The 144,179-nt window shown below is 40.1% G+C and overlaps 2 protein-coding genes across 2 annotated transcripts; both read right to left on the bottom strand.

Annotated features, from left to right (window-relative positions):
• Positions 1-27,698: 27,698 nt before the first annotated feature.
• Positions 27,699-61,904, bottom strand: ANAPC4 (anaphase promoting complex subunit 4). Its single transcript, XM_052641868.1, has 28 exons — positions 61,758-61,904; positions 59,362-59,467; positions 57,567-57,699; positions 55,954-56,028; positions 55,791-55,817; positions 55,651-55,695; positions 54,925-55,009; positions 54,202-54,306; positions 52,755-52,838; positions 51,539-51,625; positions 50,768-50,832; positions 49,975-50,017; positions 49,788-49,864; positions 48,253-48,353; positions 48,117-48,168; positions 44,126-44,181; positions 41,576-41,622; positions 39,469-39,525; positions 39,082-39,138; positions 37,156-37,249; positions 32,192-32,289; positions 31,561-31,622; positions 31,443-31,481; positions 31,242-31,343; positions 30,190-30,264; positions 29,149-29,322; positions 28,369-28,492; positions 27,699-28,015 (listed from the first exon to the last, which is right to left on the bottom strand). Exons 1-28 carry the CDS (start codon positions 61,884-61,886, stop codon positions 27,797-27,799), a joined length of 2,418 nt encoding a protein of 805 aa, XP_052497828.1. The 5' UTR covers positions 61,887-61,904; the 3' UTR covers positions 27,699-27,796.
• Positions 61,905-69,086: 7,182 nt separating this feature from the next.
• On the bottom strand, positions 69,087-127,633 carry ZCCHC4 (zinc finger CCHC-type containing 4). Its single transcript, XM_052642150.1, has 13 exons — positions 127,507-127,633; positions 126,622-126,740; positions 125,816-125,898; positions 103,431-103,706; positions 102,958-103,038; positions 94,403-94,475; positions 88,834-88,984; positions 86,969-87,069; positions 78,377-78,498; positions 78,045-78,120; positions 75,220-75,271; positions 74,583-74,727; positions 69,087-69,283 (listed from the first exon to the last, which is right to left on the bottom strand). Exons 1-13 carry the CDS (start codon positions 127,631-127,633, stop codon positions 69,148-69,150), a joined length of 1,542 nt encoding a protein of 513 aa, XP_052498110.1. The 3' UTR covers positions 69,087-69,147.
• Positions 127,634-144,179: the final 16,546 nt, after the last annotated feature.

Below are 144,179 nucleotides of genomic sequence, written 5' to 3'. Positions count from 1 at the left end.
TGAAGTGCCTCCATCATTTACCATTCAATCATCCATCCTTTCAACACATATTGATTTATTATCTACTTGGGCCAAGCCACAACTGGCTCTGGGGGCACAAAGAGGAAAGGCTGTGGTCTAGAGGGGAAAAAACAAATGCAGGTGAACACTTATGCAAAATGGAAGCCTCTAGGAAGCAGATGTGTGTGATAGCGGTGAGACCAGGGTCATCCTACGTCACCCAGCAACATTTTCCCTCCTCAAACAGTGACTAAGAGTTCATCCCCCAAGAAACCACAAAGCTCTGATGGCTCCCTCCCCAGGGAAACCAACATTTGGTTCACCCACTTTCTGGAAGGCAGAAATGTATCTGCCAGTGATGTGACTTTGATCCACCCTGTCACACACACACACACACACACACACACACACACACACACGGGGCACCAACACTCCCTGGCAGAAAACACAATAAGGGCTATTTCCATCAGCCCATCAGGCATCAAGATGGGATTTACTTTTCCATCTATTGCTGAGTTTTAAATGCCCAACCCCCACCTTTTGTCTCTGCTCTAGAGCCAGCGATTGTCAGGGTCCAGAGCTTATTTGCATCCACCACATTTATTGAAACCACCAAGACCCCGGGGCCACTCACACCCTCCTGGCTTTGCTGTGAGTGCCAGGAGCATGGTACAGCCTTCTCTGGCAGAGAAGACACACACAGGCATCCCAAGAGAAACAGCAATTCCTCCCCAGGTTGCACTGCAGGGTAGCTACCTGAATCCTGTTGTATCCGCTAAACCCAGTGTCCTATTGCTGCTTGGCTCAATGATGGAAGCCAGGAAGAGTGTGAGCCTGGTTCACAACCTTTTGAGAGGCTTTGGAAAGAACTTCCAGGTGGTAGTCTGCACCCAAGACTTCAGTAAGGTTCCTCTGTTGCTGCCCTGCTCAGCAGGGTGAGGCCAATCAAGTGACATAAGCCAGTAGAGGGCTCAGAGGAGTCAAGAAGAGCAAGAACGGGGAGGTCCATTGTCCTCCATGCTGCAAAGAACACCCAGGCTCTGGAACCATGGCCTTGAGTTCGAGTCCTGATTCTGCCACCTGTGTGATCTTAATACTGAGCAGTAGTTCCAGGCTGCCAAGGTGGGCAGGCTGGCCGCACTCCCCTACCTGCCACTCAGGGTGGGTGTGCAGATTCCATGGCTAAGGCAAGCCAAGTTTCAGACCCCAAGGAGTGCTGCTCCAGCAAGGCCAGTTTCCATCCCTTTCCCAGTGAGGTTTGTACTTATGATGACTTTTTATGCAGATGACACCACCTTTATGATAGAAAGCAAAGAAGAACTAGAGAGCCTCTTGATGAAAGTAAAAGAGGAGAGTGAAAAAGTTGGTTTAAAACTCAACATTCAGAAAACTAAGATCATGGCATCTCGTCCCGTCACATCATGGCAAATATATGGGGAAACAGTGGAAACAGTGACAGGTTTTATTTTTTTTGGGGGGGGGGGGGGCTCCAAAGTCACTGCAGATGGTGACTGCAGCCATGAAATTAAAAGATGCTTACTCCTTGGAAGAAAAGTTATGAACAACCTAGACAGCATATTAAAAAGCAGAGACATTACTTTGCCAACAAAGGTCCATCTAATCAAGGCTATGGTTTTTCCAGTAGTCATGTATGGATGTGAGAATGGGAAATAAAGAAAGCTGAGTGCCGAAGAATTGATGCTTTTGAACCATGGTTCAAAATCTTGGAGAAGACTTGAGAGTCCTTTGGACTGCAAGGAGTTCCAACCAGTCCATCCCAAAGAAAATCAGTCCTGAATAATCACTGGAAGGACTGATGCTGAAGCTGAAACGCCAATACTTTGGCCACCTGACACAAGGAGCTGACTCATTTGGAAAGCCCCTGGTACTGGGAAAGATTGAAGGTTGGAGGAAAAGGGGATGACAGAGGATGAAATGGTTGGATGGCATCACCAACTTAATGGACATGAGTTTGAGTAGACTCCGGGAGTTGGTGATGGACAGGGAGGCCTGGCATGCTGCAGTCCACGGGGTCGCAAGAGTCAGACACTACTGAGCTACTGACCTGACACAGCTTGAGGGACCTTAGTTCACTAGGCTCCCAGGGAATTCCTTTTATGGTGATTCTAAACATCAAGCTGGAATAGGTTTACTATAAGGCATCCCTTAGAACATAGGAAACAGCAAAGGAGACAAAGAGAGGAAGAGCTCTCCAGACTTAAGCTCTCCCTTCTTAACAGGGCCCCAGAAACCTAAGATCTGCCTGGGCAGATCCTCTCAGCACTCAAACCTCTTCCTCCCCTCCACTCACTCACTAACTCGGTTCTCCTAAATGTCAGCACTCTTTCAGGGCTTGGGGACTCTGCACATGCTATTCCCACTACCTAGAAAGCCCTTCTTCCTCTTCTTCACCTGGACACTCCCAACCTATTCTTCATAACTAAGCTCAAGGAGTTGTTCCTCCTCCAGGAAGCCTTCCTGGCCTCCTCCCAGGCTGGGCTGGGTATTTCCTATCTACTGTGAACATCTACCTGTTTGCCCATCTTACCACCAGGCCAGGAGGCCTGGGGCTAGGGACCAGATTTCACTGATATATTAACGTTCCCAGTGCCTGGCACATGGAAGACACCTAATACATGTCTGATTCATTCATTCAACAAATATTTATTGAGTACATGCTATGTGCCTGGCACACCAACACCATAGTAAACAAAACGGCCAACTCCCTGTCATCATGAAGCCAGGAGACAGACAATTAAAACAAATTAACCATATAAGTATATTATAACTCAAGTCATGGCAAATGCCAGGAAGATAAACTAAAGCAGAAAAACAAGGATGGAATTACATTAGGGAAGGGACAGATGTTTATGCAGGGTGGGGAGTGGAGGTGGGGCACTGGGGGGACATTGAGCAGAGCCCTGAAGCAAGTGAGGATGGGCCATATGGATATTTACAGGAAGCAGGCTGACTGGATTCAACTCCCAGATCTATCAGTTATTACCTGTGTAAGTTTAAGGAAGTCTCTTAACTTCTTTACGCCTCAGTTTCGCCATCTATAAAATGGGAATACTGCCTAGTTCATAGAATTAAGAGGTCTGTTTTTTTTAATTGTGACAGAATACACGTCAATTAAATGTATCACCTTAGCTATTTTTAAGTGCACTTTTCAATGGCATTAAGTGTGTTCACATTGTTGTGCAACCATCACCACCATCTATCTCTAGAACTCTGTTCCCATTAAACGATAACTTCTCATTCCCCTTCCCAGCTCCAGGCAACTGCCATCCTACTTTCTGTCTCTATGAATTTGACAGCTCCAGGTACTTCATATAAATGGAATCTTATATTATCTGTCCTTTCATGACTGGCTTATTTCACTTATTTAATTTCTCACAGTTCATTCATGTTGTAGCATGTGTTGGGATTTCCCAACCGAATCATATTTCATGGTCTGTGTATATATATACCATACTGTGTATATGTAACACTCACCCATGGATGAACACTTGGATTTCTTCCATGTTTTAGCTATTGTGAATATGCTGCTATGAACATGAGTGGACAAATGTCTCTTCAAATTCCTGCTGTCAATTCTTTTCAGTTATATACCCAAAGTGGAATAGTTGGATCACACTGTGATTTTATTTTTAATTTTTGGAGGAATTACCAAATTGTTTTCCATAGCAACTGCATCATTTGACATTTCCAGCAGCAATGCACAAGTTTTCCAGTTTCTTCACATCCTTGCCATGAATATTTTCTGGTGTTTTGATAGTAGCCATCCCAATAGGTGTGAAGTGGTATCTCATGGTGGTTTTAGTTTGCATTTCCCTAATGATTAGTGATATTGAGCATCTTTTCACGTGGTTATTGGACATGTCTATATCTACTTTGGAGACTATCTATTTAAGGCCTTTGCCTACTTTTTAATTTTTTTAGCTGAGCTGCGAGGCATGTGGGATCTTAGTTCCTCAGTCAGGGATTGAACCTGTGCCCTCTGCAGTTGAAGTGCAGAATCTTAACCACTACACCATCAGAGACATTTCCTTTGCCTACTTTTTCTATCAGGCTGTTTGATTTTTTTTTTTTCTGCTGTTGCTTTGTAGGAGTTCTTTGAGTATTCTGGATATTAACCCGCTATCAGATATGTGATTTGCAAGTATTTTCTCCCATTCCATAGGTTGCCTATTCACTCTAATTGTGTCCTTTGACACATAGAAATTTTTAATTTTGATGCAGTTCAATATTTATGTTTTCTCTTTTGTTGCCTGTGCCTTTGGTGTCATATTGAGAAACCATTGCCACAGCCAATGTTATCAAGCTTTTCCTCTGTTTCCCCCTAACAGTTTTATAGTTTCAGCTCTCAGGTGTATGTCTTTGATCTATATATGCCATTATTCTCGCACACAACTTTTTTTCTCTTTGAGTACATAGATCAGGTCTGCATCCCCCACGATATGTAGGACAGTGGAATGCATAGAAGGCGCTCAGTAAAGGAACCTTGCAGATGATAGCAGTGACTACTGGCCAGCAGCCTTCCTGTATGAAACTTCTCTGAGAGAGGATAGGACAGACTAACACAACCACCCAGTCTCAAACCAGCCCACCCCCAAAGGTTTTTAACCAGCCTTTCTTCTCTCGATTAATTGAAAATAGGAGCCAGGAATGAAGTCAAAGGCAGCTACTGGGGTGGGCAGGGCTGGCTTCTCAGGCATCTGCAGAACCACACTGGAGTTTAGCAAAAAGGATGTGCTTTGGCATGAAAATGGACTCAAGAGTCCCCACGACACCATCTTCCTGCTGTTGCCACTGACCAAACAGCCAGCTATCCTGCCCATCAGCTCTCTCTACTCTGTCTCCAGCTCTGGGCAGAAATAACTGCCTGATCGCAGCAAGAAGGATAAGGCAGGAGGGTGGTGGGCATGAGGAAATAGACATAGTGCCATGATGGGAAAAACTCACAGTGATCTTTTGGGACAAGGCAGGAAGCCTCAACTCCCAGACAGATCAAAGAGGAAACAACAGTCTAAAGATAGGACCTGGGAGGAGGAAGGAAGGACCAAGAGAGATTAGACTAGAACATCAAAAGAGAAAGGTTATACCCGTGCAGACCAGCAAATTGCCAGGACCCACTTCTGTGCTTGTTACCATGGGAGCAACTTAAAGGCACACAGAATCCATCTGGTCAAACCACACATATGGCAAATCACACATTCACATAACATCCACTCTGCTTCTGCTGGGGTCTGCATCTACCAGGGTCAGGCGTGTCCCAGGCCAAGGTAGACTTGGTGACAAGAGAAGTTGTCACACTCCCACAAAGGTTTTAAAGTTGCTATATGACAATGTGTACTCAATCACCCTCCCAGCTCCCACCTCCACGGCAACCAAATCATTTGACAAAAGGAGGCAGGAGGGGATGATTTCTTCCCGTCCAGTGGCCTTGTCCTTTGGTATAATAGTTCAAGATTTTACCACCAACCATTGTGCTGCACTGTATTTGGAAGATCTCAAAGCACCTAGATGCTTATGTCAATGGAGCTAGTTTCACACCCATGGGGTTCCAGAAAGAGTATTCCAAAGCAATGTGTTGGGATAAGTGAAGTCGCTCACTCATGTCCGACTCTTTGCGACTCCGTGGACTGTAGCCCACCAGGCTCCTCTGTCCATGGGATTCTCCAGGCAAGAGTACTGGAGTGGGTTGCCATTTCCTTCTCCAGGGGATCTTCCCGACCCAGGGATCGAACCCAGGTCTCCTGAATTGCAGGCAGATGCTTTAACCTCTGAGCCATAAGTACCTGCTTATTCCAAACCAATGACCCTGAGGAACCCTGCATGCATGCGTGCTCAGTTGTCTCCAACTCTTTATGATCCCATGAACTGCAGCCCACCAGACTTCTCTGTCCATTTAGAATTTTCCAGGCAAGAATACTGGAGTGGGTTACCATTTCTTACTCCAGGGGATCTTCCTGTCCCAGGGATCAAACCTGTGTTTCTTGTATCTGCTGTAGTGGCAGGCAGATTCCTTACCTGGGAAGCCCTGAGGAACCTGGCAAAGAACAAAGAGAGAGGTTGAAAGCAACCTGGATATGCCCTTGTCCTTCCGATTTTATTTACAAATCAAGTTTTATGCTATCTCATCTCTTGATTATTAACTTATTGATGTTTCTCAACAATAATAAGTAGGAATTCAATAACTCCCAATTGCAAATGTCGGAACCACTAACACTTGAGCTGGAAGCACTTTGGGCAAGTACAAAGAACTTGGAGCCAGGCTAGCCCCGCACATCCTCTCCTGCATATTCTCCCATCGTCCCCTTCAACTAGTGAAAGCCAGCATGTGGCAGGCATCCAATAACTGGATGAGGATGGGCGTGACGGAAGTGTGCTGCGGTTTCCTCATTATAAAAGGGAAACAAATATCGTGGCCTTATAGAGTTTTTGGAGCATATCAAGAGCCTCTATGGATACAGCTGTCTCATGTTAGTTGCTGCCACTAGTGTGTTACTACATATTGACCCACCTCCTACACATCCACGCAGCAAGATTTCCCAGAGAGAAAGAGCCACCCGCTCAGTGGAGTGCCTTAACATCATGATCGCGATGTCTCACATTTCCTTCTGGAAGGAAAGGAGGAACAGCAGGACGGAGAAGAGAGGAGGAAGGGGAAGTCATTCGTTCTGGATGCCCAGCAAGTTACCTCCTGCCTCACTGCATTATTTCCTTCACTCATGGCAACTCTAATGATAATGTAATTTTTCTCATACAATTTGTTCATTCCTATTTAATTTTTATTTTATATTGGAATCATTTGCAGTATAATTAAATTATTTATAATTATTTAAATTATATGTAAATTTTATATTTTATGTTACTATTTGTATAGTTGATTAACAGTTCTGTGTCAGTTTCAGGTGTAGAGCAAAGTGATTCAATTAGACACGTACCTATTCTTTTTCAGGTTCTCTTCCCATTTAGGTTGTTGGAGAATAGTAAGCAGAGTTCCTTGTCTGTACAGAAAGTCCTTGTTGGTTATCCATTTTCAGTATAGCAGTGTGTACATGTCCATCCCAAACTCCCGACATATCCCTCCCCCAGTAACCATAGGTTTGTTCTTTAAGTCTGGAATCTGTTTCTGTTTCATAAATAAGTCCCTTTGCGTCACTTTTTTTAGCTTCCTCATATAAATGATGCCATACAATGTTTGTCTTTTTCTGCCTGACTTGCTTTGCTTAGTATGATCATCTCCAAGTCCACCCATATTGCTGCAAATCACATACTTCCATTCTTTTAATGACCGAGTAATATTCCATTCTATATCTGTACCACATCTTCTTTATCTGGTCCTCCACTGCTGGACATTCAGGTAGCTTTCATGTGTTGGCTATTGCAGGCAGCACTGCAATGTCTAGTGATTATGTTTTATGTTTTATTTTTCCCACTCACAATGAGGAACCAAGTGAACCTAAAGCCTAGAAAGTTTAAGTTGCCCCAGGTCACAAAGCTGTGTGATTTGGACACAGCTGGGAATCCAACAGAGCTCTGAACCAGGACCTATCTTTCCTGCAACCACCAGGGACTTGGGGGTTAGTGAGAATAAATGAGGGGGTTTGAATCACCTACCAGGAACACTTGAAATCACTTTCTTTATGTCTTCCTCACCCTTTACCCTTCAGGTAACACTGATCCCACAGAGCTGACACCTGAAACTTCAGGACCTGCTCTTAGCCATCAGTGGGGAAGTACTTCGTCAGCAGGTAAGCATTCTTTAATACCACAAACAAAAATAAATTCAAAATGGATTAAAGACCTAGATAGAAGATCAGATACTATGAAACTCTTAAAAGAAAACATAAGTGGAATACTCTTTGACATAAATCACAGCAATATCTTTTTAGATCCACCTCCTAGAGTAATGAAAATAATAACAAAAATAAACAAATGAGATCTGTCAAACTTAAAAGCTTTTGCACAGCAAAGGAAACCATAAAATAAAAAGACAACCCCCAAAATGAGAGAAAATATTTGCAAAGAAAGCAACCGACAGATTAATCTCTGAGATAAGCAAATAGCTCGTGCAGCTCAATAACAATAAAACAAACAGCCCAATCAAAAAATAAGCAGAAGATATAAAAAGACTTTTTTTTCCAAAGAAGACATACTGATGGCCAATAAGTACATGAAAATATGGTAGTTCAGTTCAGTTCAGTCACTTAGTCATGTCCGACTCTTTGCGACCCCATGAATTCAGCCTGCCAGGCCTCCCTGTCCATCACCAACTCCTGGAATTCACCCAAACTCATGTCCCTAGAGTTGGTGATGCCATCCAGCCATCTCATCCTCTGTCGTCCCCTTCTCCTCCTGCCCACAATTCTTCTCAGCATCACAGTCTTTTCCAATGAGTCAGCTCTTCGCATGAGGTGGCCAAAGTATTGGAGTTTCAGCTTTAGCATCAGTCCCTCCAAAGAACACCCAGGACTGATCTCCTTCAGAATGGACTGGTTGGATCTCCTTGCAGTCCAAGGGACTCTCAAGAGTCTTCTCCAACATCACAGTTCAAAAGCATCAATTCTTCGGCACTCAGCTTTCTTCACAGTCCAACTCTCACATCCATACATGACCACTGGAAAATCCATAGCCTTGACTAGACGAACCTTTGTTGGCAAAGCAATGTCTCTGCTTTTTAATATGCTATCTAGGTTGGTCATAACTTTCCTTCCAAGGAGTAAGCGTCTTTTAATTTCATGGCTGCAATCACCATCTGCAGTGATTTTGGAGCCCCCCAAAATAAAGTCTGACACTGTTTCCACTGTTTCCCCATCTATTTCCCATGAAGTGATGGGACCAGATGCCATGATCTTTGTTTTCTGAATGTTGAGCTTTAAGCCAACTTTTTCACTCTCCTCTTTCACTTTCATCAAGAGGCTTTTTAGTTCCTCTTCACTTTCTGCCATAAGTGTGGTGTCATCTGCATATCTGAGGTTATTGATATTTCTCCCAGCAATCTTGATTCCAGCTTGTGCTTCATCCAGCCCAGTGTTTCTCATGGTGTACTCTGCATATAAGTTAAATAAGCAGGGTGACAATATACAGCCTTGACATACTCCTTTTCCTATTTGGAACCAGTCTGTTGTTCCATGTCCAGTTCTAACTGTTGCTTCCTGACCTGCATATAGGTTTCTCAAGAGGCAGGTCAGGTGGTCTGGTATTCCCATCTCTTTCAGAATTGTCCACAGTTTATTGTGATCCACACAGTCAAGGCTTTGGCATAGTCAATAAAGCAGAAATAGATGTTTTTCTGGAACTCTTTTGCTTTTTCAATGATCCAACAGATGTTGGCAATTTGATCTCTGTTTCCTCTGCCTTTTCTAAAACCAGCTTGAACATCAGGAAGTTCACGGTTCACGTATTGCTGAATCCTGGCTTGGAGAATTTTGAGCATTACTTTACTAGCATGTGAGATGGGTGCAATTGTATGGTAGTTTGAGCATTCTTTGGCATTGCCTTTCTTTGGGATTGGAATGAAAACTGACCTTTTCCAGCCCTATGGCCACTGCTGAGTTTTCCAAATTTGCTGGCATATTGAGTGCAGCACTTTCACAGCATCAGCTTTCAGGATTTGAAATAGCTCAACTGGAATTCCATCACCTCCACTAGCTTTGTTTGCAGTGATGCTTTCTAAGGCCCACTTGACTTCACATTCCAGGATGTCTGGCACTAGGTGAGTGATCACACCACTGTGATTATCTTGGTCATGAAGATCTTTTTTGTACAGTTCAACATTGCTAATTATTAGAGAAATGCAAATCAAAACTCCAATGAGGTATCACCTCATACTGCTCAGAATGGCCACCATCAAAAAATCTACAAACAATAAATGCTGGATAGGGTATGGAGAAAAGGGAACCCTTCTACACAGTTGGTGGGAATGCAAATTGGTATAACCTCTATGGAGAACAGTATGGAGTTTTCTTTAAAAAAACTAAAAATAGAACTAACATGTGGTCCAACAATCCCACTCCTGGACATAAAACTGGAGAAAACCATAATTCAGAAAGATACATGCATCCCAGTGTTCATACAATAGCCGAGAGATGGAAGCAACCCATGTCCATTGACAGATGAATGGATAAAGAAGATGTGTACATATATATAATGGAATATTACCCTGCCATAAAAAAGAATGAAATGATGCCATATGTAGAAATATGAATGGATTAGGTGAAGTCAAAGACAAGTGTTATATCACTTACATGTGGAATCAAAAAAATGATACAAATGAACTTTTTTACGAAACAGAAACAGACTCATAGACTTCAAAAACATGCGGAAGCACAGCTGCTTATTGTTATCAAAGGGAAAAGATGTAGGGGATGGACAAACTGGAAATTTGGAGTTAACATATACACACTGCTGCTGCTGCTGCTGCTGCTAAGTCGCTTCAGTTGTGTCCGACTCTGTGTGACCCCAGAGACAGCAGCCCACCAGGCCCCACCGTCCCTGGGATTCTCCAGGCAAGAACACTGGAGTGGGTTGCCATTTCCTTTTCCAATGCATGAAAGTGAAAAGTGAAAGTGAAGTCGCTCAGTCGTGTCTGACTCAGAGACCACATGGACTGCAGCCTACCAAGCTCCTCCGTCCACGGGATTTTCCAGGCAAGAGTACTGGAAAATAGATGGTCAGCAAGAACCTACTGAATATCATAGGGAACTCTACTCAACGTTCTGTTATAACCTACATGGGAAAAGAATCTGAAAAAGAATGGGTCTATGTATAACTGAATCACTTTGCTGTATACAAAACTAATACAACGTGGTTAATCAACTGTACTCCAAACTAAAATAAAAATGAAAAGAAATAGAGTATCTTGTGAGGCAGAGGAGCCTATTTGCTAGGGAGGCCATTTTGGGTGGGGGTGGAGGTTGGCGTGGAGGTGGAGAGGGGATCCCAAGAGGAGAAATAAGTCAACTTGCAGCTCCTTCCATACGTTTCTCCATTTCTCAACCCACAGCTCACTAACTGCTCATGTTTACAGTGTTACCACAGCTGCCCACTAGAAGGAGTCACTTCCCCCCACCCCACCCCCAAACATACACACACACACACGCACACACACACGCACACACGCACACATTCACACGCACAAGCATGGCTGCTTAGGGAAACAGTAATCTTTTTTCTAAGTAAAGTCACATGACTATGATCTTTCTAAAACAGTCTTCATCAAGAAACAAAGTCATCTACTGGATCATAAAAATTTGAACCAATTACAAACTGTGGGGCCTCACCTTCCCAGATGCTACATGGAGCCAAGCCCAGTCAAGGGGATCCTGACTGGTTAGGCCTGGTTGGTCTTCATGTGCTCCCAGAGTCCTGGTCCTTTCCACTGCCCTCCATAGGAACCCTGACCTGACTTCTCTGGGAGGAGAAAGTGTATTCTGGGTATTGAGAGGTAGGGTGGGGCAGTAGACAGACTCCTGACCTCCTTACCATCCCTTCCTGCTACACCAAACTCTCTCTCCAGAGCAGAGGCAGGGCATGGGTCTGGGGAGGCCACAGGTTCCCTTTAGGAGCCGAGTGATCATTTCCTTCCAGAAGAGCAAATGTTACCGTGAGACCTGGGAGCCAGGGAAGCTGCTTCTCCCCTTGGACCCAGCACTGCATCTGTGCAGCTTGAAGGCTGCTCAGAAGAGAGGGGGGAGGGGAGAGAGAGAAGGAAGGATGGGAGAGGAATGAGGGGAGAGTGGGGGAGAGAGGAAGGTTGCAGAACAGTTTAGAGGAAGGAGCCAGACATCAAGAAGCAAAAGTGATGGTGTTGAGGCTGGTCTTCGGAATGAAAAACTGTCTTTGGTGATATTGCAGCAGGAGGATTTCAGAGAAGGAAAATTGTCTCAGGGCACCAACTCCAAATGACAGCAGCACCCCTTCCCTAACAGAAGCCCTTCCCAGTGAGAATTATAGATCCCACCTGCAGGGAAAGATGAGGACCACACTGACTGCACATAAAGATAACAGCAGCTAAGTCAGAATAGCAGCATTCACTGAGCACCTTCTGTGTGCCCGACATTTTTATACATATTACAGTGTGCAGTCTGGGCTCAGTTGCTCAGTCATGTCTGACTCTTTACAATCCCATGAACTGTAGTTTGCCAGGCTCCTCTGCCCATGGAATTTTCCAGGCAAGAATACGAGAGTGGGTTGTCATTTCCTTCTCCAGGGGATCTTCCCGACCCAGGGATCGAATTTGTGACCCTTGCATCTCCTGCATTGGAAGGTGGATTCTTTACCAGTGAGCCACCTGGGAAGTCCGTACATGTTACAGACATCTTCATTCCGTCTTCGCTGCAGCTCTCCAAAGTAGAGACTCTGTTTGTATTCCTTGAACGCAAGAAGAGTTCAGGTGACTCACTGGATGTGCTGCAGAACTTTCTGGAGTAGACTGGGACTGGAACAGGACTTGAGCCTAGCTCTGTCTGAATCCAGGAGCCACTGTGTCTTCACCACATTGGCAAGGACGCCAGGTGAGGGCTTCAGCAGGGCCATCGCATGCTGCTGCATAGGCTGTGGATTGTACAAGGGCCTCCTCCTCCCCTGGCAGGAAGGGCTTTGCCTGCCAGACTACCTGTAGGGCTGCGAGCACTCAAGGGAGGGACATCCAGAGGGGCTGGATCAGCCACGGGGCCTCTCGGCCATTGACCTAGACTATTTCCTCTTGTTTCTCAATAACCCTCTCAGGAAGGTATAGCAGCACCCCCCCCTCCCCCGCCCCCGCCCAACTTGAGTTCACAGATTTAACACTGACAAGTTCAGGTATCTGCAAGACCCCCAGACTGGGTCTGCGGTGTGACATCATTGGTCACTTTGCTGGGGCTTAAATCTAAATCCTTATGGGAAAGTCACCTGGCTGGGGGGTGGCTCAGTTGCTCACAGGCCGGATTCAGCTCTCTGTGTCACTTGGTTATATCTCATTGTTTCACCTTTTGTGGAGAAACTTGATGGAGGATGGTATTCATAAGTATTGGAATTATTTTAAAAAATCAAAAAGAATATCATTCAGAGAAAGATGGAGATGGCACACTTCCAAGGGTTTAGTTACTGTTCATAACAAGCAGGCTGATTAAGGGAGCCAAGTAGCAGTGGGTACTGGTTACAGGTAACAGTGGGCACAGGTAACACCCAAAGCCCAGAGGGCTGAGAGGAGAGAACAGCACTCCTGGAAGTAGGATGAGCTGGAGGTGGCCCAGCAGGGACTGAGGCCAAAGAACGGGGTGGCAGGAATAAACACCCTGACCTCTGTTTACTCTCATCTCCTGATCTCCTGTCCCAGCCTCTCACTCAGGTCAGACCCAAGGGGAAGGCAGAGGAGAGGGAGCTGGGGTGATTCGATCCATAGAGATCAGCCAGCTCCACACAGAGCTCAAGACTGGAGTGAGCCATGGGGCTGGGGGAAGGCGGAGGGTGGCCTCTGTTTCCCTCTGAGAAGAGAAGGATGCTTTCCTCAGCTTCCAGGGGCCGGGGGTGTTGCTGGCAGACTGCCCTCAGCTGTCCGCCCTCATGACGGGCTCAAGGTCCAGAGCCCTCAGCTCTCTGGGAGAAGCACTTGGGCAACACTGAAGAGCTGCTAAGGGTGTGGAGCAACAGGAACTCTTCTACTCAGCTAACGGGAGGCTAGATTGGTGTTAACCGACTGGAGACCAATCTGGCAAAAGTAAACAAGGCTGGATATTTGCAGACTTCTTGAGTTAGCAATTCCGCTCATAGATAAATACTTTGAAGAAACTCAAGCAAGAGCACAAGAATACGGCACGAAAATATTCACTGAAGTATTGTTTGTAATGGCAGAAGCTTGCGACAGCCTCAGAATGGCCATCCACAGAAAAATGGATAAATAACTTGTGATGTATTAACATGATGGAATGTTCTAGAGCTGAAATGACTGATCTATAGCTCTGTGGACCAACATGGGCAAATCTCCAAAGCATAATATTGAACAACATAAAAGGTAAGTTGCAGAAAGCTGTACGCAGTGGCATAATAGTTTATAATGTATGTATGTACATAGTATATATTATTACATAATGAAAACTTTAGATTATAAATAAACAGAATTTTAGAAACCTATAATAATAGATTTAAGGAGACAGCATTTGTATCAATAATATAAAAACATGCCTATGATTAGTAGCCAAATTTAGAGGGAGGGAGGAAATGCATGGGTACACAGGGGCCTCCAACTGTGTCTGTAACACTGTTCTTTTATTGGAAATCTGGCAAAATGGTGAAATTTTATAAACCCAGATAGCAGGTGCATGGCTGCCAGGCTATTCTGCTTGCTGGCATCATGCATACATTCTGAAAATCTCTAATATTTAACATATTTCATTCTGGGACCCTTGGGCTCAGTATTTCAAATCACACCTCTAATTAACCAATTTCAGTCACATGTTTCCTAAACACTTTGACCCTCCTCTAAAACTCTGCCCTCCCGTTGTGTAAGAGAGCTCAGTTCTCACCCCACTGCCCTGAAATTTGGGCAAGTACTCTCTTGTTAAGTCCAGTATTTGCTTCAGTTTTTTTTCAGAATCATCTGACATGCAGGCTGGCACCAAGCACATTTGACTTGCTTCTGCTTCATCACTGGAGAGGCTTCAAGTCCTGCAAAAGGACTCAGGAAACACAATCTCCCTCCCAGGGAACCCTCCCCAGTCCAGGTACCAGAAAACCTAAGGACACAGGTCCAGAGGGAACGGCTCTTCCAGCAACCGTGGCACCCAGAGGCTTGGCTTCCCCGCGGAGCCCTCGGCTTACCTACACCCTCAGGAGGCTTCTGGGGATTGCCTTTGCCAGAAGCAGAGACCAACTCCAGGGTTTCAAGGATTTCAGAGCGTGGGCAGAGTGCAATGCCCCTCTGAATTTCCCGAAATCCATACTAAAAAGGCCTTCAAGGAAATATCTAATCAGCTTCGACTCGAGTCCTGACAAAAAACCAAAATTGCCTTCCATTTCCCTGTCTCAGAACCTCCAACTCCCACATACATGCAGCCTCTGCTGCCTCCTCCAATCCTTTCTAAATATAAAAGGAGAACTCAGCAACTCCAGGGATGAACCAGCAGCACCCCAGAGTGCACGGGGTGGTGAGCCCCTCGTGGTCTTGTACCCAACATCACCCCACTCCCTGAGGGCATGTATCCAGGGGAGCCACTCCCCTTCTCTCTGGGCACCTCTGTTTTCTCTCTGGGCACCTCTCTGCTCCTCACTGGGCATCAGCAGGGCTGCTGGACCTGCCGGGCAGGTGGCCATGGAACAGGCCAAGAAGTCATGCCTGAAGGAGGCTGCCTCCCAGTGGGGGTGACAGGCAATTTACAAGTAAACTAACAGTCATACAATATCACTGCAGGTGGAGACACGTGCTAGGTGGAGAAGCAAAGTGAGGGAAAGAGGCAGTGCATGGAAGTAGGAGAGACCATGCCTCATTTGCAGGGTCAGGAAGCCTCCGTGGGGGAGGCGACTTCAGAGAACACAGGGTGGGAGCCAGGTGGAGACATCTGGGGGAGAATGAATCCAAGAAAAGGGGCCAGCAAGGATGTGACGGGAGGTGCAGGTGGTGAGGCAACCAGGGCAGACCTTGCCCCAGTGCTGCGAGAGCACTGTCCCGGCTGCCACGCTACAGAGGAAGAGACAGAGGGTCCGGGAGGATGCGAGGCTTGCCAAGACCCCACAGCCAGTATGTGCTGGCTGAAGCCAGGCTGTCTGGCTCTGAGAGGCTTTGCTCCACGTCTCCCTATCATAGGACACACACAGATTCACGGCCCATATCCAAATCCTGGATCAGCTGTGGGTCGAAATCCAGGAAACTCCAATTTAAGAATGTTCATGCAGTTGGTATGGCACAATCTGTGCTACACCCAGGGGATCCAGGACAGCACACAATTAAACATATGAACATAGTGTGACAAAATCAGATATAGTAATATTTCTGCACCAAAATATACAAATCTTCACACTCAGTGGAGTTATTAATAGCCTCCATTCAGGTGAGGTTTTGCCACCAAATTCAGGTCACATTTTGATGCCAAGCTAGTTACAAAAATAAATAGCAAACAATTTTTGGTTTTCACAGCCTTTAGGATTTCCACTAAAAGCATGAGGGTCACAGAGTTATAGCTTCTAAAAATGACAGCTCTGTGAAGACAGGTGGTGGAGAAGCCAGCTGGAAACGAGGTCACCCATGTTGCTATCTTGGCATGGCTCAGCCTGAAGGACCTGTCACCAAGGGGGCTGAGTGCTTGGGGTGTGAACTTCCTCTTTAGCATAGGAGCCAACAGTCGCTCCAGAGCAGCTGGCAATGCACAGGAGAAAGGAGATGCAGAGTCCAGATCAGGGGAGAAAAGGGGACAGGGAGGCCCAGCTTTACCAACAAAGCACCAAAATGGAAGCTTTCTTTATATTTATTATATAATAATATAGATTATATGGTCTTCCCTGGTGATTCAGAGGTAAAGAATCCACCTGCAATGTAGGAGACGTGGGTTAGATCCCTGGGTAGGGAAGATCCCCTAGAGAAGGGAAAGGCTACCTGCTCTAGTATTCTTGCCTGGAGAATGGACAGGCAAGAATGAACAGAAGAACCTGGCGGGCTACAGTCCATGGGGATGCAAAGAGTCGGACACGCCTGAGCGACTAACACACACTTCACATATATTATATTATATATTTTTGGCCTTGCCATGTGGCATGTGAGACCTTATTTCTCCAACCAGGGACTGAACCCATACCCCTTGCACTGGAAGTATGGAGTCTTAACCACTGGACCACCCACCTAGGAAGCCCCTAGAAAGTTTCCTTTCAGCTCTTCTTACAGTGCCCTTGTTAGACTGGGTTGAGTGTGAAAACCTAGCCAGAGGCAGAGAAGTTTGCAGGGGTTAATAATCAGTTGCCTGTTGCTCTGGCTAAGCCTTGAGGAAATCACCATGGGAAAAGAACAAAAGAAAAATATAGCAACACAGTACAATCTAAACAAAAGTACGTCAGTTGGGGTTGTCACGCTCTGCTAAGCTGAGGAAAAACATAGTGTGGACTTCGGAAAGCCGGGTCAGTACAAGTTCAGAACACTGCTTGTACACACACTAAGATGTTTTCCCAAAGCATATGCGGGTCTATGACCTCCACCTGGGTGATACCCCTTCTACAAGAAACTAGCAAAGATAGTTCAAAGTAATCAATCAAATGGGAGACATGACCAGGGATACAGGAGGCTGATTTTATGGCAGCACAACAGATACTTTCTGCTTGCCAAGATACTAAATAAAAGTGATGTGGCTCTGAGGAACAGGGCTCTTGATCCAAGAGGTCTTGAGTCCCCCAGTCCCATCTTTAAAACTTTAATGCCTACGTATCTGTATCTGTGAGGTCCAATAGCTTTGTGGCCTAACTTTCATCTCACTCTTTAACACAGACGAAAATACCCACTAACATGGATATGGGACGTACACTTGTTCAGCAGTGACGTGAACACCTCTCCTGAACTGAGTAGTAAACAGGTATTGCTTCATTTTTTCTGGTTCTGTCAAATCATGCCTGAGTTGCCACTAAAGGTATAAAGAGTTCAACAACAACAACGATGAAAGCATTCTGAGAGCCCATCAGCCAGGTTGAATTAACAGCAGAGAGCACTGCATATTTTATTATCATTTGTAAATGATGGGCATGACTTTCCAGATGAAAGTCCATTAACAGCTCAATAAATGAATAAAAATCATCCCACCTAAACACATTATCATGAAACCTCAGCAAACTAGGGGAAAAGGGAGGGTACAAAATCCACCCAGAAGAGAAAATAGAAACAAGACCTAACAAGCTGGTCATCACACATGACGGACGAGTCACTGGCAACAGGAGAGCTGAGGGATAAGGTAGCAATGCCCTCAAAACTGTGAGGGGAACCATTTCTGACCTTGAAGTGTGCACCCAACCAAACTGTCAGTGGATGTCAGAACAGAGCAAAGACAGTTTCAGAGATCAGCCATTTTAGAAAGTTTATTCCTGTGTACCCACTCTCAGGAAGCTTCTAGGGAACATGATCCCCTAAAATGGGGATTTGGCTGAGAGAGAGGAAGGTACAGACCCAGAACTAAGTGCAGAGACGCTGGGGGTGGGAGGGAGTGCGGGATGCCAGCGGGAACAGCTGCAGGGCTTCGGGGCCGGTCAAAGCCTCCTCCTGTTTCCTGTTGTCTATGGTCCCACCTCTCCCTCTTTAATTATAAGAAGCCTGGTGCTCACATTTGCAAAACCCTGGAACAAAGATCTTGATTTTTGTTCAACCAAAAAAAAGTGCATCTCAGTCTTGTTTTCTGATCCATAATTCAGGTGTTCCTCAGGCCTCCCAGAGACTTTCGTGAAGACTGCAAAGTATTGAAGGCCTGGTGGATAAATGAAGGTCACCAAGTAACCCGGGCAGTGGGGCATGTGGCCAGGTAAGTCATTTTAGTGAGCACTTACTATGTGCCTCTAGCCGCTGAGAACGAAGGTAAGCACCAGGTATTTGCAAACAATTGCATTGCCCCATGCAGGTACCAGCAAAACACAGCAGTCTTCAAACCCAAAGTGTCAGAAGGCAGACCCAGGAGGAACCTGGGAGAGAGGGAGGCAGCAGTGCCCACGCCTCTGGTTATGAATCAATGCCATTCCCCACCCCTCTCCTTTAGATGGGTGATTGCAGAGCAAAGAGACTCCCCCCAAAACAACCCTTCAAAATTGTGTGCAAACAAGCCCGTCTCCTTGCAAATGGCCACCTGAGAGGCCACTCTTGTGCTCCAGCCCATAATACTGTCTTCCCAAAAAGTTAAGACAGGCCTCCTTGGCAGCTGCCGCCAGCCCCCACGGCATCTTCTCTTGAATGCCATCAGTGGAGAAAAGTCTTCATCCTTTGAGTTTGAGAGCATTGGAACCAGAGCTGATGTCTGAGGTGACACAAAAATAAGGAAATTTTCCTTCACCAGAAAGACAAATGTAACCAAAGCAATGAGGTGGATGGCATTACCATCTGGAATTAACCACCACCGGCTGAGTTTACTGAGAGGGCTGGGTCAGTGCTAGTTCATCCCTTTCCGTGAACGTTATCCCCTTGGCCCTCACCAAGACCCAGGGAGGCTAGGATGAGTGTCCCCATTTCACAGATAAAGAAGATGAGGCTCCAAGTAGTTAAGTAGCCTGGTTAAGTTCTCATCCTGACTAAGTGGCAGAGTGTGGCCTGGGAGCTGCTCTGTCTGCCTCCAGAGCTCTTCGGTGGGACTAGTTAGGGGAGGGGCAGGAGGAAGGGACCACTTGGAGAAGGCAGTCTTTGTGCAGGAAGGAGAGACAATGGCAGAAAAACTCATCGTGAGGAAGGAAGGGAAGGACAAAGCACTGCAGGGAAACCCATGTGGGGCTGGTGTCCCCGGGAAACCTGAAACAGGGAGCAGTGAGGGTAACAGAGGTACAGAAACGCCTCAGCACTTGGGTGCAGGGACCTGAAAAAGATGTGCTTTTTTTGCAGTAAGCCTGAATTAGCAAATCCCTGCAGAAGGATTTCACTGTCCTGCTTTTCAGTGTTTCAGGATGCCTTCATGAGGCTATGTCCAGAGGCCGGAGGATTCAGAGCCACTTTCATGATAATAAGCTCAGGATCTTCCCCCAGGTGAAATCAGAAACTGTCCCTAATAGGTTACAGAGGACAAGGAGAGAATAAAAAAGAGAAAGCTGCTGCAGATTGGTAGGTGGAAAGTTTAACAAGCAAAGGAAGCTAACAAATGAGGCTTGTCTGGGGTGGCCCCAGATTTCCACACTTGTCCATTGGTCTTAAAATTTATGTAAAGGCCTTACATGGGTTCAGATGGTCTCAACAGCGTATTATCTCAAGGTTGCATTCTTGAGACAGCTCCTAGTGTTGGAACAGTGGGAAGAATGTAGACTCCAAGGACAGGGGATGGGGTAGGAGCCTCTGATTGCCAGGGTCCCCTCACAGGTCAACTGGTGGTCACAACCTCTCAATGACCTCCTCCAACACATGAACAGCAAAGAATGCATTAAAACTAGATTTTATGCTTACAAGGTAATTCATTGGTTTTGTATAACACAGTGCTGATTAGGTCCTTGAAAATTTTGCTCTAGACAGATTAAATATTGCCCTCCTCCTTGCAAACTTTTTGCACAGTGCATTTGCTTAGCAAATCTTTTCATCAAATATTGATTAAAACTTTTTTATTTAAAATGAACAGGATCTAAATTAGTGAGCTGTGACCCAAGTTAGATGTTTGTTTCAGCCCAGGCTCACTGACTAACCTCACTGCCCAGAAGACCCCTGCCATACCAAGATGAAAAAAAAAAAAAAACACAGCAGAAGATCTGCAGGCTTGAGAATGAAACAGACATGAAACAGACCCGTCAACAGGCAGACATTCTCCAGGGTGTTAGTGCCTCGGCGTCACCAGGAAGCCCTCAGTTCTTGTGAACAGCACAAACTTGAATTCTAAGTAAAAGTTTGAAAACTGCAACTAGATCATGAAAGCTTCCTTGGTCATGAGTCCAAAAAACATAGGAATGGCTACATCATTTACAGGTTGCCATATGGAATGAAAATACAGGGCCTCTTGTCAAGAACTTCCAAGACGGTGACAGCAGAGTGAGAAACTGAATATACAGTCAACAGCCAGACCATGCATGAAATAGAACTCTGAGCTGCAACCTACAGCAGCCTGCCCAGAAAACCGACTCATCTATGATAACCAGCCCAGGAAACTGTCTGCTTCCTATAAGCCATTTACGCAGGAAGGGAGACGGCCACCTCAACAGTGGCAATCCAGGAAGCCAAAGAATCTTCTTGCAACAATCGGCCTCAATAGCCAATGATCAGTAACCATCACTCCCTGGCAAATAGATGGGGAAACAGTGGAAACAGTGACAGACTCTTTTGGGGGGCTCCAAAATCACTGCAGATGGTAATTGCAGCCATGAAATTAAAAGACACTTGCTCCTTGAAAGAAAAGCTATGACCAACCTAGACGGCATATTTAAAAGCAGAGACATTACTTTGCCGACAAAGGTCCATCTAGTCAGGGCTATGGTTTTTCCAGTGGTCATGTATGGATGTGAGAGTTGGACTAAAGAAAGCTGAGCACCAAAGAATTGATGCTTTTGAACTCTGTGGTGTTGGAGAAGACTCTTGAGAGTCCCTTGGACTGCAAGGAGATCCAACCAGTCCATCCTAAAGGAGATCAGTACTGAGTGTTCATTGGAAGGAATGATGTTGAAGCTGAAACTCCAACACTTTGGCCATCTGATGCAAAGAACTGACTCACTGGACTAGATCCTGATGCTGGGAAAGACTGAAGGCAAGAGGAGAAGGGGATGACAGAGGATGAGATGGTTGGATCGCATCACCAACTCAATGGACATGAGTTTGAGTGAACTCTGGGAGTTGGTGATGGACAGGGAGGCCTGGTGTGCTGCAGTCCATGGGGTCACAGAGTCAGACATGACTGAGCAACTGAACTGAACTGAATTGAGGTAATCGACAGCTTTCCTAATTTCTGTCCTTGCTTCTAACTCAGGACCAACCCAATAAGGCCAAATGCACACTCCCAACCAGCCACACAGGATGTCCTGCTTCTATTAGGCCTCCTTCAGCCTCCCGGGGCCCACTGCCTCTAGTCAGCATAAGCTTGCAGCCTTCCCTCTTCTTCACTCTAAAGCATTCCCAGCCCTTCAGCCTGCTCTCTAGTGTCTGCCCAAAGGCAAGGCTGCCTCCCTTGCTCAGGAAAGCTCAGAATAAACAGCCTTTGCTTGTTCTCATGTGGTTAGTTCCACAGAGCATTAAACTGAGCCTGAGCCCTTCAGAGCACGAGGCCTGTGTTATACCCATGTGTCAGGAAACCAGCCCAGCATGAACAGCATAGCCAAGCAAACTGCTGCCCTCTGCAGGGCCTTTCAGCCATCCTCCAACTTGCAGGCCACGTCGACCTCTGGAACCCCGTCTCCTGATGGGGACCCTCCCACGTATCTTCCTCCTAGGCCACTGGGCCTGGCAGAGTGGGCTACAGTCCTGGCAGAGACATTTGAGAGGTCTAAGAGGCCACCATGCCTGGCAACCCAGCATGTCAGAAAGGCCATGTGGTGCCTGAGCTTCCTGGACTGAGGCATTCCCACAGGTCAGGCTCAGCAATCCGCATGGGGCAGCCGTGGGGAGCAGCCCCTCCTACCTTGGGTGGCTCAGAGCGCCGGGAACCTTCCGAGCTGGCCAGCTTGGCGCTGAAGTTAAGACTTCTCAGGCACTAGGGGGCGCTGCGGCTTCCCATATAGGACTCAAAGCGCTGGACTCCCATCCATTTCAAGGGCAGGGCTTCCAATATGGCACAGATCTTCAGTGAGGATTTACCACCAGACAGCAGGGCTTCCCTGGTGGCTCAGAGGTTAAAGCGTCTGTCTATGATGCGGGAGACCTGGGTTCGATCCCTGGGTCGGGAAGATCCCCTGGAGAAGGAAATGGCAAACTTCTCACTCCAGTACTCTTGCCTGGAGAATCCCATGGACGGAGGAGCCTGGTGGGCTACAGTCCATGGGGTCGCAGAGTCGGACACGACTGAGCGATTTGACTTCACTTCACTTCAGCAGGGCTCCCAGCCCTGGAGGAGTTCGCCTGCCAGAAGTGGAAGGTTTGTTGTTCACAAGAAAGGGAGGAAGTGGTTGATGTCGGAGATGTACTGTGTGTGATAGGAAACTTGGCTGACCCTTCCCTCACCAGCTGTGTGACCTTAGGTAAATTATCTGACCTCTCTGGGCTTCTCCATCCTCCTTGGTACAAAGGGAAATTAACAATGCTCCCTTTTTCTGGGGTGGGGGCAGCTGGACAAGTTCATACCCGCCGTTGATTAGTCCAGGTCCTCTCCTGGACTTGGTGCTCAGGAAACACAACGGGTATGGTGAGGATTCGAGGCAGAGATGACAGCTAGCCTGGGACTGGGATGGTGAGGGCTGGAGGAGTAAAAGGAGGCTTTGGAAAGCATTTGAACTGGACTCTGGGACCAACAGAGGGGCAGCAAGTCTTTATTCTTCCAAACTAGGTGGGCACATTTTGCACCCTTCTCCCCTTAGAGCCACACCACTCCTCTCTGTTCTGCTTCAACCCATAAAACATGTCTTCATCTCCTTTACCAGCAATTTTGCATGCTGTCATCTTCACCACATTCTGGCAGCAAACCATCATCCGTCCCTCCAGCTTCCAGAAATGTGGACCACGTGGCGCGTGTCACACACCTAGTGTGCAGCCCACAGCAAAACTAGCTGTAAAATAGTCTTGCATTTAAACATAAACAGACCCTTATACTAATTTTGGAACTAAGGGCAGTGAAAAGTACTGGGTTAGACATTTGAGAGGTCTAAGGCTCACATTTTCACCGAGTTGCTGAGCCAGTTTGCAAATCTGTTCCCCCAACTTCTGTTCCTCAAATGGAAATTACATTATTACAGTTCCTGCTCCATCCCAAGACCGTCACCTCAAGTCCCTTTCACATGTTGGATGAATAAATGGGATAACTGACACGTCATGCTCTATTTTGTGGAAAAACTTAAGATGGAACTTATTTTTTCGACACTGCATTATCATCGATTCTAGCCCACAACTAACGGGCCAAGTGTGTTTTCTCGTCTGTATTCCATAGAGTCACACAGTCCCTCTCAGTGTTCACCACCAAGCATCCTGTGTTTTGAATGGTTTCTCTGCTGCAAACTGCAGATTCACCCCCTGCCTGGCCCATGTATTTATTCAGAAGATCATCTCTGCTTCTTACCTGCTTCCCATCTTCCGTGGAAGCCTTTACCCAGTGGAAGTCTGTAGACCAACAAAATGCAAAATATCTTGATGCACTGGGAATGAGACAGAGACCATCCATGGCACAAATATAGTGGGTAGCTTCCCCACTGTCACCTTTCCGGGGAGAGCACGGCTCTGAGTCCTGAACATACACACATACGAGCCTGCTGAGTAGGCAAGGTAAGAGGCCACGGTCACAGGCAAGGGCAGCAGTGCCGTCTTGGAGGAAACGACCCTGACCTTGGGGGGCAGGATTTGGGGTCCCCCACATACTCCCAAATGGGCAGAGAAAGCAGCACTGCTTCTGGTCGCAGCCTGTTTCCTTACGGACCTGATGGTGATTATGAAGGACGGAGCTCTGAGAATGAAGCCTTGGCACCACTGTCAGTTGTGCCACACAGACGGCGTCACGGCTGCACCACGGCAGGAAGACTGCGGGCCAGCGCGTGGTTAGGCGCAAGGCAGCCAAGGCACGGGAGGGGGTGGGGTTTGTAACACAGACCCCAGAGAGGCAGCACGCGTCGTGGTTAACAGCCAGGGTGCTGCACCAGGCATCCCCATCCTGCCCCTGCGGCCGGTGTGAGTCCTGTGAACGAGCCAACGTTTCCTGTGCCTCAGCTGCTCCATCTGTGAAATGGAGATGATGCTAATAATAGCACTCACCTTATAGGCCTGGGCTGAGGCTTGAATGAGTTATTGGTGCAGTGTGCTTGGAATGGCACCTGGCTCTTACTAAGTACTCAGCTGTGGCAATTATTGCTACCTGGGGTTTTGCATCCTCGCTGTTACATTGACTAGCTGTGTAATTAGGATACATGGAACCTCTCTGAACATTTTTCTTTTCTCTGAACTAAGGAGAGCAATTTCTTTGTTGCAGAGCTGTTTAGAGAACCATATGAGATAATGTATACAAAGCCTCTCCCACACTATTTCTCTTTCATGACAGGCTTCTGCACAGGAGAACCTTGAAAAACCAAAGGCACACAGACCAGGAGGAGGGGGATGGGCGGCAGCAGGTGCAGGTAGAGACCCTCTGATTACAACCAGCCTCAGGTCTGGCCCAGCCTGGCCCAGAACATCTGGCCCTGAGCACTTGGGATTTTTGTGTACACTTTGGCAGATGCAGAGGTCCATGGGCCAGCTGGGGCTAGGCCCTCCTGGGTGTGCTAAGCAGCCCAGTGCCATCTCCTGGGGGCCTGGGAACTGCCTGGTTTTTCAAACAGCCGGAGCCCCTAAACAGGGTAGTTCCCCTCCCGGTAATGCTTCAGATGACCCAGGAGAGCACCCAGCACCAGAGAGGCCCTGAAATGCACCCCACACCGGGGGAAAGACGGGTGCTTCAGTGCCTGCCCATCCCTGGTCCCGCCCTGGGCCTCTGAGCAGGGCTCACTCTGGTCCACTCTCCCAGGTGATTGGATTGGGCCACCTCCTCACCCCACAGGATTATCTCTGTGACCAGCGCTGTGCTAAGACAGGACCAGACAGGGGCACCTGTTTCCCAGAACCAGTGAGGAGAGCTGCCAAGTAAGCTTTAAGGACCTCCCCACGCCTCCCCATCATGGCCTTTAATCATATCTCCCAGATGGAGGCAGTGCCAACCTATAGCTGATACAGGACTGGAAGACACTGCTGTGCTCACAAGCTGGCTTCGTAATTTTTTATTCTGCACTGGGTCCTCTATAACCCTGGGCTTTGCTTCGATCTCTCCAGAGGTCAGTGTGGGGCTTGGGAGCCTGGCCTTGCCTCAGTCTGCCTGGGTCCAATTCCCTGCTTCCTCCAACTTCCTAAGTAACCTAAGTCACAGATCCTCCCCTGGGCCTCTCAAAGCCCTGAGCACAGGCAGCTTTTCAAAGAGCTGTCAGCTCCTCCTCCTCCTGCACTGGTGATCCCAGCACCCCACTCGGGGCAACTTTCTCCATCCTGCTTGCTGTCATTTTTGTTACATGAACAGCCACATGGATGAGTCATCCAAAAGCACCAGGCAATTCTTGATCTACTGAGCCCCAGTGATTTTCTCCTTCGCTCACACCATGGCCCCAGTTCCCCTGTCCTCTGTACCATTCACTGCAAACCACACCCATCTCTCCATCCCTCTGAATCTAAAACCCCACAATCCTCCACCTTCTAACCCACTGACCCTGTCACGGTGTTACTACCTTTTCCAAGCCCCTCATCCCTTTCTTGTTGCAGTAGTTTGACAAAACCATAACCCAGATTAAAGCCAAAGCTCCACCTAATTCACCCAACATCTGAGCAGCAGGAGGAAATGATTCCATTAATTGGGTCCATTAACTTAGGCTACAAATCTCCAGCGGACCTTCACTGCTAACACTTCCTCAGTGAATTCACTTTTCCTCTGAGGTCAAGGATTTCACACATTTCCTCTCATCATCTCTCTCTGCTGAGACGGTATCTCTTGGGGAAAACTGTCATACCCACAGTTCCACCAGCCACGAGCACCTGTCCCCACACACTCCTGTGAGCGTGGAAGGAACTCCATGCTCCAACCCGAGGCTGACCATTCCTCTGGCCGTTGGGTCTTGGCCCTTCGCCTTCTCGAGGGTTTCACTTTCACGTATTTCCCCTTCCTCTAGAATGGTTAATGTCTCTCTTGTGGATCACTCCTCTGATAATGTAAATATGCCTTCAGAGAATCCATCTTTTTTTAAAAAAAAGCCTCCAAAGTCATGTCTCCAGCCTCTTTTCTCTCCTCTCTTGCAGCAAAATTCTTCAAGACTGGCCTACTTCTGTGGGCTCCACTTCCTCACTTCACATCTATTTCATATCCATTCCAACAGGGCCTCTGCTACCAACACTCCTCTGAAACACTGTGTCACCACTTTTATACTAAAAATCACGTTTCCAAATACACCATCTCTATCCAAAACCAAAACTGAAAAGACACATGCATCCCATTGTTCACGCAGCACTATTTACAATAGGTAGAACATGGAAGCAACCTAGATGTCATCAACAGATGCCCGGATAAAGAAGTTGTGGTCTACTACAATGGAATATTACTCAGCCGTAAAATGGAACACATCTGAGTCAGTTCTAATGAGGTGGATGAACCTAGATCCTATCATACAGAGTGAAGTAAGTCAGAAAGAGAAAGATAAATATCATATTCTAATGCATATACATGGAACCTAGAAAAATGGTACTGAAGAATTTATTTCCAGGGCAACAATGGAGAATCAGACATAGAGAATAGACTTATGGACACGGGGAGAGGGGAGGAGAGGGTGAGACGTATGGAGAGTAACATGGAAACTTACATTACCATATGTAAAATAGATAGCCAACGGGAATTTGCTATGGCTCAGGAAACTCAAACAGGGGCTCTGTATCAATCTAGAGGGGTGGGATGGGGAGGGAGATGGGAGAGAGGCTCAAAAGGGAGGGGATATATGTATACCTATGGCTGATTCATGTTGACATTTGACAGAAAATAGCAAAATTCTGTAAAGCAATTATCCTTCAATAAAAAATAAATTAATTTTTTTAAAAGTAAATGTAATTTTGAAAGCATTCTGGAGCTCTAAAAGGAACTAGAAAGGGAAGATAGAAAAATAAATGTTGCCTGCAGTTTAAAAGTTCTAAATGCATCAAAACTTCCAGTGACGAATGACTAAAGGTAACTTCTTCCTGATATAGGGATGATTCCCGATACTACCTTTCGACAGAAAAGACTAAACTTTTTCTTCACATTCAATATGTATTTTCTTTAACACTAGTTCTGCACCCAGTATTAGAAAGAAAGCTCGGTAAAAGGAGAAAGCCTCTCACAGTGGTTATACCATTAAGAGAAGAAGCAGAATAAAAAACTCAAGGAAAATTCACTGTTTATTTTGTAAAGAAAATTAAGTGGTTCAATACATCTTCGATCACCATCTATGTCCTTCCTGACATGAGAACATAAACATAGCAGCAAGCCAGATCGTGAGCCTAGCTCGGGGTCTCGCTTCCTACTTCAGCAGCCATCTCTGGAGCTGCAGCAGCAGCACCGGCTTGCTGGGCCTCTGCTTCCGACTCGGACAGCACCTCTTCCTTTACTTTCACAGGCTTGTTACCAGCCTCCTCCTCTTCATCCGAAGACTCATCAAGCTCCCACTCATCATCTATGTCCATTTCAAACACTCTCACATGACGGAGATTTGAGCTTAACTAAAGAAAAGGCCAAATACAGAAATTTTAAATGGCTTAATATATTGTATATTAAAAATCAGAAGTCTGAAGAGTGGTTTCATAGGAAAATTATTTTCCCATCAACTTACAACAAAATCACTCAACTCAGCTTTCATTCTGTACTCCACATATACAGTGACAATTTCAAGATTAATAAAATCTAAAACAGTTAATAATTACTTAGCAAGCTTTCTCAGAACAAGAGAACTAAATAGCTAAGACCACTACATGCTCGTAATGAAAAAAAGCTTTATCACAGAATGTTTGCACGGAGAGGACCTTATAGATCCTGCCACTTCTGTTACTCTTAGTACCAATTTGTAAACACTTACCACACAGGACACCTTTCGAAAACCATTTCCAGCCACATACTGTGCTTTCATACTTTCCAGTAATCTCCAGTGCTTCTCAAAGTGCATGGTACGGGTGGGGATAGCACTATGCTGCTCATCTAGCCTAGAGAGGGAAGAAAGCCAAGCCAGGAGTGAAACGGGGCTCTTTCCCCTCATTTACTAGGGATGGCATCAGGGTTTGATTCCTACTAATATTCCCATTCCCAACATAATTCTCCCAGCTGTTGTATAAAAAAGCTGTGATACTATATTCTATGAAAACACTGCACTTCCAAATAGATCAAATTATCTTATTAAAGCAGAAACCTTAGAAAATAACGTTTTTGATTCACTTTTAAGGTATGCAAATGAACTCATTTTATTAATGAATCTGCTTACTTAAATCTTAATCTAAAGCTAGCTCTTGGAAGTGAACTTGAACCCCTTCTGAGGCTATTGAGGTCCTAATTCTGAAAGGAAAATACTAAAGACAAATCTAAAATAATTCTACTATAAACTAGGGCTAATGTCATCCTTGAAAACAGAAGTGCTGTTCTCCACACAAAATAATTCCCCACCTTCTTCCAGCAAATAATTCTTGATTTACGAACAAAGCAAAAGGACAAGAGAGCTGTTGAAGCCAGTATTTTTTCAATTAAAAAAAAAGAAGTACTTCTACTCAGTTGATTTTATCATACCTAAAGAACTATAATGTACAATATACATTAAAAAAATATTTAACTGTGCTATCAGAAAGACAATCTTACTAATGTAAGTTACCTCGTAGAGTAAGTCCCAGTGAATTGATATTCTGCAGAATCCTCACTGCTGTACACTGAAGACAACGGCAGCTGCACCAAGAGTCTATCTCTTCCTTCACGTCCTACAGTGTCTTTAAGAACTACTGTGACTGTTTCATCATCATAAAACTGGGCATCTAAACAACTGTAGGTGCTAGAATTAAATAAGTTCCGTTATATCAAGGTTATCATGACTGAGAAAATACTATATATACAGCATTATACTGGTACCAAACCAAAAACTGACAATGAAAATGTCAAGTTGACATTCTATGCAGCAACATTTAAAATATATCATTAGTTTACGCTAAAGTCACAGTTACCTATGGTACTGATTATTCACAAATATAACTAGGCCCTGAAAACAGGTAATCATGGAAAAAGAAAAATCTGTGAGGTTGGTTCACAGTTCCAGAAAATTCTTGACATCAATGGTCAGGACTTAAGCCTCTGGAAATTCTATGAATGGCACCATACAAATATATTGAATAATCAAAGTTAACTAGAATGAAAAGTAAAAATAAGATTTACATATGAAAAGATACAACTTCAAAGAACTTCCTTTATGTAAGGAAAACAGTAAGAAAAAGGTAAGTTTAGGATTAGTGTCAGTTCTTTCTCTTGCAAAGCCTCCAGATGATATCGGTATTGTTACACTTAACCTAAGAAAACCCCAGAGCAGTAAGAAGGACACCACCACCTCACATCTCTGTTGGTCATAAGAAGACCTTTAGCCATCTGCCCCCTGCAATCACATTACTTTCTTAGGAGACAGAGACTTCAGAAGTATTAACTGTAGGAAACCATACTACAGGAATTCCTGCAGGCCAGTAAGGTTCTTTTCAAATCACCCTCTAAGGTTCAAATCACCCTCTAAGTATAAAACACATAAACAACCCAGCCCCTCTATGTTGCAAGTGACGAAGGCCTGAGAATATCATCACTGTAACTGATTCTAACCATATTCCTGTATTTGCATTTACTGTATATACAGCTCATCCAGACAAGGTTCAAGATTTACCTTCTTCTCACTTTTTCAGTTGTGGCATATGTGAAGCTCCCAAATTTAACAGCAATTAGTCCATTACTTACAGATCTTGAAGAAAGAAGAGGGGTGGGGAGAGACTTTGTAGAACAACTTGGATAGGCAATAATCTATATATGCTTGAAAAAAAATGACTGTCCGTACATTTACATAATCACCAAACCCCAGACCAAAATACTACTACACTCACTCTAGAATACTGATAACTAACGCAAATCCCTGACAGACAAACTTAACGTCAAAATTACAACTCGGTTTAAAATCTCACAGTCACCAAAGCAGCAAGATATCTTACAAAACGAGGATGTCTGGACAACCAAATTATTTCTCCCATCCAAGTACTAACCAGGCCCAACCTTGCTTAGCTTCTGAGATCGGATGAGATCGGGTGCGTTTAGGGTGGTATGGCCACAGACCCAAATTATTTCTCTTGGACTACATCCTGGTTTCAAAAAGTTTCCTTTGGTTTAGATTTAAAACCACTTAAGATCCTAGTGACATTCTGAATATGATTTATCTTTCAAAACTTTTATTTGCATTTTCAAAAGAAGTCTCTATAGGCAAGGCCTCTTGTTTAATGAAAGGCATACTAAATCCGGCATGCTGCAGTCTATGGGGTCACAAAGTGCTGGATACGACTGTGAGACTGAACTGAATACTAAACCTGAGGTAAAAATCCTTTCTACAAGGAAGCCCAAATATAATTCTGAAGTTCCATAAGTTCATGAGATATAATACCAACTGTTTTGCTGTTATATTTTCCCTAAGCCTAAGGAAATCCTATATGTAATAGCGATATACCAATACAAAATTAAATAATCTAAAATTAAAAGGGATTGCACAGCTTCCTAATTTGGCATTACCACCTTAATAATGTGAAAACTAAGACTTAGAAGAGTTGAGTTAGCAAGTCTAAAGTCAAAGTAGCTTAACTAAAAGCTGAAATGGAGGAGAGGGAAGCAGTATGTTTTATTATTAAAAATATTAGAATCTTATCTCCTTGATTCAAACTTCAGATTAATACTCACTGGGAAATATCAGTATGTCTCCTTAAGATGCACATTTTGTAAAGTGAATCTTCTAAAATAGTAAAAAGAAGATAATGTAGATTTGAGGTTTTATTATTCCACCTAAGGAAAAAAGTTAATGTCAAAACATGACATTTAGCTATCAATTTATACAACAAAACTGTACTGTTCACAGAAGACAGGGAAGAAACACACACTTACAGAAAAGGGAATTTGAACAGTCTACGTGTGGAGTCCTCACTAAAACAAAAGAAAAGAAAGGTAAGAAAAATTTTAATCGGCTGTTGAATTATACCACCCAAAAAGTAAACAGAATTACCTTCTACTATCTTTATATAATGGAATACATACTGCTTGATTCATTGATTTTCCAATTACATCCTAAATAAGATTTAAAAATATAATTAAAGCATGTACATACACAGAAATAAATACTCCACAGAAAGTGACTGATCATCACTGTTTAAGTCTAGTGAAAAATCATCTCTGTCACCAAACCTTCATGCAAGAAATTTTAATGACAGTCACGACAGAAAAGAAGAGAGAAAACTCTGAGTGCCAAAGGACCTTGGAGATAAGTGATGGCAGGTGAAAAACCATCTTTTCTAAGTTTTACAGCATCAATCATCCATCCTTCAGCAGTTAGCAGACACATCAGCTCTGTAACTAAGATCACTTATGATAAGTTTGTTCTGGGGACCAATAAAATACTAAAGATGCCAACATAGTCAATAACCGTGTATATATTTTTTAATTTATGTAAGAAACCAACAGTAAGAGGAAATATTAGGGTGAATAATATGAAACTGCCACTTCTGTTAGTCAAAAACAGTTGAGTATCAGCATTTTCATATGGTTCATCTTAATAATTATGATCATTTACATAAATGAGCCACATATTGGAGACATTCTTGCTCCTATACAAAAACATGCATTTCTTTCAAACTTACTGCTGGCTTTTGCAAGCACTGATCAATAACGTTCTCCATCCGCCTTTTCACAAAATGCAATGATTTTCGAGGATAATAAGGAAACAGCAAAGGACTTTCTGGTTTCAAACAAAAACAAAAACAAAAAACAAAAAGCTGTAACAAACCAGATAGCTAGGCAAAACTAACCTACTGTTAGAGCCAGCCCACACAGCTTATCTGATGGTGGAATTCTCCCTGGGCACTCCACTGTACCTTCACACAAACTCACGAAAAACGACCAAGGCCTCCTGCTTTGCAACATCCTTGGCGGCCAGCCCACTGAAAACCACCACACTCACAAACTGAGTCCTGGCAGTTTACTATTCTTTTATCTTTCCCACCAAAATCCAACAATATGCTTCCGTTGGCTATAAGAAGCAAAGGATGACTTGAGAACCAGAAAACATATAATGAAACAAGTTCACTCTTCCCTCTTCTTTGCCACAATGGTGTAACAATAGCAACCCAGTATTATTTTGGAGAAGTATGATGGTGAAAACAAAAACAGGAGATAAGAAATTGGTGCTATGAAAATAAGCTCTTCATTTCTGAAAAGGGCACTTTTATCAGTAGAAAGTAATATATAATTTGTCAACTACTGCCATCAAGTATGTTAGATTCTTTTTATATCTGTCATTTCTATTGTTTACAACAGCTGTATAAAATAACTATCATACTGTTTATTTTACTGATTTTTTAAAATAAATGAACCTTAGGAGGTTTAGGCAATCACTCAGTGTTAGAATGACCAAGAAGCTAGACCTCTGAATCGAGCCCAGGTCCCACTCCCAAGCCCACCCTCTTCCACTGTGCTCTGCTGGCCTCCCTCATAGCACCTCCTGCCCCAGCTATGCTGGATAAAGGAGTTTTTAATCATGTTAACATTTTAAGCTCCCAACAGGTGACAGATGCTGTGGTATCACAGAAAGATACTTGGTCTCTGTCGCCAGTTCCTGGGACAGAACTCTTTAAAACCTTTGGAATTTCCTGAGTGATAATGATGATAGGAGCATCCTCTGTTTTAAAGAACCCCTAGATAGCTTCAGGATGCAGGCTGGTCACCATAAAGACCAAGCCCTGATTAGAAGCTTGGAACATTCAGCCCCATCCCCCAACCAGGTAGAAGAGAGAAGCCGGCATTGAGTCCCTCTAGAAAAGGCAGAGGAACCAGATTTCAAAATGCCAACATCCGCTGGATCATCGAAAAAGCAAGAGAGTTCCAGAAAAACATCTATTTTTGCTTTATTGACTATGCCAAAGCCTTTTGACTGTGTGGATCACAATAAACGGTGGACAATGCTGAAAGAGATGGGAATACCAGACCACCTGACCTGCCTTTGGAGAAACCTATATGCAGGTCAGGAAGCAACAGTTAGAACTGAACATGGAACAACAGACTGGTTCCAAATAGGAAAAGGAGTATGTCAAGGCTGTATATTGTCACCCTGCTTATTTAACTTCTATGCAGAGTACATCATGAGAAACACTGGGCTGGAAGAAGCACAAGCTGGAATCAAGATTGCTGGGAGAAATATCAATAACCTCAGATATGCAGATGACACCACCCTTATGGCAGAAAGTGAAGAGGAAAGATGAAAGTGAAAGTGGAGAGTGAAAAAGTTGGCTTAAAGCTCAACATTCAGAAAACGAAGATCATGGCATCTGGTCCCATCACTTCATGGGAAATAGATGGGGAAACAGTGGAAACAGTATCAGACTTTATTTTTGGGGGGCTCCAAAATCACTGCAGATGGTGACTGCAGCCATGAAATTAAAAGATGCTTACTTCTTGGAAGGAAAGTTATGACCAACCTAGATAGCATACTCAAAAGCAGAGACATTACTTTGCCAACAAAGGTCCGTCTAGTCAAGGCTATGGTTTTTCCAGTGGTCATGTATGGATGTGAGAGTTGGACTGTGAAGAAGGCTGAGCGCCGAAGAATTGATGTGTTTGAACTGTGGTGTTGGAGAAGACTCTTGAGAGTCCCTTGGACTGCAAGGAGATCCAACCAGTCCATTCTGAAGGAGATCAGCCCTGGGATATCTTTGGAGGGAATGATGCTGAAGCTGAAACTCCAATACTTTGGCCGCCTCATGCGAAGAGTTGACTCACTGGAAAAGACTCTGATGTTGGGAGGGATTGAGGGCAGGAGAAGGGGACGACAGAGGATGAGATGGCTGGATGGCATCATTGACTCGATGGATGTGAGTCTGAGTGAACTCCAGGAGTTGGTGATGGACAGGGAGGCCTGGCGTGCTGCGATTCATGGGGTTGCAAAGAGTTGGACATGACTGAGGGACTGAACTGAACTGAACTGAGTACTCATCAAATCAGGTCATAAAAAGATAAGGAAAGACTTGAGGAGCTATCATAGATTGGAGAAGACTAAGAAGACACAACTCAATACAGTGTGGGATCCTAAGGACAGTGGAGGGAAAACATGAAGTGTCACCAATGGCCAGTAAGTTAACCACACCTACATAATGAAAACTCCACAAAACCCCTGGATGACAGAGCTAGGGCCTCTGCATTGATGCCTGCACTAAGGGGCTGGGAGGGGTGTGCATCTAAAGAGGGGATGGAAGCTCCACATCCCCCACTCCTTCACCCCATGTGCATCTCTACTTGGCTATTCCAGAATCGCATCCTTGATAATAAACTGGTAAATATAAGTCAAGTGTTTGTTAGTTTTGTGAGCCATTTTAGCAAATTATTAAACTTGAACTATGGGAACCCTCAAATTTATAGCAAAGTGGAACAGAAATGTGGGTAACCTGGGAACCCAGTACTGGTGACAGAACTCTGAAGTGGGGGCAGTCTTGTGGGACTAAGGCCTGAACCCAGGAGTCTGAGCTAACTCTGCAGAGTTAGTGTCATAATGCAAGTATGGGATACCCAGGTGATCTGGGTATGACCTGAGATGATCTCAGGAGGAAAAGAATCCTCTCACTTTGGAGTCAGAAGTGTTTGAGTAAAAACACTTCAAATGCACACTGACTGCTTGTGTGCTATGTGGCAGGCACTATCCTAAGTGCTCCATTTAGATTAATTTATTGAATCTTCCCAACTGCTTTTGAGGGAGACACTATGATCACCTCACTTTACAGAAGAGAACACTGGGGCACTGAGAGGTCAGGCAATGTGCCCGCAGCCACACACCAGCAAGTGGTAGGGCAGGCCCCCAGCCCAGGCAGCCCTGCTTCCAGCACACCCACTTTCACCCACATGTGACACCAACTCTCTCACCTCCCCTGGGAAGGTATGTACATTAAGTATTCGGCACTTGATTTTTGCAAAGTTCTAGAAAGAAGTTTCATCAAGGGTTTCTTAAAAGCTCCATAGTGACAATTTGTACTACTTCATAATCTACTAAGATGGGAGATTAATGAGCTGGTCTGAAGTCACATTCTAACATCTTAAGAGATGGAATTAATTTGAAGTTAAATATGAGGTCTGTAACTAAGGTTAGGCCTTTCTATTTAGCTACAGAAGATGTGGGGAGAAAAAATGGTAGGACCAGTTTTTTCCAAAGTCCTCAGGATGGATATGAGCCCAACAGTGACAGGGTCCTGGTGCCATCACTGCTCACACACTGCTATCAGCCCTCCCTAGGCATCGTTCCTTACTCCGTTGGCATCCTCATTCAATACAATAAATGAGCTGAGTCAGCTGTACTTTTATTATCCCTCCATTCAATACTAACTTGTGTTAATACATCTCTCTGGTGATCCTGAAGACTCTCAAGCAATATAAAACATGTTCTGCTCCGAAAAAGAATGTGGACTTCTAGGGCTAAATCAAAAGAACAACAAGCAAAGTTTTGGGCCTGAGATTTCTCTGCTTCTCCCACTCACTCCTCATTCAGATAAACAGCAAACAGAAAGAAGCAGAGATTATTACTGACTGCAGTTAAAAACACGGGCTCTCAAGTTAGCAGAGTCCTAGCTCTATTGGTTACTACCCTTCAGTTTCCTCTTTAGTAAAATGAAGATAACCTTCTAGATTCTTCTGAGGATTAACGGAGATAATACATGTATATAGTGGCTATTGGGAGAAGCCAATGGCAACCCACTCCAGTACTCTTGCCTGAAAAATCCCATGGACGGAGGAACCTGGTGGGCTGCAGTCCATGGGGTCGCGAAGAGTCACACACGACTGAGCGACTTCACTTTCACTTTTCACTTTCATGCATTGGAGAAGGAAATAGTAAACCACTCCAGTGTTCCTGCCTGGAGAATCCTAGGGACAGTGGAGCCGTCTATGGGGTCACACAGAGTCGGACACGACTGAAGCGACTTGGCAGCAGCAGGTGGCTATTACCCCAAGGATCTAAGAAACAGCTAAACCTTGGTTAAATTACTCTTTGAGAAAGCAAAGAAATAGATGCTTTAAACATCTTTTCATCTAAAACGGAGAAGTTTTGATACATAATGGTTGCTATTTTGTGTGGCATCCCCAATAATGTTGGCTTAATAAAATTTTATCGTATCAACAATCCAGAAAACAAAAGGCATAACAAGTTAAAAAAAAAAGCCACCTCAGGAGAATACAGTGATGCATCATTACAGGAGTTAAAAGCATCATATGTTTTTCAAAGCTAATAAATTGGAACTGACTTAAACAGACTTCTCTGATAGGCTCTATAATTTTCTTCCCAATATCCTATTTTTTATAACAGACAATACTTAAAATAAGCAATCTTACTACATCACAGTTAACATACTGTGTTTTTGAACATGGTAATAGCATACACTGTTATTATTTTCCTGTTTCTCTAATCAAATAAAATGGACACAAAAATCAAAGAACTTAAATAAGTATTCAGCAAGGACACTTGCTGAGGTATTGCTGCTGCTGCTGCTGCTGCTGCTGCTGCTAAGTCACTTCAACTGGTCTCAAATAAATAGGAACATGGCCCAAATCTGCTTGGTTCATGAAATACCTTTAAGGTGGCTGCTATTCTGAAGAAAGTCATACCACTGGTTTCCCTCTGTGTTAGGGGGTGACACAAGATCATCATCTTCATCTTTCAAGTACTAGAAACCGAGAATTAGACATTTCAGCTTTGTAAACCAGAGAATTAGGCTCTGAAATTGCTTACATTTAACACTATTCTACTCAAGTTATTTTCACTGTCAAGTCCTCCGAAACCACATTATTCTGTGAGATGACCAACATTTACTAAACGCCAAGCTACTAAACAAACTGCAGACTACTGAAAGATCAGAATGCGACAGATATAGAAACCATACATGGAGTTTAAGTATCACGTTCTAGTTTCATGGAAAATAGAACTGTTGCCTTTACACATTTTAGACTTAGATATTCAACTGTCAATCTACTCCATGGCAGCGATTCTCAAGGTGTGGTCCACACCACTCGGAGCGCCTTCAAGATGGTTTCCAAGATCCATGAGGCCATTACTATTTCTATAATGGTAAAAAGCTATTATTTGCTTTTTCCACTGTAATGACATCTGCCCTGGTTGTCAAGAGCACAGGTTGGGACAACTGCTGGCATTGCCACCAAGAATCAGACCATGCTAGTAGTCACTGGATTCCTTTTTGCCACATACAGTTTCACTAATCTCTGAAAAGGCTATTAAAATTATTAATTTTATTAAATCTCAACAAAATCTTTTTAATATTCTGAGAGACAGAATTGGAAGTATGAATAAAGCACTTTCGCTGCATAACAAAGCATGATGGTTACCATGAGGAAAAGCATTTATGAAAATGCACTTGAGTCACCTAGGCACATCTTTGCTGCTCCTGGAATTCCATTTTTACTCAAAAGAATGACTGGCAGGCAAACTCTGATTATGTGTCCTTGGGTATTTGGCAGATATTTTCTTGAAACTAAAGAAAGTGATCCTGTCACTTTAAGCAAAATAACTGACAGTATTTGTTGTCAGTGATAAAATTTAAACATTCAAGCAAAAATTAAAATTTTGGAAAACCCATATCTGCTACTATGTGCTTGACAGCCTCATAGTAGTTAAAGATTGTCTGATGAGATTGGTAATGATATTAACAAAATCTGACTTTTGGATACTGTATGAAGAAAGGTATCAGCCTACGGAAGATCTCTGTAATTCAGTGAATCAGTATTTTGCCAAAGATCAATACATGATATTACAAAATCAAGCACAGGGTAACAAGATCCTTCCAAAGTGAAAAGCAGATGAATAAATTTTAATGAATCATAATACGGAACGTCTACTGTTGCAATTTAGATTCCACACTAGAACTAACCTAAGATACTACTGTTTGTCAGAATTTGGTGGAGTATCAAAGAATATTCACAATTTTCTAAAAAGCTATTAAAACATTTCTGCCTTTCCAACTATACACCTGTGTAAAACCATGCTTTCTGATCAAACAACATATCACAACAGAACAAATGCAGCAGCCTTCTCTTAAACCATACATCAAGGAGATGTGCAAACATATAAAACAATGTCACTCTTCACTTAATTTTGTTTTGTTAAATAGTTATTTTCCATTAAAAATATTTATATTAACATGTAATGAAAAGGGTGTTTGTTCTTTTTAAGTGAATTAAGAAATAAATAATTCTTTTTTTCTGTTTAATTTCTAATATCTAATAATATATGCTATTCATAGACACAACCCACATGAAAGCTCTCTGGGAGTTTTCAATAATTTTAATATAAAGGGTTCAAAGACCCCCCAAAAGTTTAAAGTTACTCTTTGGTGATTGTACTAAAGGAGAAGGCTACTATATAATTTGGCATTATGCTACTTTCAGAAAGTTTTGTATAATAAAGACTAACACTGCTAATGTTTCAAAATTAGTTTTTAAAAAATTAAAAAATCAGTAACTAGATTCAATCCAGAGCCCATACCTGACCAACTTTTTCAACGTTAAAGTATTTTCCTTTTCGATTATAAAGATCTGGAGCCTAGAAAGAATAAATAAAGTTTAATTCTTAAATCAACTCATTAAAGAAAAAAAAAAATCTTACATTTTAACCAAAAACTCTACTTCTCAAGAAAGCTGTTAGTAGCAGTTACTCTTTTCTTTTGTGGATGTAAGACACAAACACAAAGTTCAATTTATATGCTTTACATTTAATAAATAAGTACTGTCATTAATTAGTTCAATAGTTGAAAAAGCATACATAATTGCTAGAAGGTTGCTTAAACTGGATTAAATTTGATTACTTCTTACCATTATCCAGATTTACTGTAATTATTGTTGAAAAAGCACTATAGAAATGCCAATTTCCTACCTCATTGAAATGTTCAGTAAGAAATTCAGCAACGAATGTGATATCTTTCTGAGTCATCTATCAAATCCGAAACAAAAATAAAACAAATCAAGATAAAGAAAAGCTTCTTAATAAAAAATTATGTAACAATAAATGTGACAAGCATGTAATTATTTTAAACCCATTTTCCAATCAGCAACTCCAACAGCTACAGATCTCTTTACAGTCTAAGGCTATTTATTATTTTAGGCCTAAAGCTAAGACCGAGAAACCTGTGTGCAGGTCAGGAAGAAACAGTTAGAACTGAACATGGAACAATAGACTGGTTCCAAATAGGAAAAGGAGTACATCAAGGCGGTATATTGTCACCCTGCTTATTTAACTTAAATGCAGAGTACATCATGAGAAATGCTGGGCTGGAGGAAGCACAAGCTGGAATCAAGACTGCCGGGAGAAATATCAATAACCTCAGATATGCAGATGACACCACCCTTATGGCAGAAAGTGAAGAGGAACTAAAGAGCCTCTTGATGAAAGTGAAAGAGGAAAGTTGGCTTAAAGCTCAAAATTTCAGAAAACTAAGATCATCGCATCTGGTCCCATCACTTCATGGGAAATAGATGGGGAAACAATGTAAACAGTGGCTGACTTTATTTTTGGGGGCTCCAAAATCACTGCAGATAGTGACTGTGGCCATGAAATTAAAAGACGCTTACTCCTTGGAAGGCAAATTATGACCGACCTAGAGAGCATATTAAAAAGCAGAGACATTACTTTGCTAACAAAGGTCCATCTAGTCAAGGCTATGGTTTTTCCAGTGGTCATGTATGGATGTGAGAGTTGGACTATAAAGAAAGCTGAGCACCGAAGAATTGATGCTTTTGAACTGTGGTGTTGGAGAAGACTCTTGAGAGTCCCCTCGACTGCAAGGAGATCCAACCAGTCCATCTTAAAGGAGATCAGTCCTGAATATTCATTGGAAGGACTAATGTTGAAGCTGAAACTCCAATACTTTGGCCACCTGATGCAAAGAGCTGACTCATTGGAAAGGACCCTGAAGCTGGGAAAGATTGAAGGCAGGAGGAGAAGGGGACGACAGAGGATGAGATGGTTGGATGGCATCACCAACTCAATGGACATGGGTTTGGCTGGACTCCAGCAGGTGGTGATGAACAGGGAGGCCTGGCATGCTGTGGTTCATGGGGTCACAAAGAGTTGGACATGACTGAGCGAATGAACTGAAGAATGAGTGTGGAGTCTCTCCTTTGGGAGTGGAGGACGTCTGTTCAGATAACCTCAATCTAGGTTAAGGGCTGCAACCTGAGAACACCTCTTGCTTCAGTGTTGGCCTCTGCTTCTTTTAATGACCCCACCTTCTCCCTATCCAAGTTCTTCAGCCCTCAAAAAATTACATATTGAGGTCTCTGCCAACAACGAACATACTGAATCTCCCCAAGTGAGGTAAGAGTGATGGCAGAGAAATAGTTAATGCGAACATCTCTGGTTTGCAAGGCCAGTCATACAGCACAAAAGATCTACTTCCTATAAAAGCTGTGATCCCTTACTTATCTGGTCCACTAAGACTAATTTTAATACTCCCCATTTTTTCAGGCTTAAAACCACCTAATCTACCTGAATCACAGTTTGGGGAGGGGTGAGGATGAGTGAGCTGCAGGAACCAAAAGGGAATTCTGCCCTATTCTGTAAGATATTCCGAGAAGGAGATTCCATTGCTACTTGTCACAATCCTTATTACAGTCAAAAAGAAACTGGTACTCACCAGACATGAACATAGGTAATAATACCTACATACAAGACTTCCAAGGAAAATAAAAATGCATTTAAGATTTTAGGAAGTTAAAATAAGGAATCCAAATACCCTATGTTATACAGACTCTAAAATCTTATACAAACATGAAAATGATAAGCTTAGCCATAGTTTAGTATTCTGTGAGATAAAAAATATCAAACATGCAAATTTTAAAAAGGGCTTACTAGGATCTCTCTTGTGCCTACAGCCTAACGTCTCTTAACAATAACTGCATCTTACTACTAAGATGACCAGCACAGCTGAGCTCATCCAGGGCAACACTAACACAGATAGGAAAGACACGATTATATACACTACCTTGTTCAGTTCGGGAAGTACATGGTCTTCTGTCATTCTCAGCATTGCTGAAAACATAAAGTTTAAAACGATCTTTAAAGGGAGACTCCAAGCATAAGTTTAATTATAGATGCATTTCAAGTCTAAATGTATCTCACTGGACTACATTTTCTAGTTTCAACAGCTTCTTGTCACCAAGGAAAACTTATTTTTCTTCTAAGAACTGCAGAGTGAAGAATTTGATTTAGGCTCAAAACGGTTGGTATAGCCATCTTAAACCATTTTTCCTTTTCTCCTTTAATACAACCCATTGCCACTCCAGACAAACAAACCGAACTGCTGCCTTGAGCAAAGACTGTGTGTGCAGGAATCCCTCCTAACTTAGTCATGTTTCTTCTCTTAAAATGTGCAGGCAATTCTTTCTTTCCTCCAAAAGCCTTAGGATGCCAAACAGATGTGTTTCTTCCCCTTGGGCTTTTCTGCCACATGAAGATGCTTGCACTAAGATGTATGTGTGTATACACACACTTATATATGTGTATATATGTATTTATATACCTTCTTTAATATTTGTGGTGGACCCTTTTTGCCCTTTCATGGGGTGTCTTCATCAATAGTTTTCTATACATATTACATCCACCTAAGTGAAGAAATATATTGCATGTGTTTTGCATAGTGTTTGAATATGCTTCTTATGTTTGGTCAGGAAAAAGCATGTTAGGCATGATTCTGTAAATAGGATTATTTTAGGAAACTGTTCTTAATTAATTCAGACTTCTAATTTATCTGAAAAATAAAAAAAAACCAGCCATAATCTAGTTCCATTCATTCATTTATCCATTCAAAAATTACTTACTGAGCGTAATACAGGTACTGGGAACAAAGCAGTATAAATAAATCCCTGCCTTCATGGAGACTGCATTTTACGAAAGAGCAAAGCAGGGTTAGATCGCTAACTAGTGGCAGCATCCAGTTACAGTTAGGTCTCCAGTTCTCCAATCCAGTGTTTGTTTTGTTGTTCAGTACTAAGTCCTGTCCAACTCTTTTGCAACCCCATGGACTGTAGCCCGCCAGGCTCCTCTGACCAGGGGATTTCCCAGGCAAGCAAACCAGAGTGGGTTTTCATGTCCTTCTCCAGGGGCTCTTCCCGACCCAGGGATCAATTCAGTGTGCTTTGTTCTAATGATAATGACTGAGTGGTAATTCATTTATCTTCTAATGCAGCTTCTTATTACAGTTAGGACATGCAGTAAGAATATAAACTGCCTAATTACTCCAGTAATTATAAGTAAAACCAAGCTACTATTTCTCTAATAGAAAGTCACTTCTAAGGTTTCATTTAATTTGAACATTGCAATTTATTCTAATTAACTCTGATATTAAAGAAGCTGGCCTGATAAACACTCTGGCTCCCCATTCTGGCTAGTGTTGGTATGGTTTTGAGAAAAATCTAAGAATTTTAAATGTCAACATCCACTGACTGCATTCATTTTTAAATTAAAAGCAATTATACTGGGCTAACAAATATGAAAAGTCATGTTTTAAAAACATGAGAATTAAAAGATTTGGAAAAAAATCAATTAAAAAAAGATTTGGGCATTTGTTTAAAAGGATGTTAGCACAGTACAGGTAATTTACTTTCTGTTTTACTCTTTAGAATTTTAAGAACTATGGAATAAATTCTATTTACAACTAAATATTCCATGTGTTGGCAGGAAATGGATGCTAAATTATTCCAAAGACATTAAGAGAGGCCACAAAACCAGCAGCACCAATGGACTACATACATAAACTATGCACACTCTGCAGGGTGAGCATTAACACATCTGATATCATGTCAGTGACTATTTGTTGATCACATACAAATGCAAAGAGAGGCGGAGACACAAAGGAAGGACTAGTGGTCTGCAATCTATTTAGCTAGGGCATCACTGTCCAGTAGAAGTGATAATGGCAATGTTCTAGTTCTGTGCTGTCCAACGTGGTAGCCACTAACTACAAGCAGCTCCCGAGCACTTCAAACATGGCTAGCATGACTAAGGAACTGCATATGTAATTCCACATAATTTCAACTAATTTAAACAGCCATAATTGACTAGTGGCTACCATAATGAATGGCACAGATCTAGAAACACAAGATCACGGTATAAAACAGGAGTTCAACTATTCACGGCAGAGGCTTTGTCTTATTTTCTCTCCCCTTTTCCACTCTAAATCTAACACCTAACAGTGCCCAATACAAAGTAGAGATTAAAAAATGTTATTTGAACCTAAGGAGACATTACAGAGTAAAAAAAGGTCAATTATCAGTAAGTGATAGAGATAATCAATGTTAGAAGCTGTATCTGTGGGGGCGGGGATGGGAGGGTATAAAGAAGAAATACAACTGGCCATGTGTTGAAAACTGCTGAAACTGAGTGAAGTGTATAAGTGGGGTCATTTAAACTATTCTCTCTACAGTGACAAGTATTTAAAATTTTACTAGTGTAACTGAATATTCCAAATTGATATTCCCACATTTTTTCTTCAAAAGTGTTAAAAATACAAGAATGCTTCATTCAATTAACTTACCCACATACAACCACCGAAAAAATGCTTTGAAGTTTTTCATACTGCTATCTATAACTCTAAAAGATAAAAATAAATCAGAAATGAAATTATTACAGGAGGTTCATATATCATTGTTCAATTACTATGGAATATAATAATCCTTACTGTTCTAGTATAGCCTATCTGGATGACATTTAAAGCTTTAGAACAGATTTAACAAATCAAACACATAGCTAAAAATAAACTCTCAAAAGAGCAAATCCTGATTCTTTTTAAAAATAAAGCAAATAACTCAGATTCTAACTGGTTATAACAGCCTTGCCACAAACTGTAATAGTCTCTCCAAGCATTCAATAAAGTATGAAATCCTTTTCTAACTTTGGAACCAAAAGAAATTAAAAAAAAAAAACAAACAGTTATCAGCACTATTCTGTTTTTTTTTTTAAAGATCACTGATCAGTAAGAAGAAAAAATATCAACCATAACAGAAAATCATCATTATAAGTTTATACTATGTCACTACCATTACCTATGATATCAATAAGACATTACTTATGGAAGCTGATATTTTTATCCTTATAGTAACAGATCTCAAAAATCAAATTTCCTTGGGCTTTACACAAATGTACCCTGAAGATTAAGTGTTATAAGTGGAAGTCATCTACACTTTGATGAAAGTGTTTCTGAATATAGAAATGGATATCATTTTTTTAAAGCTCTTTAAGCTCACATCTGTAAGATAATTACTCTAAGCAAATAATATGTGCCCTTTTTACCCCTAAATCTCAAAGTCCCTTCTAAGCGTTAAGTCTCATAATACTACTGGAGAAGTAGGTCAGTATCATTAACCTTTCTGTACACAGTACAACACCTGACATAAAAAACTGTGACATCTCTTGCGTTACCAAGCACCACGATCAAAACTCCTGCAGCAAAAATGGGGGGAGAAAAAGATTCCTGTCTTTCTCAGTTCACCCCAACCCCAGGCTAATGTTGAAATTCTCACTGTCTCAGTTTCTCCATTATAATCTAAAATAATGCTATATTTCACTTATCTCCAAGGAGCAAGAAGTTAAATCAACAACCTTTCATTCATATTAAAACATGATCAGAGAAAACTTAGTATTTTATGTTTACTCTCTGCAAACATGCAGAACCAAAAAATTATTCAACATTCAGGAAAAGGACTGTCATTTCCCTCCCTGTTCTTTGAGCACACACATCTATATTCTAAACTCCATTAAAACGACAGTGGGGAGGGGTGTACGTGTTATAAACTCACATACAAAAAGATGATAGAAAAAAAACGTTTTTTAAGTTTCAGAAATGTCAAAAGCAGACAGAAGACTGGTGACTGGTGAAGGTCACCAGCAGTGGCCACACGTGAGGCACTTCAGAGAGGCAGCAGCACGGAGTCATCCACCCAGCAGAGCCCCGGAGACACTCAGTCCTTAGAGACATCAAGCTCAGCAGAAGACATCAGGATGACGTCAGGCTGGGCAAAGGAGGACTGAAACTGAAAGAGAGGGGCTCAGCACAGGCCCACATGCGCTGGCACTCGTGCTGGCTTTGGTCCACCCTGCACCCCGCAACTCCAAGCAACTGTAAACTGCCTCAGGAATAAATATGAGTAAACAATCGGGCATCAGGTTTTTGCAGAAAGCTTGCAACGAGACCAAAACAAACAGCAAAGTGACATATAAACAGATAATTCAGGAAGCAGCAAAGACTTTTAAAAAATCGAATTAATGTCCTCAGAGAGCCATGAAATGTCATATCTACAGAGCAAGGGCACTGCTTTGAAAAATGAGTAAACAAATAAGAAAACACGTAGTAATTAAGACAGGACTGCCATAATAAAACAGGCAAGAGCATGGCACGGGTCAATGACTTCATTCTCCATTCCTCCTGGACTCTTATTCCAAAGTTCACACCCTAGACCCTTCAACCTGAGCCTTCTAAATCTCAGTTTCAAGCATCCTACTCAACCACAACCACCAGCTTTCTTTCCAGTGACTTCTTGCCAGCATCCCAACAGTCGTACCACCAAGACTTATCCTACTACTTCTCCCGTCTTTCACTGTCTCTTACCCATTTGGTTCTATTTTCAAAATATATTCAGGTTCTGACCATTTCAGATTCTGACCACCATTTCTCTCTTGGCTTCTGTGCTTGCCCTCATATAAACTATCCTCAACACTAAGTAAATAACAAGAGGGATCAAAAAGATCCTAAGTCAGATCCTGTTCCCCCACAGCCTGTAATTCTCTAAGAGCTTATTATGTTATTCTTTATTATGTCCAGCGTAAAAGCCAAAGTCCTTACAATGGCCTACAGGCTCTACACAACTTGACCCATCCTCCATGACCCCTTTCACCTTATCCTATCGCTCACACTGTTGCTAAGTTCACTAACTTAGTGGCTCCTGGAGGTGCCCCTCAAGTATGCCAGGCATGCTCCAAACTCAAGGCCTTTATACCTGCTGTCCCCTTTGCCCCCAAATATCAGCAAGGCTCACTCCTTCCACCCTCGAGGCCCTCCCTGACCAAAAAACTGCACTCCTACCCCCAGCACACCCTAGATCCTCCTTTCCTACATGGTTTTTCCCACCACTACAAACCACTATCTGACCTGCTATAGATTTTAATTATTCATTTCTTTATTATCTGTCTCATCACATTAGAATACAGTATCTATGAAGGTAAGATTTTTATCAGTTTTGTTCACTACTACACTCTCAGCATCTAGAATAATGTTTAAAACATAGTGAAAAACGCACAATAAATGTATATGATGAAAGATGGTGCTGGATAATCAAGTCAAGAAAATTTCACAAGAAACAGTAAAGACAAAGCTATTTTAAAAATGTGAGTAAAAATAAAAGACATAGAGGGTCAACCCACGAAGTCTAATATGACCAACTAGATTTCTAGAACAAAAATCTAGTTTTAAAAAGTGGGGGAGAAGAGGAAATTATCAAAATAATAATACAACAGAGTTCAGCTTAAAAATAGCATTTTTTAATTATCAGTGCAATATATGGAAAGACCCACATTTAAAATACTACTGTGAAATTTCAATGTATCAAGGATGAAGAATAAAGTTTTCAAGATAAGAAAGAAAAACAGCATACAAAGGAATGAGAATCAGAAGCACCAGACCTTCCATCAGCAACAAACAGGCTAGAATACAACAGAACAATGCTTTCAAAGCTCTCGGAGAAAATAAATCTCCCTTCATAATCCATACCCAGTCAAAACTGTCAATTAAGTGTGGTAGGAGGAGAAAAGACACAAAGGGACACAGAAAGCTTACCCTTACACATCTGTTTTCTAAGTAATTGGAGGACATTTTCCACAAAGTGATTAAATGAACCAAGAAACAGGAGAGATCATGAAAGTAAGGATCTAACCCATGAAAGCAATGAGGAAAATGCCTGGGTGGTAGCTGGCATAAGAGCCAGAACCAATGGACAGACTGGTGCAGGCGTGGTGGTGGTGGGGGTGTTGTGAGGTGGGAGGCTAACAGAGGAGGCACCAGGGACAGAGGGGAATTCCAGGGATGTGATGCTACCCCTGAAACAGGGAGAAAATCTAAAAATGTGGTAAAGAGAGACAGTGCAAGGAAAAAAGAAAGCAAATAGAGTCTAGGAAAAACAAAGAGAAACAAAGGAACAATTTCAAAAAACAGATAAATATAAGAAATGCAGTACAGTCATACAATTTAAAAATATGGAAGTAACCTATAGAACTAAAACCAGAAACAGTTACAAGAGTTTAAAGGATTCCCTCTGAAGAGAGGACCTGAGGTGAGGATGGGTGAGATAGGAAAATACCATGTGAATTTTTACAATCACTCTGCTATTGGTTTGTTTTAATCCTATAAACATGCAATTTTCATAAGAACTTAAAATCTCATTTTAAGAAAATCACAATTGGCAAGGTTCTCAATTACAAAAAGTGAAATATTCTCAAGTCAATGATTTCAATATTCAAGTATCCCCAATACTTACTGAAGAAGTTCATTTGCCTTGAGTATAAAAGAACCTACTGCAGTAATAGCATCTGAAAAGAAGTAAATAAATAAATATCATTTGTCCAATAAGTAAAGTGAGTTTAAAACATTCTGTTGAGAAATAAAATTATCACCTTCAATTCCTGCAGCATCTAGTCCAAGAGGTTCATATTTTTGCTTCCATGAAGCCATTCCTTTCAGTTCACTCAAATGGTATAATAAAGACTCTGAGCCACTATCAAAAACAAAGCAGAAATAAATTAGTATCATCACCGTCATCAGGGTGGCAGGCACCTATTATCTTACTTGAATGTTTCTAAGTTTTCAAAAATAAAAACTGAAAGTAACTTTAATTTTCTTACTATGAGAGACTATTAGCTCTCAAAATTATTTCAAAAAACTGTAGCAGAATCATTTGGTTGTCATGACTAGTGAGATGAACTGGCCACATGATTAAAATTTATAAGATCATATTATGTTCCAGAGTTGGTCCTGGCACTGTTAAGATAGTCATATGGTCATCTTGTTCACCTAACAGCTATGTATTTAAAACTGAGCAAATATTTATTAAGCTCCAACTTCAGGTCAGGCACTATGCGGACTTCATGGTAAACAAAACAAAAGGGTCCTTATAACACCGATAGTCTAATGGGGGAGATAGTCATAACCACATTATCAGACAGTTTCATAATTTCATAATCAGACCATTTCAACACACCAGGTACAGGTGAAAGAGAAGAACCTGAACTCGTCTGGGAATTAGAGAAGGATTCTCTGAACATCTGAGCTGAGAGCTGGAAAATGCAAGTGAAGAACAGAGTGGAAGTGTTCCAAAAAGCAGAAGAGACGTACAAAAGCCCCAGGTAGGAGACAAAAGTGTCAAGTTTGAGAAGGCCACCAAAGACATGGGTCCTAACAAATGGGAAGGCACTGGAAGTTTTAATAAGAGTAACATGATCAGATCCACTGTGGAGAACACATCTGAGGGACACAGTGCGGACTGGAGACCAGGCCGACAGCCCTACAGCGCTCAAAGAGGGAGGTAAGGGCCAGGCGTCTCAGCATAACGGAATCTATCAAAATCTACGTCAAACACTGAACATCAACCAGCAAGCTGCCTCACTGAGGGAGCGGTGTTTAGAAATGGCATGAGACTTGAGGGTCTAGAACAGTCTTGGCTCTGACACGTAATAACTTGGCCCTTTCTGAACTTCATATGCCACATGCCCTTTCTGAACTTCAGTTTCTTCTTATGTAAAACGAGGATAATCACAACCAACACCTTGCCAAGGACTTACATGCAAAATATGTAACATGCTTTTACAGAACATATAAAATGATATACAAACATACTTAATTTCACTGCTCAAAAAAGGGTATATGCCCTATTCAAGACATAACTCATGGCTGTCTGGGTGAGAAAAAAGCCCAGATAGGGCCTCGGGTGGTGAAAAGATGCTGGAAAGTTATTTCACAGAGCAGAGTCACTATTATCGATTCTTTAAATCTTGGGCACTTTAAGATTCCCCTCGAATGCTAAGGCAAAAATGTCAGCTAGAAGACGCTCTAACAGAGAATGCCAGACGATGAAAAGAGGGCTGAAGAAAGGAAACCAACGCTATAAGTACATGCAGATGCAACACCAAAAGATTCTACGTCATCTTCATACCTCTGTAAGTGACTTATAACCAATTTTTGTATACTGGAATATGATGATTCTATAGACTGGCCAAGCTTCTTTAAGCCCTGATTAAGAGAAAAAAATATAACATTTAGCAAACAAGTAAGATACTAGATGCCATTCAAAAAATATTAAGACTATGTTCATAGCCATTAAAGTACAAAGATAACCACACCTTTACTGTTAACTGGTTCATTAAGAGGGTCTGAAGTTCAGCACTAGAATGAAAAAGAAAGTATTTTTAGTCTTCTCTATTTAAAATCTGAATGCATCACTTAAAACATTTAATTTCAAAGTACAAATTTAAACAAAGATTTTAAACAAATAAAAAGAAATAGCCCAGCAAAAATTAAGACTTTGTTGTACTCAGAGAAACAGACAAAAACAGGAAACGTTAAAGTTTACAAACAGACTGAAATAGACATGAGAATGTGCTATACACTAAAATGGTATTTCATGTCAGTAAGGGGAAGATGTACTACTCAGTAAGTTACACTGGGCAATTACTAGACACTTACAAAAAAATAAGTTGTTATGTCTTGCATAGCATACAACCAAATAAATCATATCTGGAACATGTAAATGGAATAAAATCATCAACCACCAAAAAAAATCTCTAGATGAAAATAAAGATCTTTGACTGCTTACTATGGGAAAGATCTTTTTAAGAATAATGCTGAGGTAAATACAATAAAGGAAAAGAGTGATTTAGCTACATAAAAATTTTTAATTTTTTATACATTTAAAAAGTACAGATATATGTATACATGGTACATACACATAAAATAATTACATTTACACAGGAAATAAATACGTGAATAAAAATGCCTAGAAAGATATATACTATTCTTTGTTTTTTGTGCATCAGAATTTTCTATTTTTTTTTTACAATGAATATGAGTTACTTTTGAAATAAATTACTTTAAAAAGAGGAGGTAAAGCCAAAGTATCTAATGTAAGTTTATTACCTTGCTTTCCCCCACAACAACAAGTCCATGAATTCATCTTGCACTGATGTGGTTGTGTTCTTTTCCTAGAGAAAGATGGATAAACTCATGATAAGTGTTTTTTAAATAAGCATTATTTATTCAAAATTATGGGAACATGACTCCCTTTCTTACCTTTAACCTTCTCTCAAATCCATATTTAAACTGATTATCTGAATAGCTGCAGCTGCTGCTGCTAAGTCGCTTCAGTCGTGTCTGACTCTGTGCGACCCCATAGACGGCAGCCTGCCAGGCTCCCCCGTCCCTGGGATTCTCCAGGCAAGAATACTGGAGTGGGTTGCCATTTCCTTCTCCAATGCATGAAAGTGAAAAGTGAAAGTGAAGTCGCTCAGTCGTGTCCGACTCTTAGCGACCCCATGGACTGCAGCCTACCAGGCTCCTCCGTCCATGGGACGTCCCAGGCAAGAGTACTGGAGTGGGGTGCCACTGCCTTCTCCGATCTGAATAGCAGTTATGAGGAAACAGCCAGTCAGCTCTTCCAACACCTGTCCTTAATCGCCACATCCTATTAGCTCCACTTCACAATCCTGTCCCCACCTAAGTTTTTCCAATGGGAAGGACTGGCATTATCTCTCTCTGAGACAAGAGTTTGAGGTTAGATCAAGCCATCTCAAAGAAATCAAGATCTGAGCCTTGAAAAAATCAGACCGATTTTTCTCATGTCCCTCATGAAATGAGTAAGGACATCATATACTCTTTAACACCTTCCATGGGAAACTCCAGTTACATCACCTGGACAAACTTGGTAAGACGAGAATCCATCTGCATCAGTATTTCTTCCCAGGCTTCACACATACATGTCAGTGACAAATTTATATACTATTAGCAAAAAGAAAAAATATTAAAGTAGCAAAAAATACTTAAGTCAATATGCTAACTAAATAATACATGCTTCTTACTGCCAATTGTCTCAAAGAAACCCAGGATTTACTGTAAACCACTTTTAACTCTGAAAGTTAAGCCTGAGAAAGAAGAGACCATGGCTAACACTTGATAATCATTTAACAATCAAACATTCTCAAATTAAGTTTTTATCTGGTAAAATAGATATTTTTCAACTTTTTACATATACGATGTGTTTTATGTACATTAACTGTTAAAATGCTGATTGGTCAACTATTCGATCTTCAAACAGTATCCTTTTAAAAAGATACTGATCTCCAGAAATCTTTGTCATGAAGTACATTAGTGACTGTGGCAGACTGAAGAAAGAAGGTCACAGTTCTTTGTAGCTCCTCTATCCGGATGTATAGCCGGTTTCTCCAGTCTGTCGATTTGGGCTGGCCGTGTGTCTCAGTGTGACAAAGAAGCACAAGTGTCACTGAGTCCAAGGCTCCAGAAGGCTTTGCAAGCTTCCACTTACACGCCTGACGTTCCCACTGTCCACACCACTTACCCAACAAGCCTGATCTAGCCTGTTGGGAAGTGGGGAGTGTGGAGTTCAGATAAAGCCATCATGGCTGAGAGATACTTGGACCAGCCAGCTGACCACTGCTGTACGACCAAGACCAGCCTGAATAGCTGAACCTAGCCCAGAACAACAGAACCTTCAGCTGGGCCTGGCCCAAACAGTCAACCAACTAAAACACCAATCACCTGCTAACTGGGGGTACATTTATTATATCCAAAAGCTGTTAGAATGACTATTTTCCATAATACTTGATTTGCAAAGACACTTTTAAAATTATAAAATATCTTATTTATGAGAATGTTTAAAAAGATTTAAACGACTTTTTTCTTTTCTTTTGGAAATATAGAGATGGGTTGGAATAGGTTTTTAATTAAATTTCTTTTTCTTGTTTCAGTGGATATTATAAGCTTATCTATCAGACTAGACACCTCTGCCATGTATAGTTGGCTTTAAAAAGTAAGATTTTCAAGTTTTTTATTTACACAACATTAGAAACTTATAGTAAACAGTCACATAAAACAAGCTATAAATAAATACCTGTAAAAGAGCTGAAATGTGAGTAAACTTTCTGGCCATTCGAGTTACTTCAGGTAAGAAAGAGTACAATAGATTGGTTTCAAGCTGTCAAATCAAAACACTAAAGTGAGTCACAAACAGATATATTTACTACTTTTAAAGAAGAGTCAAGGTATAACTATGTATCAGAAAGACTACCTCAGAATTTTGCTCCTTTTCAGTATAACAAATTAGAAAATAACAGAATATAATTTTAGGATTCTCTCATCTGTAGCATCTAACCATGTACAGTTGACCCCCTCTAAGTTAGCAGTCCTCTCTACTTAGTTAGAATAAATGTAATAATCTAATTTATACCACTATTATGAGAGACTTTTAAAATGATCACAAATATCTAAAAAATTTTTAAGGAATTGTAGCTACTAATAAATACAAGTTAACTATCTATTACAGAGGTACATGAATTATCACAATAAAGTTGTTATTAAAAACATGTTACAAATTCCACATAAAGAGTGAATTATTTTACTATAGCACCAAACACAATTCGGGAAGTTGGATTTTCACAGAACCTTAAGATGAAGAGCAACCATGAACAACTGTTCTAGCAAATAGCAGAAAGTCAAGAGCTCTCTGCTGTTGTGAATACAATGAAACTATAAGGCCTCATTTGCGTCACATCCTGCATCTTTTCGTCCTACTTTGGTTTAATAGTTCACACATACTTAGATTAAGTGGCTGGGTTATTCGAGATGAAATTTTCAGGAAGATTTTCTTGAAGGCAAAGCTACAATCTAAATACTCTGTAGGAGCCCAGTTTCCACAGTCTATGATACAAACAGCACACAATGAAAAGGTTTTCCCCGGCATTTAGTGGGCATCTCATACAGGAGGCAATGTGTTAGTTAAGAGCCCCAGCTCTGGAGCCAGACTGCCCAGCATCACCTTCAAGTCCTTACCAAGCAAGTGACAGTTGCTCTGCGTGCCATTTACTCAACTGCAAAATGGGGATAGTAATAGTACCTATCTATTAGGTTACTGTGAGGATTCACATAAAATATACTGAATTACTCAGTACTGGGCACATATTAAATAATTAATAAATATTCGCTTTTATTATAATAATTATATAATATATATTATATATTTATTTATATAATTATAAAACAATTATATTTTATAATAATATTTTCTTGGGTCAAAATCCCAAGAAAACACTTGTTACAAACATGAACTGGTATAGCAACAAGTTAATATTGGTCATTAACAGACCATCGAAACACTGTTTTGATGAAAATTATGCTGAGCAATTGGAATAATAAGGTATTCACCAGTAACACTCTAAGATTGAGAAGCTCCAAGTCAATTTTTTGCTTTGTTTTAATGACCATTAGAATCCAGTGATATGGATAATAAAAATCTAACCTTTAAAAATATATATTTACTCTCTGCTGGTTCAAATACTCACCTGAAAATATGAAACTTCTGAAGCACCACTGGCAGAAACTTCTGTGACCACTGACAATGACTTCAAATCACTTGACAGACATAACGCAAGACAAGTACCGACAATCTGTAAAACAGTCAAATCCCCATTATATTTAGTGTTATTGCTGCACTGCATCTGCTTACAACACAGGAAGCGAAAATTCAGAGCTCTAAAAAGCAGTAACTCCTGCCACGTTTGTGGCAGATGAAGGCATGCGTCCACTGAGTTGCAAGGACGCAGACACAGACCCTAACTACGCACCCGAGTGCTGGAGAACTAACACAGCCTGCAGAGCCGCAACATTTTCTGCCCTTTTAGGGAACTGCAAGAATAAGAAAAGGCATGGAGAAGACCAAGACTGAGCCTAAGATTGCTTCTAATGACTTCATCACATTCCGATCACAAATGGCAGCTCTTAAATGCAAGGCTAGAAAAACATCAAATCATAATCAAGTGTACCATAGTAATCTTTTAGTTAAGAAAAAACTTTTTGACTAATTCTCCTAATTCTCTAACCTCTGATCTTCACAGACATCATATCACTATTTTATCTTGGTAGGAAAACTATCCTCTTAACATTTAAGGACGAGTAAATCCAAGAAATGAAACTGAGAAAAATAGTAATGTTTTATTCTTTTCCATAAATCAGTCAGTTGTTACAAAAATAGAGGCAAAAATAGAGAATCTTAAAGGAAAACTTACCCCAGTGACTCGAGCAATTTTGAACATTCCATAAGCATAAAGCTCAATAAAACCAGAGCTTCCTCCAAGGACAAGAATATTAAGCCTGATTAAAAATAATGCAACAAGCAAGCTGAGGACAACAGAGAGGACCGAGTTCTTACACCGAGATGCAAGTTGCTGCCGCCCTCGTATAATCTGCACACTCAAGCTCCCTAGCAGGGAGACCGAACCTCTAAACAAGTTCACCAAGTTTCAATTACATCAGGCTTATTCCTTTTTCCCCCCAAAAGAACAACATAAATTTCATTCGGCCTACAAAAACCTCAGTTTACAGTAAAATAAGAATATACTATTTTAACAACTGTACTTATATACCCTCAATAACAAAATCATCTCTTTTCCAGTTAATATAAAGCGCCATCAGTTTTATCATGGCCCTGATGCTAAACGTATTATGTGGGCTTAAAGAACCTGAAGATTCAATTTAAATTTCAGAAGCTCAAGCACTTCTATCCTCCTTTACTTTTTAAAAATGAAAGTATACCATAATATTAAACTTGACACAAATATCATACAATAAAAATGAGTGAGTAATAGATATTGTCTGTTTATTGTTCAGAGGTATTTGCCAGCAATGAAATAAAATGACAAAGAAAATATCTTTGGAACTCTGGTCTAAAAACTGCCTCAAGTATCAAATTTAAGAAAATAAAACTTGCTATCTAAGATGTCTGCAAGATTTACCTGACATCTCCCAAAAGCTTAATAATTTCATCCGAATTTTCTTCACTAAAATATAAAAATAAATTGGGTTATCTTTCAACTATATGCTTCAAATAATAAAAGATTTACCTTACTTGAAAAAAAGAAAAGGTATACCTTACCTAAATATTTTTGAGGTGTTGCTATAACTAGAAAAAAAAAAAAGAGTAGGGTAAAAAACTCTCAATAGAAATACATTTTTTTAAAGCACATGAGAAAACTGTCAGTGTTAAAAGAAAGAAACCTGTAAGATTAATTTGAATGAGATTAAACACTGGTACTTACTTTTTCGGCAATGTAGGAAGTTTAGGTAAGAGAAGATTTGATTCATCCTCAGAATTATAAAAGGACGTTAGAACACTACAAAGGGGAAAATAAGACAAAGCAAAAATAAGTATTATTAAAACAAAGATTCTACTTCTCTTTCCATTAAAAATATTAATTTTTAAAGGCCCAATTTTACATATGACACATTACCAAATGAACATAGTGACTTTTACAGTGGTAAACTGTGCACGGCATTTAACAATCACAAGCAAGAAACAGAAAAGTTGGAAATTCTTAATTTATCTTGAACTTTATTTCTGAAAGAAAAAAAAAATCAGCCTACCCACTTTATGTTAAGAGGAACAAATATTTATAAACAATTTTCTCAGCATATGAAATGCATCCATATGTATTTAGTATCAGTACCAGATATGGACTGAGAATTTGTGATTCCTTAACTCTCCTCTAAAAACCAACACTGAACATAGGAGTAGCAAGAGTAATTTTAAAGAACACTGAAGTTGTTATAATGTAATGATGGGTTCTATGACTTATGCACATTTGGAGACATAACAATCCAGTCGGTGTATATAGGATGACACCAAGTATTCTGAAACAGTTTTATGTGTCCTCGCATTTTTTTCAATCCTACCTCCGAATACAGATGGAAATGAATAAGGTGAAAAGCGGTGTCCTAAAAGACCCTGGAATCTCCATATAACATTTCTGAACTCTTAACAGAAGCGTGTTAGGAATACACTTAGCAGGTAACTGGACTGGGACAGAAATCACACGGTATACTCTGCTCCTCTATAAATTCACATTACCTCTTGCAACCTTTATTATTTGATGACAGATTGATCCTTGTTTTATCTACAGTGAATTTTAAACCCCAGGCTAGACCTTATTATCCAATATTTTTACAAGCCCCTCCTGAGGAAATTTGTGAATTAATAATCAGGATTTATAAATTCATTTGATATTAACTTAAAACTTAATTAGAACAGAAAAGCTAACAGGAAGAAAATGATCTTATTTCCTCAAAAAAAAAAAAAAACTTTTATGTTCAGTATTCACTAAGCCTACTGACCCTTTAGGCTATCTTTACTGCAAACGTGGCAGAGTACTTAATTTCACAGACTAAGGCAAAACTATTTTCACAAAATAAGGAAACTATAGGGATCACAAAAATAAAAAGAACTCCTTCAGTATCAAAACAAAATGCTCGATTCAGCACTTTTCATATTCGAAGAATATTTACTCAGACACAGAAACACAAAGTTCCAGAATGAAATATATGGTGAAAAGAAAAACAGAACCTTAATTTGCTAATCAACAATCTTAACTAATATTACTTGAAAGTATAAGTCATTGATATAAACTTTAAAAAATAACCAAAAAGAAAAATCTTGGCTATTCAGGCATTACTGCTCCAATAATAAAACAGATTTTTTTCCAGAAGAGAAAGAAATCTAGCAAATATCAAACAAATTTCATCTTGATAAGCTTAAGACAAAAGGTTAAAAGCAAATACACATACTCAATACTCAGATGCGCCTAAGTTTCCACTTTTAAAAAATGAAAATTTCATGAATATCCTACTGGGACCACTGGGGTTTTTATCACTCTACCTGCTCTCAACAGTCACTTCCATCCAATGCATACAAGAAACTGGGGCCTCCACAGAAAAAGAGTGCAAGCTTTCAGGTTTTTCTACATCACACAACACAATTTTCTTGGTATCAGCAAGGGCAAAGGCCAAAACTAAAACAAGAAGAAATAATCAGAATAAGTCAGTGTACTATTAAGAGAAAAATGGGTATTTCATTTCTTGCCCAATTTTACTATTTTATATATATCATAATCATAGAAATGCTTTAACCCTTAAATCCTTCCTTTAAATAAGTAAAACACTGAAAGGCATCTTTGCATAGAGTTATGCTGTTATCGACACTTATTTTCAAATGCTCAAACTTCTGTGAGCAACCTACTACTGTCCTGTATACTGTTCTTAACATCTTACATATCAGAGTCTCTAGACTGGAACCTTGAGGCCAAGCAGAAAACACAGAACAGACATCAACACATAAACAATAATATCCTATCACCAAGACATACTGGTCCCCACCTGAAAGTTAAAAAGTGATTCCATCTGCTTGGTTCTTGGGAAGGTTTTTTATTCCTCTTTTTAATTTCTAACCTTTATTGAACAGGGATATCAAATACTGATGGGTCTGAATGATCTAGTATCATTTCTCTACAGAAGTCCTTAATGTCTTCCTAACATGTAAAACTGAAGACCGTCTAGACAGGAGGCTGTGTGTTTCACTGTATACCAATACATACAACTCTGTGAGATGAGAGGCAATCCAAGTCTCCTCTTCTTTAATACAATTTAAAGCAATCTTGAAATAATCATTACCAAGCTAAGCTCTATTTTACTGTTCAAAAACAGGGGACATTTTTTAATGATAAAAATATCACCTACTTAAATACATTTTCATACACACTGACTTTCATGATTTTTGAGATCCTGATGTTTTTAGACGAAGAGAGCAAGATCTCAAAATACTACTCACAAAAGTTCTCTAATTTTACACATACTTTTTTTTTCCAGTAGAAGAAACAAGAACTGAGCAAAATGAATATAGACCAAAAAAGCTGTTATCTGCAGAGTGACAGGCTTTCAGGACATTTTTACAGACTTATATTTATCTAGGGAAAAAAGGAGGCAACAAGGAGGAATACATATCATTTTATAAAAACAATTTGTTTTTTTAAGGCACCAATGATACAGATGAATTGCAGCATTTTCCTGTGCTGACCAGACATGTACAGCAGCTCAAATAACTGTCAGTGTAACAACACATGGAAGAGGAGAGTTCAGTCCTCAGAGCAGCAGCATGGTAAGCTACACCACACAGGGCACCAACAGGAGTAAGATCACATGGAAATTGAAGGAAGGGGGTCAAAGCTGACAGACCTTCAGGTGAGGTAAACAACTGTGCAGAGAGAATATTTACGAACCACACATTTAATGCTAAAACACATTTTGGGGAGAAAAGGGCCATGATGGCTCTGAACTGACTGAGTGGCAAATGAAGCTCTGGACAAACAGTGCAGAACAAGACAGCAAAAGAACAAAACCAAAGTACCCTGTATATTCTCATAAAACTTCCTGTTAGACTTATCTTTGCCAAGAAGTCAGATTTCATTTTAGAGATATCTCTGCCATGAAACAAGATGGCAGAATCAATCTGAGTTCCATGAAAACACTATAAAGCATCTACAAAAACAAAATTCCCAAATCAGTATTTAGAATTCTAGTACATTGTAAGAAAAATAAATTCTTTCGGTGAGTAAGTTCTCTTTACAGAATACTCTTTCTGAAAAACAAAAACACATTTTTTACAATACTGTCATTACGTTTGCCATCTGGTCTCCAAGCCAGACAGGTCACTTCCTTTCCTGTATTTTCATTTGGTGGAAAACTCCAAACTCGATGAAAACTTGCAAGTCGATGAAGTAAAACCTAGGACAAAACAGACATAGTGGCAGATAATAAAAACATCCATTTCCAAAAATAAATCTAAACCCCACTATAAATTTTAAAAAAAATTGTACCAAGTATAATATTTAGCCATCAGAAAAAATTCAAAGTCAAGAGTGTCTGAATGAACTTAAGGTATTTTCAAAGAAATAGGTGAAACAAGGTCTAATTTAACCTTGTACTCTACACATTTTCCTAACTTTTATGTCAACAAGAGACTTATGTTTTAGAAAGGAATACAGCTTCCCAGACAACTCAGCGGTAAAGAATCTACCTGCCAAGCAGAAGACTCAGGTACGATGCCCTGGGTGGGGAAGATCCCCTAGAGAAGGCAATGGCAACCCACTCCAGTATTCTTGCCTGGAAAAGCCCATAGAGAGAGGAGCCTGGCAGGCTGCAGTCCATACGGGCGCAGAGTCTGACACAACTGAAGAAACTTAGCACACATGCACACACTGGCTCATTCATGCCTTCCAACACTTCTCATCATCATTTTTGGCGATTTCAAGAGCAACAGTGTCCTGGCTTTCGGTTCTCAACTACCTCTTCTTCAATGACCACAGTTTCTACCTCACCTCAGTCATTCCCAGGGTCATGTCTGTTACACTGTCATTACTGACAACTACAAATGCTGCCATAAACTTCAGCTGCAAACTTCCCACTTTCCATCACTGTCTGTATCTTTCCTGCTCATCCTGACTATTACCCAACTTCAATTCTGCAACCTCACCAAGACATACAATCCAATGAGTCTACCACCGATTCTCTGTCCCTCACCCCACACATGACCTCACTTCCCTACTTAATCAGGTTAGAATCCAAAGTTCATCATTACAATCACTTCTCTTGTACATAACTTCGACTCCCTTGTATCTCTTGCTTTTTGTCACCCTTTGGCACAACAACTCTGGTTAAAGCCAACCACACCTGCACCCATGCAGCTGAACAGAAGACACAACCATGCTCACTAGTTTCACTACAGAACCACTAAGCTCATGTGCCTTTTAATACTGAAGAACAATCCTATTAGATCCACTAGTCCACTCGCCTTGTCAGCTTCTTCAAAGTTCTCTTCCCTCCTCAAAATTCCAATATTTTCGTCTCCATCCTCATTCCTAAACAGTGCCCTTTGTTCTTCACTAAGAAAATGGAAGCGACAAGTGCCCACAATTACACCTACTCATCTGGTCACACTGATGCTCCTATTTTTTCCCTTCCCTCCTACAGTTGTGGCTGAAGGAACTGCACTCCTCTCAGAGCCATGAGAGAATTCCAGAACACTCTGGATGCGGAGGGAGACTAGGTTTCATAGAGGGCTTTGGGGAAGCAGACATCAATACCCTGGCGACAAAGCCATGATAATCAACACAGCCTTCCAGGCTGCTACGTTTCCCTGACTGCTGAGTTCCCTTTTCCAACTAGTTTCCAAGCCTGGCTGAAGACAACTCCCACCTGGCCAAGTAACTATCAGGACACCTGCCAAAAGGCCAAAGGAGTAAAGACACAAAGGTGAAGGTTACCTTACAAAATGTCTGCCAAGTAATTAAAAACTTTCAGCAGAAAGTTACAACTGGGTTACACTTGATGAAGTGTAATATAAGGTGAACCAGAAATGGCAACCCACTCCAGTACTCTTGCCTGGAGAATCCCAGGGGTGGGGGAGCCTGGTTGGCTTCCGTCTATGGGATCGCACAGAGTCGGACACGACTGAAGCGACTTAGCAGCAGTAGCAGCAGCAATAGTGACAACACTCAGGCACATTCCATCAGGAATCAGTGAATCAGGCACATTCCATCAGGTGAAGCATCACTCTTGTTTCAATTTAAAGGTATTTTTAATGGGAAGTGGCTAACCAACCAACACTGTGAATGTTGAACAGAATAAAGATTCTTAAACATCCTCTTTGGCAGCTACAAACATGCATATTCACAGCTCTTGTCTGACAACTCACCTTTCTTCTGCCTGAACTGTATAAGTAAACGAAGGGCGGAATCTGTGGACCCACTACTATATCAACTCATAAGTGATACATGAGCCTTTAAAAGCCCCATTTAACAAATAACTATGAGAGTCTCCGGGATGCAGGACCGTGTGATTGTGTCAAGCTGTGTGAAAACTTGGCCACAGAATGCGGGAAATGGGTGTACGAAAGACCTTTCCTGTGCGTGGTCCCTTATATTCACTTATACTGTGCAGCAAGACTGCAGAGAGGGGCAGGGTAGACAGGTGGCCCGGGCTCGGTGTCCTCGTGGCTGCGCGCCGGCTCACTCACCTCGCCCGCGGTGTTGGCCAAAGCAATGAGATCCCGCTTGGGTGACCAGACCAGGAAGATGATCTCCTGCGGCAACTGCTTCTCTCCCACCACCCGGAAGGATGGGAAACAGGTCGGGAAACGCAACATGGGGACGGCCCTGCAATGACTTCCCTAGTCGGGGGCTGGCTGGGGACCCCCGCGGCCGCTCTGCCAGAGCCCGGCGCCGCTCCTGCCCCGGACCCTTCCGGCAGAGCACCAAAGGCGGCGGTACCAGCGAGGTGCCCCACCGCAGCCAACGCCGCCGGGGCGGTCTCCGCCTCCCGCTTTCCCTGCCCGCGCCGGCAGCGCTGCCGCCGCAGCCGCCGCGCGCTTTCCGGCACTTCCGGTGCCCGAACTTCCTCGCGAGAGCACGGAGGCGAGGTTTCGATCACCCACAGTCCTTTTGACAGTCTCCAAACCGGTGGTCCTCAGTCCTGCTTGCTCACTAGAGAGGTTTTTTGTTTGTTTCTTTTGCTTTAAACACCGTGCCCAGGCAGCACGCCAGACTGATGAAAAGCGCTTCCCTGGTGGCTCAGACGGTAAAGAATCCGCCTGCAATGCGGGAGACCTGGGTTCGATCCCTTGGTTGGGAAGATCCCCTGGAGGAAGGCAAGCAACCTACTCCAGTATTCTTGCTGGGAAACTCCATGGACAGAGGAGCCTGACGGGCTACGCAAAGAGTCGGAAACGCCTGAGCGACTAAGCACAGCACAGCGCAGTACGGAATGGGACCCAGAATTTATGGAACACTCAGGAGTGCTGCCAATTTGCAGCCTACGTAGGAGAGCTCTGCTTTAGAATCTCCGACATTGGCAAATACCCTGATTCTTTATCCCATTTAAGCTTCATAACTACTGATATTAGTAGCCGCATTGTAATAAATGAGGACTGTGGGCTCAGTCAGGATTTGTCTCATAGCTATTGGAGCGTCTACTATACGAAGGAATCTGGGCTCCACAAGTGCAGGGGACATGGGCTCAGCCGGGCCGGATGTGTGAATCAGAGTCCATCTGATGCCTCCTGGTACACATCTAAATGTGTTAACTTGTTCAAAAGTTCCCATAAGTTATGGGCCAGGTTAAAAGAATGTGACTATCATCATCCTGTGATTCTCCATCTTAAAGTCTATGGTAGAAAGCCATCTACCTTTCACTTCGTTTGACTTGCTCAAACAAGAAATGTGGGAAGATCTTCAACTCTAAATAAGCCCTATCTTCCCGCCATCTATCTGGATCTAGCCCCTGGGAAAAGGTGACAGAAGTAGACTAATTCATTCAGCAACAAATATTTCAGGCACTATTTTGTGCCAGGCAGTTTGTAACTCATGATGTTTACTCTGCTCCGTTTCAGAGATGGGTCTCTTACCTTGCTTTTTCTGCAAACTATTAAGCATGGTCCCCAGATTTGTCCAGAGGCAGTATTCCAAGGTGAGAATGGACTTGCTTTTGTTATTAATGAAACGCATTTCCGGGTATTATATAATGTTCTGGAGTGTTGTATAGTTAGCACAACCAATGCCACCTTGAGCATGTACAGTTCCACCTGTCCTTCCACTGCCCTACCCAGGACTGTACTGTGTGGTAAATCACTTCTCTGTCATCAAGAGCTTTGCAGTTAATAGTTTAATAATTATTAGGACCAGGTGGCCTTTATGCTCTGTTAGTCCCCAATGATGAAAACCTTCCCTGATGTATTCCTGGCACCCACAAGACTAGTTGTGCTAAAGTCGCTTCAGTCACGTCTGACTCTACAACCTATGAACTGTGGCCTGCCAGGCTCCTCTGTCCATGGGATTCTCCAGGCAAGAATACTGTGAGTGGATTTTCATGCCCGCCTCCAGGGGATCTTCCTAATCCAGGGATCAAACCCCAGTATCGCGCATTGCAGGCGGATTCTTTATAGTCTGAGCCACTAGGGAAGCCCAAGATTAATTACCCATTCATAAATCTTGACTTCAGAATGCACTTCCTGTTTCTCTAGGTGAACTAATATAAAACTGTTGGAGTGGTCCTTTGGCGGTGCTGAGTGCAGCTGCAAATGCTTCCAGATCATTGTCTGCCTGACCCCCAACTTGTGTTACCTGGTAATAAACTGATCCATTGATAATATGGAGCTGGCTATCTGGTTTTCGGGTCTCAAGATAACCTTCTCCATCCTCTAACACATGGCAATAGATAATCTAGATGGTGGGGTGCATTTAGCTAAATCCACTATCTACCTGCTTTACAATCTTATGAAAACTGAATGCCCACCTTCCTGAAACTTATCCTGAATATGGTCCCTCGTACCACACAGGAAAAGGACTGTGAATAAAGCTATACCCTCAGTGTTACAAGACAGAGGAGAGTAACTACCTACATATTATGAAACCTTCACAGAAGAGTATGAATTTCCTCCCAGATATGTATAACAACATAGGAAATATCATAGGTGTGAAGTTCCAGATGTGGCCATTTGGAAATAAGAAAAAATTTGGTTATTAAGTACATTCATCAAATTGTTTACAATAGTGAAAAATGGAAACAACTTAGCTGCCCAACCACAGGAGACTGATTAAATACAATATGTCCATACTGAAGAATAATACTGTCATTATGTGTATAAACTGATGTTCACATCTTTATGAGAGGATTACAAAACTATTTTTACAATTCCATTTTTAAAAAATTTAAAGTGTCTATAGCTATTTATACAGGAATCTTATTTTTGGAAGAAAATACACGTAAGTTGTGACGGTGGTTATCTCTGGGTAGTAGAATCAGAGTTACTTTTCATTTTCTTTGACTCAGGTGGCTCATGTATTAAGTGTAAAGTTAACAGGCAGCAACTTTTATTTCCTTTTGTCTTCTTTAAATATGTAGAATGTTTAGACTGCCTATCTCTAGTTTTCTCCCACTCCTCACCTCCACATTTGCAAGTGAAGAAATTGGCCCATCTAATTAGGGTTAGTTTCTTAAAGACAAATGGATGTCATAGTTATAGTCTGCAGGGGTACTAAGCTGTGCAATAGTTTGAGAATAGTTTGACTGTCCAGCTAAAAGGATAAAATTTACCCCTTCAATCTCTGAGATCTGCTTGCTCAGTTTTGATGCTTTCCCTCCCCCTCAATCTTAGAGTTAACATTTATACTAAGTCTCTTGAAATCAAATTTAGAGATCTTATCGTCACTTTATCAATGACCTTCTAGCTGACCCTCAAGTAATTTAACCCATGTCCTAATTTCCAATTAAAACCACATCAAATAAGTCAAATTAGATTTTTCCTTTGCATTTTTTTTAAAGCTTTTCTTTCTTGGCAGCTCTAAGAGTATTAGCGTCTTACTATTAGGCAGCACAGTTGGGTCTGGAGGCATGAATGACCATTTCCATTCACCTGACCCAACTCTGATTTATGAGGAGCTTCTACTGGGTGAGTGAAGAACAGTGTTAGCTTGGGTGCTAACTTCCAGTTAACCGTGTTAGCTTCCCAGGCTTGTGGAAGAAGGAAGGCGGCCATGGGTCCTGCTGCTGGCTGTCTCTGATATCACCATGTGCAAGACACAGCTCTGGGAGCCAGGGAAGGCGCACCATGAAGTCCCGGCCCCAAGCAGCTTCTAAGCTACAGAGGGGAAACAAGCACAGAGAGTCGTTCTAATGCAGGGCATGATTTAAGTGCCTGAAAACAAGTCGAAGACACACAAACACACACCTGTTTTTATTTTACTGGCAAAAGATGACTGTTTCACTGGAGACAGCAACGAGGACATCGTGAAGGAGGTGGCATCAGACCACAACCTTTTGTAGGCTGTGATTTTATGTTTAAGTCAAAGGCACACCATGTTTTATTGTACTTCACAGATATTGTCTCTTTACAATTGAAGATTTGTGGCATCCCTTTGTTATAAGATGATGGTTAGCATTTTTTAGTAATAAAGTGTTGTGTGTTAGTTGCTAAGTCATGTCCAACTCTTTGTGACCCCGTGGACTGCAGCCCGCCAGGCTCCTGCATCCATGGAATTCTCCAAGCAAGAATACTGGAGTGGGTTGCCATCCCCTCTCTCCAGGGGATCTTCCTGACCCAGGGATCAGACCCAGGTCTCCTGCATCGCAAGCAGACTCTTCACCATTTCAGCCTCCAGGTTTTTTCTTTTTTTTTTCCAATCCTTGTAAGAAAAAGAGCAATTTGTCTCCATATCTTAGGCAAGCCTAATGTTAGGGACTGAACTGTGTCTCTCCAAATCGATATGCTGAAGACCTAACTCCCAGTACTTCAGACAGGGGCTGGATTTAGAGACACCATCTTTAAAAAGGAGATAAAGGTAAAATGAAGCCATTAAGGTGGGCACTAATGCAATCCGACCATCCTTACAGGAGGAAATGTGGATCAAAGAGACACGGCAGACAGATCATGTGAGGACAGAGAGAGAAGGCAACCACCTGCAAGCCAAGGAGAGAGGCCTCAAGAACCAAGCCTGTCAACACCTTTATCTTGAACTTCCAGGCTCTAGAACCGTGAGAAAGTTAATTACTGTTTAAGCCATCCAATACATTTGTTATAGTAGCCCTAGCAAATGAATATACCTACCACCTGAAAACCTGTAGAAAATTCCATACTTTCAAGTTTCCATAGATACCTACAGCACTTAGCAGACATGAGACTGTAAGAAGCGGGCACTGACATTAAGAAACTGAAACCTTTTGGGGAAACAGAAGCTGTCAATACAGTCACGGAATACTACATAAAAAGTGACTCAAGCGTGGTGCAGAATAGCAAGCGGCTTGGAGAGGAAGGTCGTAGCTGGGATCAGTCTCAAATGTGCAACTTACCAGGAGAGAGTGGGATTGGGACCAGGGCCTAAAGGCTCTGTAAGACTTTAAAAGATGGCTGTATGGAGGGAAATATTCCAAACAGAAAAAAGAGAATGCGATGGAAAGATTGAGGCATACCAGAGAAATAAATTAGTCCAAATATCACACTAAATGTAGGGGAAAAAAATCTAATCTCATTCAGGGCCTACAAAGTGACAAAATGCAACAAAGTACAAAAATACGACAAAGTACAAAAATATGACAAAGTAACATCATATTTCATTACATTACGTAATATAAGCAAGAAATAGAATGAGATTTAGCTGCAATTATTTAAGAAAAATGTCCTTTTCAGGAACTTTCCTAGTGGTCCAGTGGTTAAGACTCCACATTTTCACTGCAGGGAGCACAGGTTCAATCCCTGGTGGGAGAACTAAGATTCCACATGCCACAAGGCATGGCAAAAAAAAAATTTCCTTATGTTCAATGCAGGATGCAGGATGCTTGGGGCTGGTGCAAGGGGTTTTTATTTTATTAAAATTTAAAAAAAAAGCTTAAAAAGGTTTGTCTGTCAAATTCAGGGATTTTCTCTTACTGCTGTTTTAAATAAGTATCTTAATGTTCAGTTATGCAGATTCCTAATTAGAACAAATGACCTCATCTCCCAACCTCCCAGAGACATTTTCACATTCTATTAGTTTATCCTCTGAGAAAAGAAAGAGATTAAGTCCTTAAAATTACCATTAACTGAACACAAGAACAGAACCATCAAACTTCCTATTTTTAACTCTGAGAAGGTAACGAAGTTTTCAAGTACAGAATTCCTGATTATAAGTAATACCCTATTTGCTCAATACTAATATGGGCTTTTTTTCACATTTCAGTATTTCTGAAATAAGACACATCTAAAACTTAATACATACAATTAATAAGATAAGGGTGTTTTCCCCCTGAAAAGATGATTCCATCAATAGCACACTTTACAACTGTTGGTATCTTAAAACTAAGAAAACGTGGTGATGATAACCATTGACCATCAGGTCTCAATTCTTCAGCAGTCACGGTCCCTCAGGTGTCTGAGTTTCTGGGCAGATTTCAATAGATTTTAACCACAGTATCATGGACACCATGAAAGTCAGGCAATGGCCACACCTATGCCTGAATCAGGGAGACTCTTACAATGACTCTACAAGGTTCATATCTCATCCAATCACCTTAAAACCTGCCCCTCCTATCACTACAGCAACCCACAAAAATGGGGCAAGAGAAGAACTGTTTGATGCTTGTTAAGTCCAGGAGCTTGGCTCATCTTTTGATGTCACCTGATCTATCAGGACCACACTGTCAGGGCCATGTGTGAGGATTCCACAGCAGGTACCAAACCATCCAAACTTAAAATACCAGGTGGAATTTAAATAAGAGATGCAGTACAGTTCTTCTACTTTTAGAAGAGGGCTCCAGCTAAGCCCAAGCAGAGATGCCTCCAAACGTGCTCTAAAATAATTATGTGGGGAAGAGAGGAGAGTCATTATGCAAATACAAGCCCTTCAAAACTACTAAGTCTGAAGAAGATAATGTCAGATACCTAGCAGAGAAATGGGGAGAGGAATTCTTTGCTCACACTCCTCCCTTTAGCATTGGAGCCCTGGACCACCAGGTAATTACCATCTTCACCTGTTAACATTTCTCCAGGCTAACAAGCGAACTGAGAGCCAGGTGCAGGTGCCGCATTTCATTTAACCACAAACACACCTGAGATGTGTTGTCCCCGTTATAATGATAAGAAACAGTGGCTTCTAGAGAGTGAATTACTTGGCCAAATACATACAACCAGGAAGTGTTAGAATAGGAAAGAGGAGTGTGAATCACCAAAATAGACTGCCTCTGCTACAACTTTTATAAAGAAACATCCTGCATAAGTTAAAAGACAATAAGATGACAGAGCAAGTCATAATTCAACAAACATTTAGGTGATTCTATACCATCAAAGGATAACTGCAAAGAGTAGTTGAAAAATAAATATTTAATATTAATATAACCATAATCATAATTCTGTTTTAGACTGCCTTTGTCAAAATTCTTTCCATCTTCAGATTCTGTCTTAAAAAAACAACTGTACATTGTATTTCTCTTTACAAGTGAGATTTAAGCCATTGTACAATATTTTAATATTTAACATATCTAACAACATATTCCTATGTTCAATGTAAACAAAACCTAAGGTTTTCATTCTTATTTTGTTTTTGCAAAAGAATGCTCTGTGCCCATTTTTCAGATAAAAGAGGCTAAAATAATATGACTGGAAGAGATGTAAAGAGAGAAAAAAGGCACCAAAAGCTAGTAAGCCAGCGAAGGTCTCCAGAGGGGCTGCAGTGTGTGTGTGTGTGGGGGGGGGTGGGGTGGGGGGGTGGGCGTGTAAAGGGGGGGTGTCTATAAACCAGCAAAATACCACCTGCCTATTTTCAAGCTTAGAAAGGTGCATACCTTTGAAAGCAACAGAATTTAAGTCCAACATGGCACTTTCAGAAAATGGCATCAAAGGTTGGACTATAAATCTTTCTTATTCTCAAGTCACTGGACATTTAAGAGCAAAGATATTGATGGGTTCTTTCTCTCCTTTTCTTCTTCCTTGTAACAGATGTATGATTCATGGATTGTCCTTTAGTGGTCTCCATTTTCATCTTATTGCTTTTTCTTTGCTTCTGCTTTCTGACAGCTCTGAAAAACAAGGTGCTAAATTATTTTGGAGAATGAGCACAGTGAATTATGTAATTATGTTGAAGTTTAATTAACTAGCTAACCAAATAAGAAAACAGAAGGGAAAGAATTTACTGTATTATAAGCATAAATCCTCAGAATCCTAACCACAGTAACAAGGAGATAGAGTCCTGACCAAGCAAAATGTTTTAGAGAAGAAATTTCTTTGAAAGATGGTTACTACAGATTTAGAACAATCTATTCAGGACAAATACACCACAGAGGTAAAGAGTCAAGCCAATGAGTTGGGAGGGTTTTTTTTTTTTTTCCCCCTTGTACATCTGTACTGCTCAACTCAGCACTTCTATCTCCAAATCCCTGAATTACATATTTCAGAAAAAGACCAATACATCGACAGTTAGCAATGGTAGAAAAATGCTGCAGCTCTGAAAAGCCTTACAGAAGCTCATCTTATAGTCTTAATTTTCCTTTCCTCAGTATCCTAAAATCCTGACAAGTACCATACAGGATGTCCACATTTAGTGGGCTCTTGAAGACTAGCTTCAAAATGAATAAGCTGAAAGTCAATCTCCAAAAAACATTAACAGAAAACAAAAACAGATCCTTTGTTTCAGGTGCTCTCTGAACTAAGTTACAGGCAATCTATAGCTGAGAAAGATTACTGGTCTGTTCATTCACTTTCTCCAAGCTAGCAGAATCATGCCATTTATTATATCATGAACAAAGGGGTGGGCTGGGGCTGCCAGCACTGGCAAACCTGGAAACTTCCAAGGCTGCCCAGCAATATCAACTGCTGGACTCCTTCTTATAAAACACCACAAGTCCTAGGGGAAAGCTTCTTCTTGATCTTCCCAGGACCAAAATCTGGGAAAGCAGCTTCATATACAGTATATAATCTCCTAGTGGACAAACCCAGCCTCTCCTTTGGTTCCTTCAGTATACATATTAAGTGTTGGGAATACGAACATGAATGGGCACAACTGACTTCAAGGAGCTGGGAGACTGAGACAAGGCAGGCGTCACCCTTCCCTTTCCTTCTCCCCACTTTTCTTTTTAGGGAAAGAAAATGAGGCTAAGAAACCATCTATGAGGAAGTGGCAGAACCAGCTTGATTCAGGAAACCATGCTCTTAATTTTACCTTGATACTACATACACTACTATAAATTATTCAGGTATATAAAATGCTCAGCATATAGTAACTCCTAAATAAATATTAGCTATTGTTAGTAGCTCCACATGACTACTATTCAGAATTTTGCTTGGTAATTTAATATTTTTCCATGTTTAGATTTCACACTAGGGTATCTTTTAAGTTCAAAATAAAACAAAACAGTCATCTTCGTTCTGTTTTGTGCATGTTATATAAGTCTCCTTTTTCTCTAGCCATTCATTTTAAAGTAGGAAAATGTCCTGGTAAGTGATGATTTAGCAAATGTAATGACATATAATCTCTTGATGGCAAAATCAATGACGTTATTATGCATGCCTGTATATAAAATTCAAACAAATTTTCTTTGGCTTATCCACTGATAAGAACTAAACATGAACCAGATTTCACTAGTTAGGTTAGTTAAGTCGTTCAGTCATGTCCGACTCTTTGCGACTCAGTGGACTATAGCCCACCAGGCTCCTCCACCCATGGGATTCTCCAGGCAAAATACTGGAGTGGGTTGCCATTTCCTTCTCCAGTGGATCTTCCCGACCCAGGGATTGAACCCAGGTCTCCCACACTGCAGGCAGAAGCTTTAACCTCTGAGCCATTAGATTTCACTAGAAAATATGGTAAACAAAAACAGAAAGAAAATATTCATTTGTAATATGAATGAACAAAATGTTCCAGAGGTAGAGTCTTTAAACAGTGATAAACTGAGTATAAATCAATTGGCTGTTTTATTTTGCCTTAAAATTAAATTCACCTGGTATCGATATTTGTCCTCTAAATTCCAAGTATTTATGTAACTGATAAAACAAGCTCTAACCACAAGAGGGAGCCAGCATCATTCTAGTTCATAACCAAAGGACAATTAATACGAAGGAAAACTAAAGTAACATAGAAGTGAAGTGAAGTGAAGTCGCTCAGTCGTGTCCGACTCTTTACGACCCCGTGGACTGTAGCCTGCCAGGCTTCTCCGTCCATGGGATTCGCCAGGCAAGAATACTGCAGTGGGTTACCATTTCCTTCTCCAGGGGATCTTCCCGACCCAGGGATCGAACCTGGGTCTCCCGCATTGGAGGCAGACACTTAAACCTCTGAGCCACCAGCAACGTAAGACAACTATAAAACATACAAGATGAAAACACCTTTGATGCCATATAGGCTAAAAAAAAAGCATAAAAATTATTTTTTACTATTATAAAAAGTTCATGCCTTGTCAACTCATTGTAAAAACTTTTTGAAAGCAATACCTGAAAATAACCATTAACAGTTTAGGTGTCTTCTCTAAGAGAAGAAGGTGATACTATTCAAGAATTATCAGGTATACCACGTCCTAAAAGATTTGGTCTTAAATGAAAATTGATAAAATCTAGTACTGAAAGATACTACATGATTTTCCTCAATGAAAACAATATATATTACTAACAAATAGACTAGTCAGAGCTATTTAAGAACCAAGGAAGAGCCTACAATGTATTACCAAAAGGCAAATTCAGTTTCCATGTGTCATAGAATCACAGAATCAAAGGCTGAGCATGATACTAATTCCTGTTTGCAACTAGAATTATACTGTAAATAGTAAAACACCCCTAGATCACCCCTACTTTATGAGACTGTATTCTATTCTTAAAGGATTATAAGGAAAAGTATTTTCTAAGATTCAATATACCTCTTTAATTAATTTTTATAATACCACTTCTACCCTTGATTACCTAGTGGGAATAAATTATTTAAAGTAGATTCAATATGGGCTTCTCTGGTGGCTCCGATGGTAAAGAATCTGCTTGCGATGCAAGTGACTCAGGTTTGACCCCTGGGTTGGGAAGATCCCTTGGAAAAAGAAATGGCCACCCACTCCAGTATTCTTGCCTGGAGAATTCTATGGACAGAGGAGCCTGGCAGGCTACAGTCCATGGGGTCACAAAGAGTCAGACATGACTAAGTGACTGACACTCTCATTTTCACTTTTCAATGGAAAAGGTAGTTTAAATAGTAGGCAGAATTCAAATGGCTGGGCTTTAATGAAAAAAAAATTCTACTGACCAAAAAAATAAAAACAGATGGAAAAGAATACAATCATAAGTAGTTAGTAAAGCATCAGGTATTCAGGTTGGTACAAAAGTAATTGTTTTGGACCATGAATTTTAAATCATTATAGCTAGACTCAAACACATCTTTATTAATCAAAACAGGAACCATTACAATCAACACATATTTGCCAGTGAGAAAATAAGCTTGTTTATCCCTATAGCATAAAAATCTGTGCTTCAGGATTTGACGAACTCTTGGAAAGCATTTTCTGCCGCCTGCTGGTTGTGGAAGCATTTTCCCTGCAAAAAGCTGTTGAGATGCTTGAAGATGTGGTAGTTGGTTAGCGAGAGGTCAGGTGATTATGGTGGAAGAGGCAAAACTCTGTTTTCCAATTCATTCAACTTTTGAAGCAGCTGTGTGACATGGGGTCAGGCGATGTTGTAGAGGATTGGGCCCATTCCATTGACCAATACTGACTGCAGGTGTTGCAATTTTTGGTGCATCTCATCGATTTGCTGAGCATACTTCTCAGATGTAATGGTTTCAGCAGGCTTCAGAGAGCTGTAGTGGATCAGACAGGCAGCAGACCACCAAACAGTGACCATGACCTTTCATGGTATTAGTTTGGCCTTGGGAAGTGCCCTGGAGTTTGTTCTTGGTCCAACCACTGAGCTGGTCGTTGACAGTTGTCATATAAAATCCACTTTCATCACGCATTACAATCCAATCAAGAAATGTTGCACAGAATAAGAGAAACTGCAGCTGCTAAGTTGTGTCAGTCGTTTCGAACTCTGTGCAACCCCACAGATGGCAGCCCACCAGGCTCCCCCGTCCCTGGGATTCTCCAGGCAAGAACACTGGAGTGGGTTGCCATTTCCTTCGCCAACACATGAAAGTGAGAAGTGAAAGTGAAGTCACTCAGTCATGTCCGACTCTTAGCGACCCCATGGACTGCAGCCCACCAGGCTCCTCCGTCCACGGGATTTTCCAGGCAAGAGTACTGGAGTGGGTCGCCAGTGCCTTCTCCGAGAGTAAGAGAAGATGACACTTCAAAACAATTACTTTTTTATTTTTGGTCAGCTCATCAGGCAACCATTTATTGAGCTTTTTCACCTTTCCAATTTGTTTGAAATGCCAAATGACCATAGAATGGTCAATGTTGAGTTCTTCAGCAACTTCTCCATTAAGGGGATCAGCTTCAATGATGGCTCTCAATTGGTTGTTGTCAACTTCCTATGACCAACTGTATTACACTCCTCATCTTCAAGGTTCTTGTCTCCTTTACAAAACTTCTTGAACCACCACTGCACTGTATGTATGTAGCAGTTCCTGGGTCAAATGCATTGTTGATGTTGTGAGTTGTCTCTGCTGCTTTACAACCCATTTCGAACTCGAATTAAAAAATTGCTCAAATTTGTTTTTTTGTCTAATATCATTTCTATAGTCTAAAATAAATATAAAATATACAAGTAATAACTAATCAGCAAAAAAGAAATGTGCATTAAAAGGATGCATAAAGTAACATCTATTTAAGAATGTATTCCAGTATCAAATGGCAAAATTCAACAATGCAAGACCACAATTACTTTTGCACCAACCTAACACTTCTAATACTAAAAGATGTTTTTTTCATCACAAGTTATATGATTGCTCAAAATTTTTATCCTGATTTCAATTTTAATGTAATATTAAACTTAGCTATCTGGTTTCCACATCAGCAGAACAAGAGGACTCAATCAATACATGTCATCCCTTTAGTTTAAAAAATGTAATCATAAGTTAGCCCACTTGAAATACCAATAATATTTCTAAATCAACTACTGTCATTGGTATAATGTTGCTCTGAATTATAACAACTATATTACATACACATATAGGAAAGTTAGTCATTTTCTACCTTATATTTTGGTTATTTACTGGTCTTGCCTGTAAAATCTTAAGCTCTCTGAAACTCACCTTGATAACCTTCCTCCCCATCTATGCAAACAATGTCTAACAGTGAAAGCAACAATTAATTTCACACTTATGGATCCTCCAATTATTGCACACTTTTGTGGATTGTTCTGTACACAAGAAAAATTTTTTCTAGTAAATAAAGGAATTCTACTAACTTGTTAACTTTCTTAGATGTAGAGATGTTAGGACAAGTACTCCGTTTATGATCTAATTCACCACAAATAAAGCAGCCGTCTTTAGGGCCCTCGCAAGAATGATCTGGAAGAGCACAGTGATTGCAAATGCTACAGTGGATCCAGGCTGTAAAATAAAATATTAGGTTTCAGAAGAGGTTCATTTAATAGAATTTTTCATTAGATTAACCTTTATGATGAGGAAGTATGAATAGTGTTTACTTCAAATATTGTGATCGCTTTGCCTAGCTAATTATACTTTGGCTAAAGGGGCCAAGGTTAAGAGGCTGGAATCCCATGTAAATCAGCTAACTTCTTTCTCATACGTGGCAACAAATTCCGCCCTTCTGCAATGAGTCACGAACCACTGATACAATGGGGACTGGCTGAACAATACAAAATCCTACTAAAATAAGCCAAACCAAACAAGGTAAAGTCATCTCTCTGAAGAAGAGAAAGTTCATTTTAATAAGTGTAAAAATTAAAAAGAAAGTAAATTAATGTAAGTCTCTGTATTAATTTTTTTCTTTTGTAAATACAGTTAAATAAAAATTCTATTTAGATGAAGAAAAACCCAAATGTTTTCATAGGATCTCAAACACTAAGTCTAAATACTTACAAGGCTTTACACACTTTTTGCAGAGAAAGCAATGGTTCCATTTCCTGCCATCCTACAAAAACAATTTTTAAATTATGATTAATTTGTCATTAAGAATCAAGTCTGATAATTAAAAATTAAAATGGCTTATTAAAAGCTGTGTAAATTATTCATTCCTTATTTCTCACTTTCCTGAACTTTACAATTAAATACTTTGATTTTAATTTATGCATTTCTCCACTCAACTCAAATGCCCCAGATTCCTTAACACTAAAACTGGGGGATTTATTTAAATGATCTTGAAAGTCCACTCCAGATCAATCAACCCAAACTGCACGAAGAAGGACTCAATGAAAATTTCAAGAGAATTAATGACTCATAGTTTTTATAGTCTATCTGACATAATCCTTAATAACGTTCATATTTGAGAAAATGTAATTTAGAAGGATGGAGGTTACTATCTGGGTAATTTTAAAACTATGAAATAAAACATACCTAAAAAAGTACATGAAATGCATACATCCAGTTTAGTGAGTATTATAAAGTGAACACTGAAGAACCCAACAAGTCAAGAGACAGAATACCGTCAGTCCCCTAGACACTTCCCCAAATGCCCCTTTCTAGTCCAGCATTCCTCCCTCCCCACTGAGAAACACCTATCCTAGCTTTTCTGATGCTCACGTCCTTGTTTTTAACTTTTCCACTTATGTGTGCGTCTCTAAATTAAAAAATTGTTTGTTTTTTTTTTCTCATTTTGTAATTTGTATGACTTGGGCATAATTTTTTTTTTAATGAAGAATACAGACACTTTCTAAACTAATTGGAAATATATATAATCTATGTTACCGTAGTAAAAAACCAGTATAACCAGTAATACAATTATAAAGTTATAAAAAATGTATTTTCCAATAGTTATAAAAATATAGCCTTTCCTTTAGAGAATAATATGTGCTTATCAGCCAACTAAACTTCACATGTTCTTTTTGACTGGATTTAGTTAAAATAACAGAGCATCCTAAGGGTGATCCTGCCTTCCAAAAATGCCACTAGGAGGTGTGTCCTCTGCAGTCCCTCCTCACCTGTGAAAAGCCTGTCTACTAGTGCTGTGTGAGGAGTAAATGACTCAGCCCATGTACGGCACTTAAGACAGGGCCTGGCACATAAAAAGTCCTGTTATTAACTGCTGCTTCATCAGAACAGTGATTGGTATCTAATAACTCAATGCCTTATTTGAAACAATTTTGCCCTCAACAAAATTCAGTCCTCATTTACTGTCTTATTTGAAACACTAATAATTTTAGCAGTCACACAGTACCATATAAAAATAACTCAAAAATTATTAATGATAATGAAGGCAACCAAGTATTTTTAAAAGCCTGCAGTACTTTATGATTAGAGAAAAGGTACTGTATTAAAATATAATTAATAAACAATAATTCACTAACTTGTTGCTGTTGTTCAATTGCTAAGCCATGCCCAATGCTTTGCGATCCCATGGACTGCAGGCTCCTCTGTCCTCCAATATCTCCCGGAGTTTGCTCAAATTCATGTCCATTGAGTTGGTGATGCTATACAACCATGTCATCCTCTGCTGCCTCCTTCTCCTTTTGCCTTCTATCTTTCCCAGCATCAGGGTCTTTTCTAATGAGTCAGCTCTTTGCATCAGGTGGCCAAAGTACTGGAGCTTCAGCAACAGACCTTTCAATGAATATTCAGGGTTGATTTCCTTAGGAATGACTGATTTGATCCCCTTGCTGGTCAAGGGACTCTCTAGAGTCTTTTCCAACACTACTATTCAAAAGCATCAGTCTTTGAAGCTCAGCTTTCTTTATGGTTCAACATTCACACCTGTACATGACTACTGAAAAAACCATAGCTTTGACCATATGGACTTTGTCAGCAAAGGGATGTCTTTGCTTTTTAATATGCTATCTAGGTTTATCATAGCTTTCCTTCCAAGGAGCAAGCGTCTTTTAGTTTCATGGCTGCAGTCACCATCTGCAGTGATTTTGGAGCCCAAGAAAAGAAAATCTGTCACTGCTTCTACTTTTTCCCGATCTATTTGCCATGAAGTGATGGGACTGGATGCCATGATCTTAGATTTTTGAAATGTTAAGTTTCAAGTCAGTTTTTTCACTCTCCTCTTTAGAGGCTCTTTAGTTCCTCTTCACTTTCTGCCATTAGAGTGGTATCACGTGCATATCTGAGGCTGTTGATATTTCCCTTGGCAATCCTGATTCCAGCTTGTGAGTCATCCAGCTCAGCACTTCACATGATGTACTCTGCATATAAGTTAAATAAGCAGTGTGACCATATACAGTCTTGATGTACTCCTTTCCCAATTTTGAACCGGTCCATTGTTCTACAGTAAGTTCTAACTGTTGCTTCTTGACCTGCATATAGGTTCCTTAGGAGACACGTAAAGTGGTCTGGTACTCCCACCTCATTACGAATTTCGCAGTTTGTTGTGATCCACACAGTCAAAGGCTTTAGCATAATCAATGAAGCAGAAGTAGATGCTTCTCTGGAATTCCCTTGCTTTCTCCATGACCCAATGAATATGGGCAATTTGATCTCTGGTTCCTCTGGCTTTTCTCAACCCAGCTTGCACATTTGAAAGTTCTTGGTTCACATATTGCTGAAGCCTAGTTTGAAGGATTTTGAGCATAACCTTGCTAGCATGTGAAATGAGCACAACTGTATAGCAGTTTGAACATTCTTTGGCATTAATACATTAATATGAATTATAATATTAAAAAAATAACAGTAAGCAAATATAATGAAACTAGTGAACTAGAATAAAACTAACATATTTGAGTAAAAACACATTCTAAAGAAAACTATACCTTGGATGTACAAGAATTACAGTGTTCACAGTGTTGATTCTCTAGAGAAACATATCGTTGACACAGTGGGCAAAATCTAAGGAGAAAAGAAAGACTCGATGAAATGGGCTGCATATATTTATACCTATTGAGATTCACAAGGTAGATAAAAGTTCACAAGGCATGTTACAAAAATTCGGTATAATTCAAGTTAAATCCAATATAACATTTTAGGCCACATTTAATAGTAGTAAAAGTACTACATGAGTCAATATGAAAGGCATTTTCATGTTAGATATATGGAACTTTATTTTTAGTGACCAATGTATTTCAAGGTCCCTCTATGATCTTACCTGTACCCTTCTTCAATAGGAAGGATTATTTTGTTAGGTGGGATATTCGTGAAAATACGCACAGGAGACTGTTTCCGTCCCGTCTTTCCATGTTTATAAAGTGCATGATTATCATAATCTACCTAGAATGTAAAAAAAAAGAAAAATTAAAAGAAAAATTTCTCAACTGAGTCAACATTTGTTAAGACTCTTTAACCAATAAGTGAACAAACTGATGCCAAGATACAAATTAAATCAGAATATTTAACAAGAAGTTCTTAAAAGCAAGAGTTTACTTATTAGTCAACAGATTCAGAGAGGACTCCATGAGAGTAAAATTGTATTATAAAAAAGGTACAATTTGTTATGACAGATTCATGTTACCTGGAATTAAGAGAAGAACTCTAATCTTGTATCCAACGCAACAGACTCTGCAAGAAGGACTATTACATAATTAAGAATTTAGCTTTGAGGGTTAAAAAATTCCACCTTTGATGATCTGTGCCAGGGCAGTTAGGGTGCTTCACTGTTTGCATTCACTGCGTGTCAGTTTTCAGCTCCCTGAGGCTCAGTGCCACCTTGGTTCGGCCCTCCACTGTCACTTTCTGACAGAGCCAGGTCGAGGCCAGGCAGTGGCTCTGCCGCTCACTTGTTATATGACTTCAGGCAAGCCTGCATCATTTTCATCTGGAAAAGGTTACTAACACCTACCTTAGAGTTGCTGTGAAAGTTGAATGAGCCAGTGTAGGTAAAACACTGAATTCGGGACCTGGCATAAGTTGGCGACAGAAGGATGGAGACATAGAGGGAAATCAACTACAGTTCTCCCCACAATGACTACTTCAAGCATTCACCTCTCTCCTTAATATCCCTAACTCAACTTTCCCTTTCTACAGATTATCTGGAAAGTAAACTGAAACCAATAAGCATGATTCCTATCAGCTTCTGGCTCCTGTCTCCTCCTCCAGCTTATCACCCATAAACATTCTCAGTTTGGTTTTAAAACTGCTGTGAATTCCACCTAGCCACTAAGTCCATCTTTCTTCAGATCATTAACTCTCAAACTCTGGTGTCTGGATCAGCAATATCAGCATCACCTGGGATCATGTTAGAAATGCAATTTCTTGTCCCACCTAGGACCTAAAAACACAAACTCTGGGGGTGGGGCCCAGCAATCTGTATTTTTAACAAGCCCTCTTTGCACACTAAAGTTTGAGAGACACTGCTTTAGATCACCCACCAGAGTATTATGTGATTTTTATAAGCTAGATCCCAACTTTCAAGTAATAAATTGTGTAGATTCTACATAAGATTACACTTAAGAATTTACAACAGAACTAACTCACAAGCTAGCTATTTAATGAGAGAATTGCAAAAATATAAGGCATAAGGCATCTCAGAAATTCCTGTCAAAGTGTCCAAAGCTTTGGCCACCTGATGTGAAGAACTGACTCATTGGAAAAGACCCTTATGCCCTGATGCTGGGAAAGATTGAAGGCAGAAGGAAAAGGGGACGACAGAGGATGAGATGGTTGGATGGCATCACCGACTCAATGGACATGAGTTTGAGCAAGCTCTGGAAGATAGTGAAGGACAGGGAAGCCTGGCATGCTGCAGTCCATGGGGTCGCAGAGTCGGACACGACTGAGCGACTGAACTGCCTGAACTGGAGGCACTGAGCACGATGGAAAGAGAGGCCTTTAATGGGAGATTCCTAGGTTCTCCCATGACCGTAGCACTGCTGGCTAGATGTACAGGGGAACAAATCTAGGAAGACTGATTAACAAGCTTCAGCAGCGGGGGAGAAGAAAAGTACAAGGTGAGGAGACCCAACTAAACGAGAGACAGTGAGGAAAAAAGCCCTAGGGTGTTCTGCACGGTGAGCATACACAGGTCAGCATAGTGAGTCCACAGTCTAGGGTAACCATTAAGAGTAGGTGTGGGCCTACAGCTGGATTACTCAGGACTCTAACAACTGTAGTATCATTAACAAGGAAAGGAGACGAGGTTAGATCACTTTCAAAGCTCTGCATTCAGTTGCTACATTTTGAGACATTAATAAAGCCAGTTCATTTCTACTGAAAGTAATGGGGATAAATAGGACTTACAGTTTTACAGACTGGGGGTGTTTATTCAGAAAAGAGAAGACTGGGAGGATTTGATGGCTATTTTATAACTGAAGGGGTGTTATGTGGAATAGAAATTAGAATTCTCCTTCATTGCTTTGGAAAATAGAAGTAGGACCAATGGTTAGAAGTTAATAGGGAGCATATTTTATCTCCATATGAGAAAATTTTCTAATGATTAGAGCTATTAAATAAATTGAGTTGCCTTGTAAGGCTGTAGGACTTTGCTCACTGAATGCATTCAAGTGAGGCTAGATGGCTGCTCGTCATGAATTTAGTGGAGAGGATTATTACATTGGGAAGTTAGCCTATGCTAAAGCTATGCTTGTTTCCAACTTTAAAATTCTATGAATATATGTTACCTATTAGAGGCTAAGATACAAAAGTAGACTTTACTTCAATCACCTTAAAACAGTACTTTAAGTAGTTTTCTTTTAAAATGGTTTAAATTCATAATTTTTCCCTAACGCACTTCCTCAATGTACTCAGTAAATATATGGCACCTTATTAAATCCAACAAAGATATTCTGAACATTTATGAGTGTCATAAGAAAAAAAATTCTTTCCAAGAGAATCTTATGAAGATTTTCAACGGATGGAAAAGAGTATCTTAGAAAGACTTTTAGTAAATGGAATACTCCATGCAATAGAATAGATAGCAGATGGAAGAGACGGGGGAAAAGAACAATTTCTTTATGATTACCCAAGGAGTCAGAGAATGTGTGTGTCAGGAAGGTGGTTGATTACTTGATTTTGCATAACCTAATTGAGATTATTATTATTTTTAAGTGTGGGTTTGTTGTGCTAATTAACTATAAACATATGGTATGTAAAATGCATGCTGCTAGGGTAAATTAATGTACCTCTAACATACATCCATATTTCATAGCTTCATCCACACAAATAAACCTCCTATGGAAGTGCTGTAAAGCAAACACAATTTTGCAAATTGCATATCACTAGTGGTAGAGCTGATACACCATTTTCCCATCATTATCCCTGACATTTCACTCACAATGATGATGAGAGGCATTTTCAAATAGAAAATTTCTCCCATGGAACTGATTAATGTGATGAAGTACTGTATAGAAATGAGGGAAAAGTACAAAATATCTGCAATTCCTAACTTTTAATTTTATCTATAAGCAAATGTCTTCTGCAACACAAGACTGAAACTAGTTCTATGGAAACCAAGACATTCAAGTCGACAATTACTCTGCACCTATTATGCTTTAAGTGTCATGCTGGGAAATAAAGATTAAATAAAACACAGTACATACTTGTATTTTCAGAACTCCCTAAAGTATGTTCTGTTTAATTTCATTATATTCAAAAGATCCCAAGTGAACTCTTCAGCTCCATCACTCAACTTCTGCCATAGCAATAAGGTTTTTTTACATATATATTACGTATATAATATGTAATATATTCATCAGGTTTAAGTCTAAAAGTAAAACTTATCTGCCATCCCTTTTTTGGTTCAATTATTTTATTTTACAGGTAAGGAAATAGAAACGTGGAAAGATAAAGTGACTTCCCTCAAGATTAAAGAACTTCTAAAAGGTTAAAAACCTTACTCCATGTAACCTCTTATTTTAAATACCATATGTATAGATACATATAGATATATACAGAGACATAGACAGACGTGTTTGTGTTATTCATTACTTCAAATCCATTAAATGTTTTATGTTCACTATATATTGAGTTTTGAGAATTTCTTGTCACCTTATAATTTACAATCATTTCTCAGAAATTCCTGTCAAAGTGTCATTTCTTAACATGAAATCAGCCTTGAAAAACTGTTTTCCAATGGGATGATTTTTTTAAATGATAGCTTAAAAAAAAAAAAAAAGCAAAGATCTCTAATTTTAACAATGTCCCAGACTAAGTAGAAACAAGAGATCACAGCATGTTCCAGGTGGAAGGGAAGTGAGATGATCCAGCTCAGATATGGTAAATATAGGACCTGAATCTACCACTCTCTGACCCTGACCCTGTGGCAGACATCACAAATCAATCACGCTACTTTCTGCCACTGAGTCTGGTATTCTCAACAAATTCTCCAGGAAGTCACTGACAATTCATCAGGCTTACGTCTAAAAGTAAAACTTATCTGCCATCCCTTTTCTGGTTCGATTATTTTATTTTACAGGTAAGGAAACAGAGACCTGGAAAGATAAAGTGACTTCCCTCAAGATTAAATAGCTTCTAAAAGGCAGTGCTAGGACTCAAACTTCTGACTCTAAATCAGAATTTCTTTTCATTACCAAATCCTTCCTTTCTAGGTCTTAGATAACTATTCTGTATTCATCAAGTGCTTTATCGCTGAAAAGTCTACATGATTTATATTTTATGAAGATTCGCAGCATTTCTGCCTTCCTCTAACCTAAAAAGTATTTCTGAAAAAAGAGATTTTGTGTCTTTTTTTTTTTTTTTTTTTTACTGTATTGTGGTTTGGGGGCATATAATCATCTCAGACCAAGTCAGAAAGAAAGCCTAATCAAGGTCTATGGGAAAAGATATGTGAAGGAAGAAAGGAAACTTGCAAATTTTTCATTTGATGAAGGCAGTTTAATATAAAAGGGAAAAAACTGCCACAAAATGAAGCTAAAGTAACAACAGAAACAAAAGAAAGAATGCAAAAGGTTTGGAAAGGATAATAGTAAGTCTAGAGAAAGTTTCAAAACAAAAACAAAAAACAGAAAAGGTTTACATTCACCCCAGGAGATCTGGCGAAATCTTCTCCCAGTCAGCATGTAATGGGGCAGTAATTCTTATCTTTAGTAGGAATCACAAAAAAATGAAGATTTGTTTCCTTTTATAGTTTTATTCTAATTCTTCTCAAAAGTTGGCTTTCTCTTTAATTGAAAACACTGCTTTCACCCTGACTGATATACATGATCTAATTAGAACCTTCTCCCCCAATGCACTGAGTTATATATATAACTACTTTCAGTAAGCTTGGACCTTGGAACTAGCTCTCAAAACTAAAACGCCAACATTTGTAAAAGTTCTTTTGTAGTAACACAGCCTGTCTAAACAAACAATAACTGGTTAATCCACATTAATTGCTCGCATCTGCCTTATCCTGGATCTGCCTTCTGCCTCCTCACCATTTCAAACTCTTCCCCACAGTGAAAAAATGGAAATAAGTTTGAGCAAACTCGAGGAGATAGCAAAGGACAGGGAAGCCTGGCATGCTGTAATCCATGAAGTTGCAAAAAGTCAGATATGACCTAGTGACTGAAAAACAACAAAATGTGGATGAAAGTTTTCTGAGGAATGATGTGTTTTACAATTTTAATGTCTCAGATAGTGTACAAAAGAGAACGTAAGAAAAGTTCTACCCTGACTCTGGGACCATCAGAATGATGACAATATCAAGATGGTTTCAACAATGCTGATAGCAATGACCTTTATTCTACATTAGCTGTGGGTCAGGGACAAGGCTAAGCTTTTTAAGATATTATCTCAAATAATTCTTAAAACCTTATGAAGCAGATATATTGTTACTATGCTCAGGTAACAAGGTAAGTTTCAGAGAGATAAAATGTGTAGGCCTAGTTATTAAGTGTGAGAACTAGGATTAAAACTCAGTTCCTTTTCAACTCCAGAAAAAGTGCATCAAGGCTGTATATTGTCACCCTGCTTTTTTAACTTATATGCAGAGTACATCATGAGAAACGCTGGACTGGAAGAAACACAAGCTGGAATCAAGATTGCCGGGAGAAATATCAATAACCTCAGATATGCAGATGACACCACCCTTATGGCAGAAAGTGAAGAGGAACTGAAAAGCGTCTTGATGAAAGTGAAAGAGGAGAGAGAAAATGTTGGCTTAAAGCTCAACATTCAGAAAATGAAGATCACGGCATCCGGTCCCATCACTTCATGGGAAATAGATGGGGAAACAGTGTCAGACTTTATGTTTTTGGGCTCCAAAATCACTGCAGATGGTGACTGCAGCCATGAAATTAAAAGACGCTTACTCCTTGGAAGAAAAGTTATGACCAACCTAGATAGCATATTCAAAAGCAGAGACATTACTTTGCCAACAAAGGTCCATCTAGTCAAGGCTATGGTTTTTCCAGTGGTCACGTACGGATGTGAGAGTTGGACTGTGAAGAAGGCTGAGTGCCGAAGAATTGATACGTCTGAACTGTGGTGTTGGAGAAGACTCTTGAGAGTCCCTTGGACTGCAAGGAGATCCAACCAGTCCATTCTGAAGGAGATCAGTCCTGGGATTTCTTTGGAAGGAATGATGCTAAAGCTGAAACACCAGTACTTTGGCCACCTCATGGGAAGAGTTGACTCATTGGAAAAGACTCTGATGCTGGGAAAGATTGGAGGCAGGAGAAGAAGGGGATGACAGAGGATAAGATGGCTGGATGGCATCACTGACTCGATGGACGTGAGTCTGAGTGAACTCCGAGAGTTGATGATGGACAGGGAGGCCTGGCGTGCTGTAATTCATGGGGTCGCAAAGAGTCGGACATGACTGAGCGACTGAACTGAACTGAACTGAACTCACTCAATGTGTATAGGGCACCTACTATGTGCCAAACATTGTACTGTATGATTATTCACTGTCAAAGGCAGCAGGGGTACCTGAAGTCAGAAATGGCTTACTCAGTTCACATCTCTAGGATATGTCAACTATCTCTGCATTGCAAGTGTCCATATTACAGTAGAAGCATCCTTCAGACAAGCAACAGAAAACTGGATGCCCTAAAAAGGAAAGTAAACCAGCTTTGAGAAGAATTATGAAACAGATTTTGCCTAAAGCAGAGCTCAAGAAATCAAGGTTAAAATGACTTGTGCTACACAGTTTTGGAAAGGAATCTGTTAATGTGGTTCAACAGCCATGAAAATGTCCATTAAACTTGACAATGTAACTTTTGTAATTATATTTTAGTTTTAGAAATTTATTTTAATGGAGTTATATGCAATATAAAAAAATTCTATGAATAAAAGATGTTTAAAGGTGGAAGCAACCTCTTAAGTCTGAAAAAAGAGAGGATAACAATACAGTCCATTAATGAAATAATAAAGAATAAGATTATATAGCTACATTTTAAAATATACATTTATATAAGGCACCATGAAGGAAGCAGAATTCATATTCATCTGCTATGATTACAAATATGTAAAAGTATTTTCTGAGAAGACTAGAAGTGAATACAGTTGACCCCTGAACAACACAAGTTTGAACTGTGTGGGTCTACTTATTCATGGGTCTTTTTCAATAGTAAATACTATCAAAACAAATTTGGCTGAATCCACAGATGCGGAACCACAGATTTGGAGAAAGTTCAAATACAGAGGGCTAATTATAAGTTATACACTGATTTCCAACTGCACCCCTAACCCTCTGGTCATTCAAGGGTCAACTCTACTTCAACAACCAATTTGCTGTTTGGAGTAGAATTACAGGTAGAATCTGTGTCCTCATTTTTAGTAACACTGTTTCTCACATTATTTCTAAATAATTTTCATAATAGTATACATCTTCAGGATGTACAAAGATTAGAGCCAAGTGCTACAGGAAGTATACCTGTTACCTTGTAACAGCATATGATATAATATAATCTGCAAAAATACTGAATCACTACGCTGTACACCTGAAAGTAACACAGTATGGTAAATGAACTATGCTTCAATTAATAAAAGAAAAGAATCAACTGCTGGCTTGGAATGGCTAGTGAAGACTTTAACAATTTGGGGGCTGAAAAGCCTTGATCAGAGACTAGTCAACTGCTCAGAAAACTCAAACAGAAAAATGTCATTACAGAAGAAGAAACAGTGCCCACTTGCTGACCACACACTGTGATGGCAACAACAGGGTTAAACTCAGAACTCAAGAAAATGAATCCAGGAGAATGGACACTAAAGCAGAGGAGCTGAATGGCAGGGACGTGAAGGAGAAGGTCTGGTCAGTGCCCTGAATCAGCACACTCACACCTCAGCATCTTTGCTCCTCTGACACACTGGTTGTTCCAACACGACTTTGGGCAAACCCCTCCTTGGAGCTCCTGGCATCCTCTGGGCAACAAAGTAAAGTGCACAGAAAAAGTGATTTACTTCTCTACCACCTCTGAATGGAGAAATCCCATGCTGATAATGATGATCCTGGGGTGCTGCCCACTCTCCTGGTGATGTGAAACATTAGATCATTTAATGCAAAACCGGGCAGAGTTCAGAATTACCGGGAAGCTTGGTAAAATATTTTTTCTTACAGCTTTACCCTCTGATTTTGATTTAGTAGGCTTATTTTGGTACCTAAGAATCTTTATTTTTAATAGGCACCCTAGAGATTACAGACACCAGGAACCACTGCACTAAGTTACATATGATAGAGTTTTAGTGTCTCATATAGCTTATAGTGTTTGCATTTACTAAAACTGATGGATAGTCCTACCAGAATATTTATTTAAGCAGAATATCCACTTCCCAACCATGCCAGAAAACAGAATATTTACTATACCTGGTAATCCAGCATGCAGAAGCTTGGGAAAAACTGACAAATTCGGGATTCAAAAAAATAGGGGAAAATCCAGAATATGGGTAGTTCTTTCTGACTGTTATCTAATGGATCAGAAAAAAAAGAAAAGAAAAAACTGATGTCAGAGAAAACATAAAGAAGAGAGTTGTTACTGAAAAAAATATGGTATTGGGCGAAATTGTAATCCCTCAATACATTTAAATCATACAAAAGGAGAGACTATTTACCAGAGTACCATTTACAACTTGACTTTTCCCCAAAGTCAATGGAAACATTCTCGTATATTTAACCACAGCTACACGGGGTTAGCTCAGACAGTTAAGCGTCTGCCTACAATGCGGGTGACCTGGGTTTGATCCCTGGGTCGGGAAGATCCCCTGGAGAAGGAAAGGGAAACCCACTCCAGTACTCTTGCCTGGAAAATGCCATGGACTGAGGAGCCTAGTAGGCTCCTCAGTCCATGGGGTCGCAAAGAGTCGGACACGACTAAGTGACTTCACTTTCACTTTCACATGGGGTATGTATATAAAAGTTAACTTTATATGCATATCACTGTGGTCTAGGTAAAGGCAAAGATATTACCTAAAAAGTGACAAATAAAAAAAAATGAGTTTCACTATGAAGCACAAAGGTTGTTGTGACACAGTGGAAGGATTCCTGGACCAGAAGGCAGAAGGCCTTAGATCTGAATCCTTATCTCTGCCATAACTCACTATGCCAGTTTTCAGGGTGGATACATCTTTTCTGAATCATGGGAGATTCTTATTAACAATTTCATCAAAATTAATTTTTATGAGAGACAGTGGACATAGCTATTATTTACAGAACATCTCATACAGGCTGAGCACAATGCTAGGAACTTTTTTATATGTTATCTCTTTACCAATACCTGGAGTCAGATATTAATATAATAATCTCATATCATAGATGGGGAAACCGAAGCTGCAAAATTTAAGCACTTTGTTCAAATTTACTGCAGCTAATAAGCAGCAGAACCAAATTCAAGCCCACAGGGTTCTTTACTGCTTCCCCAACAACAGTGACTTTTCCACTCTGAAAAGGAGACCTCAGAACCAAAAATAAGTAGGATACTTAGCACTATGAGTCACTTTTCAGATTTCATTTGCATCCTATCCCCAAAGCACACTATTTATATAGCACAATTAATGGAGAAGCTCCATCACTTAATTCCTGACACTCTTATATTTATCAATTTGCAGGCTGGAAACTGAAAAATGATTAAACTGACTAATTAGGCAATTATATAAAATACTTTGAAGTCCTAAGCCACTTTAAGCTGAATATCCCCTAGTCATTAACCCACTTCTAGAGTCAGGTGTCCATGCGTCACTGCGAGGCTACTTGATGGCCAGCCTTCCCAAACAAATCTGTGCACAGTTCAGAGCTTTGGCCCAGAGGCTAGGTGCCGTCCTAGAGTTCTGGGTAAGGCTTCTGGAAGATGAAATATAAGGTCCATGAGGGCAGAGGTAAGTGTCCATTTACCACTCCATTTCCAGTACCTAAACAGTATCTGGAACATAGTGGCCATTTAGTAAATAGCAAATAAATGACAACAGTTCACTGATATTCTGTTAAATGTTCATGGATAATGCCTCCTTATGCCCACCAAAATCAAATATTTTACTTATGAGCCATTTTTCAAATACATAATTAGAATAAAACAAAGTGTATCATGATAAAGTCATCATCAAATAAGCCTATTTTTCAACAGAGAACTCAAGGCATGTATATTTTTTCAGTGCTCTGATTCACTAAGGTCTGCTAATATGTGACAGGAAGTAGATGCATATACAAGTTTATTTTGCAGTAAATAATAAATCACACACCTTGGCTGTGACCTTCTTTCCACATAGCAATTAACTTCTTGAATGTAACAGCCAGAGGTTCGACCAAGCCACCAAATGGAGGATCTGCCACCATGATGACTCCTTCACCTTTATCTTCCTGTAAAAATGTCCTGCACACTTCAAGGGCAGCCTGGAACAAACAGAGAAAAAATAAATAAATAAATAAATCAGGACTAGAGTCAGGAACTTCGCCCTACTTTGAGGAGAATGCACTAGGCTCAGTCTCTCTCTTCATCCTGAACTTCACCCACCCTATCACCCCACAGTCCCTCAGTGACATCCTGAAACCTCTCTCATTTGGCCCCATAAGGTTTTATCTTCAGGTTCCTTGATAAATGGGTTTATAAAATTGCAAATTCAAGGACTACACATTTCAAATAGTTAAATTAAAAAACTAAATTTAGTCACCTAAAAGAGAGAAGCTCACTATCCATGAAGACTATCTAAAATGCTAAATTCAATTCAACAAACAGAAGCAGGGACTGTACTAAACACTGGAGACACAAAGATGAATAAGACATATTTTTCCTATCTGGTTTGTCCACCACCATAATTTCAATTTAATGAGCCACAAATCACCAGTTAAACATGCATGTGTTTTCGAATGCCAGGTAAATGGCAGGCATATTTGAACAATGAAAAGTAAATAAATGCAAGTTCACAAATAACAAAGCTTATCCAGGCCATGAAACTGTGTTACTAACATATTTTCCCAACAAACTAACTAAAGTGTTTTTAGTAATTGTCAACATCCATTGGATCATCAAAAAAGCAAGAGAGTTCCACAAAAACATCTACTTCTGCTTTATTGACTACGCCAAAGCCTCTGACTGTGTGGATCACAACAAACTGTGGAAAATTCTTTACGAGATGGGAATACCGGACCACCTGACCTGCCTCTTGAGAAATCTGTATGCAGGTCAGGAAGCAACAGTTAGAACTGGACATGGAACAACAGACTGGTTCCAAATGAGGAAAGGAGTACATCAAGGCTGTATATTGTCGCCCTGCTTATTTAACTTAGATGCAGAGTATATCATGAGAAATGCTGGGCTGGATGAAGCACAAGCTGGAATCAAGATTGCCGGGAGAAATATCAATAACCTCAGATATGCATATGACACCACCCTTATGGTAGAAAATGAAGGGGAACTAAAGAGCCTCTTGATAAAAGTGAAAGAGAAGAGTGAAAAAGTTGACTTAAAGCTCAACATTCAGAAAACTAAGATCATAGCATCTAGTCCCATCACTTCATGGCAAACAGATGGGCAAACAATGGAAACAGCGACAGACTTTATTTTGGGGGGGCTCCAAAATCACTGCAGATGGTGACTGCAGCCATGAAATTAAAAGCCGCTTGCTCCTTGGAAGAAATGTTATGACCAACCTAGACAGCATTTTAACAAGCAGAGACATTACTTTGCCAACAAAGGTCCATGTAGTCAAGGCTATGGTTTTTCCAGTAGTCATGTATGGATATAAGAGTTGGACTATAAAGAAAAGCTGAGCACCGAAGAACTGATGATTTTGAACTGTGGTGTTGGAGAAGACTCTTGAGAGTTCCTTGGACAACAACGAGATCAAGCCAGTCCACTGCAAAGGAATTCATTGGAAGGACTGATACTGAAGCTGCAGCTCCAATACTTTGGCCACCTGATGCGAACAACTGACTCATTTGAAGGGACCCTGATGCTGGGAAAGACTGAAGGCAGGAGGAGAAGGGGATGATAGAAGATGAGATGATTGGATGGCATCACTGACTCAATGGACATGAATTTGAGTAGACTCCAGTGATGGACAGGGAGGCCTGGCGTGCTGCAGTCCATGGAGTTGCAAAGAGTTGGACACAACTGAGCGACTGAACTGAACTGAACTAGTGACTGCAAAGTTAACATTAAAAACTGTCCAGTATATTTATCCCTTTTTTGCTTTTGGAAAGATCAACAAGAGACAGACCTATAATACTAGCTCCAGTCTACTGACTTTGTAGTAGCTTTCAAGTATTCATCTATAAAAGCAAATCAACACTTTTAGTATACAAAACAGTAGAAGATTTTAAAGTCTAATGGCATTTGAACTTTAATAAACCTATATGTACGTTATAATAAAATATATATTGTTCTACTATTAAATCAACTTAGAAGACCCAATTGAAGAAAGGAAAAATCACAATACCCCAATCCCTTTTCTCTAAGAAAGTATTAACTTCCTCCTGGAAGTACTACAGCAAAGGATGGTGTCAAGAAGGTTAATCATTTTTCAGGTGCTGCCTGGCACTTCCTTAACCTGCCTACACAATCAAGGACTAAAATTGCAGATGATGTTACTGAAAAACCTTCAAATCCCTAAGAGTTATAAGTAGGAAAAAAAAAAAATGTTAACAAAGCCTGAACATTTAACCAAATTTTTAAAAAACATTAAAGAGTATCTTTCCAGGTAAGAATCAACGGTGGGGTGTACTCTTCTGAGGGGCTGAGGGTCCTAAGGTTGATCACCTTAGGAAACAAGGCGGAAATAAGACACTCGCGTATGCCACCAAAGCTGACAATAACTTAACTCTTTTATCTCAGTAGCTGGCATTTTAAATAGGCACCCTCTATACACACTTTAACCACCTTAACCATTAAAGTGTATGACATTTTTTATTTTTCAAGAGACTATATTATTTGTTATGAAAAAAATCTTGTACAGGAAACTTCTGCTTTTTAATCCAGTCAACTGTGGAGAGCTTCTGTGCAGTGGCAGAGGCTTAGATCCTCAAAGGCATTTGGTGCCTCAAAGGCTTATATGCCTTCACAGACAGGCACCTTGCAGACACTAAAATACTTTAGTGATCGATTATTAGATGGTAATCTCTACTGAAAGCCTTGACTCCAAGTAGGTAGAAAAGGGGCAGACAATAAAATAATTAAACAGTAGTTTTCTACAGATCATTCTCTACAGCTGCAGTGCTATTTAGAGGCTGCTCCTAAAACAGAGAAAGGAGAGCCTGAGTTGGATGACTGTTTTCTTCTAGGAAAGAAAACATGGAGCTCAGTCTTTACAGCTTATTCCAACGGTTATTCTAGAAACTTGCAAGCTAATTCTATAAACTCTCAATAAAACTTACATAGAATTTCCTAGAGAAATGCTAATTATTTGTTATTTTCTTGAAATATACAAAATTGCTGGCCAACTGTTAGGTATTTAAATGTAATTTTACTCGTCTTTATGGTTCAGAATAAAAAGCAAAGTCATGGTCTAGTATTAAGAACAAATAAATGAATACCTGACCCACTACTGAAGCATCAAGCAGTAACAGAAGCTCAGTTACTCCCTCATCTGTGTCACTAGCACGGACAGCATCCCTGAGCTCAAGGCCCCACAATTCCAAGACGCCACACTGGACACCTGCATGGCAGTGTTCTGCCAGCCCCACAAACTCAACATTTCCAAATGTCACTTACAAACTTCCCCACTCTGTGTTTTGAAGAATGAAAGATGAACCCAGGTCATGGCCCCATGGTATCTTTGATCTCTTCCCTAGCACAGGTATCACCAAGTCATCTTTTTTTTTTTTTTTTTAATGAGGTATAATTGACATGTGTACACATAGTAATTACATCAAGTCTGCTGGTTTCCATCAGTAAAATGTCTTCAGAATCCACTTCTTTCCTCTCCTTTTCCTACTGTCACTGTCTAAGGTGAAAAGCCCCTCTTCATCTACTGTCAAGTGATTTTTCAATTTCTTGTTTTCCTTAAAGCTCATCTAATCAGTCCTCAAATTCTGGTGATTATCAACCACATAAGCCCTTCAGGAAACAGTGAAATACATCTAATTGTAACTGCTATTTACTTCAATACTTGGTTTTCCTAGCTTTCACTGCTGAAGAATGTGTATCCCAATGCTAAATTGATTCTGATGGAAGGAGTACTTCATTGGCTATACCTAGTAAATCAGGAGACTCACTTTTCAATCCCAATCAACAATTTAGAATCTACTTTCATTTCCTAAATGCACAGGTCTTTTGGTCTTCTTGATTTTCAGTCTGTCAGTAAATATCTTATATTACTTAAGATATACTATAAGTATACTTAAGATAAATATAAGTATATACTTAAGGATAGTTCACCATTTAAAATATATATATATATATATATATATATATATATGCATATATGTATGGACATGGGCTTCTCTTATAGCTCAGCTGGTACAGAATACACCTGCAATGCAGGAGACATCCGGTTCAATCCTGGGTTGGGAAGATCCCCTAGAGAAGGGATAAGATACCCACTTCAGCCAGTATTCTTGGACTTCCCTGGTGGCTCAAACAGTAAAGAATCCACCTACAATGTGGGAGACCTGGGTTTGATCCCTGGATTGGGAAGATCCTCTGCAGAAAGGCATGACACCCATTCCAGTATTCTTGCCTGGAGAATCCCCATGAACTGAGGAGCCTACATGTAGCTGAGGAGGGCTACGATCCATGGGGTCACAAAGAGTTGGGCGTGACTGAGCAACTAAGCACAGCACAGCCCAGCACATGTGCAGATATGCTTCAGGTAGTCTTGATAATTTCAAATATTTTAGGCCAGCCTTCTGTCAGGTATGATTACTTGGTTGGTTACAGATTTTATTTTGTAATGGGACTAACAAAGAGTTCAAAACAAGAGTAGAAATATCAGTTCTTGCTATGTTGTTTATTCACAAGGACATTATTAATATCATACTGAAAGAAGGTATTTTTTTTTAAGCCACTCTCCTTTTTTTAAGGCTAATTTTTAAGAGCAGTTTTAAGTTTACAGTGAAACTGAGAGGAAGGTTCAAAGATATCCTACATACCCTCTGCTCCTACCCCTCCCCCGTTACCAATATCCCCCACCGGAGTGGGACATCTGTTAAAAGAGATGAACCTAAACTGCCACATCATTATCACCTAGAGTTCACAGACTGGGGTTAACTCCTGACACTGTCTATTTTTTAAGGATTAGCTTAATAAAACCATAAATCCCCTTAACTAGGACATGAAATTTACCAGAGAGGAAGACATCAAACAACTAACCACAGAATTATTTAATTACAGTATTGTAAATCTACAAAGGAGAACCTGACCTTGTCTGAGGGTAGGGAAAGCTGGAGAAAGGAACTTGGAACAGGGTTCTGAAGGATGAGGTGAAATTAACAGGGCAAAGAGGGAGTGGAAGAAGGAGGGAACAGCATGGCAAAAGCCCCTGTGATGGAAAGGCCAGCCTGAGATGAATGTCACATGCCCTGAATACAAACAGCAAAGCAGGAACGGAAAGAAGACAGGCTGGAGGGCGGCAGGGTCAAATCTCACAAGGCTACATGGGTCTTGCTGAGAAAGTAGGTCTTTACCCAAGAAGCAGTGAAAAGCATGAAAGGTGAATAACATGATCACCCCTAGATGCTTGATAACACTCAGTGAACAAACAAAAGTAAATATCAATAAATGGAAGAACAGCCACCATTTGCTCTTGAGGGACTGTAGAAAAATAATGAAGGAAATACAAGAAAGAAGAAAGAGATAATGGTCATAACTCTTACCTTTCCATCAAAGAAGTGATGGTTAAACATATTATAATGGCAAAAACTATCTTCCATATAAAACTGTGAATACCTGTAAAATAATTTATTACTGTAGTTACTTGTCTGGTCACAGCTATATAGTAAATAAACGTAAACTAAATTTTAAAATTATGAAATCACACCTTAAATAAAATCAATTTCATCATCCTTCAGGTTTCTGAAATAAAGAATACTTTCCCCAAACCTCAAGAAGCTAACAATAGTGGGTGAATAACAAACTTAGATTATGGCCCCAAGTTTTAATAAGTCAGTGAGAAAACTCATATACAAAAAACACACATATTCCTATGGACCAGAAGATTATAAATAAATAATTATGTTCCTGATAGATTATTATGCATTTTAAGCTTGAGTCGGTTTGGCAGTTTAAATGTCTCTCATACCTAATAACGTTAAGGAAAATACTGAATCCACATTTCTGCTCAATAGCTGTTATTTTCTTCTGTGGCTAATAAAAAAGGTATTTAATACAGAGTTTTTTTTGTCTATTGCAAATTAGCTTAATAAAATATGCTTCTTAATACATAAGAAAAAGAATTTATGTGCATTTCATATTTACTGAATTAGTGCCAGGAAAGAGGATATTTATTTACTGATTGAATCATTTTATTCTTCCAACATAGTACTTTAAAATGCAATCACTAATGAATGGGAACACCAGCTTTGGGTATTAACACATTATAATTTCTACTAATTTACTAGGCAAATTTTGATTCATACCACATTTATGGCTTAAACTTGCATTTACTTGATTTCTTATAAAACTGAAATTTCTTTCTTCCTTAATTTTATTTGTACTGCCTATCTCTATTTTCCCCATGTATGTCTATGGGTCTTAATGTCTTTCTTGCTGACTTCTGAGGGTTTTCTTTGTGTAATATAGAAACCTCTTTCAATAGGATTCTGAACTTCCATAGTTTTGTCAAAAACAGTTCACACAGGACCACACCATCCTTCTACAGAACACATAAGTTAGGGGAAAGACTGAAAAAAATCATGGACACATACTTACTTCTACAACTTCTTTAACCAAATCATGATAGAGGCACTTCTTTGCTTCTACGTCTACTCACAGTTATTTAATACCATCTGCATGATCACCAACCATGTTGAGTCTTTAATACAACGGACAAGCCTAGTTTATCCTCTTTCTATTACACTGTGACTAAGAGTACAGCTCGAGAGTCAGGGGGCATGGTTTCAAACTCTTAAGTCTCTCAGTTACTAGCTGTATAACTTTAGTAAGTTATTTTACCTATCTAAGCCCCAGTTTCTTCATCTGCAAAATGGGAAAATGATTTCTACCCCATAGGACTAGGTAAGAATACATAAGATAATTATGTAAAGTGCTTAATACAATGCCAACTATAAAGCATATACTGAGATTTCAGGTATCATTATTTTAATAAATACCAGCTATAAAGATTTATGTCTCAATGTCTCTAATATTAAGGAATTAGGTTTATGTCCAACCAAAATTTCTCCTCCTGTAATCTAAACCCATTTCCTCTTATTCTGTGGAGACAAAAGAACATCTGTTCACCATTCTCAATACAATATCCCTTAATATCATTTAAGATACTGTTAGTACATCTGCTGACATAAATTTAAACTGAAGAAATAAACAGAAGGCTTAAATAACAGAAAATATTTAAACTATACACTGTAACCTAAGGAATACTCCAAAAACTGTGTGACAATGTCAATTATCATTATTTAACAAATGTCTTCCTCTTTAACCAAATCCCAAATAGCTGATAATATATCCATATCAATTATTTAATTTACATATATATTAAGACTAGTACAGCTTTAGATCAACCATCATTGAGGTGTTCTCCCTTGCACTGCTTCGTGTGAGCAAGTGAAAAATACAATCCCTTTTTAAATGTATTTATTTCTACCGCCCTCTACTTTTTTCACTGCTTCACAATGCAATAGGTATTTTTTTTTAATTAAAAAAGAAAATGTTATTTACATAAAATTCAGCACAGCATACTTGTCTAAAATGTTCTCAGTAGCAGTGGGCAGAGCCAGAGAGAGAAAAAAGCCAAGGTTTCAGCTCTAAGCTTCCATCAAACACAAATAAGGGAGCATAATTATTCATATTTTAAATTACAAAAATTCACTCAACATTACCCTCTTAAAATGAAATTGGCCACAAAGAATTATTCTCTCCATTGAATAACGCAAACAAAACCAATCAGAAATGCATACACTGGAAAACTGCTCAAAAGGACATCCATTTAATTTGGCCATTCATTCTCTTTAAATGAGAGCCAGTTACCAAGTATGAAACATGTTCTACACACAGGAAATGTAATCAAGAGCTGAATAAAATTAGTTCACGAAATGAACCTAAGAAATTCAGCTTTTTGATATAACTTTATTTGGATGTAGTTTGCCAAACAGAATTTCACATCTTTCATGCTAAAATTGGAGCATACAGAAATCCATCTTAGCAAATGTTAACTTCAAATCTTCTTTTTCTTGTTGCTCACTTGCTAAGTCACATCTGATTCTTTGCAACTCCATGGACTGCAGCATGCTAGGCTTCACTGTCCTTCACTATCTCCTGGACTTTGCTCAAACTCATGGCCATCAAGTCAGTGATGCAATCCAACCATTTCATCCACTGTCACCCCTTTCGTCTCCTGCCTTCAATCTTTCCCAGCATCATAGTCTTTTCCAGTGAGACAGCTCTTTGCATCTGGTGGCCAAAGTACTGAAACTTCAGCTTCAGCATCAGTCCTTCCAATGAATATTCAGGATTGACTGGTTTGATCTCCTTGCTGTCCAAGGGACTCTCAAGAGTCTTCTCCAGCACCACAATTCAAAAGAATCAGTCCTGTGGCACTCGGCCTTTTTTATGGTCCAACTTTCATACATACATGACTACTCGAAAAACCATAGCTTTGATTATATGTACCTTTGTCAGCAAACTGATGTCTCTGCTTTTTAAAACACTGTCCAGATTTGTCATAGCTTTTCTTCTAAGGAGAAAGTATCTTTAATTTCATGTAGTCACTGTTTGTAGTGATTTTGGAGGCCAAGAAAATAAAATCTGTCACTGTTTTCACCCCCCCACCGCCATCTATTTGCTGTGAAGTGATGGGACTATATGTCATGATCTTCTTTTTTTGAATGCTGAATTGTAAGCCAGCTTTTTCATTCTCCACTTTCACCTTCATCAAGGGGCTCTTTAGTTCCTCTTTGCTTTCTGCCGTTACAGAGTGGTATCAACTGCACATCTAAGGTTGTTGGTATTTCTCCTGGCAATCTTGATTCTAGCTTGTGATTCACCCAGTCTGGCATTTCACATGATGTATTCTGCATATAAGTTACATAACCCAGGTGACAGTATGCAGCCTTGACATACATCTTTCCCAATTTTGAACCAGTCCATTGTTCTATGTCCGGTTCTAACGGTTGCTCCTTGACTTGCACAGAAATTTCTCAAGAGACACGGAAGGTGATCTGGTATTTCCATCTCTTTATGAAGTTCGTATCTTAGATGTTCAGAAAAGGGCATTTAGGACTTCCTTGGTGGTCCAGTGGTTAAGAATTCACCTGCCAATGCAGGGGACGTGGATTCTATCCATGGTCCAGGAAGATCTGCCACGCTACAAGGCAACTAAGACTGCGAGCCACAACATCTCAGCCTGCACTCTAGAACCTGTGCTCTGCAACAAGAAAAGCCACTGCAATAAGATGCCCATTTGCTGCAACTAGAGAAAGCCCAACCCAGAGACTCAGTGCAGGCAAAAATAAATGGAAGGAGGGCGGGGCGGAAAGGAAAGAACATTTACAGCACTATACACAGATCCCTAGAGTTGAGGGATCTGCAGCTCTGCAAAGACCTTCTGCAGGGCAACAACAAGCCAAATTCAAAGTGCCAAAGGAACTATCTACTGCCACACTATACTACACAGGAAGGTTTCCCTGATTTAATTGTGGTCTCTGTGAAAAATGTGAACCAACCCCACACTCCATCATAATGTAAATACAGGCAACAGGCAGAGTTCATTCTGACTAGCAACATATTTCAATTAAACCAGCTCTCTCTTAGCACTCAGTGTTGACCTTTTACAGAACTGACTCAAAAATAAGAGTAGCTATCAGAGAAGCTAAGCCAGGAGACCATAGTTCACTACCTTCAGCTTTTGTTTGCAACACACACAGAGGTTTGCCGACACAGAAAGAAAAAAGCATCTGTGTGTTCCATAGGTTATAAAACAACCTTTATCTACATCACCTACTCCCTACTTAGACCAGGGGATTTAACTATAGGCTCAAGAAAGGTGAAACTGCAAGGTATGGCATTTAAGGCAAAAGAGTCAAAGCACAATATCAATCTTTCAAGTTAAAAGTAAACCAGTAATAAGACTTAGAATTTCTTTTGAAGCAATTTTTAAAAATTAATGTGACAATGATTAACTTAAAAAAAATACTACTAGTAAATCAGATAAGATGCAAAAAAGAGTTCTGGAGAACAGTGCACACTGATGTGAATATACTTCACTTATTTCACACTACTGAATGGTATACTTAAAAAACTGGCTAACATGGTAAATGTTATACTATGTATATTTTATTGCAACTTTAAAAAAAAAAGCAAGTAAATCAGGGCATGAGCAATGAACAACACAAAATAAAATTTTTAAAAAATTTAATTAAAAAAAAAAGAAAGAATGAAGTGTTTAGGAAAAACTTCAACAGAAGAAGTGCAAGTCCTGCACATTGAAAACTATAAAATATTGCTTAAAGAAATTAAAGAAGAGCTAAATAAATGAAAAGATAGCCCATATTCATGAAACAGAACACTTAAGATGCAAAGATGTGGGTTTGACCTTTGGGTCAGGAAGATCCCCTGGGGAAAGACACAGCAACCCACTCCAGTGTTTTTGCCTGGGAAATCCCATGGACAGAGAAGCCCAGTGGACTATAGTGCATGGGGTCACAAAAGAGTTAGATACGACTTAGTAACTAAACAACAACCCCTCAAATTGATCTACAAATTCAATGTGACTCCTACAAAAAGCTCAGCTAGCTTTTTACGAAAACTGACTAGGTAATTCTAAAATTCATACAGAAATGCAATAAACCCACAAAAGCCAAAATAATTTCAAAAAAGAATTAAGTTGAAAGATATACACTTTCCAATTCCAAAAGTCACTACAAAACAACAATTGAGATTGCATGGGCTTGGCATAGGACAGACACAAATAAATGGAACAGAATTTAAGGTCTACAGATAAATCCACAGATATATCGTCACGTGGTTTTCAATAAGGTTCCAAGAGCATTCCATGGGAAAAGAATAATCATTTAAACAATGGTGCCAAGGCAACTGGATATCCACATGTAAAGAATGAAACTGGACCCCTACCTCACATCATACTAAAAAATTAACTCAAAATTAACTAAATGTAAGAACTAAAAATTAAAAACTCTTAGAAGAAAACAAATGTAAATATTCATGCTTTTAGACTAGGTAATAGTTTCTTGGTATGACACCTAAAACATAAGCAACCAAAGAAAAGAGAATAACTTTTGACTACATAAAAGTGAAAAGACAACTCACAGAATGAGAGAAAATATTTATGAATTATATATCTGACAGGAGTCTAGTACCCAGAATATATTAAGAAATATTTCAATTCAACAATAAGACAAATAATTTTAAAAATTGAGCATATGACTGAATAGACATTTCTCCAAAACGATAAACAATTGGTCCTAAGTTCATGAAAAGATGCTCAACATCATTACCACAATGAGACACTATTTCAAAAAGAGAGACAGTAATAAGTGTTCATGAGCATGCAAAGAAATTGGAACTCTCATATATGGCTGTTGGGAAAGAAAAACTGTGCAGTCCCCTTAGAAAACAGTTTGGGAGTCCTTCAAGAAGTTAAACATAGAATTACCATAGGACAATTATGACTGTGACTTTGGTCAAGTTATTTAATTTCTTTGTACCTCAGTTTTCTATTCTGAGGAAAGGAGAATGTTAATGGCATCTGTCCTAGAGGGCTATTGTGGGGACCAAAGAATTTAGAATAGGGTTTGACATGTGACAAGCATTTACTAAATATCAGTTATAGTTAATATTTCATGTTATTATAAGAACTTAAAAGTTAAATTTCTACCTTTAAAATAATACCTTTATAATCATTTAATAACACTTTAGGAAATAAACAAGGTAGTTAAAAAAGAAATTGATATATTCACTCAATGGAATAGTACACAGTCATAAAAGGAAGTACACTTAGATGCTATGACATGGAGGAATCTTGACAACATTATGCTAAGTGAAGAAGGTCAGACACAAAGGGCATATATTGTATGATTCCATTTATATAAAATATCCTGAAGAGACAAATCTGGATGAAAGAAAGATTGACGCTTATCAGGAGGAGTAAGGAGCATATCAGGGGAAGTAAGGAGTCTCTCTCTAGTGTGATTTAAAATGTCCTGGAATTATGGGTGATAGATTGTAGACGTAAAACAGTGAATATACCAAAAACTGTTGAAATACACACTTAAAAAATGGTCTGTTTTAAATGAGTTATATCTCAGTTTAAAAAAAGAAATTGAGTTAATCTTTAAGAAGACGTCTGTATTATCACTCATGGAATTTCTTTTTCCCGAAGATTACTAACACCAAATAGGTATTTGTAAAGAGTGTGCTCGTCTTGTTAATAAGGAATGAGAGTTGCAGAAAATGTGGGTTATTTCCGAGACACATACATGCTTACAGTAGATAACCCAAAGCTAACTTGGAAATCTAAAGAAAAATAAATGATGAAAGCTGTACTTTTTATTGTGACTTCTACACTTTAAAATTCTGTCTGCCTTGTTTTTAGGGAGAAAAAGCATATGTAATTTCACAGAGAATCTGGTAATACTGGAGAGAACACAACAACTACTGGAATATTGGCTAAATAGGTCCTATCAGATTAAAAAAAAACAATAACTCAAAGACTGATTCCTTCAATACACTCAAGAACAAGAAAAATATACTAAGGACATGGTGTCTCATAGACTTACAATGAACTCCTAGAATTCAAACAATTACAGAAAATAGGAAGAGTACTTCAAGTTTACAGCATTAGAGTCTGTGGATGGACACATCTGCCATCCTGTGCTGTAAATAAAAAATTTGTATCTTCTCAATTACAACCAGAGGGAAGACTCAAAACGTGGTCCACTGTCTCACTTGTTTGTTCAAACATATCAGGTGCTGTTTAATTCTGATTCTCTCCCACAAAGCTTATCTATTTGCTTACTAATTAGCCTCTGCCTCAGGACCTATTTCCTAGTTAGCACTTCCTTCACTTCAGGCTTCATCCAGTGAAAGACAGTATGCACACCCTTCATTAAAAACATTAAAATACACATCTTATCCCATTTAAGACATTATGATAAAATAAAATCCCAGAGGAAATTCAGAATTACCCTTGAAAAGTAAGTATATAAGAAGAAATTTCACTCAATAGAAATGTATGTCTAAATTATAAGCCAAAGACAACTAGATACCGTCACAGAAAAAAATTAGGAAGCATACTAGCAAAAAGCCTACTGCCTCCCTGTCAGCTGGTAAAGAATCCGCCTGCAATGCAGGAAACTGGGGTCGATCCCTGGGTTGAGAAGAACCCCTACGGAAGGGAAAGGCTACCCACTCCAGTATTCTGGCCTGGAGAATTCCACAGACTGTATAGTCCATGGGGTCGCGAAGAGTTGGCCACAACTCAGTAACTTTCACTTTTACATGTTGAGTCTATCTAACTGAAGAAATACCTTATAAACAATTACTACTTCTATACTAAGTAAAGGGTTATAACAGGATTAGTAAAATGTTCATCGCAGCACTGTTTATAATAGCCAGGCCATGGAAACAACCTAGGTGTCCATCAGCAGATGAATGGATAAGAAAGCTGTGGTACATATACACAATGGAGTACTACTCAGCCATTCAAAAGAATACATTTGAATCAGTTCTAATGAGATGGATGAAACTGGAGCCGATTATACAGAATGAAGTAAGCCAGAAAGAAAAACACCAATACAGTATACTAACACATATATATGGAATTTAGAAAGATGGCAATGACGACCCTGTATGCAAGACAGCAAAAGAGACACAGATGTGTAGAGTGGACTTTTGGACTCAAGAGGGAGAGGGAGAGGGTGGGATGATCTGGGAGAATGGCATTGAAATATGTATACTATCATGTAAGAAACGAATCGCCAGTCTATGTCCGATGCAGGATACAGCATGCTTGGGGCTGGTGCACGGGGATGACCCAGAGAGATGTTATGGGGAGGGAGGTGGGAGGGGGGTTCATGTTTGGGAACGCATGTACACCCGTGGTGGATTCATGTCAATGTATGGCAAAACCAATACAGTATTGCAAAGTAAAATAAAAATTAAAAAAAAAAAAAGAAAAGAAAACATTAAAAAGAAACAGAACACAATGGAGAATAAATATTATACTTTGTAAACCTACCGAAAATCAATATCCAATAAAAGGCTTCTAATGTTAGACTTCTTGCCGCCTGATTCTTTCAACCTGATCAGCTCATGTAACCTAAAGCAATCAGTGAAAGCAAATTTAGTAAGAAACGACTAATGTCACATGTAACAAAAAACCCATCAATGGTCTCCTGATATTTCTAACATTTCAATGAAACACTGAATTTCAAAGTATTTGTAAATGCTGGATCTCATCTAAAACAGAAAACTCTAGAATTAATAGTAAATAACTGAAGATTCAAACCACAATCTTCTATCATACATCAGAAATCTGTAAAGACTTCGCTTGAATGGAATAAAAATTACAAACTCCTTCAGAGAAGGACTACACTGTATACTTGAGGTTGCATGTTGTACCCTCTATACAGTAAAAAACTACTCACTATATTTTCTTACAGTTTAGAAAGTGGTGATGGGAGAAGCCTTTAAAATACTGTTATCACATACCTTGGGGTCCCAACACACAGTACTCTTCTGAATCCAAGGTTTGAGAGCAGGTCTACCAAGAACAGACAGCTCCGGTCAGCAAACAAATACTGGGCATTTGTCTTCTTGTTTTCCAGTGGATAAAGGAGTTTACTGGGCCTTTTTAACTGGGTGATAGAAACATCACCCACTACTGGATGTTCATGATGCTTCTCCTCATCATCCGGCAACAGCAACTGCTGACAGCTCTGACAAAACTTTCTCTGAGACAAGGGCAACTCGATAAACTTCAAGTACCTTTAAGACGCGACAAAACACAAAGCAATACAGTCTAAGTTGGTTACCTTAAAGGCATTTGATTTTTGCCACTTTTAACATGCAAAAAGTATTACTTCTTAAAGAGTGCTGTGCGTGCAAGCATGCATGCTAAGTCACTTCAGTCGTGTCCAACTCTGCAGCCCTATGGACTGTAGCCCACCAGACTCCTCTGTCCATGGGATTCTCCAGGCAAGAATACTGGCTTGGTTTGCCGTGCCCTCCTCCAGGGTATCTTCCCGACCCGGGGATCAAACCTGTGTCTCTTATGTCTCCTGCATTGGCAGATTGGTTCTTTAACCACTAGTGCCACCTGGGAAGCCCAAAGAGTGCTGTATGAGGAAGCAAATGTACAAAGAACTCTGTGGAATGTCGGCTAGAATTTATGTCTGGCTGCACACCTAAAAGTAGAAAAGGATCAGCGATTTCGTAAGAACTGAGATGCTCCAATTTAGCCACTGGATGAAGATCAATATTCATTTAAAATGTGAATATAATATATTACTCAAACAACTTAGTAGTAATGGAGACTACTATCACCTTTAAATTTATTGACAAATCCATGTATTCCAACTTGGAAGTGTTAACCAGTCTGGCTCAGTAAGACAGTCATTTTAAAATGAGAAATTAAGATCATTCTTCAATTTCTTATGGCATACTTAGCAAGAAAAATTACCTCTTGAAAGAAAAAATGTTCCCACAAAGTTCCTCCATTCTTAGCAGTACTGATGGAGGCAGTTCTGAGAAGCTCACGTGCAAAACAACAAAACATTCTGTCCTGCTCATCTCTGGGGTTCCACAGATGGTGTGCAGAAGTGCCTTTCTGGGGGGCTTTTCTGCTGCTCCACAGGGTTTTGGAGCTGGAGTCACAGGAACCAGTAACTCATCAAGCCAGCATTTTGGAGGACTCAGAGGAATCCTTCATCTCGCAAGCACTCAAAGTTGAGCAGAGCAATTTGGTTTTGATGCTGTGCCAGCAATCTTCTGAAAATGAGTTACTGGAACCTGGAGAATAGGAACTGTGTGCAGTACCACAGGCATTTTATGCTGGACAACAGTCCGTTTCATGAGATCAAGCCCTGAGCCTTTGGAGTGGGAGCACTGACTCCAAGATCCTAGACCAGCAGAGAACTATCAAATAGTGAGAACTCACACAAAAGAAACCACTTGAATACAAGACCTGGCATCATCCAACTACCAGTATCACCCTGTGCAGGAGGCCTCATCTAAACAACACACAAAACAAAAATACAAACCCAATCATCAGCAGACAGGATTACCACCTCACTCAGCCTTGCCAATCAAGAGGAAAAACATACAAACAAACAAACAAAAACTCAGCACAAACCTCACCCTATTCAAAGCTTACACAAACCACTGGATCAAACTTAGGTGGGCAGAAACCAAAAGGAAAAAAGAATTCAACCTTGAAACCTGGGAAAAGGAGACCTCAAACACAGTAAGTTAAAAAAAATAATAATAATGAAAAGGCAGAGAAATACCACACAAATGAAGGAACAAACTAGAAACACAGAAGTCCAAATAAATGAACAGGAAAGAGGCAAACTACCTGAAAAAGAATTCAGAATAACGATAGTAAAGATGATCAAAAATCTTGAAAACAAAATGGAGAAAATGCAAGAATCAATTAACGAAGACCTAGAAGAATTAAAGAATAAACATACAGAGACAAACAACACAATTACTGAAATTAAAAATACTCTAGAAGTAATCAATAGCAGAATATCTGAAACAGAAGAACAAATCAATGAGCTAGAAAAGAAATGGTGGAAACAACTTCTGAAGAGCAGAATAAAGTAAAAAGAATGAAAAGAATTGAGGAGAGTGTCAAGAACCTCTGGGACAACATCAAATGCACAGACATTCACATTATAGGGGTCCCAAAAGCAGAGAAAAAGAAAGGGTATGAGAAAATTTTAAAGAGATTATAGCTGAAAATTTCCCCAACATGGAAAAGGAAATAATCAAGTCTAAGAGGCACAAAGAGTCCCATACAGGATAAATCCAAGGACAAATATGCCAAGACACATACAAATCAAACTAACAAAGACTAAACACAAAGTTCAGTTCAGTTCAGTCGCTCAGTCGTGTTCGACTCTTTGCGAGCCCATGAACTACAACACACCAGGCCTCCCTGTCTATCACCAACTCCTGGAGCCTACCCAAACCCATGTCCATTGAGTCGGTGATGCCATCCAACCATGTCATCCTCTGTCATTTCCTTCTCCTCCTGCCCTCAATCTTTCCCACCATCAGGGTCTTTTCCAATGAGTCAGCTCTTTGCATCAGGTAGCCAAAGTACTGGAGTTTCAGCTTCAACATCGGTCCTTCCAATGAACACCCAGGACTGATCTCCTTTAGAATGGACTGGTTGGATCTCCTTGCAGTCCAAGGGACTCTCAATAGTCTTCTCCAACACCACAGTTCAAAAGCATCAATTCTTCGGCGCTCAGCTTTCTTTACAGTCCAACTCTCACATCCATATATGACTACTGGAAAAACCATAGCCTTGACTAGATGGACCTTTGTTGGCAAAGTAATGTCTCTGCCTTTTAACATGCTGTCTAGGTTGGTCGTAACTTTCCTTCCAAGGAGTAAGCGTCTTTTAATTTCATGGCTGCAATCACCATCTACAGTGATTTTTGGAGCCCCAAAAAATAAAGTCAGTCACTGTTTCCCCATCTATTTCCCATGAAGTGATGGGACCGGATGCCATGATCTTTGTTTTCTGAATGTTGAACTTTAAGCCAACTTTTTTGCTCTCCTTTTTCACTTTCATGAAGCGGCTCTTTAGTTCTTCTTCACTTTCTGCCATAAGGGTGGTGTTATCTGTGTATATGAGGTTATTAATATTTCTCCCGGCAATCTTGCTTGTGCTTCTTCCAGCCCAGCATTTCTCATGATGTACTCTGCATATAAGTTAAAAAAGCAGGGTGACAATATACAGCCTTGACATACTCCTTCTCCTATTTGGAACTTCTGTTCTTCTATGTTCAGTTCTAATTGTTGCCTCCTGACCTGTATACATATTTCTCAAGAGGCAGGTCAGGTGGTCTGGTATTCCCATCTCTTTCAGAATTTTCCACAGTTTATTGCAATCCACACAGTCAAAGGCTTTGGCATAGTCAATGAAGCAAAAATCTATGTTGTTCTGGAACTCTCTTCCTTTTTCCATGATCCAGCGGACATTGGCAATTTGATCTCTGGTTCCTCTGCCTTTTCTAAAACCAGCTTGAACATCTGGAAGTCCATGGTTCATATATTGCTGAAGCCTGGCTTGGAGAATTTTGAGCAGTACTTTACTAGCGTGTGAGATGAATGCAACTGTGCGGTAGTTTGAGCATTCTTTGGCATTGCCTTTCTTTGGGATTGGAATGAAAACTGATCTTTTCCAGTCCTGTAGCCACTGCTGAGTTTTCCAAATTTGCTGGCATATTGAGTGCAGCACTTTCACCGAATCATCTTTTAGGATTTGAAATAGCTCCACTGGAATTCCATCACCTCCACTAGCTTTGTTTGTAGTGATGCTTCCTAAGGCCCACTTGACTTCATATGCTAGGATGTCTGGTTCTAGGTAAGTGATCACACCATCATGATTAACTTGGTCCTGAAGATCTTTTTTGTACCGTTCTTCTGTGTATTCCTGCCACCTCTTCTTAATATCTTCTGCTTCTGTTAGGTCCAAACCATTTTTGTCCTTTATTGAGCCCATCTTTGCATGAAATGTTCCCTTGGTATCTCTAATTTTCTTGAAGAGATCTCTAGTCTTTCCCATTCTGTTGTTTTCCTCTATTTCTTTGCATTGATCACCGAGGAAGGCTTTTTTCCTCTCTCCTTGCTATTCTGTGGAACTCTGCATTCAAATGGGTATATCCTTCCTTTTCTTCTTTGCTTTTGGCTTCTCTTCTTTTCACAGCTATTTGTAAGGCCTTCTCAGACAGCAATTTTGCTTTTTTGCATTTCTTTTTCTTGGGTATGGTCTTGATCCATTGTCTCCTGTACAATGTCATGAACCTCTGTTCATAGTTCAAAGAAAGAACATTAAAGGCATCAAACAAGAAGCAACAAGTAACATACACGGGAAACCCCATATGCTTAACAGCTGATATTTCAGCAGAAACTCTGCAGGCCAGAAGGGAATGACAGGATATATTTAAAGTACTGAAATGAAAAAATCTACAACCAAGATTACTGTACCCAGCAAGGATCTCATTCAAAATTGATGGAGAAATAAAAAGCTTTACAGACAAGCAAAAGTTAAGAGAATTCAGGACCACAAAACCAGCTTTACAACAAATGTTAAAGGGACTTCTATAGTCAGGAAATACAAGAGAGAAAAAAGATCTACAAAATCAACCCAAAACAATTAAGAAAATGGCAATAGGAACATATATATCAATGATTACTTTAAATGTACATGGATTAAATGCTCCAACCAGAAGACACAGACCAACAGAATGGACACAAAACAAGATCCATATCAACAAGATATGCTATCTACAAGAAATCCGCTTCAGACCTAAAGACATATATAGACTGAAAGTGAGAGGATGAAAAAATATATTCCATGCAAATGGGAAGCAAAAGGAAGTTGAAGTACAATTCTCATATCAGACAAAATAGATGTTACTATAAAGACGATTAAAGCGTCTGCCTGCAATAAGGGAGACCTGGGTTTGATCCCTGGGTCGGGAAGATCCCCTGGAGAAGGAAATGGCAACCCACTCCAGTATTCCTGCCTGGAGAATCCCATGGATGGAGGAGCCTGGTGGTTGCAAAGAGTCGGACACGACTGAGCGAGTAAGTTGAAGAAGTATAAAGATGATTACAAGAGATAAGGAAGGACACTACATAATGATCAAGGGATCAATCCAAGAGAAAGACATAAAAATTGTAAAGATTTATGCACCCAAAATAGGAGCACTTCAATACACAAGACAAACACTAACAGACATAAAAGGAGAAACTGACAGTAACACAAAAATAGTAGGAGAATTTAACACCCCACTCACACCAATGGACAGATCATCAAAACAGAAAATTAATAAGGAAACACAAGTCTTAAATGATACATTAGATGAGATGGATCTCATTGTTATTTTCAGGACATTCCATCCAAATACAGAAGAATACACCTTCTTCTCAAGTGCACACGGAACATTCTCCAGGAAAGACCACATTTAAGCCAATATCACCAATGAACACAGATGCAAAAATCCTTAACAAAACTTTAGTAAACCAAATTCAGCAACACATCAAAAAGCTGATACACCATGATCAAGTTGGGTTTATACCAGCTATGCAAGGATTCTTCAATATATGCAAATCAATCAATGTGATACACCATATTAACAAATTGAAAGATAAAAACCATATGCTCCTGTCAATAGATGCAGAAAAAGCCTTTGACAAAATTCAGCACCCATTTATGATTAAAACTCTTCAAAAAATGCACACGGGGGAACCTACCTCAACACAGTAAAGGCCATATATGATAAGCCTACAGCAAACATTATTCTCAATGGTGAAAAACTGAAAGCATTCCCCCTAAGATCAGGAACAAGACAAGGGTGTCCACTTTCACCACAATTAAACATAGCTTTGGAAATCCGAGCTACAGGAATCAGAGAAGAGGGAAAAAAGGAATCCAGACTGGAAAAGAAGAAGCAAAGCTCTCACTGTTTGCAGATGACATGATACTGTACATAGAAAACCCTAATGACAGTATAAAATTACAGTGAATTTAGCAAAGTTGCAGGATACAAAAATCAATACACAGAAATCACTTGCATTTCTATATACTAACAATGAAAAATCAGAAAAAGAAATTAAGGAATCAATCCCATTCACCACTGCAACAAAAGGAATTAAATATCTAGGAATAAACTTATCTAAAGAGACAAAAGAACTGTATACAGAAAATTATAAGACACTCATGAAAGAAATCAAAGATGACATAAACAGACGTAGAGATATTCCATGTTCCTGGGTAGGAAGAATTAATATTACAAAATGACTATACTACCAAACACAATCTACAGATTCAATGCAATCCCTATCAAACTACCAATGGCATTTTTCACAGAACTAGAACAAAAAATTTCACAATTCATATGGAAACACAAAAGACTCCGAATAGCCAAAGCAGTCCTGAGAAAGAATGGAGCTGGAGGAATCAATCTTTTTAACTTCAGATTATACTACAAAGCTACAGTCATCAAGACAGTATGGTACTGGCACAATAACAGTAATACAGACCAATGGAACAAAACAGAAAGCCCAGAAATAAACCCATGCACCTATGGGTACCTTATTTTTGACAAAGGAGGCAAGAATACACAATGGGGCAAAGGCAGCCTCTTCAATAAATGGTGCTGGGAAAACTGGACAGCTACATGTAGAAGAATGAAATTAGAACACTTCCTAACACCATACACAAAGATAAACTCAAAATGGATTAAAGACCTAAATGTAAGACCAGAAATTCTTAGAGGAAAACACAGGCAGAACACTCGATGACACAAATCAAAGCAAGTTCCTCTATGACGCACCTCTTGGAGTAATTGAAATAAAAGCACAAGTAAACAAGTGGGACCTGATTAAATGTAAATGCTTTTGCACAGCAAAGGAAACTATAAGCAAGGGGTAAAGACAACCCTCAGAATGGGAGAAAATAATAGCAAATGAAACAACTGACAAAGGATTAATTTCTAAAATATACAAGCAGCTCATATAACTCAAAACAACAGAAAAACAAACAACCCAATCAAAAAGTGGGAAACAGACCTAAACAGACATTTCTCCAAAGAAGACATACAGATGGTTAACAAACACATGAAAAGATGCTCAACATCACTCATTATTAGAGAAATGCAAATCAAAACCACAATGAGATATCACCTCATACCAGTCAGAATGGCTATCATCAAAAAGTCTACAAACAATAAATGCTGGAGAGGGTGTGGAGAAAAGGGAATGCTCTTGCACTGTTGGTGGGAATATAAATTGACACAACCACTATGCAAGACGGTAAGGAGATTCCTTAAAAAACTAGGAATAAAATCACAATATGACCCAGCAATCCCACACCTAGGCATATACCCTGAGGAAACCAAAACTGAAAAAAACACAAGTATCCCATTGTTCATTGCACCACTATTTACAATAGCTAGAACATGGAAGCATCCTAGATGTCCATTGACAGATGAATGGATAAAGAAGTTGTGGTACATATACACAATGGAATATTACTCAGCCATTAAAAAGGAGCACATTTGAGTCAGTTCTGATGAGGTGGATGAACCTAGAACCTATTATACAGAATGAAGTGAGTCAGAAAGAGAAAGATAAAACATCACATTCTAACACATATGTACAGAATCTAGAAGAATGGTACTGAAGAACTTACTTACAGGGTAACAATGGAGAAACAGACATAGAGAACAGACTTATGAACATGGGGAGAGGGTGAGATGCATGGAAAGAGTAACATGGAAACTCACATTACCATATGTAAAATAGACAGCCAACGGGAATTTGTTGCATGGCTCAGGAAACTCAAACAGGGCCTCTGTATCAATCTAGAGGGGTGGGATGGGGAGGGAGTGGGGGGAGAGGCTCATAAATAGTAGGGGATATATGTATACCTATGGCTGATTCATGTTGAGGTCTGATAGAAAACAACAAAATCCTGTAAAGCAATTATCCTTCAACAAAAAATAAAGTAAAAAAAAAAAAAAAAACTGGCCATAGAAACAAAAAAAAAATTAAAAACAGCAAAACAATAATCAAAGACCTTAAAAAATATGATACCAGATATCCTATTTGATCCCTTTCAAGTCATCTTTATATTTGATTTCAAAGTCATCATTTTTTTTTCTTTTATTCCTGATGATTAAAGACAGAAGACAATCAGAGTATGTTTTTAAAACTGCTGATTTTTAAAAAACCAACTAAGAAATCAGAGTAGGAAAACAAAAGAAAAATAAGTAAGATTATCATGGCTCATGTGTGTGTCTGTTAATTGCTGGGTCATGTCTGACTCTTTGCAACACCATGAACTGGGGTCTGCCAGGCTCCTCTGTCCATGGGATTCTCCAGGCAAGAATACTGGAGTGGGTAGCCATTCCCTTTTCCAGGGAATCTTCTCGACTCAGGGATCGAACCTGGGTCTCCTTCACTGTAGGCAGATTCTTCATTGTCTGAGCCATCATGGCTCAAAGAAGGTCAGAAATATCTAAATCTAAGCACATCAAAGGATTCTTAGAGTCTGAAAAGAGTCATATGATTTCAGTTGAACTAAACTCTGAACTACACTGCAAAAACTATGAACTTAGCATAGAACCAAAGTGGGTTTTAAAACTTTTTTATACCTAAGCACAGTTTCACTTCAAAGCACTCAAGGCACTGACAGATATTTTGAATGGCTGCAGCAAGAAATAAGCTTATCATGCTGGTAATTTAAATGCTCCTATTTCTATGATAAACTGTTCTTTTGATAGCTGTATCTATGACAGGAAAGAAAAAGGAGCACGATATTAGAAGCAACTTTAATAGTAATTCAAAGTAAGAATGTCAGTAGGGAAAAGGGCCCGAGACATGAGATGCAAGCAGAAGGAACCAGCACCCTCCTCAACAACAGACACACTGAATTCACTACTATTACCCTTCATTAGTAACTGTTTGTTGTTGAACACTTCCACAGCCAGCTAAGACAGAGCAACAGAGTTAGGATTTACCATCCTGGCCCTCAAAAGATGGATAAAACATATGAAACCACAGTGTTAAGATACTGGACAACTGGCAGCCCAAACAATGAATGCTGAGAGACGGGAAGAGATGAGCAAGTGGTACGGTGTCCAGCTTCCTGCCTGTGGAGAGCTGGCTGCACAGGACCAAGGCTCCAGACGCAGCAAGATGACCAGTTAACAAGGTAGAGCTGAGAATTCATGGTGGCCATGGGCTGGACCCCCAGGACAGAGCACTGAACGTATGCACAGGGTACAGAGGGTGGAGCGCGGGCAGTGAGAGAGCACTCTGAGGCCTGATGGGAGTCCCCTCAAGTCTACGTTGCATACTGATCAGCAGGTGCGTGAAAACACTCCCCTCTGAGAGGGCAAGGGCCAATGCAAAGGAGCAGGTGAACAATCACCCAGGGCACTGAGTGAAAAACCTCTAAATCCACAAGCATTAGGTACAGTGCTCAGCACGTATGGCCCCAGACGTGGGGAGAAATCAGCCATATCCCAAAGGCTGCTCTGATCCTCCAAAAGACTTAAAGATCCGCCTTCAAAAGCAAAGGACTACAAACAATCAGACAGCAAATACTGTGAGCATGGCCATCCATTCTCTATCACTACTATTCTATTGCCAGAGCACAAAACCAACCACAAACCAAACAGGAATGAAGCGGCATGACCAGATGAGGCCCACAGACTACTGTTGGCCCAACAAGCTCAAGAATATCAAACAGTAGACAAGTAATTTAACTGTACCTTGGAGCCAAGTTCAAAAATAGATAAAAGAATACAAAATATCCATATAGGAGGTAAAAATCACATTGCCAGCATCAGGAATGCAAAGAAACAAGAAAACGTGACCCATGATGAGGGAGAAAAAAAATCAATTCAAACCAGCTCAGAAATGACAGAGACAATGCAATCAGCAGACAGAGACAGTAAAGCCATTTTATTATAACTATATTCCATGTATTCAAGAAGGCAGACAAAAGCAACAGCCAAAGGAAAGACATGGAAAACAGAAAAAGACCAAAATCAAACCTATGAAGATTTTTTAATTGTCTGAAATGAGAAACATGCTAGACAGGACTCAGGACTAACAGCAGTTCAGACACTATAGAAAAAAAAAAAAATTGGGGTACTTGAAGACACAGCCCTAGACACTATCTAATATGAAACATCAAAGGGCCCAAATATGTGAAAATGAACCTCCAAGAAGGGAGAGTGGGGAGAAAGCTTAAAAAAAATAATGATTAAAATTTTCTAAAATTATATCCAAAGATCAAACTCAGTGAGCTACAGGCACAAGAAATGAAGAAAACTATATTATCTGCCTTTTGATGAGATGTTAAAGGAAATATACCCCACCACTTACAGAAAAGTCTGCTACCAAAACTGAACTTGATTTTGGTGACACGCTACCCTCCAAGAAATACAAGGGATAGAAGAAAAGTTCGATGACATTATAGGATTTAATCAATCAAATTCAGATATGGAAAGTCTATCAGACAAATGACTCTCATTCTTCAATGAATGAGAAATATCAACCAATTACACTATGTGAAGGTTGTCTGGATCCTGATATGAACAGACCAATTATAAAATGGCATTTATGAGGTAAACAGAAATGTTGATTTCTAACCGCACATGATACATAATATTAAGAAACTGTTTACGTTTTAAGTATTTTAACAGTATTGTGATCATGTTTTTAAAGGCCTTATCTCTTGTTATACATAGAGCAGTATTTCTGGGTAGAACTATACAATGTCCAGGTTGAAGGTGAGGGTAGAGGGTACAGGTGGAACAAAATTAGCCTCATATTGATGACTGACGAAGCAAGGTGTGAGGGCAGGCTTTTTATACTGCAAAGAATAAAGGAGGCTCTTTACACTGCTCTCTCTTCTCTTGTGTATGCTTGAAATTTTCCTCAGTCAAAGGTGTTAAAAAGCACTTTAAAGGAAAGGCAAGAGTGAAACTCAAAACAAAAAAAAAAGACAACTCCAGAAGATCACTAAGAACTGGGTTTTACTCAGCCGTAAAATCATGTAACACTCGATTTTTCATTCTTTGACATTGGGGACATATAGGGAAATTTCTCAGACTTCAAGAAAATGAGTTTCCAGTTTGCAAGGATTTACCTAACACCCAGCAAAATAAAACAAAACAGACTCACATCAAGATAGACCCTCATGACATATCACATCTCTAAGAATAAAGATTCTAAAAAATTGATGGAGGGATCAAAAAAGTCACAGGTCACACAGAAGAGATCAGGAATGAACTTGCTGAACATGAACTTGTTGAACCTGAACTTCTCAACAGCTATAAGGAAGACAAAAGAAGCTGGAACACTGCCTTCCAAATTCTGAAGAAAATATATTCCCAACCTAGAATCCTATCAATGAAGTATCAGCATAAAGATATTTACAGAAATACAAGATTTCAAAGCACAAAGAGAAAAGATCAAGTCAACTGCTGAATGACAACAAATCAAACTGGCCCCAGACATCTACAGTACTTACTTAACTCTAGAACAGCGCTCTGCAAAGAGGCCAGGCACTGGAGCTGGCCAACATGCGCTTCTAGTTCCTGACCAGACAAAGACAGACATTCAGAGTACGTGTTTAGAAACTTTGATACCATTTAGGCAGAGTACTTTATGTCTGTTCAGTCTAATAATAAAAAATGTGGGCTTGCATTTTGTAGGTCTTCTTTTTCATCTTATTTTCTAATTATATTTTTATTATATTATAGAAGAATCCAATCCCCGTGAACTATGAATAAAAATATAAATCAAGCAAACAAACGAAACACTGACCCTTTAACACAGATCATTAAGAAGCACTGCTCTGGAGGACATGAAGCAATCCTGCAAAATCCCAAGGAAAATACACACCCGAATAATTTTATATTTAAATACAATGCCATTCAAGAACAAAGGAGTGACACAAACATAGAAAAAAGCTTATGGTTACCTCAGGGGAAAGGAGGGTAGGGAGAGATAAATTAGGAGTTTATGATTAGTAAATGTACACTGCTATACATAAAAAAGAAGCAACAAGGCTCTACTATATAGCATAGCAAACTATATTCAGTATCTTGTAATAAACTATAATGGAGACAAATCTGAAAAACATATATATATATATATATATATATATATATATAAAACTCTAATGGCAGAAAGTGAAGAGGAACTAAAGAGCCTCTTACTGAGGGTAAAAGAGGAGAGTGAAAAAGCTGGCTTAAAACTCAACATTCAAAAAATGAAGATCATGGCAGCTGGTCCCATCACTTCATGACAAACAGATGGGGAAAAAATGAAAACAGTGATAGAGTTTATTTTCTTAGGCTCCAAAGTCACTGCAGACAGTGACTGCAGCCATGAAATTAAAAGATGCTTGCTCCTTGGAAGGAAAGCTATGACCAACCTAAACAGTGTATTAAAAAGCAGAGACATTACTTTGCTGACAAAGGTCTATACAGCCAAAGTTACGGTTTGTTTCTCCAGTAGTCATGTATGGATGTGAGAGTTGGACCATAAAGAAGGCTGAGCGCTGAAGAATAGATGCTTTTGAACTGCAGTTCTGCAGAAGCCTCTTGAGAGTCCTTGGATCGCAAGGAGATCAAATCAGTCAATCCTAAAGGAAATTAACCCTAAATATTCATTGGAAGGACTGATGCTGAAGCTGAAGCTCCGATTCTGTGGCAACCTGATGTGAAGAGCCGAAACTCGCTGAAAAAACCCCTGATGCTGGGAAAGACTGAGGGGGAAGGAGAAGAAGGCAGTAGAGGATGAGATGGTTGGATGACATTACCAAGTCAATGGACATGAATCTGAGCAAACTCCAGGTGATGGTGCAGGACAGGGGAGTTGGGCGTGCTTTAGTCCATGGGGTCACAAAGAGTTGGACACAACTTAGCAACTGATCAACAACATATAAAACCAAATCACTTTACTGTACACCAGAAATTAACACATTGTAAATCAAGTATACTTTAATTAAAATATATATGTGTGTAAAAGAAAAAATAGAGATTAAATTTCTAATTGTAAAAAAACCCACAACAACAAAGAATAAAGGCATTAAATATTTTTGGACTTGGAAGGATAGAGGTTATACAGTTATGTAATCTGGTTATTTCATGCAGAAACTGCTGGACAGCTGGATGTCAAGGAGAAAGGGCAACTTTTCCAGTCAGGAGCAGTTCAGATTTCTTCAAGAAGGTGAAGCTGAGAGATTATGCTACATCTGAATGTTTTGAGAGAGTTCAGACAACAGGCAGAGAGTTTGCAATTGAATCATTTCTGAAGCACATAAATAATTAAACAGATAGTCATACAAAACAAATAAGCCCAAAACTGTTATTAACTAGTTGGAAAACAAAAGTTGTACAGTAAAGAAGTTATTATGATTAATACATGTTTTAATATAAATAGAATCACACAACAGCCACATGGATATTTTGATGTCAATTATTTTTTAATTAATCAAAGGTTTTTTTATGAGAGAATTAAAACTGCTGGAGGATAAATTTCAGCCAAATGAAACAACAGTAGACTGTCAGTCAGCACTAAATCCATTTGACCACAGACTAAAATGAGAAAAAAATATGAGTATCAGAGTATAAAATGGAAACAATAAAAATCCAAATAAAACCAGCAGAGGAAGGGGAAGAGAAAGTGGGAGTTAGTAGAAGTATACTGATTTTCTCATGTTTTAGAGCCATAGGCCAAAAGATATAATTTAAAACTGAAAAATCAAGTAAAAGTGCTATAAGCAACAATCAAAGGTATGAGGTTTACCCTAAAAAGAAATAATCAACTGAAATCAGATAGTAACTATAGAGAAGGAAAGACAGAAGAAGAAATATATAAAGTCACCATTTCTCATTTTTAGATGAAGGCAATATAAAAAAAAATTAAATCTGGTTTAAAAAACCACAAAGGCAACCATGAAAACAATAATACAGAAGAAACGCACATTAAAAAAAGCAAACATAGGCCATAGAGTGAAAGAGAATAAAAAGAAGCAATAGATAGCATACAACAAAACCAGGACCAAGCGTATCTATCGTACCTACCATTAAAACGGGCTAAATAAACCCACCCATTAGAAGACTGGATCACAAAAGCAAAATCCAATCAACCTATTTCATCACATCTACTGAAGCGACTTAGCAGAAGATGCATACATTTTCATATTTTAGCATCGAGGATATTGAGACATGATTTAAAACTGCCATCAGCCAGACTGTAGGTGGAGCGTCACTGCCATCATCCTATGACTCAGTCCCGACACACACAGTTATTGTGCCTGCAGTCAAGGACCAAACCAGAGCAGCAGAGCGGAAGCACGTAAGTCGCTTCAGTCGTGTCTGACTCTCTGCGACCCTATGGACTGTAGCCTGCTAGGCTCCTCTGTCCACGGGATTCTCCAGCCGTTAATACTAGAGTGGGTTGCCATGCCCTTCTCCAGGAGATCTTCTCAACCCAGGGGTCAGACCCACATCTCTTACAACTCCTGCATTGGCAGGCGGGTTCTTTACTGCTAGCACCGCCTGAAGAAGCCCTGGAAACCGAAGCACACTTTTGATATCAGAGAAGTAAACACTCATCATTGAATGAAAGACAAAAACAATCAAAGGCTTTACAGGAAAAAGGAGAAAGGAAGCTCCCCAAAGAGATAATGCTATGTCAGCTTCTGCTACTTAAAAACAGGCAAAAGGACTGCCTATCACACACCCATTGAAGCCAACTGAAGGCAGGACAAAGTGCAAATCACCAGGAAGAGATGAAAGTTCAAAGCCAGGGGCTAGTGTGGCAGTTCACTAACTACATGGAATTATCTTAAGCCACTAAGTTTAATTATTTTTAAGAAAAGAAAAAGAACAATGTTAAATGAACCTCCACTTACATATTTTGTGTCTGGTCAAAGCTATCCTTCAGAAAGTTTTTATTGCTAGTTTAGTAACCTTCTCTTGACAAGATCAACTGAGATCTTAGGCATATTTCTATTCAGAATTACATCATCATTCATGGCTTTATGTAACATTCAGACACAAGAGTTTTTTTTAAGCTTGGTAGGAAGAACAAGAGACTCTCCAGAGCAAAGGATTACTCAGCGCTCCCTCCTCATCTGTACTTACTACACACACCCGGGGGCAAGAAGAAATTCATTCTGCTGCACGGCTCAGCATGACTCACAAACTGCAGGCTAGCATTCTGAATGTCACTTTTATTGATCTCCATTTGATGTTCCATTCGTCTTTCCAAGAGGAGACAAATTATGTTTATGGCATTTCCCTAATAGCAGACCTTGAAAATCTGAGTTTAAATGAGCTCTGAAAAAAATATAACCAAATGAATTATCAACTAAACAAAACTATCTGGATGCACATAAATTAATGCTGATTTTAGCATTAAAATAAATCTTCTCTAAGACTTCAGGGATCATGATAAAGATGCCAACATACTACATAATAGAATACATAACAGGCAGCTAAAAACTGCAAGGAAAGTCAAGTTTCAGGCACAAAATGTAAACCAGTCAGCTGAACACATATGAAATATAAAGCATGGTTCAAAGAGTAAAATTAGGAAAATGATTATCAAATCCTATATTGTAGAACTTAGAAGTCTGTGCAGCACTGCCAGTTCCATAACAAAAACCAAGTAACAAAAGTCTATTTATCTCAATAACTACAATTGTTCTTTTTTAACAATTTCAAAACTAAATCAATGAAAAGCTAATGCTATGTCACCGTAACAGATGGAAAGTTTGCTTTATAAAATAGGTATAATGTTTAATGCATTTTAACACTTTCAAATATAGTTACTTAATAAGATAACACAAATGAGTTGTATAAAATTAAATTAGAAAACAATTATAATCTCAAGTAATAGTATGTCATCCTTAGGTCCATTACACACAAGAAGAATTTTCTAGTCTCAAACTGAAGACACACTAAAAGAATAAGCAATTAATAGCATAGAACAGGTAATTTAATAAGCTTTGGTTTGAGAAAGGCAACATTTTTAATTTTGAAGAATGATTAATTTCAAACTTTTCACTCTGAAGCAAGCAAATACGAAAGCATAAATAAGAGCATGAGCCATAAAGTGATGCAGTAAAATCAATGACACTATACTTCAAAAAGTATAAACTTTTACCAATCCTCCAAAATCTATTTAAATACCATACCCTTAAACTGAATCAGTTAGTGAAGGCACAAGTAATCTGTAAAGCTTCTGACCTTCCACAGTACCCAGTTTTTCTAAGAATAATGGCAACATAGTACATCTTCTTTGCAGTGTATTATTTTTAAATATATCTCAACTCCATTATTACTAGCATTTTAAGTTTTTTTTTGAGTCCTCAACAAAGAATGAATAAATGATTGGATGGATGGAAGGATAGATAAATGGACAGAGGCCCGGGGAACAAAATCTGAGGTTTTGGATCACAGATGATTTAAGACAAGCTCTCAATTATCATTACTAGAACAGATGAAATTACAGCCCCCAGGAAATATCCTTTTGAAAAAATTTTAATATTTTCATATTCTAGCCAGTGTTTTTATTTCTAATTATCATGAAATATGTATTTCAAAAATTCTTCAGTATCAAAAGCCATACTCTGGCAGTACAAAGATTTGCACAGTGGTTTAGCTCCAGGCTAAAATCTTATTATGTAAGGAAAGAAGATCATGTAAATTTTCTTACGGAGTTTAACTGAATCACCAGTATTTTTATGCAATAACATGAAATACATGCTTATTAGCTAAAAGTGAAATGGTAGAGTACAAAAGTAAGTACACATTATGACCACAACCCCTTTGCACAGGAAAGAGGCCAGGGGGAAAGTACTAGAAAATGACCAAAGTGATGGCTTCAAAGGGAAAAACCTACTTTCTACTTTCTGCATTTATTCTCTCTCATTATGATAACCTCATAATAATATATCTCTATATAACTTTTATATCCTTAAATCTCCTTAAATTAAATTACTACACATCATATATTAATTACTATCTGCTTTGAGTGCCGAAGAATTGATGCTTTTGAACTGTGGTGTTGGAGAAGACTCTTGAGAGTCCCTTGAACTGCAAGGAGATCCAATCAGTCCATCCTAAGGAGATCAGTCCTGGGTGTTCATTGGAAGGACTGATGCTAAAGCTGAAACTCCAATACTCTGGCCACCTCATGTGAAGAGTTGATTCATTGGAAAAGACCCTGATGCTGGGAGGGATTGGGGGCAGGAGGAGAAGAGGACAACCGAGGATGAGATGGCTGGATGGCATCACTGACTCGATGGACATGAGTTTGGGTAAACTCCGGGAGTTGGTGATGGACAGGGAGGCCTGGTGTGCTGTGATTCATGGGGTTGCAAAGAGTAGGACATGACTGAGCGACTGAACTGAACTGAACTATATGCTTAAAAATACTACTTCAGAATCAGAGAGGCATAAGTTTGAGTCACTGCTCAGTCATTCTAGTAGTATGAAGTTGATGAGGTTAACTTAACTTCTCCAAGCCACAAGTTTCATCTAAACCACCTTGGCAGGATTAAATAGTATCTCATGGAGCAGGAAACAGCAACCCACTTCAGTATTCTTGCCTGGAGAATCCCATGGACAGAGGAGCCTGGTGGGCTACAGTTCTTGGGGTCACAAAGAGTTGGACACAACTGAGTGACTTTCACTTCACTTCACATGGAAAACACCTCACATGATGCCTGGCTCAGTGGTACCCAATTTTCATCAATTCGCCTTTCAACATTTTTCATTGTTGATTTAATTCCCATAAATTAAGAAGATATCAAGTTAATTCCCATAAATTAAGTAGATATCACTAAGTACTGTAGTTAAGGGGCAATCAAGTTATCTTAAAAAAAGTCACCTCCATCAAAGGACTTTAAAAGCTCAGGAAGACATTTTTAACAGATCCCAGTATCCTTTCCACTTAACCTAGACAAGACTTCAGAATCCTTCTCAACACAGTAACCCAGGTAACCAGAAAGAGCTGTCACGAGAGTGAAAACCTGTTTGGCATCAGCAACCCAGACTAGAGGCTTTGAAAGAAGCTTCCCCCAGCACATAGAGCACGATGCCTACCACAAAGGAAAGGGATGAATTTTCTTCACAAGTTTACCAACAAATTAAACCTGTGACTCAATTCCAGTTAACCCAATAAAACATTTTAAAAATGCAGATTTTTAAAGACAGATGATATAGTTTTTAAAAAAAATTTAGTTCTTTTATTAATACTATTTCAATAAAGAAGATTACAGTATCATGAAACTGGATTTGGCAATGATTCTTAGCTATGATAACAAAAGCACACGCAACAACAACAACAAAAATTGAAAGATGAGACCCTTTGATACACTCTTGTGGTAAAGAATCCCACTGCCAAAGCAAGAGACACAAGGGATTCAGGTTCAATCCCTGGTTTCGAAGATCCCCTGGAGTAATATATGGCAACCCACTCCAATATTCTTGCCTGAGAATCCCATGGACAGAGGAGCTTGGTGAGCTACAGTCCTTGGGGTCACAAAGAGTCAGACGCGACTGAGTGCATGCACACACACACACCTAGAACATATAAAGAACTCCTGCAGCTCAACTACAAAAACAGTAATGACCTTGTTAAAGTAGGCAAAGGACATGAATAGACATTTCTCCAAGAAGATATATAAATGGCCAAAATGCATGTGAAAAGATGGTCAACACCATTAACACAGAAGGAAACAAAAATTAATACAGAAGGAAACAAAAATCAATACAGAAGGAAACAAAAAATCAAAAACACAACTGCTAGGATGGCTATCCTAGCAAAAAATAATAATAATACATGTTAGCAAAGACATGCAGAAATTGGAACCCTCCTACATTGCTGGGGGGGGGGGATATAAAACGGGGAAGCTACTGTAGAAAATGGGTTGGCAATTTCTCAAAAAACTAAACAGTATTATCATCAGTTCAATTCAGTTCAGTCACTTAGTCATGTCCAACTCTTTGCGACCCCATGAATCGCAGCACGCCAGGCCTCCCTGTCCATCACCAACTCCTGGAGTTCACTCAGACTCATGTCCATCGAGTCAGTGATGCCATCCAGCCATCTCATCCTCTGTCGTCCCCTTCTCCTCCTGCCCCCAATCCCTCCCAGCATCAAAGTCTTTTCCAATGAGTCAACTCTTCACATGACATGGCCAAAGTACTGGAGTTTCAGCTTTTGCATCATTCCTTCCAAAGAACACCCAGGGCTGATCTCCTCTAGAATGGACTGGTTGGATCTCCTTGCAGTCCAAGGGACTCTCAAGAGTCTTCTCCAACACCACAGTTCAAAAGCATCAATTCTCTGGTGCTCAGCCTTCTTCACAGTCCAACTCTCACATCCATACATAACCACTGGAAAAACCATAGCCTTGACTAGACGGACCTTAGTCGGCAAAGTAATGTCTCTGCTTTTGAATATGCTATCTAGGTTGGTCATAACTTTTCTTCCAAGGAGTAAGCGTCTTTTAATTTCATGGCTGCAGTCACCATCTGCAGTGATTTTGGAGCCCAAAAACATAAAGTCTGACACTGTTTCCACTGTTTCCCCATCTATTTCCCATGAAGTGATAGGACCGGATGCCATGATGATCCAGTAATTCTACTCCTAGGGATGTACACAAAGAAATGAAAACAGGGACTCAAACTATTTATACACCAACATGTGTTGACTATTACATACAACGGCCCAAAGGTGGAACCATCTGGGTGTCCACTGATGGATAGACAAGATGTGGTACACATATACAAATGAATGTCATTCAGCCATAAAAAGGATGAAGTTTTGATACATGCTACAACATGGATAAGCCTTGAAAACACTACTCTAAGTGAAATAAGCCAGACACAACAAGACAAATACAGATGATTCCTGTTATCTGAAGTACCTAGAATGGTCAAATTCATAGAGACAAAAGTAGATTAGAGGTTATCGCAGACTAGAGGAAAGTGCAATGGAGAGTTATTACTTAACAGTGACAGAATTTGGGGTGATGAAACGTAGTGGTGATGGTTGCACAACACTGTTAATATAATTATCGCCACTTTATTCTGTCATTTTTGAGATTGCATCCAAGTTCTGCATTTTAGACTCTTTTGTTGACTATGATGGCTACTCCATTTCTTCTAAAGGATTCCTGCCCACAGCAGTAGATATAATGGTCATCTGAGTTAAATTCACCCATTCCAGTCCATTTTAGTTTGCTGATTCCTAGAATATCGACGTTCACTTTTGTCATCTCCTGTTTGATCACTTCCAATCTGCACTGATTCATGGACCTAACATTCCAGGTTCCTGTGCAATGTTACTCTTTACAGGATCGGACCTTGCTTCCATCACCAGTCCCATTCACAACTGGGTGTTGATATTGCTTTGGCTCCATCCCTTCATTCTTTCTGCAGTTTTTCTCCACTGATCTCCAGTAGCATACTGGGCACCTACTGACCTGGGGAGTTCATCTTTCAGTATCCTATCTTTTTGCCTTTTCACACTGTTCATGGGGTTCTCGAGGCAAGAATACTGAAGTGGTTTGCCATTCCCTTCTCCAGTGGACCACATTCTGTCAGACCTCTCCACCATGACTCACCCGTCTTGGGTGGCCCCACAGGGCATGGCTCAGTTTCATTGAGCTAGACAAGGCTGTGGTCCATGTGATCAGAAAGGCAATGCCAAAGAATGCTCAAACTACCACACAATTGCACTCATCTCATACGCTAGTAAAGTAATGCTTGAAATACTCCAAGCCAGGCTTCAGCAATACGTGAACTGTGAACTTCCAGATGTTCAAGCTGGTTTTAGAAAAGGCAGAGGAACCAGAGATCAAATTGCCAACGTCCGCTGGATCATGGAAAAAGCAAGAGAGTTCTAGAAAAACATCTATTTCTGCTTTATTGACTACGCCAAAGCCTTTGACTGTGTGGATCACAACAAACTGTGGAAAGTTCTTCAAGAGATGGGAATACCAGACCACCTGACCTGCCCCTTGAGAAATCTATATGCAGGTCAGGAAGCAACAGATAGAACTGGACATGGAACAACAGACTGGTCCCAAATAGGAAAAGGAGTACATCAAGCCTGTACACTGTCACCCTGCTTATTTAACTTATATACAGGGTACATCTTGAGAAACGCTGGGCTAGAGGAAGCACAAGCTAGAATCAAGACTGCCGGAAGAAATATCAATAACCTCAGATATGCAGATGACACCACCCTTATGGCAGAAAGTGAAGAAGAATTAAAGAGCCTCTTGATGAAAGTGAAAGAGGAGAGTGAAAAAGCTGGCTTAAAGCCAACTTTCAGAATACAAAGATCATAGCATCCGGTAACCCATCACTTCATGGTAAATAGATGGGGAAACAGTGGAAACAGTGGCTGACTTTATTTTTCTGGGCTCCAAAATCACTGCAGATGGTGACTGCAGCCATGAAGTTAAAAGACGCTTACTCCTTGGAAGGAAAGTTATGACCAATCTGCTGCTGCTGCTACTGCTGCTACTGCTAAGTCGCTTCAATCATGTCTGACTCTGTGCGACCCCACAGACAACAGCCCACCAGGTTCCCCTGTCCCTGGGATTCTCCAGGCAAGAACCCTGGAGTGGGTTGCCATTTCCTCCTCCAATGCATCAAAGTGAAAAGTGAAGTCCTAAACAGCATATTAAAAAGCAGAGACATTACTTTGCCAACAAAGGTCAGTCTAGTCAAGGCTATGGTTTTTCCAGTGATCATGTATGGATTTGAGAGTTGGACTAAAGAAAGCTGAGGGCCAAAGAATTGATGCTTTTGAACTGTGGTGTTGGAGAAGACTCTTGAGAGTCCCTTGGACTGCAAGGAGATCCAACCAGTCCATTCTAAAGGAGATCAGTCCTGGGTGTTCATTGGAAGGACTGATGTTGAAGCTGAAACTCCAATACTTTGGCCACCTCATGCGAAGAGCTGACTCATCTGAAAAGATCTTGATGCTGGGAGGGATTGAGGGCAGGAGGAGAAGGGGACGACAGAGGATGAGATGGTTGAATGGCATCACCAACTCAATGGACATGGATTTGGGTGTACTCAGGGAGTTGGTGATAGACAGGGAGGCCTGGTGTGCTGTGGTTCACGGGGTCGCAAAGAGTTGGACACGACTGAGCGACTGGACTGAACTGAATTGGTAAATGTTAAATATACATTTTACCACAACAAAAATACACTAATTACTTAAAGTAAACTTAAAGGCACAGAGAAAAAAATCAACAATGGGATAATAAATTAAAAGTGACACCCCATCAGTACCTTTCCACACACTGAGATCGGGATAAAGGAGGCTGACAGCTTTGGTTATGGGCTTCCCGGGCAGCAAGTCTGGCTCCTGACAACTGAAAGATAGTACAAAATCCACTTAGTAAATCATCAAACTGGCTAACATCCTAGAAAAAGTGGTATCATATTCGAACACCAAGAAGCCAGAAACTCAGGCAGCTCAAAGCTGTAAACAAGCATTCATTTCGGGGGAAAACAAAAGACATTAAGCTGGGGAAACTCTAGAGCAGTTTGAAACAGTAAACAATGTATTGAATCACTGAGAGATTAATTCAGACACGGTGATCTGTAAGGTCTACAAAAGAGTGGCACACAGACTGTTTCCCAATAAACCTAACAAAGCTGAAAGGTTTCTAGTCAAAACTTTCAGGAACTTGAACTGGCACTAAGCCAAGAGGATACCAAGCTCATAAATGTAGCTCTAAGTGCCTTCGTCAGCCATCCAGTAGCTGAAGAAAGGATGTTTGATGCAAACGCTTCCCAAAAAGGGTTTTTCTAAAGTATTTCCTGGAATGATCATGACCTGCATTCTTCAGGAAGAAATCTATATTTGCAAACTCAGTATTAATACCTCACAAAGTTTTAAAGGAAATTCATTCTTTGAGACAGTAGTTTAAGACATCAGTAGTCAAAGTAAGTTCAAAGTAAATATAAACTCCAATCTCTGGACCATAAAACATGGTATCTTCATCTCTTAAGAGGTTTATCTCATACATTCTCAACAAAATGTCACACACATCAGAAATAAATAAATAAATATATCCAGAAAGCTGATATACCTTTTCATCTTCCCATTGAAAAAAATTACAATCTTTTCTATCTCTACAAGCTGAACAGGCATAAAACCTCCGTGTTTCTTCTTTCCCTTGGTTCACTTTTACAAACAGAAGAGTAGGTCCTAGTTCCATAATAAGAAAAAACATGTCAGTCATCAATATCCAGTTTCTGGTTTTCACCGACCTCAAACAAAATGTTTTAGTTTTATGCATAGGTTGTCATAATTAAATGCAATACTTCGATAATTTTTTTTTAACCGAAAGTCACAACATTCAGGCACTGACTACTTAGGAAATATATTTCGAAAACCAGTCTCTCCAGAAAGAAAACGCTAGTGTCAGTACAGTTGCAGTCCACATGGTGAACCGTTTAGGTCCTGACACAACAACAGAGTTCGAACAACTGAGCACTTTGTTACCTCTGCTCAGTTACCTTTTCAGTGAAACTCTTAGCATTTAGATTTGGACACACTCTCTCTCCACGAGTTAGAGAAAAACTGGGTCTGGTTTCTAAGCAAGAATTCATGATTTCGCGCCTCCCTAACATTTTTTTAACTAAAAATAAAGCAAGTCAACAAATGAAATATCAAAGTACTTCGCAATGGGAATTACTCAATAACATACATCCTTTGTGCCTAGCCTCTGCCTCGTCCCTTCAAAAAAGATGTAACCGCGATGGAGCCAAAATCACAACAGGAAGGCTTCTTTGAAGGTTTCTTAAATAAGTGGAAAAGCACAACTTCCCGAGGAAGGAGCGTCTTCTAGACCCATACTCAGTGGGAGAGAGAGGCAGATAAAAATTCGGGAGCCCTAAATGCCCCAGGCACCCTCAGGCTAACCACGCCCCCTGGCACCAGACAGCCAGGCTGAGCCCAGACGCGGACCCACCGTGAGGGCACAGCGGGGCGGGGGTAGCGGGATCAGAAGAAAGCACCACCTCGACTCCCGAGTATCCCCGGCGACCCGAGCTCCCCTCTGCCTCCACGGTTCCAAGCTGGTCCCTGGAGGTCGCCATCTTCCCACCGCCGTCCCGAAAGCCTCAGTCCGGACCAACGAGGCTGAGAAAGAGCGCCGCTTGGACCTGCAGCCAGTTTAGAGCGCCCCCACGCTGCTAGGAGGAACTTCGGCCGCTGGAGCGGAGGTCATGCCCCTAAACCCTGTCCCTTGCTAGCTGGAGGCTAAGAGTCCCTCTCCTGGGAGTGAGTGGGAGACGGGATGGGTTGACAGGCAACTTGTTGGACCCTGTGCAGTAAGCGCACCTATTTTCTGCCTCAGCCTTAGTACCTTAGGATCCGTGAGTACCCTCCTTGCGTAAGAATATAGCCAGGAGATGAGATGACTCTTGGGCTTCCCCTGAGGCTCAGCTGGTAAAGAATCGCCTGAAATGGGGGAGACTTGGCTTCTATCCCTGGATTGCAAAAATCCCCTGGAGAAGGGAAAGGCTACCCACTCCAGTATCCTGGCCTTGAGAATTCCACAGACTGTATAGTCCATGAGGTCGCAAAGAGTCAGACACGACTGAATGAGTTTCCCCTTACACTCTGTGAAGGTTATGACCACAGATGACTCTTAGCAGTGCAGCAAAGATTCGGTCTGGTTAAAAATCCAAAAGGCAGCATAACCACCACCACCAGCCATGACTGATAAAAATAGCTGAAGACTCAACTTAGTAAAAATGTCACTTACACCCATATTTACAGTATATCTTTGTCAGATGTTTGTAGATTTGGACAATATTATTCTGAAATTCATAAGGATAGGTGAGAAAACTACAATAGGCTAAACAATTTTGAAAAATAAGGAAGTAGGAGACATTAGTTTACCCAATTTCAAGACTTATTATGTAACTGCAGTAAACACATGAATGGTTGTAGATGAAACAGTCAGTATCTATAGTATGTAATATATACTATATATATACAGAGCTCCACCCATCAACAGAAAATTGAATTAAAGATTTATTGAGCATGGCCCTGCCCATCAGAATAAGACCCAGTTTCCCCCTCAGTCAGTCTATCCCATCAGGAAGCTTCCATAAGCCTCTTATCCTTCTCTATCAGAGGGCAGACAGACTGAAAACCACAATCACAGAAAACTAATCAAATTGATCACATGCACCACAGCCTTGTCTAACTCAATGAAACTATGATCCCTGTTGTGTAGGGCTAACCAAGATGGACGGATCATGGTAGAGAGTTCTGACAAAATGTGGTCCACTGCAGACGGGAAAGGCAAACCACTTCAGTATTCTTGCCCTGAGAACCCCATGAACAGTATGAAAAGGCAGAAAGATAGGACATTGAGAGATGAATGCCCCAGGTCAGCAGGTGCCCAATATGCTACTGGAGAAGAGTGGAGAAATAACTCCAGAAAGAATGAAGAGACAGAGGCAAAGCAAAAACAACACCCAGTTGTGGAGGTAACTGGTAATGGAAGTAAGGTCCAATGCTGTAAAGAGCAATATTGCATAGGAACTTGGAAGGTTAGGTCCATGAATCAAGGCAAATTGGAAGTGGTCAAACAGGAGATGGCAAGAATGAACGTTGATATTTTAGAAATCGGTGAACCAAAGTGGGCTGGAATAGGTGAATTTCACTCAGATGACCATTATATCTACTACTGTGGGCAAGAATCCCTTAGCAGAAATGGAGTTGCCATCATAGTCAACAAATGCGTCCAAAATGCAGTACTTGGATGCAATCTCAAAAATGACAGAATGATCTCTGTTCATTTCCAAGGCAAACCATTCAATATCACAGTAATCCAAGTCTATGCCCCAATCAGTAATACTGAAGAAGCTGAAGTTGAACAGTTCTATGAACACCTACAAGACCTTCTAGAAGTAACACTCAAAAAAGATGTCCTATTTATTATAAAGGACTGAAATGCAAAAGTAGGAAGTCAAGAAACACCTGGAGTAACAGGCAAATTTGGCCTTGGAGTACAGAATAAAGCACGGCAAAGGCTAATAGAGTTTTGCCAAGAAAACGCACTTGTCATAGCAAACACCCTCTTCCAACAACACAAGAGAAGACTACACATGGACATCACCAGATGGTCAACACCGAAATCATATTGATTATATTTTTCGCAGCCAAAGATGGAGAACCTCTATCCAGTCAGCAAAAACAAGACAGGGAGCTGACTGTGACTCAGATCATGAACTCCTTATTGCCAAATTCAGACTAAAGTTGAAGAGAGTAGGGAAAACCACTAGGCCATTCAGGTATGACCTAAATCAAATCTCTTATGATTATACAGGGAAAGTGAGAAATAGATTTAAGGGACTAGATCTGCTAGACAGAGTGCCTGATGAACTATGGACAGAGGTTCATGACATTGTACAGGAGACAGGGAGCAAGACCATCCCCCCAAAAAAAAGAAATGCAAAAAAGCAAAATGGCTATCTGGGAGGCCTTAAAATCACTGTGAAAAGAAGAGAAGCAAAAAGCAAAGGAGAACAGGAAAGATATGCCCATTTGAATGCAGAGTTCCAAAGAATAGCAAGGAAAGACAAGAAAGCCTTCCTCAGTGATCATTGCAAAGAAATAGAGGAAAACAATAAAACGCGAAAGACTAGAGATCTCTTCAAGAAAATTCAAGATACCAAGGGAACATTTCATCCAAAGATGGGCTCAATAAAGGGCAGAAATTGTATGGACCTAACAGTAGAAGAAGATATTAAGAAGAGGTGGCAAGAATACGCAGAACTATACAAACAAGATCTTCATGACCCAGATAACCATGACGGTGTGATCACTCATCTAGAGCCAGACATCCTGGAATGTGAAGTCAAGTGGGCCTTAGGAAGCATCACTATGAACAAAGCTAGTGGAGGTGATGGAATTCCAATTGAGCTATTTCAAATCCTGAAAGATGATGCTGTGAAAGTGCTGCACTCAATATGCCAGCAAATTTGGAAAACTCAGCAGTGGCCACAGGACTGGGAAAGGTCAGTTTTCATTCCAATCCCAAAGAAAGGCAATGCCAAAGAATACTCAAACTACCACACAATTGCACTCGTCTCACACGCTAGTAAAGTAATGCTCAAAATTCTCCAAGCCAGGCATCAACAATACATGAACCGTGAACTTCCAGATGTTCAAGCTGGTTTTAGAGAAGGTAGAGGAACCAGAGATCAAATTGCCAACATCCATTGGGTCATCAGAAAAGCAAGAGAGCTCCAGAAATACATCTATTCCTATTTTCTCCTTTGTTGACTATGCCAAAGCCTTTGACTGTGTGGATCACAACAAACTGTGGAAAGTTCTTCAAGAGATGGGAATACCAGACCACCTGACCTGCCTCTTGAGAAATCTGTATGCAGGTCAGAAGCAACAGATAGAACTGGACATGGAACAACAGACTGGTTCCAAATAGGAAAAGGCGTACATTAAGTCTGTATATTGTCACCCTGCTTGTTTATTTTATATGCAGAGTACATCATGAGAAACGCTGGGCTGGAGGAAGCATGAGCTGGAATCAAGATTGCCAGGAGAAATATCAATACCCTCAGATATGCAGATGACACTACCCTTATGGCAGAAAGCAAAGAAGTACTAAAGAGCCTCTTGATGAAACTGAAAGAGGAAAGTGAAAAAGTTGGCTTAAAGCTCAACATTCAGAATACAAAGATCATGGCATCCAGTCCCTTCACTTCATGGCAATTAGATGGGGAAACAGTGGAAACAGTGACAGACTTTATTTTGGGGGGCTCCAAAAGCACTGCAGATGGTGACTGCAGCCATGAAATTAAAAGACGCTTACTCCTTGGAAGAAAAGTTATGGCCGACGTAGACAGCATATTGAAAAGCAGACATTACTTTGCCAACAAAGGTCCATCTAGTCAAAGCTATTTTTTTTCCAGTAGTCATGTATGGATGTGAGAGTTGGACTATAAAGAAAGCTATGTGCCAAAGAATTGATGCTTTTGAACTGTGGTGTTGGAGAAGACTTAAGAGTCCTTGGACTGCAAGGAGATCCAACCAGTCCATCCTAAAGGAAATCTGTCCTGAATATTCATTGGAAGGACTGATGTTGAAGCCGATACTCCAATATTTTGGCCACCTGATGGGAAGAACTGACTCACTGGAAAAGACCCTGATGCTGGGGAAGACTGAAGGCGGGAGGAGAAGGGGACAACAGAGGATGAGATGGTTGGATGGCATCACCAACTCACTGGACATGAGTTTGAGTAAACTCCAGGAGTTTGTGATGGAAAGTGAGGCCTGGCGTGCTGCAGTCCATGGGGTCGCAGAGAGTTGGACATGACTGAGAGACTGAACTAAACTGATAGTATGTAAAAAAAAAATGATGCTACTCATACATATTTAGACTCACCCATTTAATGCTAATGTATATTAATTTAGAAATACTGCTCTTTTCCTGCACTTTTTATGGAATAGTTTCACTCAGATCTTCACCTGCACCTGTAGCATCTGGTCTTTGACATAACAATGCCCCTTTTCAAGTACTCCAGCATGGATTTCTGGAGCACATTATCTGCACTTCTACATCTCCAGTTAGGAAACTTTCAGGACCTGCTGTTGATGATACTTTTGGATATATCTCAAGCCGTAATTATTCATTCACATTAGCAGTAACACCTCTATTTTTTAAGTTTTGGCTTATAGGTACATATTTGTAATCTTTAAAAAGCTTGTTTGCAAAATTTGCAATTGAATTCATGAAATCATATCACCAGAAATAATTACCAATTTTTTTTTGAGGGGGGGTGGTTAATGGCAGAAAGTGAAGAGGAACTAAAAAGCCTCTTGATGAAAGTGAAAGAGGAGAGTGAAAAATTTGGCTTAAAGCTCAACATTCAGAAAATGAAGATCATGGCATCCGGTCCCATCACTTCATGGGAAACAGATATGGAAACAGTGGAAACCATGTCAGACTTTATTTTTGGGGGCTCCAAAATCACTGCAGATGGTGACTGCAGCCAGGAAATTAAAAGCCACCTGATGGGAAGAACTGACTCACTGGAAAAGACCCTGATGCTGGGGAAGACTGCATCCTTGGGAAAAAAGTTATGACCAACCTAGATAGCATATTCAAAAGCAGAGACATTACTTTGCCAACAAAGGTCCGTCTAGTCAAGGCTATGGTTTTTCCAGTGGTCATGTATGGATGTGAGAGTTGGACTGTGAAGAAGGCTGATCACCGAAGAATTGATGCTTTTGAACTGTGGTGTTGGAGAAGACTCTTGAGAGTCCCTTGGACTGCAAGGAGATCCAACCAGTCCATTCTGAAGGAGATCAGCCCTGGGTGTTCTTTGGAAGGAATGATGCAAAAGCTGAAACTCCAGTACCTTGGCCACATCATGCAAAGAGTTGACTCATTGGAAAAGAGTCTGATGCTGGGAGGGATTGGGGGCAGGAGAAGAGGGGGACGACAGAGGATGAGATGGCTGGATGGCATCGCCGACTCGATGGATGTGAGTTTTAGTGAACTCCAGGAGATGGTGATGGACAGGGAGGCCTGGCGTGCTGCGATTCACGGGGTTGCAAAGAGTCGGAGATGACTCAGCAACCTAACTGACCTGAACTGAATAAATATGTTCTCAAATACCAGCCTCTGCCTCTTTAAATGTCTTCCAGGTTTGCTTCTACTCTCCTTTGGAAACTACATCTTTGTCTGCACCAGGTCTTATTCGCAGCACATGGGATCTTAGTTCCCCAGCCAGGGGTTGAACCTGCTCCCTGAGGAGAAGGGGCTGACAGAGGACGAGGTGGTTGAGTGACATACAGACTCAATGAACATAAGTTTGAGCAAGCTCCAGGAGGTGGTGAAGGACAGGGAAGCCTAGCATGCTGCAGCCCATGGGGTCACAAAGAGTCGGTTACGACTGAGCAACTGGAGAACACAATGTTAAATAGCATATGTTGGTTCTTTGCTGGAGAGGCCATGCATATGAGCTTTAATTTAATGTTTCATTTTATTGTTTCATAATATTTTTAGTTTGTACACAAAAATCCTTGAGCAGAAAAAAGCTCAAGTCTTAACAGGACTCTGAGACAGACCCTTGTCACATTTCCATCTCAGATCATGATCTTTAATGCTGCTAAGAGACACTCGATTTTGGTCCTCCACCCTGAACAGAGGACAAACTGGTGATCTTCTTATGGAGATCAGGAAGCCTTACTCCTTTACTTTCTGGATAAAAACCCTCAGTCCCCAAATTTCCTGCAGAGAACATGGATGAAGCCATGATAAAAGCCCTCAGTCCCCAAATCTCCTGCATAGAAGATGGGTGAAGCATTTGGTAGTGGTTCACTGTCTTCTCTACCTTCTCTAACAGAATTCCAGTTTCCTTTGGGAAAACAACCATCCCCAGTTTGGGTCCATTGTAGTTTGTGTTTTTTTGGCTGTGCTAAGTCTTTGAAGCAGGGTTCAGGTTCTTCGTTGCAGTACTCAGGCTTCTCTAGTTGAAGCATCTGGGCTTAGTCGGCCCATAGCATGTGGGATCTTAGTTCCCCAACCAGGGACCAAACCTGCATCCCCTGCATTGGAAAGCCAGATTCTTAACCACTTTTATCAGGGAAGTCCTTAGTCCATTGTAGTTTGAGAGTACAAAGAACCATAAAGACTGGCTTGGGTTTGGGCAGATGACTTGGAGCTTCTGCTGGAATGCCTGCAAAAGAAGCTGCTACAGGTCCATTTTGTCGTCTCAGAGATTTCTTATAGCAGAGGGGTTCAGCTCTCTAATCTTACCTAAGCTAAGTCATTGTCTAGGTGATCTACATCCACCTTGACAAGCATGACTCAGCTCTTCTCCATGTGTGCCTCAGCCTCCTACTGTAACCAACTGGCCAGCTTGGGCACGTTGTTCTCATGAGAATGACAGAAATGCAGTACAGCTAGAAGAAACAGACAAGCTTGGCCTAGGCTTCCAGCTGCACTGTCACTTCTGCCTCATTCTTTTGACTCAAGCAGGTCACTTGGTCAAACATTAATAAGTTACAAGGCAAAGGGAATAGGTCACAAAGGGCTGAAGAACTGGAGGCAGTGACACAGTCTACCACAAAAGCACTCTTCGCTGGGGCAACCAAGTGTCTGGTGGTACTGTTTCCAACCACTCCCAGGTGGCACTAGTGGCCGGTGCTCCACAACAAGAGAAGCCGCCACAATGAAAAACCTAAGCACCGTAAATACAGAATAGCCCCCACTCAGCTGCGACTGGAGAAAGCCTGAGCAGCAGTGAAGACCTAGCACAACCAACAATAAATAAATAAATAAAATTATTTTACAAAAAAATAAAGTAAGCATGTACATCTGACAGCTACATTATCATGTAACAGTGTGGTCATGCCAAGCACTTACATGTGAAATATATACTCTATTATAAGTAACTGTCCTTTTAAAATATTTTGTACATTTTATTTTATTAAAAATTAGGTGTTTAGTTAGATTGCCTCATCTATGAATTTCATTTTGGGGGAGTCAAGGGGGTCGGCAAAGTATTTTTTATGAAAAGAGGACAAAGGGGAAAGGTTGGGACCATAGAGGTCATCCAGCGCATACAGCTCAGCCTGGTGGGGGTGGGTCACTGAACCACACAGAGCCCCCTTCGAATCCTGCTCCACCGTTCACAAATTAATTATGCCACCCACTTCAGGCAAGTTGCTCAGCATCTCTGAGTCTTTCTCAGGTTTACTATATGTAATAATGAAATGAAAGCACATGTGCACCTTTTGGATCCTGGCAGGAAACAGATGGCACATTCAAGTGGGGTAACTGAAGGAAGTCTTGTAAGGGGACTGTTTACCAGGTTGCGGGCAGAGTTAAGGTGAACTACCCAGGGAAAGGGTATTCCCTTAGGGCTGTTAATAACAGGAAGTTATTTCCACCCCAGATCTACAGGGCCAAGGAAGTTACTGGAAACCCAAAGAGAATAATTATATGGAAGAAACAGCCCTGCAGAGTGATGGCCTTCAGCAGAGGGCCTCAGCCAGTCATGACAGGCCCACAGGGAAGAAGCTGGGGGAATGAATATCCAACCTCACTTTCTTCCTTTGGCCCTCAGATCTTTCATCTTTTCATCTCTTATGGGCAAAAGAAAGAAAGAAAGAAAAAAAGATAACAAACAAAAAAAACACAGAAATGAGATGTGGAGATGCCTGCTGATGGTGTCCATGAAGGTCAGCCTCCCAGAACATAGAGCAGAGGGGGGAAGGCGGAGAGTAGATATGGAGGAGCAAACAGATGTTTACACAGCACAAAAAACACGCAACATAGTACACGGCTGAGTAAGAAATTTCATAAGTGGTAGCACAGTTAAAAAAGTGAACAAACACACACACATACCCACATATAGTGTATATATATATAATATACATATTACATACATGAGAAACTCAACCTCCCCAAACTATGAATAGAAACTCCACTAGAATCTAGTTCATCTTGTAGGGAAAGAAAAAGAAAAAATTCTTTTTCTTTACTCACCTTGTGTTCTCTGGCTGAGGCCCTATGAATTAAACTTAAAAAAAAAAAAAACTAGGTTAATAAGATAAAACAAGCAGACATTTATGAACATTTTTTTGTCAGCCATCCACATGGGAACATTAGAAGTGAGTCTCTCACAGAGGTGGTTAGAACCTAGGCTTATATTCAATCTCTTGACAAAAGAACAGTATATATTTAGAGACATAAGATATGAGAAGTACTTTGAGCTCCTGTGGATGGCAAATTTCTGGAAGGCAAGGAGATGGTGAAACTAATGGTAAACAAGGATCTAGAAATATTTCTAGTGGTTTATTTCTGTTCTTGATAGAGAAGGGAGGTGGCGGGGAGTGAGGGAGTGAAGGGGGGCCATCTTTACAAGTTATCTTTACAGAGTATGTCCCCCTTTTAGGTAAATAAGAGGACAGTGAGCTTTTCTTATATCTGCTGATTCTCAATTGCCTTAAGCTCCAAATCATGCTTAAGCCAAAGTGGCGTATTCTGTTACCTTTCCATCTCTTTATTCAGTTAAAGACTTTTTCCTACTGCATTCCTCTATATATCAAATTTCCACACCAGCAATGACAACTTGCCCTCTTTGAACCACAGACTTTTGAACTTTTAAAATAATAAATAGTAATATTTGCCCTCAAAACATAGGGTGGATGTTGTCCCAGTAAATGAGCAGCATTTAGTCTAGAGATTGATGGAAGTGTGCACTTGCAATTCCTCACCTGCTGTGCAGAGGGCCAGTGTAGCTGAATGTTAAACTGCTTAAACACTGTGCCAGGGTGGTGGCAACCTTGGTTTAAACCAGTGCCTTGGTTGAAAGGCAGTTCCTGATTACCTATAAGTGCCACAACTTAAAACAAACACTCGAAGGGTAGAGCAGCTTTCTGGATTGTTCCCAAAGGCCCACTGAGATTAAAAGCAGGCTTCTTCACCCAGACAGACATTTCTGCACAAGCCTCACTGAATCTGGTTAAACCAGTTCCAGCTGCCAGGGGATCAGCCCTAAATGTTTACACAACTTTCTGATTCTTGCAGAAGGCAAAGCTACCTGGTTTTTCTACTGTTTCTGAAAGCTACAGTAGTTTCAGAAGGCTTAACGGTCAGGTGGGGGTTGTGTATCCAGAGCTGAGGAGCAGCCAGGGTTCCTGGAGTCAAAGGACAAATAAACACATCTTTTTGCATACAGAGTAGATTAGCAGCTTCTTTTTTATATCACGTGCTTTCAATTTTCGGGTCTTAAAAAACCCCACAAGACGACCTGCAGAAGTACCAGCCACCGACTGCCAGGTTAGCATTTCACTGGCTGGAAAGGAGTGTCAGGATTCTGAGCAAATACCTTTTGAAATGTCATTTAATTTCTAGGGAGTCAGGTTTGCATAAAGCTCTCAGTGTTACCCAGTGACCTCAGGTGCCTTTTCCTCTCGACCCCAGATCAACCCCAGGTGTCACACAACAGAAAACTTTAAAATAGCCTTCGATTCCCAATCTGTCACCATGCTCCAGGAAACATGATATTCAATCCAGAAATGTATGCAATAATCCAAACCCATAAACACAGATGTGTGCTTTATCATCTAAAACCTAAAATCCAAAAGTGCCATTAATACACACAGACAGCTGCTCGGATAGAAACCAAATCTATAACAGAATTTGTACTGCACTTTTCACAAAATACCTATATGTTATGTATCATCCTCGTTGCAAACTCTGAAGTTAGCATTAGCTCTTGTAATTTACATGTGGAGAGAAAGTTGTTCTGAGAGATTGCCCAATCTGCCCAGGGGCACCGAGCTAATGAAGGATGGAGCCAGGGCTTAAATACAGGTCTCTCTCAATCTCAGACTCTCAGGCCAAAGAGAACTGTGGCCTGCCTTTTAATTATTGAAGATAAGCAATATTAGAACATAAGTTTCGAGTATTTCAAAATGACAAAGTTACATCTGTTGTAATAAAATAAAAGTTAGAATAAAATTAGTTAGTATTAGAATAAAAACTTCAAGCCTAAGGATTTATTTTTCATCAAAAAACTTTTTATATATATTCTGAAGCAGTTTTGTTCAGTCGCTCAGTTGTGTCTGACTCTTTGTGACCGCATGGACTGCCGCAGGCCAGGCTTCCCTGTGCTTCATCATCTTCCAGAGCTTGCTCAAACTCATGTCCATCAAGTCGGTGATGCCATCCAACTATCTCATCCTCTGTCATCCTATTCTCCTCCTGCCTTCAGTCTTACCCAGCATCAGGGTCTTTTCTAATAAGTCGGCTCTTTGCATCAGGTGACCAAAATATTGGAGCTTCAGCTTCACCTGAAGCAGGTCAAAACTTACTGAATACAAAATGATGCTGATTAATAATGCACTGGTGGCTCAGAGGATAAAGCATCTGCCTGCAATGTAGGAGACCCGGGTTCGATCCCTGAGTTGGGAAGATCCCCTGGAGAAGGAAATGGCAACCCACTCTAATATTCTTGTCTGGAGAATCCCATGGACAGAGGAGACTGGTGGGCTAAAGTCCACAGGGTCACAAAGAGTTGGACATGACTGAGCAACTTCACATTCACTTTCACTTTTGCTTAGATACATGTATTTGTGTTATATATTTTCACAGTTCAATCCATGGGCACACTTAACATTTAGGGATCTTCATATAAGAAGCACCGAGAAAAGCAAAATAGCTCCCAGCAATGGATAAATGCAGCAAAAGTTAAACACAACTTTGTTCCAAGTTATATATTTTGTTCCTGAGATTTTATGCTTAATTACTACCATTCATGAAAATATTCTTTTGATATTATGACAGATTAGAACACTTGTTTGATGGAAACCAACTCAGCATCATTATCATTATCATCAAAAAAGAGAGCTAAATAAGTAAAAGTCATTGATTAAAAAAAAAAGATGGGACAAGAATTAAGTTTTCAAATAAATGGGAGTGGAAGGAAATCTAGCCATGCTCCATAGACAAGAATTATTTTGATTTGTGAAAAGAGTTCTTGCTGGCATGGCTCTCTGGCTTTTTTGGGATTTTCTCCCCTACCATGATGAATTTGTTGATAAAAATAGTTGGAGAAATATTATATCATGTTCATGGATAGGAAGAATCAATATAGTGAAAATGAGTATACTACCCAAAGCAATCTATATTCAATGCAGTCCCTATCAAGTTACCAACAGTATTTTTCACAGAACTAGAACAAATAATTTCACAATTTGTGTGGAAATACAAAAAACCTCGAACAGCCAAAGCAATCTTGAGAAAGAAGAATGGAACTGGAGGAATCAACCTGCCTGACTTCAGGCTATACTACAAAGCCACAGTCATCAAGACAGTATGGTACTGGCATAAAGACAGAAATAGAGATCAATGGAACAAAATAGAAAGCCCAGAGATAAACCCACGCACCTATGGACACCTTATCTTTGACAAAGGAGGCAAGAATATATAATGAAGAAATGACAATCTCTTTAACAAGTGGTGCTGGGAAAACTGGTCAACCACCTGTAAAAGAATGAAACTAGAACACTTTCTAACACCATACACAAAACTAAACTCAACATGGATTAAAGATCTAAATGTAAGACCAGAAATTATAAAAATCCTAGAGGAAAACCTAGGCAAAACACTCTCTGATGTAAATCACAGCAAGATCCTCTATGACCCACCTCCCAGAGTAATGGAAATAAAAGCAAAAATAAACAAATGGGACCTAATTAAACTTAAAAGCATTTGCACAACAAAGCAAACTATAAACAAGGTGAAAAGACAGTCTTCAGAGTGGGAGAAAATAATAGCAATCAAAGCAACTGACAAAGAATTAATCTCAAAAATATACAAGCAGCTCATTCCAGCTCTACTGCTTCTGCTGCTGCTAAGTTGCTTCAGTTGTGTCCCACTCTGTGTGACCCCCATAGACGGCAGCCCACCAGGCTCCCCCGTCCCTGGGGTTCTCCAGGCAAGAATATTGGAGTGGGTTGCCATTTCCTTCTCCAATGCATGAAAGTGAAAGTGAAGTTGCTCAGTCTTGTCTGACTCCTAGCGACCCCGTGGACTGCAGCCTACCAGGCTCCTCTGTCCATGGGATTTTCCAGGTAAGAGTACTGGAGTGGGCTGCCATTCATGCAGCTCAATACCATAAAAATAAACAACCCAATCAAAAAATGGGCCAAAGAACTAAACAGACATTTCTCCAAAGAAGACATATAGATGGCTAACAAACACATGAAAAGATGCTCAACATCACTCATTATCAGAGAAATGCAAATCAAAACCACAATGAGGTACCATCTCATGGTGGTCAGAATGGCTGCTATCAAAAAGTCTACAAACAATAAATGCTGGAGAGGGTGTGGAGGAAAGGGAACCCTTTTACACTGTTGGTGTGAATGCCAACTAGTACAGCTACTACGGAGAACAGTGTGGAGATTCCTTTAAAAACTGAAAATAGAACTGCTGTACAACACAGCAATCCCATTGCTGGGCATACACAGTGAGGAAACCAGAATTGAAAGAGACATGTGTACCCCAATGTTCATTTTAGCACTGTTTACAATAGCTAGGACATGGAAGCAACCTAGATGTCCATAGGCAGATGAATGGATAAGAAAGTTGTAGTACATATATATACACAAAGGAATATTACTCAGCTATTAAAAAGAACACATTTGAATCAGTTCTGAGGTGGATGAAATTGGAGCCTATTATACAGAGTGAAGTAAGTCAAGAAGAAAAACACCAATACAGTATATTAACACATATATATGGAATTTAGAAAAATGGTAACAACGACCCTATATGAGAGACAGCAAAAGAGACACAGATATAAAGAACAGACTTTTGGATTCTTGGAAAAGGCTAAGGTGGGATGATTTGAGATAACAGCATTGAAACATGTATATGACCATATGTGAAACAGACCATCAGTCCAAGTTTGATGAATGAAACAGGGCACTCAAAGCTGGTGCACTGGGACAACCCAGAGGGATGGGATGGGGAGGGAGGGAGGGGGTGGGGTTCGGGATGGGGGACATATGTACACCCATGGCTGATTCATGTCAATGTGTGGCAAAAACCACTACAATATTGTAATTAGCTTCCAATTAAAATTAATTTAAAAAATTAAATCTCTTATCTAATTCCTGATATAAATGCATTATGAAGTATGCAGGATCACTTGGAAAATATTGCCAAAAATGTTTAACCTGAACCTATTTAAGCTTTCAGATCTCACTTTCAGTTTAGAGGAAATACAGGGGATAGAGGATCAAGTAGAACACTAAGAGGAAATAATGAGACAAATCTAGAATGGGGGATATCCCAAAAGGTAACGTCATGGGGAAAGTGAAGGGACTGTTCTCGATGAAAAGATACAAAAAACAAGTGTATGAAATTTGATTGGATCTCAATTCAAAGGAACCCAGCTATAAAATATATACTTGGTGAATAATTGAAGATATTTGAATATGGTGTATATAATAAATAGGATTTTTTTGTTGTTGTTGTTAATTTTCTTAGTAGCAACAACCTTGTGGTAAGTAGAATGACCTTTATCTGCTTCTCTTTCAACATGATCTTTCCACATGATTATCTTAGGCTTCTTCATAGCATGGTGGACTCTGGGTAGTTGAACTTCTTTACATGGCAGCTGACTTCCAAGGGTAAGTGGAGGCTGCCAGGCTTTTTAAAGTTAAGCCCAAAGCTGGCATTGCTATACTTTTGTTACATTCTGATGATCAAAGCAAGTTGCAAGGCCAGGTCAGATAGAAATGGGGGAGGGGTAGACTCCACTTCCTGATGGATGGAAAAGCATATGCTTGCAAAGAGGGGAGTGATGATAGCCATCTTTGGAGACTATACCCTTCTGTCCAAAAAATGGATTAAATATATCCATTGAATGAAATCCACACTCTCCACAGTACAAATCTAGATGTTGAGTAGATGCTCCTATTATAAATAAGAAAAATGTTGAGCGCTCAAATCAAATCCAGTGAAGCATTTTGTTTACAAAGCATTTCATTTCCCCCCACCTTGTAGGCATAGAATGCACAACTTAAGAAGCAAAGATAGAAATGTGCACACACAATCAAAGATGAAGACATTATTCCCTAGAAAACACTTTTAGACCTAACACCATTTTTTGGTTTTTTCTGCCTTTGAGCAGTATCTGACAAGCTCACTGTTCTCCATCACATCTGACTCTTTGCTATCCCATTGACTGTGGCCGGCCAGGCTCCTCTGTCCTTGGAATTTTCCTGGTAAGAATACTGGAGTGGGTTGCCATTTCTTTCTCCGGTGAATCTTCCTGACCATATCTCTTGAGTCTCCTGCATTGGCATGCGGATTCTTCACCAGCTGTGCCACCTGGGGGTCCTAGAAGTACCTAAAGAGTGATTCCAAGGGCTGAAACTGCTACAGATTTCTGTCTTCCTACTGCCTCTTGGAGAATCTGGCACACGTGAATACCCATGTTTGTTGAAATCCATGTGTGACATATCATACAAACTGTTGTCCATGAACGAATTCGAATTTTAGCAAATGAGAAAGAGTAAAGCAAATTCATGTATCTGCCATGTTTGAGAAATGAGCTGGTCTGGTTCACAACTATGTAGAACAGAACCAGGAGGCCAGCAATAAGCAAGACATTTACTTCAGTTGTCAAAATACTTATTACAAATCCAAAGATCAAAAAAGTCCCACATGTTATGAAGAGCAAAGTTTCTCAATCTTCACTTCAGAAAATATTTACAGATGGGTGTTCCTATTATTTCAGTCTTCCATTGAGGATTATGACTAAGCAGGTGGCTGGAACTGCAGCAGTGGCCAAGGGAGAGGCTGATCCGGCCGCCTTCCAAGAGACTATTGCATATGGAGGTGCCTAATAATTTTTGGTTTGGGTAGTGCTATCAGCTGAATTGTGGCCCTGCATCAAATTCATATGCTGGCACTCTAGCCTCCATGTGACTAGATTTGGAGGTACAACTTTTCAAGAGGTAATTAAGATTAAATAAATTGGGGGCGTGTAGGATGAATTGGGAGATTGGGATTGACACATAAATGCTATTGATATGATGTATAAAATAGACAATGAGAACCTACAGTATAGCACAAGGAACTCTACTCAGTGCTCTCCGATGGCCTAAACGTGAAGGAAATCCCCAAAAGACAGGATGTATGTACATGTGCAATTGGTTCACTTTGCTGTACAGTAGAAACTAACACAACATTGTAAAGCAACTATACTCCAATAAAAAGTAATTAAAAATTTAAAAACAGAACAAAAAATTAAATGAGTTAGACCCTAATTCAATAGAACTGGTGTTCTTAAAATAAGAGATATGAGGGACATAAGTGCAAGAAGAAAGGTCGTGTGAGGATACAGTGGCAAGGCAGCGATATGTCAGGCAGGAGAAAGCCCTCACCAGGGAACAAGCTGGCTGGCACCTTGATCTTGGGCTCCCAGCCCTTCCAAACTGTGAGAACATTTATTTCCACTGCTTAAGCCACTCTGTGGTATTTTTTTTCATGTCAGCCCTAGAAAATTAAGAAAGGTGGCATACAAAGCACTCACATAAATGTGTTCCCAAATAAAAACTTATTTTAAAAAATGAAATAATTGAAACATATGGAAAACAGAGAATATTTAAAAGCTCACCTAAAATCTGCTGCTCAGATTTTAACAGATGTGGACATCTCGTCATACCTGTTTCAGATTTTTTTTAATTTTTAATTTTTTTACATTCATATAAAAGAATTCTGTTTATTGATCTTCCTTTGCAATTTGACAAGAAAAAAGTTGAGGTAATGTTACAAAACAATTAGGCCCTTGTGTTATAACTCTGTACAAACATTCCAGCCAGAGGCATCTCCTTTGCAAATAGAGCAAACAACAGATTGTTTTTTAAAAAATAAAATGTTCATACTTAAAATTGGTACCCTTTAGATCTGCTTCCATATCCTCCTAGCCCTGAGGTAACAACTCTTTTGAAATTGGAGGCCAATTTGTATGTTTCCTGTTGACTTTTTAATATATTATACTTAGGTGTATGCATATATCAAAAAGCAAGCTTAAGAAAGTACCACTGATCTGCTTTATATTTACATAAATG

The sequence above is a fragment of the Budorcas taxicolor genome, chromosome 6 (assembly GCF_023091745.1).
Source record: "Budorcas taxicolor isolate Tak-1 chromosome 6, Takin1.1, whole genome shotgun sequence".
NCBI classification, from domain to species: Eukaryota; Metazoa; Chordata; class Mammalia; order Artiodactyla; family Bovidae; genus Budorcas; species Budorcas taxicolor.
The sequence above is the reverse complement of the archived record's forward strand: the minus strand, read 5'-3'. Positions and strand labels throughout refer to the sequence as shown.

Excerpts from the sequence above, each read along its gene's own strand:
- ZCCHC4 (XM_052642150.1), bottom strand. The coding sequence starts at position 127,633 with ATGGCGACCTCCAGGGACCAGCTTGGAACCGTGGAGGCAGAGGGGAGC. Across the intron at positions 103,039-103,430 it reads CTGTGTGTTGGGACCCCAAG|GTTACATGAGCTGATCAGGT; the intron begins GTATGTGATAAC and ends TGATTGCTTTAG. Across the intron at positions 94,476-102,957 it reads TTATTGGATATTGATTTTCG|GTATTCACAGTTTTATATGG; the intron begins GTAGGTTTACAA and ends ATTATTTTACAG.
- ANAPC4 (XM_052641868.1), bottom strand. The coding sequence starts at position 61,886 with ATGTTGCGTTTCCCGACCTGTTTCCCATCCTTCCGGGTGGTGGGAGAG. Across the intron at positions 56,029-57,566 it reads GAAGTGACTGTTGAGAGCAG|TGTTCTAACGTCCTTTTATA; the intron begins GTAGAGTGATAA and ends TCCCCTTTGTAG. Across the intron at positions 44,182-48,116 it reads AAGGCAAATGAACTTCTTCA|AGTTATAGATAGCAGTATGA; the intron begins GTAAGTATTGGG and ends TTTATCTTTTAG.